Raw genomic sequence first — 121,896 nt, forward strand, 5'->3', positions numbered from 1 at the left:
TGCGGCAGCACTTTGAAGCGCTAAGTGTAGTCAAAGCGCCAGCACTGGGAGAGAGCTCTTCCAGCGCTGTCCGTACTCCACCTCCCTGTGGGGAATAACGTACAGCGCTGGGAGCCGCGCTCCCAGCGCTGGGGCTTTGACCACACTGGCGCTTTGCAGCGCCGCAATTTGCAGCGCTGGAGAGGGTGTGTTTTCACACCCTGCTGCAGCGCTGCAAATTTGCAAGTGTAGCCAAGGCCTTAGTGTCATAAATCAGTGAATGTAATTCCAGTGTGGACACAGCAACTCCAGTGTTATTTCACAGTGTGGCTGCTATCACTTGAGCTAAACTAACTTGAGAGGAGTAACTCAAGTGTAGCTAACTCAAGTTAACTCTGCAGTGAAAACGTACCCATATACATATTGAACAAGAAGGGTGTCAAGATGCCTTACCCATGAAAACATTTATCACCCAAAACACTTGTAAAGCACTCCAGGGAATGCTTACCTTTGTGTCCTCTCTCCCAGATAGCCAACAAAGTACTTTTGCCTCACAAACAAATATATCAATCCAGCAAAGGCAGCAGCAGCTGAAAGGAAGATAAAGCAACACATATTACAAGCTACCATCTAAGTCTCCAATGTAGGCCTCATTATCCATAGGTCCATATTGCTGTTCATGCTGGATGGGAAAACTGGGGAAAGTCTGTATTCTGAGAAGCAGGATGAGCGGTGGGACCCAGAAATTGAAGAAAATAAATTATGGGGAGAATTGCACGATATTTCCTGCCACCTTTGCAGAAAACCTTGTGGGCCAAATTCTGCCTTCTTCTGTTATACCTGAAAGTCAATAGGAGTGCTCCAGCAGTGCATGAGGACCAGTGCTGGGCCCACACGCAGGACCATGCTCTGCTCTTCAATGAGTGCTGCACTGCATGCGCCCAAGAGCACAATCTGGCGTATGTTCTGGTTTCCCCAGAAGCCCTGAGTACAGGGCAGCAGGTCACTGCACTACCCCAGCAGCAGGCCAGGCACCGTACTGTGGTCTGAAATTCAGTTTTCAGCACAAAAAGGGTTTTCTTTGTGTTTTAACACTGGCTTTTCCCAGGCCAGCAGCCCAAGCCCCTTGTTACCCAGAAACAATGACTTACCCCAGGGTTCAGGAAAGCACTCAAGTGTGTTCCTGACTTTAAGCATATGAATACTCCCACGGAATTTAATGGGACTGTTACTCACATGCTTAAAATTAGGCACATGAGTAAGCACCTTGCTGAACTGGGCGCTCAGAAATGAAGGCTAGTCTAGAAGGCAGCAATGAGCAATGCAGCTTTTGCAAACACCCCTACACGCCGGACACTATTTCCCTGCAGCAGTCTGACAGCACTAATCTCCTCTGGCAGTGTCCTTCCAATCTGCCATCACTGGTGGATTATAGGAGGTTGAATGGATTGACTACTCTGGGCCCTGTGCTCTGAAAGGGGTCTCCCAAAATAACCACGCTTCCATTAGGAACCCTCGCTGTCTCGTCCACACCACAGCTGGGAACTGGTGCCCCAGGTTCCTGACCAATCCGGGCTATGTTTAACCGTGAGCCGTTCCTGTCTGTAACGTAACTCACAGGAGAGTGAACAGTTAATACATTAGCAACTCGAGGCTGCAAGCCTTTCCTCTCTGCAATCTGGCAGAGTAACCTCAGTCTGTCCCTTGCTGAAGTGTGGGGAGGAGGGGTCAGGTCACGAGCCTTTTTAAGAGACAATATTAAACTGAACCTCAGAAGACACACAAATTATATATGTTTATATATAGAGAGAGAGTTGAAGTACGTGTTACCTTGGCTACAAAGCAGCCCAGCACACCAAAGCACAACAAGAAACGTCGGGTATGCATCTCTGCAGTTTTGGCTAGGAAGGAATTAAAAAGGAGGAGTTAAAAACATACTGAGAAGAGGAAAAATATCCTTCTGCCTTGGAAACACAGTTACCAGCTTACATATGGAGCATCTGGAGAGTTACCTCCCTGTTACCTTGGGACAACGAGGGGGGTCATCCATCCACCACGTCAGAAATAGCAGTGCAAAATGGATGGCGTGTGTGAAATCCATCTCCTGAACTGCTGTGGTTAATCATGTCTCATATATTAAATGCCTGACACACCGTATCAGTTTGGGCAATTCTTGTAGCCCTGGTCCATATTAATCAAATCAAAATTAATCAAAACTCAATAATAAGGCAAAAGAGAGGGTGGGAATCACAGCAAAGCCAAGGCTCTTGTAAAATCTGCCTGTGGTTTTTTTCTATAGCTTACTAAAAAGGAATTATTTATGCCACTTTGTTCATAAGGGAATGTCACTGTAGAGGGAAATATTCCTTTATGGGGCCTAGGATACACATCCATGCAGGGGAGTATATTTATGTATTGTAAAGTACAGAGCACACTTCCAGTGCTTAACAAATAAATAATTATGTAATTTTCTTTTCTTTCTTGGGTGATAGTGAAATTCCCCTTTTCAAAGGCAATCACAAGTGACCGCAAGAACAAAGCAGCCTGGCCTAATGGCTAGAGCACAGGTCAGGGACTCGAGAGAGCAGAATTCTATTCCCAACCCTGCCACTGACCTCCTGTTGGTCAGTTCACCTCTCTGTACCTCTATCCTGCCTGTTTAGACCATAGACTCTTTGTGGCAGGGACTCTTTCTTACTATGTGCTTGTGCAATGCCTACTACCATAGATTCCTGATCTTGCTTGGCGCCCCGAGGCACAATTATAAAATAAATAATAATGATAATAAAGTACAAGGGCCTGATCCGACATCAGTGAGGCCTTTCCATTGACTTCAGTGGACTTTGGCTCAGGCCACAAGCGAAGGCAAAGATTAACCTCAACAGCGAAGGTCTTGCTCTCTTCCCTGCCCCACCATGTGGTTTGCATACTCACTTGGCAGTGAAGACACGCTCAAAGGCCGAAGATCCAGCCCGCTGGAAAGTCTTGCCGTTATAGTTCTTGCTTTCATGCTCCACTTTGGTTGCAAAAAAGGCTGTTAAAGAAAGGCAGGGTTTGTTCTGAGGGTTAAACTGGACACATTGTGCATGCTCAGTATAATGGGCTGCGTTCTTCACTCGACAGCCCTGTATCCCTCTTGGCACCAGAACGGTGTGCTGGTGTAAACAGGAGCAGAATTTGGGCCAACACATTCTCATCTAGGTTTAACCAAGCACTTTAGTTCGCAAATGTAACATGTAATCTCTTCTGAAGTGCCTACGTGTTTTTCTGGGGGTCTGGGGGGCCTCACTTCTGAGCCCAGTGCTCACAAAAGAAAAATTTTATTTGCTATTTTGTCTCCACATCACACAGCTCCATATCCAAACTGGGGGAACATGCATCAAACCCTTCCCTGAGTTACCTTTCACATTCCTGACATGTTGTGTTAAGCCCAACTCTCACCCCTCATTGGAAGAGATGTCAGATTTTACTGAGCTCTGAGAATCTGTCCCCTCCCCGGTGATATGGAGGGTGTTTTGCCCTTTATCTCGTTGGCTTCCATATGGGATTACTGGTCACAGCACCATCTCAAGGCTGGATTAACAACACAGCTGATTTGGGCTGGTTTTGCTAGGGCAGGCACCTGCAGATGAAATGGCCATAACTGATGGAGTGAAGATCAAAGCTTCACTATATCACAGTACCAATGTATGGGAGATTCCTATTTCCATTCATTTGGGTGGAAACAGGGATCTGGGTGGTAGCTACACTCAGCTTTTACTTAGCCCTTAATTGGGAAACTTCCACTTAAATCAGTGAAAGTTCCTCTGAGTAAGGGGTGAAGAAAAGCTGAGAAGGAATCTGAGGGTTTGGCTTTTAGGTATCGGTGATCTGTGTTGTACATCTATGGTACAGAGATCTCAAACACACACCCCTGCATTGTTTTGGGCTTGTGTTGGATCTCAAAGAACCTCTACCATGAACCCTTCCAAAAAGTGGAACAGATTTTTCTTTTGCACGTCCTCACCTGTCCCACCCTTATAATTTTGCTAATTTATAAATGGACACATTTAAATTTATTGCTAGACAGTAGAGTCACATCTAGCCTGCTTTCCATGAGGATCGAAGACCCAACTGGTTTTTAAACACTAACGCTTGTATATCCTGGGAGGGCCATCCACTACCACACTTTGACCTGAGTCATAAGAGTAGTTCAACAATGACAAACGGATGTAGTGTTATGCTCAAAAGGTGCAGCTGGCCTGCCATCAGGGATCTTGTATGGAATCACAGACTTCTGAAAACAAATGGGTGTGCTAAAGCACTTTCCTTTGTGCCCAACAGTAGGTGCATCTGAAATCCTGGAGTAGTGCACAACAGCTGGACACAAAGCAGGGAGCTAGGTCCATGTGGCCAAGGGGAGGGTGTGGTGCTAATGGGGGTTCCCAGGTCAGAATGAAGTGATGCTGGCTGGAAAGATGAAACACTTGGCCCAGACACTGTCTCCATTGAAGGCATACAGCTCCTATTCATGAAAGTGGTGTGAAGCCTCTGGGTCCTGGCCAACTCCTTGCTAAGTGTGGACAACCAGGTAGCATCAGTTGCCAAGAATACTTTCTTTCACCTCCCAGCTTGCTGGGAAACTTCACCACTTCCTCATGAACCTGGCAACAATGATCTGTGCATTTGTCATCTCCAAGCTGGATTTCTGTAACTCACTGTACATGAAGTTGAATATGAAGACAATATATAGGCTTCAGCTGATGCCAAATGTGGCTGCCCCCCTACGTGGCTCAGGCAACTGTAAGAACATCAGGCCTGTGCCCACATTTGTCCACTGGTTCCCAGTTAGCTTCCAATGACAGTTTAAGGCGGTGGTCCCAATTTTCCAAGCAATTAAGCCCCAGACATCAAAGAATTAATTTCAGTCTTGAACCACTGTGACTGATGCACCCTTCTGGGACAGTGCAGATCTCAAAGCCCAGGATGAAGCATGGGAGAGCTGGGGACAAAGCTCTCTCTGTTGTGGGGATTCATCTATGAAACACTTACAGAGGAGATCAGCTGAATCCAGAGTCTGAGGGTACGTCTACACTACGGGACTATTCCGAATTTGCATAAACCGGTTTTGTAAAACAGATTTTATAAAATCGAGTGCGCGCGGCCACACTAAACACATTAAATCGGTAGTGTGCATCCACGGTTCGAGGCTAGTGTCGATTTCTGGAGCGTTGCACTGTGGGTAGCTATTCCGTAGCTATCCCATAGTTCCCGCAGCCTCCCCCACCCCTTGGAACTTCCGGGTTGAGATCCCAGTGCCTGATGGGGCAAAAATCATTGTCGCGGGTGGTTCTGGGTAAATGTCATCAGTCACTCCTTCCTCTGGGAAAGCAACGGCAGACAAGCATTTCGCGGCTTTTTTCCCTGGATTGCTCTGGCAGATGCCATAGCATGGCAATCATTGAGCCTGTTTTGCCTTTTGTGACTGTCACCGTATGTGTAATAGATGCCGCTCACAGAGGCGATTCAGCAGCGCTACACAGAAGCATGCTTTTGCTTTTGCATGATAGCAGAGATGGTTACTAGCCATACTGCACCATCTACCATACCATAAATTGGTAATAAGATGGTCATGGTTACCAGTCCTTTTGCACTGTGCCATTTGCTGCTGTCATAAGTGCCCCTGGCCGATCAGCCAGGGGCGCAAAAGCCAAAATTGGGAATGACTCCCTGAGTCAATCCCTCCTTTTTGGTATCTAAAAATAGAATCAGTCCTGCCTAGAATATGGGCAAGTGTACTAGAGAACCACTGTATCATAGAGCCAGAGAGCACAGCTGCTCTGTGTCAGATCCCACAGAAATTATGAGCTGTATGCTATTCACAGGGGGTGCTCCTGCAACAACCCCACCTGTTGATTCCATTCTTCCCCCAGCCTTCCTGGGCTACCATAGCATTGCACCCCCACTTGTGTGATGAGTTAATAAAGAATGCAGGAATAAGACACAGTGACTTGTTAGTGAGAAATGAATGGAAGGCAGCTTCCAGCTGCTATGATAGTCCAGACAGGACAGTAAGGAGTGTGGAGAAGAGGAGCCCAGCATCCCTCTGCTAGTCCAGGGGCAATTGAATCTTTTCTTTACACATGAAGGGTGGGGGCTGATGGAGCTCAGCCCCCTGTTGCTATTATGAGGATGGTTACCAGCCATACTGCACCATCTACAAGGAAAAATTAGGGCCAGGCGCCCTTGACTGACCTCACTGATGCTAGTCGGCATGGTTACCAGCCCTTTTGCACTGCCCCATGTGCCAATAGACTGATGACGAGGACGGGTATCAGTCGTATTGTACCATCAGCCACCCATGGCGGGGGGGGGGGAGTGAGGATGTTAGTGATGACGGCTGCAGCATCGCGTCTATCTGCAGCATTCAGTAAAGATAGGGTGACATGTAAAAGAGTCAAGAGAGGATTGTTTTCCCTTTCACTTCTGGGGGGGGGGGTGCGTAAATTGCCGAGCAGACACGGTGTTTGACCCTAGAAGCATTTGGAGCTCAGCCAAGAATGCAAATGCTTTTCGGAGACTGCAGGAACTGTGGGATAACTTGAGTCCTTCAGTCCATGAGCGTCCATTTGATTCTTTGGCTTTCCGTTACGCTTGTCACGCAGCAGTGCGCTGAGCCCCTGCTATGGCGTCTGTCTGGAGATTTAAAAAAAATGATTTTGAATTTCGTCTTCTGTAACGGAGCGCTGATAGAACAGATTTGCCTGCCCTTACAGCGATCACGTCTGCATGGTCCATGCGGGAGCTCTTTCTTTATTTTGATTTTTAACTGCATCGCCACACGTGCTGATCGGAGCTCCATGCTGGGCAAACAGGAAATATTCAAAAGTTCGCAGGGCTTTTCCTGTCTACCTGGCCACTGCATCCGAGTTCAGATTGCTGTCCAGAGCGGTCAGTGGTGCACTGTGAGATACCGCCCGGAGGCCAATACCGTCGATCAGCGGCCACACTAACCCTAATCCAATATGGTAATACCGATACTAGCACTACTCCTCTCGTTAGGGAGGAGTACAGAAACCGGTTTAAAGAGCCATTAAAATCGATATAAGGTGCCTCCTAGTGTGGACGGTTGTGGCGTTAAATCGGTTTTACGCTCCTAAAACCGATTTAAACGCCTAGTGTAGACCAGGCTTGACCATCTTTAGGAAATATTGCGAAACCTCTCTCTTTGAGACAGCCTTTCCACCTCAAGTGACACTCACAATACAAACACCCTTAACAACCCATTAAACCCTCTCCTGCCCAAAAAATCCCACCCCAGCCCACCAAAATTCTGACCCCATAAAGGCAGAAATGTAAGAGAGACTCCATTGAAGTCCACTTGGGACTTCATTATTGCTATCAGTTTTACATGGAGGGTGTTCAGATGCTGTGGTGACGAGGGGCAGTATAAAACTCTAAGATAGATAGACACAGTTGCCATACAATCTTGTTAAGAAGCAGAGGCAGAGAGACTGCCTCTGCTTAGGCACAGCGCTGGCTGCAGTAGCTGGCTTGGGATTTCTGGAACAGCCTGTGTAATGGATGTCTCTACTGCTGTTCAGGGAAACAGGACTTTGGGTATATTTCTGTGTAAAACTGATTTCTCATCCAAATGGCACTTTGCTGAACTGGAACATTAACATAACTTCTTCTCCCATGAGTGGTGCTTGTTTTTTAATCTCATATTCCTATAAGGTATTTTTTACTCCACTTATCACCACTTTCATTATGGGGCTAACACCATAGATAAAAGACTTTGGGGGAGGGGGAGGAAGGTATACAAGTCTGCCCTTACACTGCCCTTGATTGGTGGCAGAGAGCCGCAACAGAACACAGAGACGGGACCATTGGGAGTTACACACAATGGTCAAGTGCAGTGTTTTGCATGCCCTGAGTGTGTGCTAATAACATCTGAACATGTTCCAAGGAATCCCATTTTCCTTTGGGTGACCTCGTAGGTAAATATGGGGTAGTGCTGGTTCCGGGTATGAAATGCAAATTCAGCTCACTTTACCACTTTTATGATTATGCATTTATTTTTGTACACACACACGGGTTACACACCTTGGTTCTTGCTACGTGTCCTTTGCGCCACTTCATGGAGCAAAGAAGATATAGGGGAAGACATACCTGTAGAGATCTACTACACATCCCCACACCACTTGTGATATGGCTGTACTGAGGTGTGCCAAGGTGTGACCATAGCACCCCTCAGGCAGTTCTCTTTTGCACCAGGAGCCAAATTAAACCTTGCTGCCCCCAGAAGCAGGGGAGGGGAAAGATGGTTTTCAAACGACATTTCCCCTCCTCCTTCCCTCCCCACCCCCAACTTGTCTTACCCTGGATCCTGTGCCAAGCATAGTTCTTGCCAGACCCAAGGATTTGGATCAATAATTTGACAGTCAGATTTCAATGCTATATAAAATGTGCATGAGTGGAACAAGAAAAGACAAGCTTCCTGGATTAAGTAAAGGAATTGTACTGGAAATATAGGTCTTTGGACTATGTCTCCCCAAACTCCTCTGGTAAAATAACTGGAAACATACCTGGGCACATCTATTAATGGATGTGCCTTGATTACCAGGGGCCAAATTCTGCCATGAAATGTGAATGCACAACCACTAGTAATGATAGTTATTTATTTGCCAGTACTGTACAAAACAGAGTAAGGCACCGTCCCTGCTCCAAGATCATCATCTCAAAGCCTGTTCCTGCAAACGCGTAGTGGCTTTATCTTGGGTATAAACCACAAACACATTGCTTTTGTGAGAGATAAGAGCTCTCTGTCAGACTGCTCAGCTGCATTTTCACTCTGAATGTTGCAGCTCTGCTTGTGCCGCACCCACCCCCGCTGCCAAACTAAGTAGCCCAAGAATGATCTACCCCTACTGAATTCCGTTCCTAAAACTGCACATGGTGCCTGATCCAAAGCCCATTGAGCACCATGGTCATCTTCCTACTGACATCAGAGGGCTTTGGATCAGGCCCATAATGAGGAGGTCAGGTAGCTATGTCTCAGGCTGCCATCTCACAATTCTCCTGGAACTTGGGGCAACATAAATGAAATCATGTTTTAAAAAGTCACCCATCTGTGTGTCTCCTGGGTCAAGTTTTAGGGGATCGAATATGTATAAGACATGAGTGCCAAGTAAAAAGTTTGCAGAAGAAAAACATTTAGTTTGCCTAAGGAACCTTAAAAGAAACTGAGCTAAAGAGATTGATATTTCAGAGCTTATCTTATTCTAATTCCTCTGATGAAGGACATTTATAACATTCTCAGCCAAGAAGAGGTTAAAACTAGCAAACTGAAAGACTGAAGAATGAGTTTCAGGAAAGTAGGATAACTAGTTAACTTGAACGAGTAACCAGGCCAGAATCTTTTCTGGTATAATTCAGTTCAGTACCCTTGATCAGACTCATTTACACCCGCTGAGGATCTGATCCATGTTTCATGTCAGTCGCTCAACTTCCCAAACCAGTTCTCTGTTCTTGGACATATTTACAGAGGTGCAGACAGTGGCTGCTAATACTGACATACATTTAATAAACTTACTATAGTAAACCAAAGATCAGTATCATGTCACTGCTAATATAGCCAGCCACTAGTACAAAAAAACTAAAAAGGAAAGGGGGTCAAAAAAGTTCTGAAACCAAGCTTGCTCATATATGCACACACACATATATGCACACAGAGCCATATACAACAGGAGAAAAACATATTTAAAATAGGTCAATTTACATTTAATATTCAATGCATAATAGATACCAGGAATTCGCTACCCTCTTTGTCAGCTTCCTCTTTCCCCCTAAAATAAATGATTATCTTTTCTTACCATTTTGGAGAACACTGATAAGGCTGACTATTGCTAGGAGGACAATGCTCTCCAACACTTCATGGTCCATTTTGGCAGCAGGCTTGTCAGAGTGGACTCTGTAGCCTTTTCAGCAGCGCAGCCCCAGAAAGCACAAGAAGAGGAAGTGACGGGCTATCTTATCTTGCATCATTAAATCTTTCTGATGGCTTCACAGCACGACACCACAGCCCCTCTTATTTAGAAGTATATCAGAGTAGCATGGCTGCAGTCCATATCTCCCAAGCTCTTTGGCTGCCTTTTCCTCCAGGTGTGGATTAAATGTATCTATAGATATTGCCCATAGCAACCTAAGGCAATTTGTCCATGATCCATGAGGATAAATACTGTAGAGAGACATCTCCTCTTTCAAAAAGCTGCGTCGTCACAATACCGAAGGTCACCTGTGACAATTCTAGGAAATCCAGTCAAAAGCAAATGGAGCTCTAGGCTGCAAGAAAGCAGCTGCGGTTGCCATGTCAGGGTCTGCAGGCATCCCAGTACTACAAGAGATATTAGGAGAAAATGTATTACTGAACAGTCAGACCCAGTCATTACTTCATTTTCCCTTATGCCCACCTGTAGCGGGGCAGGTACCCGCTCCTGAGAGAAAAGGCTGGGCTGATTGGGGAAGCAGCCACAGCTGGGGCCACGCTCCAATTAGGCCACAAAAGGGCTGTGAATCGGGGGCTGAGTCAGTCTCTCTAGGTGTGTAGAGAGAAAGACCTGGCTGCCTGAGAGAGAAGGGTACCTGAGCTGGAGCAGTGCTAGGGAATATGGCATGGGAGATGGGGAGCTCCAGCCTGGTAAACCCCCAGGCTGCAGGCCTTATGCAAGGCCTTAAGAAAGGTACTGGGGTTAGGCAGAAGCAGCTGGCCAATCCCCCCTTGCCAGTGATGAGTGGTTTACAGACTGCAGTCTTCTCCAGTGAGTGGGGCTAGGTGATGACTGGCAGTAGCCACTGAGGCAAGGTGGGGATAGGAGGGGAGACCCAGAGTAGGGGTACTGCAGGGGCAGAACCCTGAGGTAAAGGGGTCTGGGTGGGACATGGAGCCTGAGGCAGGTGAGCCATGGGCCTACAGAGGGCACTCTGGGCTGAAGTTGAGCTAATTCTCAGGATCACCAGTAGGAGGTGCCGTGCCAGTGAGTCTCTCTTTGCTACACCACCTCACCATCCTGGAATACAAATCCAGCAGTGGTGTTATGCATCTAATCACTCCAGGGACCTTAATGGGAATAACATATAGACCTCAGAGTCATAAAGCTAGAGCGAGGTAGATTTTTTCCATCCACATGCCCAACCAGAAAGGAGGAAGGTGTGGTAAGTGCAGGTGTGAGGAAGGAACTACCTTTGTTCTCAGAAAGAGAGAGATTCTTGGCAATTAAAGTCTCAGAAGAAACAATCTGAACAATAGACACTTAAGCAATTATGCAATAGAGTCGGATGTTCTGTGTCACTGTATAAAGCAGGGGTGGGCAAACTTTTTGGCCCAAGGGCTACATCTGGGTGGGGAAATTGTATGCAGGGCCATGAATGTAGGGCTGGGGCAGGGAGTATGTGAGGGTGTGTGAGGTGTACAAGGGGGCTCAGGGCAGGGGATTGGGTTGCAGGAGAGGGTGCAGAGTGTGGCAGGGGGTTGGGGTGCAGGAGGGGTTTGAGGTGCGGGCTCCTGCCTGGTGCCACTTACCTGGAGTGGCTCCAGGGTGGCAGCGGCATGCAGCAGGGCTAAGACAGGCTCCCTGCCTGCCTGGCCCCGTGCTGCTCATGGAAGCAGCACATCCCTGCTGGTCCTGCGGGTGGGGGGGGGCGGGCAGAGGGCTCTGCATGCTGCCCTCCTCCATGGGTACCTCTCCTGAAACTCACATTGGCTGCAGTTCCCCATTCCCGGCCAATGGGAGCTGTGGGGGGCGGTGCCTGGAGGCGAGGGCAGTGCAGGGAGCCCTCTGCACACCCCCACCCCCACCCAGGGGCTGCAGAGATGTGATGCTGCTTCCAGCAGCGGCGCAGGGCCTGCGGCACCATGGGGGTGGATATCCCACTGGCCAGATCCAAAGCCCTGACAGGCCGGATCTGGCCGTAGTTTGCCTAACCCTGATATAAAGCAATAATCGTGTTTTTGGTTTGTACTGGCAGTCTCCTTGCATGAAGAGAACCCCATAACTGAAGAAACAGGTAATGGGTGACAAGCAATTATTTAAGAGTGGGTAAAAAGAGAGAAGATGTAGATCAATGCCATGAACATGATGGCTGTGCCCAGAAACACCCAGTTAGTGTTTGACCCTGAGCCTGCAGCCATTACTGTGTAAACAGCCTCTGAAAAGCTTCTTTTATCTTCTGGCAGATTACTTTGATGCCTTCTCCTAAAGTGTTAGCCTAGAAAGGCTGATGTGATCTGACACACACTGTCTGTAATAAGAACAGGAGTACTTGTGGCACCTTAAAGACTAACAAATTTATTTTAGCATGAGCTTTCGTGAGCTGCAGCTCACTTCTAAGAAAGCTGCAGCTCACCTCACGAAAGCTCATGCTAAAATAAATTTGTTAGTCTTTAAGGTGCCACAAGTACTCCTGTTCTTTTTGCGGATACAGACTAACACGGCTGCTACTCTGAAAACTGTCTGTAATGATTCTGATCTCTTCAAATTAACAGACCTATTCTCATGGGAAACGATTTCTTAAAAATGTTCACCCATGTAGGGATTTAACACTAATGCAGACATGACTTTTAATGGATTTATCCCAGGGATAAATCTTATATATATTCTTATATGATCCTTCTCACCATAGGAATCATAGGATCTGAACGTCCTGAATGGCCAAAGCCCTGTTGGGATTGGCTAGCTACGCCTTTCTGGTGATGGCACAGCTGTGAACCAGCTCCCAGTGGCAGCATAGCTCAAGGCTGGTCTATACTATACAGTTAGGTCAACATAAGGCCGCTTATGTTGACCTAACTATGTCAGTGTCTACACTACAACCTTCCTCCCACCAATGTAATTTTCCTACTACACCGGCATTATAACTCCACCTCCACCAGAGGCATGAGCTTATGCCAGTGTAGTTAGGGCAACACAATGTCTATGTAGACACCGAGTCCCTTACATGGGCTGTCTTGTCCATTTCATGGCAGGAGCTGTGAAATGGACAAGAAAGCCCTTGCTCCTCTGGAAAGCTGGGTGGCTGGACCCTGCTCCCAGCTGGTGGAAGCCCAGGCGAGAAGCAAGGGTGGATTTGGACACCTGGGGTGAGAAGCCCGAGTGGCCCCCTGCCTGCTCCCCACCAGGAGCTGGGCAGCGTTGTCAATTTCATCACTAGGGGAGTGGGCAGGGAGGGGCTGAGAATCCAGGGCGGCTGGACCCCACTCCTCAGTGGTGAGGAGCCCTGGGCAGCTTCCCCAAGCTCTGGGTGGGAAAGGGGGGCATGGGCGAGAAGCCCCAGGGCAGCTCAGCTCCCAAGGCTGCCGCTGATGAGGACGTGCACCACCGACCCAAGGAGTTTAGTGTGGACATGCACCACTGTAGTAACTACTGCTGTGTCTGTAAGTCAACCTAACGTAGGTCGACTTGGGTGTGTAGTGTAGACATGCCCAGATACTTTTGCTCTCCTCTGACAGTAGAATTATAGCTTCCAAAGTCTAGCTAGGTGATTTTATCCAGACTAGTTACTCAAATGCAAAGTATGAACGGGCACTTCAATAGCATCCCTCATACAAAACACCTCAGAATGGTCAGATATGCAAATGATCAGCTCTGCTGTGGTTCTTGCAGTCAGAGCTGTGGTAGAGAGGGAAGAGTTGCACAGTACCCGCCCTGAGGCAGTCACACCACTTCTGTGAACAGTGTTTTTGCACCTCTTTATAGAGGTGCAGCATGGGGATGATTGATGTTTGCATCCCAGTTTTCCATGACAACAGCCCCGTTAACTGTCCTGCACAGTAAAGCACCCCAGAATGTCCACTGATCCCTGGCTTGTGTGGGTACCTTTGGAAATCAGACCCATTATCTGCAGTGACTTGGTGCTGTGCAGAAAGAGTGGATCCTGCCAACAGATGGGCCTAGGGTGACCAGATAGCAAATGTGAAAAATCGGGACAGGCTGTGGGGTGTAATAGGTGCCTATATAAGCAAAAGCACCAAATATCAGGCCATCTGGTCACCCTAGATGGGCCTCTCTCCCAAGGACCTCGTTGATGGGGAGCATCCTGTGTTATAGCTAAGCAGGGAACTCTTTCCTACAGATAGAAGGAGTGCTAGATCCTGTAACACCCTCTCCCTGAATGGATCATCGCCAGCAGGCACTGAATCTGGGATCTCTGGATCTAAAGCCACAGGCCTCTATTGGCTGAGCTAAAAGACCTCTCTGTCTTAGTCAAGAGTTCTGTAGGTTCATTGACCTCTTTATGTGGCTCAGGAGGGGACAGGGTGCTGCACTGAGTTGGTATAGGCTACACAGTAACATAGATGGTCAAAGCCTTGAGGTACTTTCTGGAGCACCGTATACCTTGATCACCAACCATGGGCTGCTGGAATGCCTGTAAATGATGGAGATCAACCCCAGCTGACATGGTGGTATATGGCTCTGCAGCCCTATGCTTTCTCAGTGCACCATACAACAGGCAGAACCCACAGGAGTACAGACTGCTTTTCCCAGGATGAGGGAGGCTTGCTGATTGAGGACTGTCAGGGCCATCTTCCAGTGGGTGGGGAATATATACATGCCCTGGTAAATGCACTGCAGCCTGTGAAGGGTTACTATATTGCTGCCTGTCACTTGGCGCAGTGGAGAAGGGTATATAAGAAAGAGAAAGCTAAGTTAGAAGGGGTCATAGATGAGGGCGTATCCTCTTCCCCTACTTATGGCAGGGAAAGCCTCTGGGGTTTGTTACCCTCATTTCAATTGAGTTTTTTGTTTGTGACCCTTTTTTCTGGCCAATAAACAATGCCCTGTGGAAAGTGCATTACAAAGGAGTTGGGTGTGGAGTTTGATTCCCTTCTTCGATTTATCTGTTTGTTGTGTGTGTTGGTGGGGGAGTATCAGTGTTGTGAGTATATTTTTTGATATGGTGGAAAGACTTTTTTGAAACTTTTAAAAACCTGAACTTCAGGTCCTGACGCCTGAACACAGCTGTGAGGGGAGCACGCTGCAGCATAGCTGGCACTTGTCCTGCTCTGTGTTGTGCTGCACATGAAGCACATCGACCATGTCTCGCTTTGCTGCTCCTTGTCCAGTGGGCGGTGTGCCAGCTGGGCTCCTCTCTACTGTGCTTCGGACCATGAGCAGTGTGCCAGATGGCTCCTGTTCTGTGTGCAGCATGCTGCTGAGCCCTCATCTGCCACTGCCGGCTGAAACCCCGTAAGCAAGATGGATCCATCAACTGAGGGCCAAGATCTCACCAGCAGGGAGGTGAAGTGTCACGTTCTGGGGCTCCATGCAGAGCAGTGAGGGGTTGTCACCACCTGCCCTGTAACTCTGGGAGCCTGAAATGCTCTGCTGCTATAGTTCACAGTCCAGACACCAGCAGACAAACATGCCAGTCACACCCTGAGTGTCTGTGTGCCGTACACCCTGGGAGCAGCACCTCTGGCCCCTGCAGCCTGCCTATAGCACAACAGGGCCACGGGCTTGGTTACTACTCCAACACACTCCCCCTCCTGAATTTTCCCAGAACTGTGTGCCCTGAAGTGTCCAGCCCTCTTTTGCGTCACCCAGAGAAATAATAAGGTTTGCTTGCTCCTTTAAAGAGACAAAAGCACATCACAGCTTATTAACTTAACTGGGATTAATACACCCTTCCTTTTAAACACAACATGGGCTTCATTTATAGTAAAAATAAAACAAATTTATTAACGGGATATAGGTTAAGTGATGCCAAGTAACAGGACTAAAGTTAAAAAGGATACAAACACAAAAATACACTTTTTAATGGCAAAGACTTAACATGCTACAGCCTTGGCTCAAGGTAGATTTCTTACCAGTCTGTTTTCTTTCCAGCCATGGCTGACTTTCTCTCAGCCAGGACCCACCACAAAAGTACAAGGTGCTGGTTTCCCTCTTCTGACTAGACAAAAGATCTTTGCCCAAGCAGGTTTCTCACCTATGTTCAGTTCCCAGAGCCCCGTTTCTCAGCTTGAACGAGCTCGGGCCCCTTATCTGTCTAGGCATGGATGCCAGGTATGGCTTTTGTCTTTGCTTGTATCTTCCAAAGTTCAATGACCTTGTTTCAAGAGGCAGGGTGACCTCATGCTGTTCTTCTCTTCCTGTGGCCTTCCCATCCCCGTGCTGATTTCCGTGTAAACACGGCTTCTATTGTTTTTGGTCACACCTTGCTTAATTTCTTTGGAGACAGGTAGATACTCAGACAGGAGGGAAGGCAACTAAAACCTGTTTCTCCCTTTGTTTGGTCACAGATTGTAAAGTATAGTATCAATGAGTATCCATATTTCCTTATGTAGAGTTCATTTCACAGTGATATTAATCAGCATTATTCATAAACCAGCTCACTCAATACTGGGGTGAAAGTAACTTCAAGGACTTACCAGTATGCAGAGCGTCCGGGGTCCTGGGCAAGGTGGGAGGGTGGCTCTGGGCCTCTGGAATGGGCAGGGCCTCAGGCAGAAGGGGTGGGGCTGGGGCCAGACTCCCCCAGCCAGCCCTTCAGTGCTGCCCAGCCTGTGCCGCCTGGGGCTCTGTTGGCAATTTAAAGGGCCAGGGGCTCCAGCCACTCCGGGGAGCTCCAGGCCCTTTTAAATTGCTGGCCCCGGGGCAGCTGCCCCTTTTGCCCCCTCCCATCAGTGGCCCTGCTGGTACAGTTGGCTGTGTACCAGCGGTCACTTTCTTACTGGTACACACCGGACCAGACCGGACCGGCTTACTTTCACCTCTGCTCAATGCACTTTTATAATACAGTAGTAATGTAGACTCTCAGTTGATTCAATTGCTTATCACTTGAGGTTCAGCCCTTGACTTTAGGCCAGTAAACCTTTGCAATGTATTATTGGAAAAGTAAAACCCAGGCCAAACTTCTCTCTCCTGCTGGGGTGTGGACATCAAGCTGTCTCCTCCCCCACTTGTTAGCATGATAGCTTTGTTTTCTGACTATGTAAATGGCCCTTCACTGTCTCTCCCTGATGACCAGGCTGGTCAGAGAAGCAAACACATTCCTTTGTCTATGGCAATCCTGTTTATCAACTCCCCCTGACATGCCTTGCTTAAAAACATCTTATCTCCACCTGCTTTAAAACTGTACATTTCTTTAGTTTTGTCCCCTCCCAAATGGATTCTCTCCCACTCTCTATTTCAGTCAGGGCCGGTTCCAGGATTTCTGCCGCCCCAAGCAGCCAAAAAAAAAAAAAAAGCCCTTCGGCAGCAGCTCGATCGTGCCGCTCCATTGTTCTGTGGTGGGTCCTTCACTGAGGGACCCGCTGCCGAAGGCCCGGACGTGCTGCCCCAATAGCGGATGGAGGGCCGCCCCTTTGTATTGGCTGCCCCAAGCACCTGCTTCCTTAGCTGGTGCCTGGAGCCGGCCCAGATTTCAGTGACGGTGCAGAAGGGGAAGTATTTCCCCCTGTGGGTGGAGAGTTGGGGAGCAGGGAGAAGTATGGAGGTGGGAAGGTGTTTCCCTTGCCTTCCCTGAAGCAACTTTATATTTGGGGGGTAGGGAGAAGAGCAGGAACTGGTTCAGCTGCAAACACTGGCAGATCAGGGAGAGGGAAGTAGAGGGACACTCTCTAATCTAAGCACTCACGGCTGGCAATTTAGCAGTCTGAGGTGCATGTGCACTAGAGCCAGGAAACAGACACAGGCTAATCAACCTTTGGAATAAGAAATGAAGTAAAAGTTACTGAAATAACATGGATTGATCATGGGGGAAATCAGAAAAAGGGACTGAAAAGATGTCAAAGTAAATTTGACTTTTAGGTTTCAAGTTACATCCCTCATCATCTGAAGTATCCATCAGATCATCTTATTCTTGGGGACAGGTGAACTGGTTCTGATTCATAGGAGCCAGAGATGGTAAGGCTGGGAGGTGGGGTTACTGTATTGAGAGAGACTTAGCTTTAAATACTGCCTCCTTTCCTTGTACTTATTAGAACCATCATGTCGATTTGTAGTAATGCCAATTGAAAAGTGAAAACCATATGGAGCTTTGTGCCCTGTCAATCCACAGTTGTTTTTGAAGTATGTTATTTTAGTGAGTGACTTATTTTGTGAATGTGTCTTCCTAATTGCCGAGTGGTTCTTAGTATAGGTTTTACTGCTTCAAATGTTGTATAGCTCTGGCTGAAAATTAAAATATGGGTGTTTTGTTTGCTATATAAGCAGATTCTACTTGGAGGATCTTCACACTAAGAACACTACAATTTAGCATCATCTTGTTACCTTGCTTTAAACCATGCATTTGCATTTGGGGTTATCAGCAGAAATAATTACAGCAATAAGATTAGGTGCAATGTATAAACTGTATCTCCCTTGCCGTTTACTGTGACAGCTATAATAGAAAGCAGTGTTACAACATTGTCAATATTTCATTTAATTCTATTTTTCATTTGGGATGGTTTTTGGCAAGTCTGACAAGGAAAATTAAACAGCAGCAGATTGGAGAGTCTTCATCCTTATTATAAATGATAAATCACAGAAAAATAGACAATAGCCAAATTTTACTTTTTAAAATGCCTAAAAATCCAAGATTTTTAAGGGTCTAACTAGCCCCTGGACTTCTGGAAGGTTGTTTGTTTTCTAAATAGTAACATCCAGAGCCCGCAAAATACCCACTTCCTCCTAATGGACCCTAGAATCAGCCTTGATGTTGGTCTATGCATAATGTTGTGGCCCAGAACAAATTTACCATGGGATGCTGACATTTTTGGGTGGCCTTCAATGCTGACAGGGAGCTAAGTCTAGATACGTGTGCTAGTGTAAGCAGCTGGTGCAGAAAAGTATTTCATATCTAACTGGCCATCTGTTTTTTTCCCAGGTTTTATCTCTTGTTAAATTTGGGTTTTAAAAAAAATCAGGTGAAATAACACAATAGCAGTTTGAGAGGGTTTTTTTTTTCTTTTCAGGCTAAATTTATTTATTTTTCCCAGGAAATATTATCAGCTAGATTAGGTCTCGGGGGTTATACTTTGTAGCCTATAGAGTCTCAGACTGCAAATGGTATTTAGGGATGGAACAAGGTTGTTAAGCAACCTTTAATCTTAGAGTGAACAGACAAACCCATTGCTTAAAATGGGTATGAGATTAAGTCAAAAGGATAGTTTTGTAACCGATATATTGCCTAAGAGGAAACCAGTGCAATGAACAGGAGGCAAGAAGTTTATATGGAGATTCCTCAGTATTGTTAAATACCGTAGGAAGTAGCTACATATCCTTAACAGCGGAGGAAGCAAATACAGTTACAATAGTTACGGAACACATTCCATGACATACAGCAAACATTCATTCAAGTGCATTTAGTTATTCAGCGAGCAGAACAGCATAACAAGAAACTCATCTATGTTTTTACCATACGTGGACTTTAAGATCAGTTGATGTGAGCAGGATGGGCCTTGAGATTCAAAGAAAAGAAGTCCCAGAGTGCAGGAAAGACTTAATGGAGTCACAGTTATGGGACCTGAGAGAGGGTTTCTGTGTCTCACTGCTCCACATTCTGCCACTGGCTTCCCACAGAATTTCAAATCAAGTTTAAGGTCGTGGTTCTTATCTTCAAGGTGCTCCAGGGCAGAGCTGTAACAAGGAATTTTTGTGCACGAGGCAAGGGCCGGCTCCAGGCTCTTCGGCAATTCGGCAGCGGGTCTCTGAGTCCCTGTCAGAGGAAAGGACCTGCAGCTGAATTGCTGCTGAAAAATAAAGTGGCGGCGGCAATTCGGTGCCAGGTCCTTCCCTCCAAGAAGGACTCAGAGACCCACTGCCGAATTGCCGCCGAAGAAGCAGCAGCAGTAGAGCTGCTGCCGAAGCACCACCGATCGCAGTAGAGCTGTGCCCCTCCACTTTGCGTGCCTGAGGCAAGTGCCTCACTCGCCTCACCCTTGTTACAGCACTGCTCCAGGGCCAGGGTATCTAAAAGATGGACTGAAGCTCTGAGATTAAGACTGTGTTCAACAACATCCCTCCTCTGGCACAAAAGAGCTCTCAACAATAAGGGTAAAGCATGTGTGTGGCAGACAGAACTTTCTCAGGTGCTGGTCTGAGACTACAGAATAAACTCCCCTAGGAACTAAGGATCATCACAAACATCACCACCTTCTGCTCTAAGTACTGGGCACATTCCTTTGAACTTGCACATAGCAACATGTGTATTAAAAAACTCACAACCCTAAAACCCTATCAAACAAGAGGCTGAGAGAACCACCAACATGTTGCAGGTGTGTAGTCGTGTGTCTTAATGCCCTACTGGAAGGCGCTCAGATACTACAGTGATGAGCTTGGCATAAGAAGCAACATCAAACAGTATAGAATATTGGGATGGGGGGAGAACCATCTGACCACCTGCATGTGTGAGGGCATGATGGGAGGAGACAGAAGCAGCTGCCTCCACAACCAAGAAGCTCCTTCAGATGAGGGCTCCCATGCTGTGGAGACCCAGTGCATTTTCCAAGAGATGAAGGAGTGGGCCAGTTAGCTGCTCCCTGCAAAGACTTTAGGCTATGGTAAATGTGGTGCTGAGAAGAGGACTTAACAAGCCCTTTCTGAAATTCAAGAAGTGTTTGGTGTGTGGGAGGGACATAGATTCTTGGTCTCCAATATTTGCACTGAAGGGCATGAGCTTCTTTATAAATATTATGGATGATTCTTAGAGGCATAGACAGGGTCTGGCAAAGGAAGGGGCACCGTTCACCAGAATCAAGTCGAATGTTGCCTTTGTAACAGACTGCAGTTCGGCCCGTCTTTACTTCAGATCACAGAGCTCAGAATTGGAAATGCTCTTTCACCATCCCCAGCAGCCCTCAAGCCCCTTTCTGTGCTCCCTATGATTTCACTTCACAGGCTAGCCAGGGGAATTCCACACGTTGAGCTGGAGGTGTAATTTCCAGCATGAATAAACATACCTGCGCTAGCTTAAATTGAGCTAGCACACTAACAAGAGAAGTGCAGCTCCGGCATCACAACCTGTAGTAGGGGCTAGCCCCCCGGGTATGATCCTGTCTGAGACTCTAGCTAAGTTCTGGGGCAGCTAGCCCCTCCCACAGCCCTGACTGCACTTCTATTTTTAGCATGCTAGCTTGACCAGAGGTAGTGTGGGTGTGGCTACTTGAGCTGGACATTACACTGCCAGCTCATACCCCAGGTTACAACCTGCTAATCTGCTCACCTGTAGCAGCTTTATCTTCAGGCACTGAGAGCAGAGCTTGAGGCAGGTACAGCTTTCACAGGGTAGGAGATTATTCCGATTTTACAGAAACCGTTTTTTAAAAATAGATTGTATAAAGTCGAGTGCGCGCGGCCACACATTAATTCAGCGGTGTGCGTCCATGTACCGAGGCTAGCGTTGATTTCCAGAGCGTTGCACTGTGGGTAGTTATCCTGTAGCTATTCCATAGTTCCCGCAGTCTCCCCTGCCCATTGGAATTCTGGGTTGAGATCCCAGTGCATGATGGTGCAAAAACAGTGTCACAGGTGATTCTGGGTAAATGTCGTCACTCAATCCTTCCTCCGTGAAAGCAACGGCAGACAATCATTTCGCACCCTTTTTCCCTGGATTTCCCTGGCAGACGCCATAGCATGGCAACCATGGAGCCTGTTTTGCCTTTTGTCACTGTCACCGTATGTGTACTGGATGCTGCTGACAGACGCGGTACTGCAGTGCTACACAGCAGCATTCATTTGCCTTTGCAAGGTAGCAGAGACGGTTACCATCCCTATTGCACCGTCTGCCATTGTAAATTGGCAATGAGATGATGGTTATCAGTCATTTTGCACCGTTTGCATTTGGAAATTGGCGATGACGGTTATCAATCTTTTTGTACCGTCTGCTGCTGTCATGGGTGCTCCTGGCTGGCCTCGCTGAGGTCGGCCGGGGGCGCATGGACAAAAATGGGAATGATTCCCCAGGTCATTCCCTTCTTTATGTTTTGTCTAAAAATAGAGTCAGTCCTGCCTAGAATATGGGGCAAGTGTACTAGAGAACCATAGAGCACAGCCGCTCCGGGTCAGAGCCCCAGATATCCCACAGAAATGATGAGCTGCATGCTATTCTAGGGGGTGCCCCTGCAACAACCCCACCCGTTGCTTCCCTCCTCCCCCAACCCTCCTGGGCTACCGTTGCAGTGTCCCCCCCATTTGTGTGATGAAGTAATAAGGAATGTAGGAATAAGAAACACTGACTTTTTAGTGAGATAAAATGAGGGGGAGGCAGCCTCCAGCTGCTATGATAGTCCAGGCAGGACAGAATCTTTTCTTTAGACATGAAAGGGGGGCGGGGCCTGATGGAGCTCAGCCTCCCGCTGCTATGATGAGGACGGTTACCAAGCCTTTTGTACCATCTGCCGGGAATGACCAGGAGTCATTCCCATTTTTACCCAGGCGCCCCCGGCCGACCTCACCGAGGCCAGCCAGGAGCAGTCACGGGATGATGAGGACGGTTTTCCGCCATTTTGTACCATCTGCCATCAGGAAAGGAAGGGGAGGGGATGCTGCTGTTCAGCGCCGCAGCACCGCGTCTACCAGCAGCATGCAGTAGACATACAGTGACATTGAATAAAGGCGAGAAACGATTTTTCCCCCCTTTTCTTTCACGGGGGGGGGGGTAAATTGATGAGATATACCCTGAACCACCCCGGACAATGTTTTTGACCCTTCAGGCATTGGGAGCTCAGTCAAGAATGGAAATGCTTTCCGGAGACTGCGGGATAGCTGGAGTCCTCAGTCCCCCCTCCCTCCCTCCATGAGTGTCCATTTGATTCTTTGGCTTTCTGTTACGCTTGTCACGCAGCACTGTGCTGTGGCCTCTGTCTATCATAGCCTGGAGATTTTTTCAAATGCTTTGTCATTTCATCTTCTGTAACGGAGCTCTGATAGAACAGATTTGTCTCCCCATACAACGATCAGATCCAGTATCTCCCGTACTGTCCATGCTGGAGCTCATTTTGGATTTGGGACTGCATCGCCACCCGTGCTGATCAGAGCTCCACGCTGGGCAAACAGGAAATGAAATTCCAAAGTTCGCGGGGTTTTTCCTGTCAACCTGGCCAGTGCATCTGAGTTCAGATTGCTTTCCAGAGCGGTCACAATGGTGCACTGTGGGATACCGCCCGGAGGCCAATACCGTCGAATTGAGGCCACACTAACCCTAATCCAACATGGCAATACCGATTTCAGCGCTACTCCCCTCGTCGGGGAGGAGTACAGAAATCGGTTTAAAGAGCCCTTTATATCGATATAAAGGGCTTCGTTGTGTGGACGGGTGCAGGGTTAATTCGGTTTAATGCTGCTAAATTCGGTTTAAACGCCTAGTGTAGACCAGGCCACAGTCTGGAGGAGGGTGTGACCCTGGTATGACCTTGAGGCAGCCCTTCCTACAGCCATAGCGCCTGACTCTCCTCTCACTTCTGCCAGTTTAACACTAGCTCCACTGATTTCAGTGCAGTTACTCCTGATTTACATGGGTGTAAATGAAAGTAGGATCAGACTGATTTAGGGACTGTAAACCTCATGCACTAGAAACTCACACCCCCTGCTGCTTTCAAAGAGTTGCACGGGGCTTAGTTTTTGGCAGGATGTTCACATTAAAGGGAAGTCGGCCTGTTAAACTGTCAGGGATTTGGGCTCAAGGCTGCTCTAATTTACCAAAGGGGCTGAAGTAGGTTTTATGCATGGCTAAGGACGGAGCTAATATCTGCATGTCCAGATCTCTTTATGAATTTCCTTCTTTCTCTCACTGCTCCCCGTTTGCTCCTTTCACACCCTTTCCCCATCACTTTCTCCTACCCCTTGGTTTCCTCTCACTACTTTCTTTTTTTCCCTTTTCACTCTTTCCCTGTTTTCTTCCTTCCTCCTCTTATTCCCTTGGTTTACTTTAAGGGTCTGATCAGTCAAGGTGCTCAGCACCTCCTGCAAACTAGCGAACACCCCAGCTCTTCCTGCAAGATCAGTGTGACAGGAGGAAGATGTCAGCACCTTGCAGGATCGGACCCTTAACAAGGAGCAGCCACTGTGATATAGTTGCTCTTCCTTTTTCTGCCAGCTTGGGAACCAGACCACTCACTTCCTCTTCTTGCGGTTTCACTTGAAATAATTAGTCACGTACACACAAAGGAAATGGGGCTTTCCAAACTGTCTATTCAGCACTAGGACAGGAAGCAGGGCTACACACATTCCGTGGCTGACACTTATTGGTGTGACAGAAAGAGACTGTGCCGTTAATGCCAGAAATACTTACCTAGGAAGCTAAACCAGTGGGGAGCCATGGACATACTAATTCTCCCCCCCTTGCAGCTATATGATTTTCCATTTTAGAACCAGGCATTGAGCCTTGCTGCTTCTCTAGAGAAGCCTGGTACCTAATGAAGGCTCTGCTGCAAAGGAATTCTCAGCAATAAGACTCCCTGGGTTTGATTCAGAAGCGGGTATGTTGTGCCTTCAGAAGGGACTTCTATAATGAAGAAAAACAAAATGGGGGGCGGGGGGAGGCTCTGCAACCAGGAAGTGGATCTAGATTTGCCAACAAGTCTTGAGAGAGGTTGCAGCACCTAGCCTTGCTCTCGAGTTAGCCCATTCCAGGAGCAGCGCTGATGGGCTCTAGATAGAACCCCACATCCATTCTTTCTGACCCAGAGGAACATGCTGCTCCATGGATGTGGAAGATCTTGCAACACCCTTTCCACACAGCAGGCCTTGGATCCTGTTTCCATTTAAGTCAAAGGCAAATATCCTCTGACTCTATTAGATGATAGCAGGGTTAGGTCCAAAGAAAACACTAAAAATGCTCAAGTATCAGAGGGGTAGCCTCTTGCATCCGACGAAGTGGGTATTCACCCACGAAAGCTCATGCTCCAAAACGTCTGTTAGTCTATAACAGGGGTCTCAAACTCAAATGACCCCGAGGGCCGCATGAGGACTAGTGCATTGGCCCGAGGGCCGCATCACTGACATGCCCCCTTGCTGCCCCTGGCCCCACCCCCAATCCACCCCTTCCATGAGGCCCCGCCCCTCCCCTGTCTCTTCTCCACCTCCTCCCCTAAGTGCGCGCAGTTTTAATAAATATATACACTCAGTAATGCACCTCACTCAAAGGACAAAACACGCACTTAGATTTACTGCCTAAGGCTCTGGGAGGGAGTTTGGGTGGGGGAGGGGGTCTGGATGCAGGCTCTGTGCTCGATGCAGGCTCCAGGCTGCGGCAGGGGGTGGGGGTGCAGGCTTTGGGACGGAGTTTGGGGATAGGAGGGAGTGCAGGGGTGAGGGCTGTGGGGCTGAGGGCGAGGGGTACATGATGCAGGAGGGGGCTCAGGGCTAGGGAAGAGGGTTGGGCTGTGGGGTGAGGGCTGTGGATGAGGGGTTCATGATGCGAGGGGGCTCAGGGCTAGGGAAGAGGGTTGGGCTGTGGGGTGAGGGCTGTGGATGAGGGGTTCATGATGCGAGGGGGCTCAGGGCTAGGGAAGAGGTTTGGAGTGTGGGGTGAGGGCTGTGGATGAGGGGTTCATGATGTGGGGGCGCTCAGGGCTGGGGCAGAGGATTAGGGTGCGGGGGGATGAGGGGTTCATGATGTGGGGGCGCTCAGGGCTGGGGCAGAGGATTAGGGTGTGGGGGGATGAGGGCTCTGGCTGGGGCTGAGGATTAGGGTGCAGGGGGATGAGGGGTTCATGATGTGGGGGTGCTCAGGGCTGGGGCTGAGGATTAGGGTGCGGGGGGAATGAGGGCTCTGGCTGGGGCTGAGGGTTTGGGGTTGGAGAGGCTCAGGGTAAGGGAAGCCTGCCTTGCCAGTACTGGCGGAGGGCAGGCACTAGGACCCTGCACCCTAATCCTCAGCCCCAGCCAGAGCCCTCATCCCCCCCCACCCTAATCCTCTGCCCCAGCCCTGAGCGCCCCCACATCATGAACCCCTCATCCCCCCGCACCCTAATCCTCTGCCCCAGCCCTGAGCGCTTCCCTTCCCCCCCCCCCCAGCCCGGCCCCGGCGGGTCCCGCTTCCCTTCCCCCGGCCCGGCCCGGCCCCGGCCCCGGCGGGTCCCGCTTTCCCCCCCCCCTTACCCGAGCGCGTCTCCGGCGGTCCCGCTCAGAGCCGCGTGGTGAGGGGGCGGGGCTGGGAGCTCCACGCCGAGCGCAGCGCTCAGCCCAGAGCTCCCAGCCCCGCCCCCTCCCCACGCGGCTCGGATCGGGGCGGGGCTCAGGCGCTCGGACGGAGACTCGGCGCTCTATGCGCCGAGGCTCCAGGAGAGGGGCGGAGGCAGGAGCCTCCGCTTTTCTCTTGGGGGCCCCTGCGGAGCTCCCCTGGGGAGCTCCGCGGGCCGCAGGGAAGAGCTCCGCGGGCCGCATGTTTGAGACCCCTGGTCTATAAGGTGCCACAGGATTCTTTGCTGCTTTTACTAAAAATTCTGACACTCAAACACAAGATGAAAGACAATGGACCTAGCAAAAACACAGTTCCTATTCTGGAACTTCCTGAATGGACTCCTGCGCATACAGGGAGAATGGCTAAGGTTCATTCCCTGTGTGGATGGGGGCTCGCCTGCACCAAGAGACAGCAAAACATTAAAGTCAGGATCAGCCAGGGAGATTTGAGAGCAGAGTTTTGCCCTAATTCTGCATGATTTCTAAAGAAGCTTAACAAAAAAACTGACAATTTCTAAAGACACTCACACGATAGAAGAAAACAAGATGGTGTGAAAGACTAATACTGACTTAGAGAACCCAAAGATTTATTGGGATGCCGCAAACAACAACTCCAGCATGCACAGGCAGGACTGAAACCTCCTACCATCACCCTGCCACCCAGATTGGGTACAACGACATACTAATGTACAAGCCAGTTTAACACTAAGGTAATGATAGAGCGCCCTCTATTGCTGGAGGTTCTGCTTACACTGATCCCCACAAGATGGTGAGGTGCAACAGGGTCAGAGACGGGTTCTAATTCTCCACACCATTACCTCAGCGGAGTTAAGCTAGCATAAAAGTGGCGTAATCAGAGGTGAAAGTGGGCTGGTATGGGCCAGTATGGGATATCGGTAAGAAGTGGCCACCGGTACTGGCCCCTACACAGCCCATGTTAAAGCGCTGCTGAGGTAGTGCTTTAACATCACTGCCCCTTTTGCCTCCCCCCGCCCAAGGACTGCTGACGTGGGGGGGGGGGGGCAAAAGGGGCAGCTGCCCTGGGGCCTGGTGATTTAAAAGGGCCTGAGGCTTCTGGCTGCCGCTGCTGCCCCAGGCCCTTTAAATCGCTGCTGGAGCCCTAGGTGGCGTGGGACAGGCAGCCTGGAAGGGCTGGCTCGGGGAGGCTTACCATACGTCCTGGTTTTCCAGGACATTGCCTCTTTTTTGAGCCTCCATCCTCTGTCTTGGAGGATTTTTCAAATAACAGGAAATATCCTGGAGTTTTGCAGAGCGGATGCTGTAACTCAGAAAGAGCCCTGATTGATCTGCTTCCCGATTGGTCCATTCCCCTGCAGCCACAGCTGCCGGATCCCACACACCCACATCCCAGGCTCTCAGCCCTGGGGTGGGGGTTCCCACAGGGAGGTACTAACTGACAGCTGGCGCTGTGTCTTGGGCTTGTGCCAGCCGCGCTGCCACTGTAACAAGGAGCAACAATGCCCCTCACCTCAAGAGTGAGGTCCCAGGTACCCCCTCCCAGCACACACACAGCCCTCCAGCATCCCCACCCCCCATATCCCCACCAGCTCTCCCTCTGTCAGAGTTCCCTCCCCACTCTGAACTCTAGGGTACAGATGTGGGGACCAACATGAAGGACCCCCTAAGCTTATTTCTACCAGTTTAGGTTAAAAACTCCCCCAGGCACAGCTCCTTCCTTGTACCTTGGATTAGGTAATGCTGCCACCACCAAGTGATTTAAACAAACATTTAAGGAAGGCCACTTGGAGCCCTACCTTCCCCAACTATCCTCCCAAGCCCCTACACCCCTTTTCCTGGGCTGGCTTGAGAACAATCCCTCTTTCCTGGGGAGGCTTGAGAATATATCCTCACTAATTGGTACAGGTGAACACAGCCCCAAACCCTTGGATCTTAAAACAATGAAAAATCAATCAGGTTCTTAAAAGAAGAATTTTAATTAAAGAAAAAAGGTGAAAGGAGTACCTCTGTAAGATTAGAATGGAAGACAATCTCATAGGCAATCAGATTCAAAACACAGAGGGTTTCCCTCTAGGCAAAACTTTAAAGTTACAAAAAGAAAACCAGGAATACCCTCCCTCTCAGCACAGAGAAAATTCACAAGCCAAAATAAAAGTAAAACTAACACATTTCCTTGCTAAATACTTACTAACTCTATAGGAGTTGGATTGTTTGCTTCTTTGATCTTGCTCCAGCCATAGCCGCCCAGAACAAAAGCCTCCTCCCCGCAAGATTTGAAAGTATCTTGTCCCCTTATTGGTCCTTTGGGTCAGGTGCCAGCCAGGTACTTGAGCTTCTTAACCCTTTACAGGTAAGAGGATTTGGTGCCTCTGGCCAGGAGGGATTTTATAGTACTGTATACAGCAGGGGTCTCAAACATGCGGCCCGCGGAGCTCTTCCCTGCGGCCCGCGGAGCTCCCCAGGGCTGCCCAGGGGGGGGCAAAGGGGGCAATTTGCCCCGGGCCCCCAAGAGAAAAGCGGAGGCTCCCGCCTCCGCCCCTCTCCTGGAGCTCCGTCTGAGCGCCTGAGCCGGCCCCGGCGGCTCCCGCTTCCCCCCCCCCTTACCCGAGCGCGTCTCCGTCCGAGCGCCTGAGCCCCACCCCGATCCGAGCCGCGTAGGGAGGGGGCGGGGCTGGGAGCTCTGGGCTGAGCGCTGCGCTCGGCGTGGAGCTCACAGCCCCGCCCCCTCACCACGCGGCTCTGAGTGGGACGAAGCTCAGGCCTCGCCGGAGACGCGCTCGGGTAAGGGGGGGGGGGAAAGCGGGAGCCGCCGGGGCCGGGCCGGGGCCTGGGTGGGAAGCGGGAGCCGCCGGGGCCGGGGCCAGGCCGTGGGGGGGGGGGAAGGGAAGCGAGACCCGCCAGGGCCGGGCCGGGCCGGGGGGGGGGAGGGAAGCGGGACCGGCCGGGGCCGGGGTGGGAAGCGGGACCGGCCGGGGTGGGGAAAAGAGGGACCCGCCGCCGCCGAAGCGCAGCCCGGTCTTCGGCGGTGGGGGGCCCCTTCTGTTCCGGGACCCGCCGCCTAAGTGCCCCGCCGCCAAGCCACCAAACAGCTGTTGGTGGCGCTTAGCACTTTCCAGGAGGGAGGGGGGAGGAGCGGGGAGCCGCGCGCTTAGGGGAGGAGGTGGAGAAGAGACAGGGCAGGGGCGGGGCCTCATGGAAGGGGTGGATTGGGGGTGGGGCCAGGGGCAGCAAGGGGGCGTGTCAGTGATGCGGCCCTCGGGCCAATGCACTAGTCCTCATGCGGCCCTCGGGGTCATTTGAGTTTGAGACCCCTGGTATACAGGAAGGTTGTTACCCTTCCTTTTATATTTATGGCACTCTTCCACTCCCCAGCAGTGTCCTCTTTTTGGGAACCCTAGGCCTAGGTAATTATACCTTTTGAAGTCTGTGGGTGTTGCAGTGGCTGATAGGATGCAGGAACTCTGTTGCAATTTGGGGATGGCAAAGTTCTAGGCTACAAAGGATTTAACTGACGCTTAAATCTCTCTGAAAATAGCTTCCACCACAGCTGCATATAAAACTGTCTTTAATACAAGAACTAGGGTTCACCAAATGAAATTAATAGGCAGCAGGTTTAAAACAAATAAAAGGAAGTTCTTCTTCACGCAGCGCACAGTCAACTTGTGGAACTCCTTACCTGAGGAGGTTGTGAAGGCTAGGACTATAACAATGTTTAAAAGGGGACTGGATAAATTCATGGTGGCTAAGTCCATAAATGGCTATTAGCCAGGATGGGTAAGAATGGTGTCCCTAGCCTCTGTTCGTCAGAGGATGGAGATGGATGGCAGGAGAGAGATCACTTGATCATTGCCTGTTAGGTTCACTCCCTCAGGGGCACCTGGCATTGGCCACTGTCGGTAGACAGATACTGGGCTAGATGGACCTTTGGTCTGACCCGGTACGGCCTTTCTTATGTTCTTATGTCTTCATTTCAGCAATAAGCATGCCAGCCCAATGAAATCTCTCGTTTCTCCTCCTTTTAGCTCATTATATACCAGAGCACCTACTAGCAAAATCAGTGTTAGGAACCAACTTCTATCTACCAGAAAGAGCTGCTTTATGCAGTGGCAGATTAGCCACTGGGCCAAGGGGGCCTCTGCCCAAGGGCTCCAGCCAATTGGGGGGTCCCTGGAAAAATGGGCATCCTGCCCCCCAACCCACTCCCCCCACCTGGCACTCCTGCTGGGGAGTGGAGTTGGGGCCACTTGCTCTGGCCCACAAACCCCTAATCTGCCTCTGTGCTACTCATGCCAATTAATAGCCCTTGCTCCTACTGTTGCAGAATCACTCTAAGGTAGTTTGACACTTCGTTCATTACAACTAGAACCCAGCCCCAACAGATGCCTCAGCTGCTATTTGAAATTCACTTTTTCCTGTTTGAGTGAGATAAATCTGTCAGTGTAGGGAGTGGAGCCCATGGAAATGTATAATGCTGGAAAGCTTTTTCAGTTGTGCTGTAGGATTTCCAACACATTAATCCTCCTCTTTGGACATCTTTAAGAGCGATTCAAAATAATTCTTTAATACAAGTACTTTCATATCTAATAGTAACAAGGAATATGGACACACAGAACTAAAATGCCTACTGGTAATATTTATCCCTTCTCTGCTTTCATGTGCTCCTACTTGATAATTAGCTTCAAGGACTCAGGTAAGATGCTTGTGTATGATATTAAAATATGCTCAGTTGAATTTATTATAATTTCAAATGGTTTGTAGGCATCATGTTATGTTGCAAATATAATGCAATGGACCTCTGACTAATTTGTTTGTATTTGCATAGTGCTTTGAAAACATAAATCAACACGTAAGGGACAAGTACATAAACACACTTTCCCCTTATAGCCTAGCCTGACACTACCCAAATCAGCAATAATAACTTAGGCCTTTACAATGTATTATACACACCCAGAATGAGGAACATGAGAAAAACGGATGTAGTATAACATGAAATAATAGGTGGTGCTATTTCTTTAAACATAAGGGCTTTAGTGGCTGCAATATCCAGGCTCAGGATTCTCTATGTCAATATGTTGCACAGTATTGAAAACGAGGTCTTGTGTGGCATAGCAGGAAATCTGGGTCTAACATACTGGGTAAGAGTGATCTGTTAAACTGGGGAATTGCTGTGGGGAATGGCCCTACCTCCCTTCCAAAAAGTACCCAAAGCTGTGGTTAAAATGTAGCAATGCCAAAAATAGATGCTGTGGTTATAGTCAGAATGTACACTATGTAAAAATGGCACCTTCTTACTAAGTAGATCTGGGGCCACGTTCCATGCTCCTGTCATGCAGCCAGCCATGGGAGGGTCACCCCCAGGAAAAAGAAGGAAAGAATTAATATCTGGGTACAAAAAGAGGTGTAGGAGAAGAGGTGAAACTATAGGGCTAAATTCATCCAGGGGTTCCAGCAGCAAAGGATCCTCTAAGGGGCAGTTTTTTGCTAAAGCAGCTCCACTTCCCCTTGCCTGCTTAAAGTGAGCGGTGCTGGGCAGGGACGGGTCATAGAGGCCAGTCAAGATGCACTGATTCAGCCCATCCCCATAGCAGCTTTTCCCAGTGGGGTTCCTAGGAAGCCCTGGATGTAATTTAAACCATCCACAAAGCAGCAACAAGGGAAGATGTGGCTGGTGTTGTCTGAGACACTGTCAGCCTAAAAAATTACATTGCTCTCTGGATTTTATATTTTAACATACCTTTGTTACAAGTGACACCTAAGATTCCTATAACTAAAGCAGGGGTCAGCAACCTTTGAGAAGGGGTGTGCCAAGTCTTCATTAATTTAAGGTTTCGTGTTCCAGTAAAAGGTTTCACGTGCCAGACCGGCAGTGTGGGCGGCAGACGGAACCCCAGACCGGCAGCAGGCTGAGCCACTCATCAATGCCGGCAGCGGGCTGAGTGGGGCCGGCGGCCAGGACCCCAGACTGGCAGCGGGCTGAGCTACTCATCATACTGCTGGTGTGGGGTTCCGTAATCCAGGCCGGCAGCGGGCTGAGAGGGGCCGGCAGCTGGGATCCTGGCTGGCAGCAGCGTGCCACTAAAAATCAGCCCACGTGCAGCCTTTGGCACACGTGCTGCAGATTGCCGACCCCTGAACTAAAGGAAGGACATGAGAGAAAAAATAGTCCCGCTCTTTATTTCAGTTGTGTATTTGACAGAGCTTTGTGTATAGTCAGTTTCATTGTTTCCTCTATATATTCTGTGAGGCCTGCTCCAGCAAACACTTAAGCAATATGTAGCTTTACTCATCACCAGAGTAGTCCTATTGACTTCAACTATTTACTCACTGGAATTGTTCCAATACCCCAAATTGTAAAATATTTGCAAGATTGAGGCCTTAGTTTCTCCTGCTGTTTGTGTGGCTTTTCAAACCGCAACAGGGAGAGAAAAACAGGATAAAAAAATAGAAAAATGTGGTTCCAAAACCACAACAATTGGTAGGGTTGCTTATAGTCAGGTAACTGAAATTACTTTAAACTAAGCCCTGGTCTACACTAAGCTCGGGGATCGAACTAGGGTACGCGAATTCAGCTACGTGAATAACGTAGCTGAATTCGAACTACCCTAGTTCGACTTACTTACCGTCCAGACGCCGCGGAAGCGAACTCCGCGGCTCCAGGGTCGACTCCGGCAACTCCTCCTGCCGCGGTGGAGTACCGGAGTTCGAACTAGCGCTTCCGGGGTTCGAACTATCGCGTCTAGATCAGACGCGATAGTTCGAACTCCGAGCAGTCGAACTCGCCGCGTCGACCATCCCGGTAAGTGTAAACGTACCCTAATTGTTTTTATGGCCAAGATTTCAAGTTGATTGTGTCCCTTTCCACTAATCACAGTGTTATAAAGCCTTTCCCTGCATTTACTTTTACCAAGCAGATTGTTCACAGAATGTTTTCTTGGCCAAACTAATGAGACAAGCATAAAGTATTTTAAGTAATCATTCTAAAAAGACTTTAAGGCATTTCCCTCCTTTCAGTTGTACCTTTCTTTTCAGGGTTTTTGTGATGCATTTTACATCTAACTCATTCAGAGGAGAGGCCTGAAGACCATATTTACGTATGGTCGGTGGGATTGGATATAAATTCAGGACTTCATACTCGCCTCAATCCTTATCAGATTTCCCAGTCATGTCACTGGGAGGTTTGCATAGGGATTAATAGGTGAATACAGCCATTATGTAGTGACTACTCTTTTATTAGTTATTCAATATCTTACTGTCATGCTTAATACTCTGTGTAAACATAGGCCTCTGCTACTTCTGCCCTTCGTTTCTCTTCCTTTCTCTCCCTTTTTTCTATTTTTGTGAATCTCTTCAGTCCTTCCCTTTATATTTGCTTCCCTGCAGCAACTTCCAATTCCCACCCCTGTTCCTGTTCCATTCCCAAAAATGATCAGCAATGATCAGGGGCGGCTCTAGGTATTTTGCCGCCCCAAGCACGGCAGGGAGGCTGCCTTCAGTGGCTTGCCTGCGGGAGGTCCCTGGTCCCGCGGATTCGGCAGTGCACCTGCAGGAGGTCCGCCCAAGCCATGGGACCAGCGGACCCTCCGCAGGCATGCCGCCGAAGGCAACCTGCCTGCTGCCCTCGCGGCGACTGGCAGAGTCCCCCCTGTGGCTTGCCGCCCCAGGCACACACTTGGTGTGCTGGTGCCTGGAGCTGCCCCGGCAATGATATCAGTAATGGTGACAATGAAGTGTCCTCACTGTGCTTTAGCGTTGCCTCAGGATTGAGATCAACAGGGTAAGGGTGGTTCAGCCTCTGAATCACTATTTCAGGTGGTCTGGACTCAAGCAGACACCATGACACTAGTAAGAAGAACAGGAGTACTTGTGGCACCTTAGAGACTAACAAATTTGTTTGAGCATAAGCTTTCGTGTGCATGTTCTCCATGCTTGAAAGAGTCACCCTGCAGCCCTAGGGGCCTAGAAAGGTACTTTTCTTTTTTATAAGAAAGCTTAGATTCTGCAGAAGCTGAGTTCCAGTGTAGTCACATGATGCTAAGACCTTATGTACTGTTTGCTTCTTCAGAGCCACACTACTTGCTGCCCATCCTCCCTCGCTGTCCTTCTGGAGTATTGTGACTCACTCACTAATCATTTCATCTGAATGAACACCCACCTCACTATTTTCTGGACCAGTATGTATATATTTTTAAAAACATCTCCATTTTTACATTTCTAAAGAGTTGTAAAGCATTCTGCTATCTCTAAAACCATCATTCCCTCATCCCAAATCACAGTTGTTGTAATGCTGTGTGCCTCATGTGAGGGAAAAGACAGGGTTAGGGTTAGGGCATTCACAAAAGGTAAAACCAAGGGCAACAATTTTCTCTTCCAAACAGCAATGCAGATCTGTACTGAATACGCAAATCTTCTCATGGACATCTTTGGACCTTGTGTTTGCAGGCTGAAAGAAAAACACTCAGATCGAAGACCGGCAACATGAGGAATTAGAGCACAGGATTAGGAGACAGGACAGTTGGTCTCTGTTTGGAATCATGTAACTGATTTACTCTCTGCCTCAGTTTACCCACCTGTGAAATAAGATACTGATCCATAAGCACTTTTTTGAAGCGTGCTGACAACTCTGGATGAAAAATACTACATAAATGCAAAGCATTATTACTGTATTGCCATTGTTTGCGAAACACTTCCTGTAGGACGGGACAGCCCTCAGTCTCCATACAGCCCCCCTCTCTCCTTATTCAGCATGTCTCCATGATTCTGAAATGTGTAGTACCGCAGTATGGATAAATCAGATTGGAGAGAAGGCGCGTTAAGTGCTGTATAGCTATAAAGGACAAACTCCTTGCCTAAGGAAGCAGTAATTTATTTCTCCAATTCCTGACTGGGGGGGAGGGGTGAGCGAGACAAAGCCTCGGCAGGGTCTCAGACACCGAGACCAGGGTGCAGAGTGTGTAGCTGCCATGGCGTGAGCAGATAACAACGCGGATCAGTAAGGGCCCTGGGGCGCTGTGATACAGTGGAGAGAGAAGGGGATTTCCCTGCAAGTGACTAGCGCTGCTCGAAAGCTGCACAGAAGCTATTGAAGGCGCTAGTCTCCCGGGGGTGGCTGGCTGGGAGCCATATAACCCGCCTGGCTCGGTATTTCCCCGCCGGCCGGGAAGGACGCTGCGGAGGGGCCCGCGCTGTGCGATCAGCTCTCGGGGCAGCGGAGTTTGCAGGCTGGGGTCGGCTCCCCGCAGCACCTGGGGCTCTAGCCCCCGGCAGCAGAGCGTCGAGCAGAGTCACCCCCTCCGGCTGCTCCACCGCGCCCCCATTTCCTTGCCGAGCCCCGTTCTCTCTCCCCGCCATGGACCCCGTCTGTTGCCATGGCGACGCCTGCTTCTCCCATCCCTGGGGCGCCCCCATCACCCCGGTCCCGTGCACCCGCACAGCGGCCCCCCCGGCTGCAGCCCGGCTCCCCGCTCGTCCCGCTCCGCCGCAGGAGCGCTCCCAGCGCCGCCCCCAGCATCACTCAGCGCCCGGGGCTCGCGCTCAGCGCCCAGCCGGGGGCGCCCCTCACTACCCCTCACGCGCGCTGCTTTCCCACCCCGGTCTCTGTGGCGCAATCGGTTAGCGCGTTCGGCTGTTAACCGAAAGGTTGGTGGTTCGAGCCCACCCAGGGACGGGCGTGGGGAGCGTTTTATTCTCGGGGGGGGGGCTGCTACCCGCCGCGTGAGGAGGGAATCAGGTGCCGGACCCCGCGGTGCTGATTGCACGGGGTGGGCGGGGAGGCTCGCTCGGCTCCCGGCCTGGCGCTTTTTATTGTAGGGGCTGGGCCGGGCTGGGAGCGCGGACCGGACAGTGCCCCGCTGCCGGCGGCCCCGTCTCCTGCCGGCCCGGCCCGGGCGCTGCGCGGCGCTCCCCGCACGTGGGGGGCGATCAATGCGCACCCGGGGCTGGCACCCGCAGAGCCCCCCCCCCGCCACTCCCCCTTTCCCTTCCCGCTCGCACTGAGCCGGCGGGTTTGCTCAACAGCGAAAGTTTCCTGCCTCGCTCGCGAGCCTGCCCGGGCGGGTCGCTGTGTCCTGTGTGCTCGGCGCTGTGTCCTGTGTGCTCGGCGCTGTGTCCTGTGTGCTCGGCGCTGTCAGCCTGCGGCGGGGGCTGGGCGCGGTGTGAGCGGGAAGGCCACAGATACAGACGCCGCACTAGGTAGCGTCTGTAGCCAGAGGCGATACTCCTGCGCCTTCGGCAAACTCTGTGTCAAAAAAACAGAAGCCCCGTAACGCGAAATAGTTTCTGCCTCCAGCACTGAACAAACCTACACGCCAAACTATGAATAACGCACAACCACACGTGTCCGGACAGTGTAATAGACACCAGGGGAGAACTTCCCCCCAGCTGGGTTTCCGTAGTGTAGTGGTTATCACGTTCGCCTAACACGCGAAAGGTCCCCGGTTCGAAACCGGGCGGAAACAACTCGCTGCTTTTTTCGGACTCCCCTCCTGCATTTTTAGGCTTAGAACAGACCGCGCTGTGAAGTTCTAATTTGAATTGTATCAACGATGAGCTAAATAACATGGCAGCTCTCTCTAAATTATAGTCCCGGGTTCCTTACCCTTTCAGCTGCTATGATAAATTCACATTTTCGTTAGAGGCTTGGGGGGGGGGGGGGGGAGTTTTCATTAAGCCTTTAATAGGGACTAAATTTTATCTATTACTCTGAAATAATCTTAATGTGGCCTATAGAGTTAGGGCCGGCTCCAGACCCCAGCGCGCCAAGCGCGCACTTGGGGCGGCATTTTGCCGGCAGGGCGGCAGGCGGGTCCAGTGGACCTTCCGCAGTCATGCCTGTGGGAGGTCCACCGGAGCCGCGGGTCCAGCGGACCTCCCGCAGGCATGACTGCGGACGGTTCGCTGGTCGCGCGGCTCGGGTGGACCTCCCTCAGGCATGCCTGCGGATGCTCCAGCGGAGCCGTGGGACCAGCGAACCCTCCGCAGCTGCGGGAGGTCCACTGAAACCGCGGGACCAGCGGATCCTCCGCAGTCATGCCTGCGGGAGGTCCGCTGGTCCCGCGGCTCTGGTGCACCTCCCGCAGGCATGACTGCTTGGGGTGGCCAAATTCCTAGAGCCGCCCCTGTATAGAGTGCAATCCTTTGTCCTGGATTTGTCATTCCACAAGCTGTCACACAAAAACCAGGCGGTGTTAACCCGATTTTAAAAAGAATTAAGTCGAGTTATTTAGTGTGAATTCGCAAAGAATCCTGTGGCACCTTATAGACTAACAGACGTTTTGCAGCATGAGCTTTCGTGGGTGAATACCCACTTCTTCGGATGCGAAGAAGTGGGTATTCACCCACGAAAGCTCATGCTGCAAAACATCTGTTAGTCTATAAGGTGCCACAGGATTCTTTGCTGCTTCTACAGAACCAGACTAACACGGCTACCCCTCTGATACTTAGTGTGAATTGTAGGGTTTTTCCAAATGGCATCAAACAGCAAAGAGACTTGAGCACAAAACTGACTGGTCATGCACCAAGTTTTCCCATTGCCCAGGGCCCAGTCTTGTAGAGGATCAGCCCATAACAGTGGCATAGGCCACTCACCATTTATAAGCATCGAGTTTCTTTGGTGTTACTTGGACAATCACTGATTTCATTTAAGCAAAATATTGAACTGCAGCAAGGTGTGTTTTATATCAGTTGCAAAACTAGCTTTGCTGGAATCCAAAACATGTAACTTTCCCCCTATATGACCATGGTTAAGCTAGGACCAAAAAATGTTCTTTTTAATTACTTTGTTAAAAGTCGTTTTAAAAACAGCTGAGATTGAAATGGTACTAGTATGGATCTCTTTTTTAAAAAGACAAAAGCAAATACCAGCTCTACAGTCAGACCATGGTGCTTGGCATAATTTTCTCCAGTTGATTAATCTCTGCAGTGGAGGAAATGCAGCTCAGCTACACCCCAGGAGCCCAATATAATGGAATTACCTGCCCAGATAATTGCTCTTGTATATTTTGAATTTGCCTATCTCCAGGCTGTGAACTTTCACTTAAAAAAATTAAATCTCTGCTCTTATCATTAGGAAGATAACACGCACAAGAAGAAATTAGTGTAAACTTAAGTAGTGATGTCTGTCTGACTCAGCAGACATTTTGGAATAACAGACTTCAGAGAGAGAAACTCTCCCTAGCAGCAATTGTGTTTTTACTCTGAAGCCTAATGTCAATATTGACCATTTTATGGCAATTATTTCAGCAGATTCCCAACCAATTAACTTAATTCCGGCTGGGTGTAGTGGAAGATACTGGAACTGAGGAAAAGGGAAAAATTGTTGCTACTGTATTATAGTTTACGGGGGGAAATGAGGGGTAGATATGAAGAACAAAAACAACTTTTCCTTAAATTTAAAGTCATCGCTGCCCGGGGAAGAGACAGACAACCAAAAACATCAGCTGTTTCTAGGGTGCCAAAATCCACAGTTTACTTCCATTTATTTTGGGTACTGAGAATCCAAATTGTTCTCCCTCCCTCCCCGCAAAACCCACAATACTGGCTACCTGAACAGAGAATTGAATAATTGAAAATTTGGAGATAATAAAAAATAAGTTGAATTTAATACAAAAACACACACAAAAGGATGCCGTACTGGGTAGGGGAGGAGAAAAGTAGAGTAGTAGGAAGAATTGATACATACCGTATTGACAACCACACAGATTCTACAATTATGAGTCAGGTGGGTCCCCCAACATCATGAGATTGGCTTAAGTAGCTATTTTAAATGTTGGGTTCTTTTATTCTTCTGACATTTGAGCCTTTGGGTTACGTTTGAGTCCTGTTTTCCAGCGTTCTCTGAAAGCATGAGCACTGGAAAGGCACTTTCTTAAAAGATGAAAACTGATAGTATTGCCAAACCCCAGGATTCCACAGACCAGTGCTTTAAGAAAAACACCAACTCTCACACTAAAACTGCAAGACATGGCAACATGTTGTATGTACCTATAGATTGTTAAATGTATGTTTGGTTCCCCTGTCCCATTCTTCTTACACTACTAAGATGGGGGCAGGATTGTATCACTCCTCTCACCCTACCCTGGGGCACCGTGCAAGGCCTAGTTCCTCCGAGTTTTCACAACCATTAAGCTATTCCCTAAGAAGTGGGATTAGTAAACTCATCCTGAGCCTCTCACTAGAGAAGAAAGGGAATTACACTAGGTGCATTTATTCTAAGCAGCCCCACTTGCACTACTAGCACTAGCCTTCTGGGTATAACCCTTCAAAGGCCTCGGTGCACCTGGAATAACAGCCAGCCTATCTCAAGCCATCAAGCCAAGGGGGTAAATTGGGGGTCACCTGCCTCCATCAAAGCCAGTGAGTAAACTCCTGCTCTTTTATGTTCCCTCCCTCTCACTTCGCCTCCTTGTGACCAGCCCTTGGAACTTGCTATATGCACATGTGTTGACTAGTCTCCATACCCCACACTGGATAGTTTAAAAAAGTTAAATTTGTACAAAAAAACATGGAATGAGTTTGTTACACACACTGCAGAGTTAAGCAGCCTTATGATCTTGTCAAACATATCCTCCCTTCCCTCTCTGAGTGTGTTGTCTCCCATGTTTAAACATAACTTGTAAACTCTTCAGAGCAGGGACTGAGTCTTAGTTGACTTTAAAACACACTGTCTGCTTCTGCAGTGCTTAATTTGTAATGAAATAGGTGCTGGGTCTCAAGCAATATTGTTACATTCATAACTGATACAGCAAGCCCGATAGGGCTGGGGCTGTGAACTGCCAAGCCTAGAGGTGCCGGGGCTCAGCCCTGGCAAAAATTAAGCACTGTAGAATTTATGGAACTGTGTGCATAATAATCTGCTTGGAAGGTAACCTGCTGTGCCCTTTTGGCACAACTGACTTACTGTGGGAACAGTGGCTAAGAGAATAAGGCCAGAGAGAGTGAGAGACTTTATAGGCTGTGGTACAGCCCTGGGAAGTAGAAGACCCAAGGTTGAGTCCCCCTTCTCCCCTATTTAATTATTTATACCCAGTTGATCAGCTTCACCAGAAGAGAGTGAGACAGCCCCACATCACAATATCCCAGTGGTTAGAGCACTCTCCTGCGAGTGGGGAGACCCCTGTTCAACTCCCCCTTAGCAGAGGGTAGAATTGAACCTACGTCTCCCACATCCCAGGTGAGTGCTTGAGCCCTTGGGCTAAAAGCATAAAGTTAGAAGTGTGGAAGCCAGTAAATAATTAACAAGGTTTTAAAGAGATCTTAATGAATGTTAGTTAGCATGAGTTAGGTTAACTGTGACCCTGGTGACGTGAGGAAGCAAGATAATGTAAGACAGAGGGAATTGTGTGAAAGTTATTACGACCTTGCAATATGCAGTCTTGCAGTCTTGTTTTTCTAGTGAGATAGCAGAGAAGCTTATGTATAAACAAAATGTATTTGTTGCTTTTTACTGTCTGTATTATTGTTAGAAATTGTCTGTAAAAGGTATAAAGGCTTGCTGTGATTGTTTACCAGTTGAGAGACCTGTCCAGGACCCTGTGTCCTATGGCACTCTCTCCCTCCATGGTAATTACTGGAGAAATAATAAAGTATTTGGTTTTGCTTGCACCCAAACAAAAAGCGAGAACTGAGTTTTTCTTCGACAATTTTGGGGGCTCGTCCGGGATGGCAACGCCACGGACCCACAGACGGCTACTACGGATCATTCCCCTTCGAACCCCATGGCGCCACATGAGAGGTATGAGACCTTTTGAAATCTCTATTGGGGTATCGGAGGAGGACTTTCCGTGAGGACGTCTGTCTTGTTGGGCTCACGCCATCTGAACTTATTGACTGTGCAGCAGGATCAGATGCACAAGTGGTATTGGGGAGAGGCCCAATTAAGGTTAGTTTATAGCAGTACTGGGAACTGCTGAGTTGGCCAAGGAAATGCATAAGGTAATGCATAAGGTAAATGCATAGGTAAATGCATTAGAATGCACCGGGTGCTGAGGGGTTTTTACCGCCTCAAGAGGGGTTGTCATACCGCCTCATGGTATTGGTCCGGACCAGGTAAAGATGCATCGTGGTTAAAGAGATAAAAAGGAAAAAAAATTTGAAAAGAGATAAAAAGGAAGAAAAAGAGGCCTTGGGTGTGTGTGTGTGTACACCAGTGTGAGTGGCTGTTACCGGGCTAGCCGGTAACTAGTGGATCTTTAGGAGATCCGACCCACAGTGGGCTGACTCGGCCAGGCATTGTCCGGCGAGGAAGCTGCCTGGGTCTAGGAGTGTGTGAACCCATCTTCCCTCCCCTTTCCTTGTGAGTCTCTCCTGTGTGAGTGGAAAATGGGTATAAGGGATTCTGTCTAAATATTCCAGCCTCACCCCCTAAGGGTACCCAGCATATTACATGTACGTACATTATGGTTCTAAAATCTGCAGGTATTTAAATGATTGGAATCTGTACATGCGTGAAAAATTCATTTAAACAATGCCCATTAGAAGGTACCTTCAATCTAGATAAGATCATATATCTCAGTGGAGCTTTAATCACAGAGAAAAGCCTCTGACACAGTGTGAGCAATTTGTCTAGGAACGGGTTAATTTGAAATTCGGCTTAGCCCTGAGATAAAGGAGAAGTTGTTTTGTCTTCAAGGTCATGAATCAGTGCGGACTATGCTAAGTGCAAAGGCTGTACAAGTTACGGAATTGGAATTATATTTGCAAAGCTTAACTTCCCAGTGAGACATATTAGTGGTTTTGTCCTGCAGGAGGTAGGTGCTTTCCTCGGTCTCACAAGAAACAAGAGTGCCTAAACCACCTGGCTCCTTGAGAGAGATTGCCATCTATGGATCATAAGTAGCCTAGGCTTAGGCCAGGGGTGGGCAAGATACAGCCCGTGGGCTGGGGCCGGGGCCGGGCTATCTACCATTTCTGTCCATCCCACCAGGCTTTTTGGCTGCCCCCTCACGAGCTCTGGGCCGCTAAAAGTCCTGCTGCGCAGCGGGGCACTGCCATGGCCAGACCCCCTCCTGAAAGCAGCCGGCTGCTGCTGGTATGTCTCTGTGCACCCCTGGTGGCATGGGGAAGGCCATGGCTCCATGTGCTGCCCTCACCTCCAGCACCATCCTCACAGCTCCCAGTGGCCGGAAACCAGTGGTGCTGGCGGGTACAGGCAGCACATGGAGACCCGCTGCCCCCCTCCTGCTAAGGGGTGCACACAGATGTGCCAGCAGCAGTCGCTGCTTCTGGGAGCAGCATGGGGCCACACCTTGCAGGCAGCCTGCCTGAGCCCTGCTGGCTGCTGCCCAGAAGCCGCCTGTGCTCAGTGGCGTAGCCAGGTTTTCAGTGTAGGGGGAGCAAACATAAAAAAAGACGCCCTCCCTTGGCTCCTCCTCTGGCCACACCCTCCCTTGGCTCCTCCTCTGGCCACGCCCCCCGACCGGACCCCCCCGCTCACCTTCCATCCTGCGCCGCCGCCTGTCCCCGGCCTGCTCCCAGCGCTGGGCACGCTCCACGCGGGGCTTGCCAGCCAGGCGGCCTTAAAGGCACAGGGGCCCTTTTGCCTCCCCCCGCCCGCCGTATTAGCAAGGGGCGGGGGCCGGGGAGCGCTTGACTGCCAAGCCCTGAGCCGAGGAGCCGGCCCCCTCGCTCCTGCGGCTGCATCTGCCGCCCCCGCATGGCTCCTCTGGCCGTGGTGCTGGCAGCGCCAGCCAGCAGGCGCCATGGCAGCTTTGGCCGCTTCCGCGCCTGTCACTCTGAGGGGAAGCGGCTGCTTCCACTGAACCCCGCTAGCTACGCTACTGCCTGTGGTAAGTGCCTCCCAGCCAGAGCCTGCACCTCACACCCCACCTCCCTGCCCCAGGTCAGAACCCCCTCCTGCAGCCAAACTCCCTCCTATATCCTGCACCCCCTCAGAGCCCCCTCCTGCACCAAACTCCGTCCCAGAGCCCACACCCCTCACCCTCTCCTGCACCCCAACACTCTGCACCAGCCTGGAGCTCCCTCCTGCATCCAAACTCCCTCCCAGAGCCTCACACCCCCTCCATTAATATAGTAGAAATATGTGGCCCGTAACGACTTACCAAAAATTATTGCCCACCTGCCTTAGGCAGTTAACTCCATGAGAGAGGCAGTGCTTAAAATACACTCCTCAGTACTATCTCCCGTGGGTAGGTTAGGTGGCTTCCCCCATAGCCTGCTGGCTTTTGTGCATTGCATTCTAAAGCACCTCTCTCCCCCCCTTCAGGCTGTGCAGTGTTGTTCCTGTGAGTTTCTAGGAGCCTAACTTTTAAGCAATGCCAGGCTCACCCTAGCACAGCCTAGGTCCCTTTGTGGAGCTGGGCCTGCCAAATCACAGACAGAAAATGTGGGTTCTCACTGGTGTCATACAGGGAGAACATTTGCTCCAAAATCCCAAACCACGATTATTTATTGTTCCACCTATAGCATTAAGTGCTTGTGTAGAAAAGGTGGCTACGTGTCTGTTTCACAGCGATTGTTTTACATGCACCTAATACATTTGAAGTTGTTTTGGAAGAACATGTTGTTTGTGGTAATAAATCAAAGGACCCTCAACTGCAGAAAACTAGAACTCTTTTTTAAAAAACTAACCTGAAACAAAAAGGAGTGCAGCAACTACTGGACTGTAAGGTGGGGTTTTTTTTGGGGGGGTGGGGGAGAGAAGATAGGGAAAAGAATAAGTTGTGTTTTTTTAACTTCAGGTCTTGTTCTCATCCTCTAGTGGAAAATCTGCCTAAAGGGCGTAAAATAGATACCGAGAACTCAGAACAGGTTTGTTAGTGTAGCTGCACCATGCTTCGGTTTAGGAAAAAATGTCTATAAGGTTAGCCACCACTTTTAGGAAGATGAGGTTAAAATGGCTCTATGAATTTGCCCTGGTCTCAACTATAATTTAATTTTATATGTTTGAGTTTAATTTAATCCTGCTACCTTTAATTATTCTTTCATACCCTTTATAATTCCTTTCCAGATGTATTGTTTACACCCTTGCACATAGCCAATTACACCTCTGCATTGTCTTTTATTAATTAGTAAATAAGCTCTAAGGCACCCTTATTTACTAACTACTCCAGTTGTGGTTAGTACCATTTTTCTCAACAACGCACTTCAGACAGATGAACACTGCACCAGATGTATTCATGCTACTTTACATTTACTCATTAGTGCTTATTTTTTCCTTATCCTGACTCATTAGTAAAGACACGTAAAACCAAGGAGAAGCTCAGACCCTTGGCAGGAACTGACTTTTGGTTAAAAGACAAACGGCCCCTGCCCGGAGTGCTACTTTGATGTACATAGCCATATTTGTTACAGAAACAGTTTAACACGGAGTCCGTTCAAGATTGCTGGCCTGATTTTTCAAAGGCTGCATGGAACTGGTCCAAGCGATCCAAGACCGTCTCTCGTTTTGTAGCCATGTCCTGTGATGAGAGTTGCATTCCATTGTAACTACAGGGACTATGAGGCGGCTTGAAATAGCAGGAGACAGATTTAGAGTATGCAACTCTGGCAGCTGAAAGATGAATGACCATTAATGTCACAGCATAATTTACCATCATGCAGGCTTGTGCACAACACTACCCTCATGGTCATTCGTATATGTCCAAAACTAACCACATCAGCCTTTTAAGAATGCGGAAAGAGAAATATCATTATGACCTTTTACTTGGGGGAGAGGCCATGAGAAGCTGGATGGATAGAAAGAAATGGAATACCAAGGGATAACTGCAGAAAAAAAGGCAGGCTTTTCTCATTAAAAAATGGCTAAATTCATAACAACAATAATGAAATCAAACAATCCTCACTTCTTTCCCTTCTGCTTTAACGGCTTGACTACACACAAAACGGTACTGCTTTAACTGTACTCGGATAGTTAAAGTGGTACAACCTCCTATTAGGGATGCAGTTATACTGGCGTAATGCTGCTTAGAGCAGTAGAGCCTATTCTGAAAAGGAAGGGAAAGGAAATGTTATACTTGTGACAAAACACCCCCATGTTCATACTTTACACACTATTGTAAGAATCTTTGTACAAGGTATGCCTTATAAGTTATCATTTGAAAACTCAATTTGCTGGTCAGTAGCGTCTTGGTAAAACATGCAAAGGGTGATGCATGCATCCGACCAAGTGGGTATTCACCCACGAAAGCTCATGCTCCAATACGTCTGTTAGTCTATAAGGTGCCACAGGACTCTTTGCTGCTTTTACAGATCCAGATGAACACGGCTACCCCTCTGAAACTTGGTAAAATATGTGTGGCAATATTATATGTGGCGTTTAAGATTCCCTCATATGATGTTAACACACATTCCAAGCCCCATAGCTCAGCCCAGGCAGAAATCCGGTCTTGTCTTAAACAATGGAAGCAATGTGTGCTTGCCTTAAGTTGCATGTAAGCAGTAAATAGAGTTATTACGCAGGGAGGTAAAACAAAGGAAGTTCAAACAGGTGAGGGGAAAAAAAACCCAACAACCCGGAGGGAATGTCTTTCCACATAGAGACTGTCTCCTGGATCTCATCTGGAAATGGGTTTTCAAGAGGGGGCTATAAAAAGGAGGGACAAACACCCCAAGGTACCCCTCTGTCTCTACCCCTGCCAGCCTCATTCTCTGCACCTGAAGAGACAAAGGAAGCAGCTGTTGGACTCTGGGGAATGAGTCCTGGCCTGAAGAGTTTGGTCAGTAAGGCTGCTGAAAGCACGTGGTGAGAAAACTTCAATTTGAATTGAATATTGTGAAGTTAGGCACCAGTAAGCATTTTCATCTTTATTTTTCTTGTGACCATTTCTAATTTTTATGCTGCCCTGCTGGTATTCACTTAGTCGCTCTCAAAACAATAAAACAAGTTTATTAACTATATCTAATCCAGTATGTTCAAGTGGAAGTGTCTGGGTAACTCCATTCGGAGTAACAAATTGTGTGCATATTATTCCCTGAAATGAATAACAGACTCAATCTATTTGTGCTGTCCAGATGAGGGCTGGCTAATGCAGGACATAGGTATATGGGGGAGAATCTGGGATGGGAGCATATTGGTGTAAGCTGTGGGAGTCCTTAAGACTGGTAAGAGCCAAGGCATGGCTGGCTGGCCGCAGCACACACAGACATAGCTAGGGGTGATTTACATGCTGGAGGCTGTTTGTGAGCAGTGCAGTTTGGAGGCTACCACAGCAAGGCATTATAAAGGGCACCCCAGGTTACATGGTAGGGGTGACCCAGCTACTCATTGGTCTGGATTGTACCCAGGTATGTCACATTAGTATAAGGCAACTTTATACCAGTATAACTGTCCACAACGTAGTTATTTTGGTGAGGGATGCGATTATTTTTTTAAAATAAAAGTTACACCACTATAAAAAGTGTACAGACCAGACACTGGTTTTTGTAATTTGTGTACTGTTTGTTCGTTCATCTTCCTTTTTACAGTGAAATAAGCAGTATCTCTAGCTCTAACAGAAAAGGCAGTCAGAGAGAATGGTCTGAAACCATTCAAACAAAATTGTCTGTGTTTTAGTACAGCCCAATGCAAAGTTATACATGTAGGAACAAGGAAAGCAGGCCATACCTGCTCACCGGGAAACATGAAGAGGATTTAGGGGGCATAGTAGACAAGAAACTCAATGTAAGCTGCCACTGTAATGCAAAAAGTGCTACCACACTGCTAGGACGTATGAATAGGAGTAGTGAGGTGTAGGAGCATGAGGCGATTTTACCTCTGTATACAGCACTGGCAAGATGTTTACAGATGATACTGTAACAGTGCAAACAGTTCTGGTGTCTGCATTTCAACAAGTACATTGAAAACCTGGGGGGTGCATTAAGAACCACAAAAAAAGCTTTGTGTAAAGCATTTTCTCCAGACTAAGACTTAAAAGAGCTCAATGTTAGTTCAGCAAAAAAATTGAGAGGTGATTTGAATGCCTTATAAGTACCTTCATGGGGAAAAAATACCCGGTACTAACAGGCTCCTTAATCTAGTGGAGAAAGGCAAAACCTGGGGTGCCCTTTACAATGCCTTGCTGCGGTAGCCTCCAAACTGCACTGCTCACAAACAGCCTCCAGCATGTAAACCAGTGGCTAAAAGCTGAAGTCAGACAAATTCATATTAGATGCAATATAGCAGTTAGTGTGATTAACATTGGAACAACATGCCATGGGAAGTAGGGATAGATTCTCTCTCTTGCTGGAAACTGGGTGCCTTTCTAGGGAACATGCTTTAGCTAAACAGGTTATTCTTTAGTCAAACAAGTTATTGGGCTCAGTACAGGGGTAACTGGGTAAAATTTAAGGGCTTGAGATATTCTAGTCTGAGCTCCTGTATATAAAATGGGCCCTTCTTCCCTTAAATGCTATGAATCGATGTTCAGCAATACAATGAATGTAGTATTTAGGGTATTACTAAAAAAATTGTTAAATATTTTTTTAGTTTTCATGTCTGAAAAACATACAGCTGACCAAATTAGGGAATGGAATAGCCTCAGTTCAGTGTGAGAGAATGTATGACTCCCATTAGTGGCAATAAGAATCAAACAAATCAAAATGAAACTTATTTTCTTCCTTCTTACTGATTGTCTCCATCTTCCTCCACTCTCTCTCTCCCCCCCAACTAACCTCCTCTCTTCCTCATCCTGTTTTCTCTCCTGTACAGGCAGAAGCATACAGATCCAGCCAGGAAAAGTCAGTTATGAGAGAAGTGATTCCTCATTTAAAAGATAATTCCTTAGAAAGCATAATTATCTGGTAAGTAGATTTGCAGAAGTGAAGCTTTTTTTATATTAACTCACAAGGATATTTTAAGTGTTATATAAAACCATTAAAATTTGATACCATGTGTTAAATCTTATTTGGTGCTGTAAATTCATGGCCAAACCCTATCTACCTTAATTGCCCAAAATAAGGTGTGCACTATTATGCTCTTGTTTACCCAGAAGGTAAGCCCTAGGATGCACTATCACCTTATAAGGGGAAGTCTCTGCTTTCAAATCCCCCTTTCAAGCTGAATTTGAGTAGTATTTACATAGGTAGATCTTGTCAAACAGCAGCTGTGAAAATGGTAAAGGAACTCTGCAGAACACCCTTGAAATGTTACATTATTTTGCCTACTATTTAAAACAGACATCAGGAATCTGGATAGTTTGAAAAATAATCCAGTAATTTATAGGTATTACTCCTGTGGTCCAGAAAACTGAATGTATTTTATTTTCACCTTTCTAAATTAAACACAAAAATGCACATTGAACCAAGGGAAAAAAAGATTAACGTTCACTAAAAGATCTGTGAAAGATCAACTCTCAGTTATTTAATTGGAAAAGTTAAACAAGACTAAAAATCTTATTCAACAGCTACAATGAAATTTAAGAGACATACTTCAGATTTTCAGCATTCAAGTACAGCCAGTGTGCAAATAAACTAGTTTGAAAATATAATTTAATATTACTTTGTGTGAAAGCTGATATACAAAATTCTCAAGTGTTAAAAACAAATATTACAACAATTCAACACGTTTCAAACAGAGTTTCATCAAAATGAGGTAAATCTATGTCGCCTGCTATTGAGTTCAAGACTGCAGGGGAGAAGAGGTCTTCAAGGATATCTTCCTTTGTGGGACTTTCAAAGGAAAGTCTTTTCAAGCAGGATTTGTTTATTAGTGAGTCTGTGTTACCTTCATACTTGCTTTCTTTTACAGGACTGTAATAATTATGGTCTTCGCTTGCCACAGTGACGCATGTGAGGTTGGTTCTCTCACTATGCACTAGTGCTGCAGTATTGCTGTCCACCATTTCCAAATATCTACACTCATCTTCATCTTTTGGAAGCTCCGAAGAAGCAACAATGGAAGTAGGAGACAATAAGTCTGCTAAAAACTCTGCATTACTCTGGCTAGTGCATAGTGACATATTGGAGTTTGTACTATATACAGATTCACTATCGGCAGCATCAATCTGATACTGCAATTCCTTCAATAAGTTCTGTACTGATTCACTTTCATGATGAGATCCAAATTGTAAGAGATCTTCTACATCTCTATTTGGAGAGCTTCCATTACACATCTGAGTCTTTGCCAGCCTATCAAGTGAGGCCAACTTGTTCTTTTTAGCCTTCAGTTTTTTAAGCAGTTTTAAACGAAGTTTGTGAGTTTTGGCATTTGATTCTTGATCCTTCACGTCAGATTTGTGATTTCCATTTTCCCCAGGGCTAGGTTTGGAATTAAAGATGGGAGTGCTGGGCTGAATTACTTTACTCCAGGTGCCCAATGAGCTTCCAGACTTATTCAAAGTTGGACCATCAACTACAGGGTTTACTGCAGGTAGACAAGCATCTACAGAAGGACCAGTGATGTTTGTTAAAGGAGGAAGATTTCCATCTTGACAAACAGCTGATTTAGGCGCCTCCTCAGTTGTTTTGCATGTACCTTTGGCTTGAAAACCACCAAAATTAGCTGCCCCCTTAGTAGGGAGATGTAAGTCAGCAGCTCTTAGTAAAGAAGGATTTTTGTAACTTTTCTTATGATGGGTTAAGGCACTTGAAGGCATGAAGGCATTATGCTTGCTTAATAACCCCTTTACCCAACTTCCTACAAATCCTTTCTTTTGATCTTTATGCAAAGACTGGGAGGAATTATTTGTAGCAGACAAAGTTGCAGCCTGAGTCTCTGCTCCAGTTTTGCTTGTGTTTCTGGTGTTAGATGATTTCTGCATAATGTTCTCCATTAACGGTAATTTCTTATTCTGCAAAAGTTCTGGATTTAACAGGATATTCTCAGTGTTGACTGGGCTAGCTTTGGCCTCTGCCTCTTGAGCGTGTGATGGCGTGGACGAGTCACTACAATGGTTTGCGGGAACAGTAGACGGAGTATGCGCTAGGTTCAACTGTCTGAGATGTGAGGAAATACAGGCATTTTCAGATGGTGTGCACATGTTGCTGGAGGTAGTCTGACTACAAACATCATCTGTACATGGAGTTTGATCTGAACAAGCTGACCCCTGCTCTTTCAGCAAGCCTGTTTCAGCCATTAGGTTATTTCCCACTATCTGTCCATTGTCCAGTGGTTTACCTTCAGAATCAACTTGAATTTCTACAAGTGTCAGAGTTATAATATCATCATCTGCCAAATTTTCTAAGCCAGCAAGCAAGCTATTTTCATTCTCTCTGGCCACTTTTTGTTGTTCATTAGCAGGAATGCCCACAATCTCCTTTTCGTAACATACTGGAGTTATTTTGTCTACGGCATTATCACCATCACAGTTTGACACTAGAGAAGAACTTGACTGTGCATCATTAAGAGGAAGATTTTCAGATTTTACACTTTGGACTTGTGAGCAAATTTTATCTGGCACTTGGGATGCTTTCCTTTCCCAGATGACAATGTGAATCTCTGAAACAGGAACTTCAAATCTCTCATGTTTTTCACAATATGGACCTTTGATGTCATCGCATTCAAGCCAAGTTTCTGGGGGGGGAGGGAAGGGGAAGAAAAAAAGAATAGTTTAGAGGATCAAAGATGCACAGTGCCCATTGAAACTCTGAGCTCATTCTTTTTGGGTCTCAAAACACCAATTTTATGTGACAATGCCTCATACACCGTGGAGAACAAAGTTGATTTCTTTGTTCCATAACTTTCCCCCCCAAAAAGTTAGAGGTCTTTCACTCTGCAACTAGGCCAGCTGCAACAACAGAATTCACTATTCGGTCCTAGTAACATGACCAAGATGGTCCTTTTCCTTAGCCACTGGTGCTCTTGGCCTAGATAGTGATACTGACGTCCTGTTTGAGATTATCTGGACAGACCTGACATACAGACCTCTCTCATTAAGAGTTAATTTGGGGAATTATTTTTCATAAAGATGTGGGGAAGGGGCTTAAGGGAGAAAATGATCATATAGATAATTCCCTCCCAACCATCCCAACAGTTACAAAATTATTACAATGTTGTTTTTAGTAAGGATTCTAAAGAGATACCCTAGGTGTACGTGTGGCGTAGTGTACACAGCAAAAGCTGTGCACAGGCTAGCTGGTTTGAATCCAGCTAGCGTGGATAACAGCAGCACTGGAGAAAGCACAACATGAGCTTCAGAGTGGGCTAGTGAGCAGAGTACGTACCCAGGGGCTATGCTTGACTTGTACAACCTGCACTGAAGTGCACACTGAGGCCTGGTCTACACGGGGGGGGGGGGGGGGGTGTCGATGTAAGATATGCAACTTTAGCTACGGGAATACCATAGCTGAAGTCGAAGTATCTTATCCCGACTTACCTCCTGTCCTCACCGCGCGGGATCGACGGCCGCGGCTCCCCTGCCGACTCCGCTACCGCCGCTCGCTCCAGTGGAGTTCCGGAGTCGACGGGGAGCGCGTTTGGGGATCGATATATTGCGTCTAGATGAGACGTGATATATCGATCCCCAATAAATCGATCGCTACCCGCCGAAATGGCAGGTAGTCTGGACGTACCCTGAGCTGCCTTCATCGTTACTGTTACCCTTACTAGCTGGATTCAAGCTAGCTTAGGCAGGCTAGCCTGTGGACAGCTTTTGTTGTGCAGACATATCTTACATTTATTGATGGTTAATGGGATGTTTCTCATCCTCTTTTCTTCATGCAACTCTGGCAGTTAAATTTAAGTAGACAACTTTTTAGCTGACCAGGATGTTTTGATTAAAATGCTGATCGCTTCTCTCTCCTCCCTCTGTGGAAGCAGGTTTCCATGAAGACCAAAATAATCTCAACTATTTTCTCTTTGAATTTTGGGAGTTCCTTCTGGGTTGTACTCTATAGTTCAACAAATCGAAACAGCAACTTTCTAGTTACTCTTAAAAGAATTGCAAAATTCAGGAGGAGGAAGAAACTGAGCATTGACAGCACTGCAAGTCTCATGGGAACTTGCTTTTCCCATGAAGAGACACAGCTGGTATCTGTAACAGGGTAGCTTGCCCCTTAAGGGCTGGAGGCCTAGGGTCAGCCAACCTTGATTACTGAAGGAGCCACACTTGGGAGAGATCATGTGACTGCCCTATAAAACACAGAAGGGAGAAGCTCAGGAAGCTGCATCAGACTATAGCAAGTGAAAAAGGCTTTGGCATTGAAGATCCGACACGGAGGAAGTTGAGAAGTCAGAGCCAGGAAGCTGAACTCCAGCCAGGTAAAACCTGGGAATGACTGCTGACTGAGGACCCATCTCCAGGAAGAGCTGGGGACTCCCTACCTAAGACGGGGGAAAGAGACAGACACTCAACTGGGGTGGGCCTGGAGGACCAATGGGTACCCAGATGACTGAATAAATTTTACCTCCAGAAGGGAAGTGTTTGGGTTGTTTTGAGTTTGAAGAACCAATGAGAGAAATTAAGGCAGCACCTGCACAGCAAACTCTTGTCACAAGGGGGCATTCAGGAGGCAGCCGACCCTACTACAATACCCATGTAATCTGAGGGCTTGGCTACACTTACAAATTTGCAGCGCTGCAGCAGGGTGTGAAACCACACCCTCTCCAGCGCTGCAAATTGCGGCGCTGCAAAGCGCCAGTGTGGTCAAAGCCCCAGCGCTGGGAGCGCAGCTCCCAGCGCTGTCCGTTATTCCCCACAGGGAGGTGGAGTACGGACAGCGCTGGGAGAGCTCTCTCCCAGCTCTCCCAGCGCTGGTGCTTTGACTACACTTAGCGCTTCAAAGCGCTGCCGCGTGTAGCCACAGCCTGAATGCCCAAAAGAACTGTGTGCCCAGATTATGTTTCTTGTAATTTTACCAAAGTTTGATGAGAAAATGATCATGTCCAATTGACTTTTTCCAATGAAGTTATCACTAAGTATGGCAGCAAATTACTGAGTTAGTCAAATCAGGTTTTTTTTTTTTTGGTTTTTTTTTTTTAAGACCAAAGAATGTAAACTTATTTGCAAATATTTAATACCTAATTAGATTATACACAAAAGAAAACCTTACGATAGTACAGTGATTATGGTAACCCCAAAATTAGTAACAGAGGCAGCTTTATCTATGATGATGATAATAAAGTTGTAATAGTTACCATCAGGATTCAAAACCCAGGTTTTGAAGTGTTCTGGATCTTGCTGATACTGAACAACAGCTGTTATTTGGTAGAAATCTCCTTCAAATTGAAATGAATAGTTCTTCAGCTCGTTATGTGGCAAACCTTCTACGAAATGTATCATAAATATTGAGGGTACTCTATGATAAAGATACAAAGCATCTTATTGGAATAAAACAGTGGCTCAAGCTATTAATGACATCACAAGCAATACATTTTGGGAATAGTAGTTAGCTCAGTGCATTACTGTTCTACCGCTGTTTATTAATCTAAGATTGCTTTACAAATTATACACAAATGGCTGGGACTCATAGGAACATGGCACTCCAATTTTAATACACAATTCCACTTTGAAATAAGCTTTTAGTGAAATAGGTGTGTCATCTTATAGCTTCATATGCTATGGGGCGGAAAACCTATACAGAAAATGTTGTTTTGGGACAAAGACAGAAGACAACAGTTCTGCCAAACCTGGAAGGCTGACTACCACAATTCAGACTAAAACACTGAACATTATAAAGGTGGTAGTTTCATCATCCCTCAATATCAGATGCTCTGGAAAGACTGATATTCAGTGCTGGGCGTTACAACGTGGCTCAAATTAAATGTCTGCTTAATGTGTTAAACTGAACAAAAATACTCCACATATATTAAAGATTTCTAACCACAACATCTCAGAATTTTCAGAATGATCTCAAAGCTGGGTACTTAAACATTTAGCGGAAACTTGCTGAACACGTCAAAAAGGTGACAGAACGTTGACATTAAATCTACACGTGATAAACTTAAACACTAATGCTCTATTTTATAGTCAAGATCTCAAGTGGTTCAAACTTACTTTTCCAAAATCATTTTTCTTCTTTGAGATTTATCATTACAATTATTACATGGAGCAATATGAATAGCATTAAGTGGGTGCCAGTCAGGGATTATATTTGTAAATGTTGTTAGTGTCTTCCTACACCTGGAAGGAAGAAAAATAAAATTTGATCAGTTGTCTACCTGAGATTCTGGTAAATGCTAGTGCTTTTTTTTGAGTAAGAGGTCACAAATTAACAGGCTACATGCAGTGTCGATTTACACCTGGCACAATCCCACTGACGTCCCTGGCACTGCCAGTGGCTTAATATAAACTGATTTTGCCTGAATCTGCCAATCAATATCAATCAGTAATCCTTTATACAGACTAACAAAATGGAATAATGTATTTTCTGCCACTCATCTGTTCGCCACTTTGAATGTCAATTTTTTATACTCAAATGAAACATGGCTTTAAAGAAATTCCTGAACATGTTTTTCATAGTGCATAACCATTCAGGACACTCTAACGTATAACACTAAATACAATTGCCATTTAGATGGCCTGGAGGAACCTCACCACACCTGCCTTCTAACATTTTAAAACACCAAGGAGTAGAGGACACTTCCTTATTCACATAATTGGAAAATGTGAATCAGATTTACATTTCTGACTTTATGCAATTTAGATGAATTTATTCTATTTAACCCTGAAAGACATACCTATTTATTGGTCATGTCTGGCATGCTATTCATTAGAGCAGCAACAGCGTGTGTGATTTACAGTGGTCAACACCAAAAAGTCAGCACGAGACAACAGAATTATCAGTTATTTCTTTTTTATATATAGGATACTATTGTGTCATTAGCCATTACACCATACACCACCTAGAAACTGTTGACAAATGCTGGCTTTTTAAAATGGTGACCAGATAACTTCACCATCACAACTCTTCCTCTCCTACCAAATATACACACTTTGTGCACAACGGTGGTTTGAAGAAAATATGTATTAAGTGAAGACTGAAAGTACAATAATACATGCAAATAAATGTGGCTTAGGTAAAAACCTAACCTGTCTTGGTGGCTGTAGCCACAATGTAAACATTCAAACATCCATGAAAAAGAATGCAGGAAAAGTGTCTCGACTTGGGGATCCTTTCGTAAAAGCAGAGGGAATGCAAATACTGGACTTTCCTTTTTACCTTCAAAGAAGAAAAAAAAAGATAATGTTTGCAAGTACACAAAAGAGAGGGAAGACAGGATTATACCTTAGAATGCTATGTCAACTGGCAAGGCTATAATTTCATCCCCACAGTAAACGAGATATGACTGGAATAGCTGTATCCATGAAGTTATGGTTACCAAAAGAATAATACAAGCCCCTTAAACTCTGAAGAAAATGGAGATCAGCTGAATGGAGAAAAATGAGAATCTGCACAAGTCTGAATTATGCTCTTCACATGTGACACGCAGCCTTAACTCTGAATTTTATTTCCAATATTATGAAAAAATAATGAATGTGTGCTATTGTGACAATTTGCTAATTTAAGCCAAGTTCCTGCAAGCACTTTCTGGAGAATAGGAGGCTGTCAAGCCACACAAAGCCTAGAATGGGGAGAACTTTAGGGTGCTCTGCAGCAGAAAGCAGGCAGAGCAGCAAAGAGCATTCATCAACCGTTCTGTACAACTGGAGAGTCAGAGAAAAGGATTTAGCAGCCTCTATGCACATGCTGTTCTGCTGTAGCTGTGGCTCTCTCGAAATGTAAGCTTTCATAAAACCACTGCAGCTCTCTTTTTGCAGTAAATTACTTATACTATGTTTCCGTGTCTTAAGGAGAGTTCCATGCTCTACCACCAGATCTCCCAGGGACCCTAGGTTATCCAAGTATCTGTTCTCATATTTTAATCTGCTTGTTTAAATTTATGTGCCCATCTTGTATCATGTCACCTGTATTTGTCACCCTCATCACACTTCTTCCCCACCCCATTTCTTTCCTGTGTTTTTTTCCAGTCAAAAGCTCTAAAATTACTATAACTAAAATATCAGAGGAAAAGATTTCGCTGCTTCTCAGCGTGGTTACTTTGTGAATTTGACAGTACTATGGATAGTCAGTTTCAGTGCTTTTTTTTGACAGTCTGCTGCACTTTCTGTCTCAAGCACTAATAGAATTACCATTCCCAATCAGTGGCAGTCACTATCATTAAGTATAATTAACCCTACAGCAAGTCCCTGGAGGCCATCCCACTGAAGCAGAGTACATTGCAGAATGACAACAGCCGGTCCCAATGAAAAAGCTTTTTTAAGATCTTGAAGGTATAATCGTATTCTACATATATGTATGTTATATACTATTCTCACTTTTTCCCACTGCCTAAAAATTACATTTGTAGGAACTTAAGTGTTTACACAAAGATCTCCCCACTCCCAAAAGATGCATACGTGTTCTAGTCATACAAGAAAACAGGCTTTGCCTTTTGCAAATTAAATTTCTGCTGCCCTTTGCACAACCACAAGTGTTTTTCATCTCTGCATGCACTTAGCAGAATGATTCCTGTGGGCCTGTAGGTATAGGCACTATAGGAAAGAAGGGAACAGAGACAAGATATCAAACAGCTGCTCACTAAGTGATGAAGTGTGAAAGATACCAACAATTAACTACATCAGCAAGTTGGTTGTATTGACTCTCTTATGGAATGCATTTTAAGTATTGACAACAGCAATCTTTGCATTTATAGAACTGGAAAATAAAGACTAAATAACTTAGTAATTACTTACCCAATTCACACTTAAGCTGGGGTTGAAGTTGAGCAAATATCGTATTTCTGATTTCATTCAGATGTGACTCCGCTTTTGGAAGAACATCTAAAGAAAAAATTCAGCAAAAAAAAAATTAATTTAATTCATATTGTATACAACATACACAAATTAATTCTCTGCAAACCAAGGCATTTTCTATTAACATTTGTTTACCCACAACATTTGGAGGACACTTAACAGTTCTTTCACTTAGGTGATTTGCAAAATTTATATCAGAATATGTAAAAGCTATCTAACTACTTAAAGGAACCAAACTGCTACTATGATCTACTCAATGGAATATTTTAAATGAATCCTGTCCATAGCATGTGTAAATATGTAAATTCATGTGTAATCTAAATAAACAATCAAGCAAAAAACAATGTTAAGATTAAGGCTATGTCTACACTAGCACTTTTGTCAGTATAATTTACATCGCTCAGGGTGTGAAAAAAACCCAACACAACACCCCTCTGAGCAACGCAAGTTTTACCAGCAGAAGCGCCGGTGTGGACAGCGCTACATCAGTGGGAGATGCTCAGCTTACCATAAAACAATGAAGACATTTTAATGCTCCTGGCCTCAGATTAAGTGGTAGATTTCTTGAAGAACATAGTTTTCAAATTTTTTTTTTTTTTAAACTCAAAACAGATTTTCTTGTAGGTTCTCATGAAATTAATTCTGTACCCCAAGTGCTGCAAATTTGAAAAGGGCATGCTATATTTGTTAGAGAACAAATGCTGCTTTAAGTGCAAAACAGAACTCAACCTTAACTTTGGAGTCAAGACCAGAGCCTCCATAATTAAAGTGAGGACTTCAAACAGTCTTAGAAACTATTTCTTTATTAAAATCTTCATATACATAAATATATAGCTAAACTCCTCCCCCATGCTCTAGGCACTTCAGACAGATCTTTAAAAACACAATCAATCAAAAGTAATAGACATAGCTTCCCTTCTCCACCAAAGTCAAAGTAAATTGATAGGTTTTGCAGTGTTTCCCAGAAACCAAGAGGTTCAAGTTATTACAGACATGGGAGCAGGGGAGACAGTAAATTCAGAGACAAGGACCCCTTCTGGGGGGGGGGGGGGGAAGAGAAGAGGAGGAGAAGATGTTGGCTGGACATTCCTTCTTTTAAACCAAAGGGGCTCCTACTCTAAGGCCTGGTCTACACTGGGGGCAGGGGTAATCGATCTAAGATACGCAACTTCAGCTACGAGAATAGCATAGCTGAAGTCGACGTATCTTAGATCGAATTAAAATTACTTATTTTGCGTCCTCGCGGCGCGCTGCGGCTCCCCTGTCGACTTTGCTTCTGCCTCTCGCCAAGCTGGAGTTCAGCAGTCGACGGGAGAGCAATCGGGGACTGATTTATCGCGTCTACAGTACACGCGATAAATCAATCCCCGATCGATCGATCGCTACCAGCCATGTACCCTAATATACTACTGCATTTGCAGGGAAGTATCACACATGTAGAGAGTATCTCAAGTACGCAGGTCTCATGTTATCAGCCTTTACAGGTTAACAACAACCAACACTTAAGATGTTCACCCAGAAACCAATAAGCAATCAATGTAATCCTGGTGATTTCAGTGCAATTAGTGTATGATTTTTCATCTAAGAGAAACAAGTGTTAATACAAAATCATCATTAATGTTATTTCATTCTTTCAAGCAATTTCTCTCAAAACTACTAAGTTTTTCCTGAGCTGTCTTTCTGACAGATTGTGTGTCAATAATAACTGTTGTTCATTTTAAACACAGGGTCCGTGAAAGGGTTGACAGGCTCTACGTTATTTCTGGCCTGATTAGAAATAATCGGAAATTACAATCTCTCTCAGGACCATCTACCAAAAAGCACATTTTGGCCAGTTACAGATCTGCATTAGCTCCCTGCAGGAACATCTCTTTCTTTGGTGCAGACTGCCCTTGATTGTTTCCCACTAGCTGATGACTTTTTCATTAGTTGCTCACCAGGGATAGGAAAGAAAGTCCCTGCTAATTTACAACTTCTTAACTGAATCAAGAACTCACAAAATGCTTAAGGCCATACTACTAGTATTGGCATGATGGGCGATATAAGCCATGTTAGAATCCAACTTTTTCGAGGTGAAGAGCTAGTACTGATCTCAATATGCTAACCAGGAAAAAACAAGACTCAGATTTACATCAGCGATACACAGTTTACTTTCTGCTCTTACTATGATGAAGTAATCCACAAGTGAAATCTTAACACTAAGGGCTTGTCTCCACTTATCAGATCGAGGCGTGGCGATCGATCCACCAGGGGTCGATTTAGCAGGTCTAGTGAAGACCCACTAAATCAAACGCCAATCCCTCTCCCATCGACCCAGCGTGGTGCAAACACCGCAATAGTCGACCTAAGGTATGTCAACTCCAGCTACATTATTCACGTAGCTGGGGTTGCATAACTTAGGTCAATTTAGCCCCGTAGTGTAGACCTGCCCCGAGGGTATGTCTACACTACAAGTGCTACAGCAGCAACTATGCCACCACAGACACTTACTCCAGTGACCAGAGGCGCCGACTTTCCAGTGTGCTGGGGGGTGCTCAACCCATGGCTCTGCGCTAGGGCCCAGACCCTACCCCACCGCTTCTGCCCCCTCCGCCAAGTGCACCATGTCCTCATTTCCTCTCCCCAAACCCCGAGCCGCCTATATGCCGTGAAATAGCTGATCGCGGCGGGCGGGAGGCACTGGGAGGATGGGGGATATTGGTTAAGGTTTATCTGCTGTGCCAAGTTTAAAAAATGCTTACATGTATCAGTCATACCATTTTACTATTATAAGGCTTTTTAGCATACAGTGTGTTTTCAGGTTTAAATTTCCAATACGTTTACAGGCTTTTCACATAAACATTGTACTTTTTTTTTTTTTTAAATCAGGGTTGACATCAAAATCAAATACATCAGAAGGCTCAACATTAACACCAAATTTGTTGTAAGTGAATGTTTACAAGTATCCTGGTCATACCATGCCTCTTTTTTCACTGAATCCCTTGGCTGGCCAGGTGTGTTCTCTGTGTTAACAGCTATCGGGCAAATCTTCCCCCTCCCTTGTCAGCCAGGTATATTGAAAGTTAGTGTCTGGGTTGATACAAATTCTCATCTACTACCAATTTCAAGACTGGACACTCATTCTTCCTGTCAGCAGGACTGGGTCCTGCCTTTCTCTACTGCAAAGGATTCCTGTAAGCAGGTGTGTTCACCAACTGCAGCCTCTCTGTGCTATGAACATCTACACAGACACTCTCCTGTATGCTTGCTTGTGGATCCACCACCAGCTTAGAGACTGGACTCTGTTTTAAAGAGATACCAAACAAATCCCAAGTGTCTAAGGGTGAGAGTTTGCCTGCAGTCCCCTGCATCCTTTTGGGTTCAGCCATAAGTCTGTTCTGCTCTGAAAAACCAGTAACCAATCTTTCCTCAGACCCTGAGTTACAGACTGCTTAACTCAAAGAATCAGCATGGAGAACATGCTGGCCAAGCTCAGCCATTTTTCTAACAATTTTTTCCCCATCCGAAACCTTCTCTAGGCTATCCACACGGGATCTTTCTAAAGTAAGGCCAGTGGATTTCTACCCCTCAGAAAGACTCTAGCAGTTAGGAACTGAAACAAGTCTCCTAAACAAACTGTTGCTTTCTCTATACTGTGATTCACCTTGAGTTATCAATCAACTCACTTCCACACCCATCAGTTACAGCAAACTGCTTGCAAAGATTTCTCTCTTCAGTAATCTTTCTAAAGGCTAGTCTATACTAACAACGCAGCGCTTTAGTGTGCCTTGTGTGGTTGCAGCACAGTGCTCCCAGCGCTCTTAAAAAAAATCCTACCTCAACAAGGGGCACGGCTCTCAGCACTGGGGCAGTTTACACTGCGCTCAGGGAGGTGTTTTTTCACATCTGAGCCAGAAAGTTGCAGCGCTGTCAATTGCCAGTGTAGACAAGCCCTCAGCAACAATCCATCTTTTATCTGCTCTACAAAAGCATTGCTCTGTGGAGCCACAAACTCCTTCTGAGTTTTGCTTACACCCAGAATCAACTCTGGCACATTAGAGGATTTTCACATAACCCCCTTTCAGGCAAGTTGCTAAACTCCATGGTTAAAGGGTTGGAGACACACTCTTTCCCTCTGCCGCTTTCCTCACCAGCAATATGCAGGTTACCACACACAAGCTTAGGAACACTTCCTTTTTGGGTTTCAGTTAAGTCTAGAACCACCTCTGGGACAACTGAAATAGCCTATGATGGCTGAGGATGAGAGGCACTTTCTATCTGCTCCACAAATGAAGGACTGGGGTACATTCTCCTTCATTAGGCACACTGCTATTTGCAATGTCACTATTCTCCATACTGAGAACAGGTAAGGCATAGGGATACTCATGTTCCACTAACCTTGCCTTCCCAAACTGCTGATTAGACAAAGCCATCAGCTCACAAGGCTGCCTATGCTCATCTAAACTTTCCTTGCCTTTCTCTCCCTTATCCCAGCACCCATGGCTGTTTGCAGACAAATACTGGGAGAGTGGGGCACTTCCTTAACAGGCTGGTTGCCACTCCCAATGGACAGACAATTGGAGACAGTTTCTCCCTTAACAGATAAACTGCTGTTTTCCACAAGCAGTGGCTCATCACTGAGCTACTTTAAGCAAAACACTTCTACTTGGTTCAGGCTTACTGCTACAAACTTCACTTGCCAGCAATCCATCAACCACCAAAAATCTACCCTTACCTTCCTCAGTCAGGGTTTCAAACTGGCCATCAACATTAATTTGCTCTAAAGAAATGTTTTCCTGAGATTCTTTCTGCGCTTCCTCTAATCCCAAACTCACTTCTGAGATATTAGACAGATATTCAGAAATTTCTTCACCATATAAACTGCTTTTCCGACTGGACAAAGAGCTATTTTCCACGCTGCCCAAGGCTAGAGAGACTCTCTTCCTTGTTATAGCATACCTAGTTGTAAAGTGCTTAGAATCATATACCCGCTCATCAGAAATCTCCCTGTTAGTTACAGATGATACAGTGGATTTACCTTCATACTTTTCCTGGGACTAAGTTATGACATTACCCTAATTAAACAGTTACCACATCATTAGAAACTGGGCTTTCAGAATGATACAGTTTCTGCTATTCTTTTAGCACTTCAGTCTGGAGTTTAAGTCTAGCAACTTCAGTCTCAGCTTGAGCAGCTCCATTTGCCTCCCGTGAGAGGTTCTCTCTCTCTCTCTCTCTCTCCAGCTTGCCTGGCTCTATCCTCAGCTTCTTTTTCCAGCTGGGCCAAAGCTTGCTTCTCTTGCCCCTGAAGTTCTCCCATTTCTCTCATGCTGAAGATGCCAGCTCTCTCACAGCTTGCAGTTTTGATTGTGGATCACTCATTGTGACTAACTTTAACCTTTAACATTGAGTTTTAAATTCCCATTTTGGAATAGTGTGGGGTTCTGATCCAAAACACAAATGATCTGGTTCTGTGGATCCTGGCCAGGCTAAGCCAACATGACCTAATGATGCCTGGGGCACCCCTCACTAGAAATGCCAAGGTCAGGGCAGGCTGAAAAAGGGAGAGTGGATACTCCTAAGACTGGTGGGTAACACTGAAGTTAAACTCCCCAACCAGTCAAACTGTGCTTCTGATCCCCCACACTGGTTATCAAGAAGCAAGAAAAGAAATCACATAGCCCTCTTATTGCAGTCCAGTTCTCTGGCTCCCAATCAGCACCTAGGTCCAGTACAGTGAAGTTATTTTAAACTCTGCTCACATATACAAAAATGTTCTTCTGACCCCAAAGTGTCAGCCGCTTTGCCAGGCCAGTATAGGTTTGGACCTTACCCAAAATACCACACTGCCAGCCAATCCTTTAGTGCCTAAAACTAAAGGTTTATTATAAAGAAAAAAGACAAGAGATGTTAAATGGTAAAGCAGTCACATACATACAAAGACTTCAAAGTCCTTATATCAGGTTCCTAGCAGTATTGGTGAGTTTGCTGGCTTGAAAGTTCCTCTGGAATACATCCACAGGTTGGATGGGTCGTTCAGTCCTTTGTTCAAAGCTTCAGTTTGCAGCAAAGTTCCTCCAGAGATAAGAAGTAGGACTGAAGACAAAATGGAGAAGGTGCAGCTGCCTTTGATAGTCTTCTGCCATGCAGCTTGTGTTTCCTGCCCAACACATGGCTTGGAAACCTTTTCTGTCCATAGGAATGCCCATGCATGCCTTGCTAAGTCATGAGGTGTATCCCTTGCCTTCTCTCAATGGGTCAATTGTATAGCTAATGGCCCCTAATGGGCCATCAAGCAGGCTAGGCAATGCTGATGCCAAACTGTCTGGGGGTGTCACCCATAAGCATAGCACACAAGTTTAAAATACATACATATCTATAATTCATAATATAAAGGTGATACAAACATATTAACAAGATCATCATATATGGCAAATTATAACTTTTTTCAGATGATATTTTACATGGTATGTCTGGCATAACTCATTGCAATTTTTCAATATTGGTATTCATAAGTGTCCCCCAGATTTCATACAGTGTCACAGCAAGGTTGATGGAAGAATTCCTCCATCAACATAGCTGCATTGACACTGAGTGTGAGTGAGGGTATGGCTACACTTACGGTTTGCAGCGCTGGTAGTTTGCAGCGCTGGTCATCCAGCTGTGCAGGGCCAGCGCTGGTGTGTGGCCACACTCACAGCTACCAGCGCTGGTGTGTGGCCACATTTGCAATATTTGCAGCGCTGTTGGGAGTGATGCATTATGGGCAGCTATCCCAGCATTCAAGTGGCCGCAACGTGCTTTTCAAAAGAGCGGGGTGGAGAGGGGTCTAGTGTGACAGGGAGTGGGGGGAAAGAGAGAGGGGATTTTTGGAGCCAACACTGTGTGTTTAGCTTCCTGCATTGAAAAATCAGAACATGTTTCCGACCCCTTAGTCTTAACTCTTAATTGCAAACAGCCTGCAGCCAACACAACTCCCCACTGTTTCACTCCCTCCCTGCCTGCCTCTCATTTGATTGTTTACAGCCAGGTACAGATGATCACAGCAAACAGGAGCTCTGTTTGTTTTTTAGATAAGCAATGGATCGGAGCTCGTTCATAACAAAACAAAGAGGCTGCATAACAAAACAAAGAGTAATTTATAAAAGCATTCTGGGATACATCCTTATACCCTGGAGGCCAATCACAGTGCTGGTGTGTGGCCACACTTGATGACCAGCGCTGCAACACCAGCGCTGGAATCCTTATTCCCCATGCTGAGTGAGGTGTACGGCCAGCGCTGCAGCTAGGGAGTTGCAGCACTGGAAGTGCCCTGCAGGTGTGGCCACTTACTAATTGCAGCGCTGGTGGAGGCTTTCCAGCGCTGCAACTCACCAGTGTAGCCATACCCTGAGAGAGAGAGAGAGAGATTGACCTAACTAAATCACACAGGGCATGAAATTATTCACAGCCCTGAGCGATGTAGCTAAGATGACTTAACTTGGAGGTGCAGACCAGGCCTCAAATATCTGCTTTTAGAGAGGGTGCATATTCACCCTTACATAATGTGCAGAGATGCCATCGCATAGTTTCACTAGTTACTGAGGACCAAGAAAATTACATCTTTATCTTGAATTCTATAACAAATTGCAGCTCACCTGTGGCAATCTTGAAATAGAAGGGAATGAAAACTTTTGCATACACTATTAAATGCCTCTGCATACTTGTATCAATATTCCTGTACATTCAAACTATTTTGAAATACAAAGTTACTCACCTTTTAGCTTATTTGTTTGGCAGGTATTCAAGAGTGCAGTCGCTTGGTTATATTTTGTAAACAGCCTCTGGATTACAGATTCTTCAGTGCAAGCTTCAGTCACAGCAATCCTTAAAGTTTTTAAGTGTACCAGTGCTGACAGAATACAGTCTAACCAACATAGAGCATATATGTTCCTCCACTGAAGACACAAATGCCCCATGAACAATGAAGATTTCTGCATGCAAGATCTTTCTGCATGCAAGATTTCAGATTTTATTGAACAAAGTTCAGAATTTGGGAAAAGTTCTGTTTTGGAATTAGAGTCAGGACTTTCTTGTGCACCACCAACAGTAATAGCAGTTGCCAAGTCCACATTATGCTCCAGAGACTCAGTCGTCCGATTATGTTTCTGCTGATCATCCGGTGATAAATCAGGTAGGCATGGCTGGGTCACACACAAATTATATCCATTACACTTGAGAACAAGATCAGTATTTAAAGTGTGCTCGGCATCTATCAAATTGTTGTTTGTCCTAGCTTGTTTTGAACATGATTTAGTGGGGGAAGCTGTAGGACTGATTTCAAAAATCTTCCTTTTTCTCTGAGTTTGATGATTTTCTGAATCAGCAGGAATTATTATGCTGTTTAATGGTTTATAGCCCAGAGGGTAGATGCACTGAAGGGAAGAAAGAAGATTACAGTGACGTCTATAAAGCATTTCTGGGTGAAAAATTTGGAAGTTAATACAAACAGTGCAGTTCAAATAGAACACAGAACATTTGTTTATTGACATGTTATTAAAAATCATATAAAAATTCAACATATGCATTAAGGACTAGAAGTGCATTTTGTCTGATAGCGCTCTTATAAAGTCATTGCGTACTAACAGAAGGTACCTTGATTAATGGCAATAACCAATATAAGACTCTCTATATCCCTAGTTCTCTTCATTTCACCCTCTTCCCCACAGACCTCATAATATTCCCAGGAAAGGATCCCATCTCCTATATCCCAGCTAATTCGTAAGAAGAACTCTATTCCTGCAGACCTTCAGAAGCTGAAAATTGACTCTCAAGCCCTTTGCTCTTCCAGTCCCATCTTATGACTATTTAAAAAGAAAACCAGAATTTACAATTTTAATGTGAAATTATATTTGAGGGTACGTTCAATTAACTTATGGGTAACAATCCTCACAAGACCACTGTAGCTTGTGAACAAACAAAAAACAACTCCCGCCCCCACAACTCCAACCATACCCAGCTATTAAAAACAAGAATTCAGCTAAACTTAAAACAAACAAAAATACTTGGAAGAATGGACATCTACAGTTGTTTCCAAATTATTTGCAATCCACCCCCTGCAGATACAAGCCTCCCATCTTCCCTCCTGTGTGTTGGAATACTGGAAATGTGGAACACAAAACAACAGCCTTGTAATTTGTTTCATACATACATCTTTAGTACTAAACAGGATGCCTTGTCTCACAAAGTACCCTTTGCTCTTTTCATGCAATTCCTGTAGTTTCAAGAACTTGTGCCTCTATAGTTAGTATATAAAGTATATAGTATATCTGTCTAATCACATGTGGATAATTGTCTAGCATATAAACTCATTGGGACCTGATTCTGAGATGTATTGGGCTGTGGGCATCATTTGAAAGATAGCGAGTGCTCAGATTTAGAGGATGGGGTTGCTAAAAGATAAACGTCTATATACAATCCAACAACATAGAAAAAAATGATATAATACCTGTGGATTTTCACAAAGGAAAATAGACTCTTGAAAACTAATGCGGTAAGTCCGTAAAGCTTGTATCTGGCCCTTCTCTTTGCAGGCTGGGCAGCACTCATCTGACGTTACTTCAGCAGAATTACAGTTCTAAAAAATAAAGTGCATACAATAATATGCTGTTCTTAAAGAGTAAGGTATAAATGACAGCACTGAAAAACAATATTTTTTTTTCCATAACGAAGAAGCTATGTATTTAAAAGTTAAACTTGACAGTTTAGGATTTGATCATAGCAAATAAAATATACAGAGGAGATGGAGCGTTCAAAATTAATTTGTCTCCTATCATTTTAAGTAAGAGTTTTTATAAGGTATTTTGTGTAAAAAGCTTAAGTATTGAAATGGTGCTCATTTTATTTGCACTGAACAAAAAGTTATTCATTGCCAGTGAATATAAACTCTGAACTCTCAAAGACAAATCACAGATCAAATGCTTTTGAAAATAATGCCAGTAAACAAATTCAAAGAGATAAGTGTATTTAAAACAGAACAATCTTTCGCCATTGCTATAAGATTTCCGTGGAAAAAATAATTTTGTAAATTAATTTGTAAAAGAAAGACCAAATTTAAAATCTCTCAAATAGAGAAAAATGAACTTTGCACACATGAAAAATAAGTTTCAACTGACTTTTCCCGAATACCCCACCATGTGGAGTGCAGATATCCCTATACCAGTCCCTTGTCCAATCACTTGCAAACCATTTCCAGTCTTCTGGGAATCCATCATGCTGTGCCATTGGCTAATTTATGTCACTTGTAACATTGTCAAGACCACTAAGGATTTTTCAAAGAACTCTGAAAAATAAGAAGCGAATACAAACAGTTAAATGAAAATTGTATTAATTTGGATTTAAAATCTGAATTAAGATTAAAGCATATTTTATATTTTCTTTGAGAAATCATGGTGCTTTTCCTGTTTAAGATGAACTGTTGTGTGTTTATAACTGAAACTGGAAAATAAAACAGCACCTAAATGTGATGTTCAGATTCATTGCAAAATAGATGAATAATTTTATGCCGTGCTCCTGCAAGCGTCTCCACGTGGCTAACCCTGAGACCCATGCAGTGCCCTACTTATTTCAAAAGTGCAGTGCTCTGCCCAAACATAAGGGTCTGCCTGTGGAGAGCAATTTGCAGGATCAGGTCCTAAGTGGGAAAGGAGGACTATTTTCTAAAGGTACAGACTGACATCAGAATTAGCAGATGTAAAGAATTCATACTGCTGTTGCTCATCAAGCAAGGAGCATCAAATATCTGCTACAGGCTTTCCAAATGCTAAATTTAATTTGGGTCCATAATAAACTACAAGAAGTTGCTCCTCCAAACGTGACTGTTTGCCTCATAACTGCAGAAAGCAACTCTGAATGTTGCCAAAATCTGGATTTTTCCGACAACTCAAAATTACACTTTTACACTAGTAATTCAACAATGCTACAACAATACTCTCTCACATCTTACAACAGGGAGTAATATTTTACTATTGATATAGCATCTTTCATCCCAAAGAACTTCACAAAACCTTAGGCATTGGCTACACTGGCGCTTTACAGCGCCGCAACTTTCTCACTCAGGGGTGTGAAAAAACACCTCCCCCCCGAGCGCAGCAAGTTACAGCGCTGTAAAGCACCAGTGTAAACAGTGCCCCAGTGCTGGAAGCACGGCTCCCAGCGCTGTAAGCTAATCCCCTCGGGGAGGTGGAGTACCTGCAGCGCTGGGAGAGCTCTCTCCCAGTGATGGCACCGCGACCACACTTGCACTTCAAAGTGCTGCCGTGGGAGCGCTCCTGCAGCAGCGCTTTGGAGTTTCGAGTGTAGCCAAGCCCTTAGAGTCAAATTTTGCCTTTTTCATACATGTAGGCAATCTCCCACAGAAGTAATTAAAATGTATGTTTCTATGGGCAGAGTTCAGTATAAGCCACATACACACATCAGAAAGCATAATCTACCCCTTACGCTGACACATTTATGCAGAAATCACTTCATCCAGCAGTGAAATTAATCCGTATCTATGATGAAAGGTAGCAGAACACAGCAATTTAGACAACAAGGTCCCAGTACTGCACCCACAAAAGTTAACTGAAAATTCCCTGAGTTCAGTAGGTGCAGGACTAGACCAAATGTGAACAAAATATCATATCCCTTTAAACTTTCCCTAAAACTTCAGGTAGGTGTAATGTAACTACCTACTTTGGATTTTGTCCAGGTCAATGAGGTTAACACCCTCTCTCATTCCAAGGCTATTTTTCTTTTTTAATGTCACATCTGAAACACAACTTTCCAGCAGCACAGTGCCCCCTACAGCTACCATGCTGGGGCACTCATTTATTTCTGACTTAGAGGAAAAGGTGCTACCTACTAAATCACCAACTCCACTTCCTGCAGCACCTAAGGGTTCTTTGGAGTTTCATTCAAATACCAATCCAGCCCAAAATCCTTTAGTTTGTGAGGTGAGAGCTGTCAGGACCACCACTTAAAAAAAAAAAAATACAACTACAGGCCATAAAAGCATTTATTCTCTTTCAACTCCACAACAGCAGTTCTGAAGACCACCATCATCAGTTATATGAAATTAAAGCATATGCATGTTATGGAGAACGTTGGGATCAAAAATAAACTATGATCAGAAAAGTATAAGAAATAACACATTGCTGGACTCACTCAAGGTAATATCTTAATGAATCAACAAGAGAGCAGCTCTGATGAACTACAAAGCAAGCCAAGCTCTCCAACTCTCCCCATCCAATGGCATAGTATTACACCAAGGTATATGCTTTCACGGATTTATCATTATTACAGGGGGAAAAAAAGTCATGTCAGTAATTTTCAACTGTTTACCTCCCAAGATCAATATCAAAGCCTGGAAAAGAGTTAAGCAGAGCATGTACACCAATAAAAGCTTCCTGACTGGCTCAGAGACATATAATTTAGTCACACTCCCCAACGGATAGCATTATCATCTTTCTAGAACATCTTAAAAAACCCTCCAAATCTTGTAATTCTTATGAAATTCTTGACCAGACTGACAGACATCTAGATATTTCTGATTAATAATTCAAAAATATGTATTACCTCTTGGTTTTCATCAATATTTATCCTTAGCTTAATAAATGTTGAAGTCTACCTCAGTGGAAGTCCTTATATAATCAGTGTTCCACTTTTCTCAAAAAGCAACTTCAGGTTCAAAAGTTTCCTGTGTACCTCACCTCCTCACCCAGTACTATCACCCCCCTCCTTTAAAAAAAACAACACTGAAATTCTATTTTGTAACATACAATCAAGCAAATCACAACAACCCATCTACAGCAATGATGCACTAAAATGTGTGTCCATGTTATTTATTGCACATTTAAGAGTGGGTAAAGTATATTTTAACTACAAACATCCTTTTAGGATGGGGCAGAACTGAGTGGGCTCTGCAATTGTTTTTCTCTTCAACGCGTGCAAAACAAAATAAAACAGTGTATCATCAGCTGAGATGCTCATGCATTTCAATCTGTGCAATGATGTTGGAGTGGCCTCCTCATAAGATATTGGCAATGCCATGTGAGAGGTTGGCGTACTGGATAAAGATTGGCTGCCGCTGACATGATGCACGGTGGAAAAGAATACTTGGAAATTGTTACACTTAATGTTGTCCTAGTCTCACCATCACCTCAAGTTCACAAAGACAGAACTAGAGGGCACCTACATGATGTATTTTCAGACTCACGAGGCCTCATTTTTAATCCCCCGTTCTCTTTTCTTTCCTGCTCAGCACGGGCACAGACCACTTGCCAAACATGGTACTAGAGCTATACCTGGCTCTTCCTACACTGATATAAGCAGACCCCTGCATTTAAAAAAAAAACAAAACAAAAAACACCAGTAAGGAGAGGAACACACTTTAAAGACTTGTTGTTTTTTTTAAAAAAACAACCAGTAATTCATAAGTCATAGTTTACATCTCAATATATATCAAATATATCTGCAAATAGTAACACAAGCATTGTAAACTGAAATAAAAATTTAACACATACTGTTTGCATTTTAAAACTATTACCCCAGTTTCTTTGTTTTAGAAGCAAGATGAGTTTATTCCACAATATAGGATACTGAAGCTTAGTCTATACTACAGAGTTAAGCTGCCTTAGGTCAGTCTATGTCAACCTAATAATGTCAGTGTCTACACTAAAATGCTGCTTCCACCGAAGTAACCCATTACACCAAAAGAACTCCACCTGCACAAGAGGAGTAGCACTTAAGTCGATGTAGTTAAGGTGATGCAATGTCTGTGTAAACAATGCATTACTTACATCAGCTGTTGGAGCGCCCCCCCCCCCCTCGGCATCCCTTGACTGGGAGGTGGCAGCAGCAGTGGGAGCTCTCCCCCCTGAGCCCCAGCAATGACCGTCTGAAGCCCCACTGCCATCTCCCAGTAATGGATTGGGGGGAGGAGAGCCCAAGCCTGGCCACCATCTGGGCTCTTCTCTCCCTCCCCTGCCAATTCCACACTGGGAGGCAGCAGCAGGGCTCCTGGCTGCAGCTCAATTTCACAGCAGGGAGCCTACCAGCTGTGAAACTGACATTCTTGTTAGTTTCATGGCTGCTATTATTTCACATTTTGGTTCAGGCTGTCAGTCCTGGAGTTTGGAGGAGGGAGAAGCACACTCCAGCTGTCAGCCCCACATGGGTCTAACAGCTCAGGATGTCAGCCCTGGGGTGGAGGGGGGGCTCCTTTTGTGAGCCCCCCTCAGGCTGACAGCTGGAGCCAGAGCCCAAATGTGTAAGAGCAGCCGTGAAACCGACAAAAATATAAATTTCACCACTGGTAGGCTCCCTGCTGTGAAACTGAGCCCAGTGCTGGCTCAGTTTCAGTTGTCTGCATGGGGGCAGCTCACAGCTGTGAGCCCCATGCCTACAGCTGAGGTTGTCAGCCACAGGGCTGCCTGGCTTCAGCTGTCTGTGTCTCACAATGCCCCACTTCAATCAGAGGAAGCACTCCTGGTGAGGACATGCACTGCCAACAGAAGGAACAAGTGTGGACATGAACCATCGCTTTAATTACCAGTGGCTGTATGTCAACTCAAGTTTAATTTTGTAGTGTAGATGCGCCCTTAGTTGGAATGTTTCAGCCCCAGATCTACAAATTAAGAGTCCCTTGCAGGCAAAGTACAAACCTAGGCCAAGAATCTGCATCAAAGATCCCAATGACCAGTTCATTGAATATCTGTGATATTCTCCTCTCTACTGTTTCAAGGTTAAACGAATACCAAGAATAAATTTCCTGCAAATGATCTTGTTATTCTTCCTGCCCCCTCCCCCACTTTACTTTTAAAGTAATCTGAATCAGAAGGTATGGGTCAAAGAGGTACAGAAAGAAAAGTAAAACCACAATTAAAGCCCCAGTGGAAAAAAATTAACACTTATACTGACCATATTAACAACAAGGAGTCCAGTGGCACCTTAAAGACTAACGGATATATTTGGGCATAAGCTTTCGTGGGTAAAAAAAACCTCACTTCTTCAGATGCAACCGGACTCCTTGTTGTTTTTGTGGATACAGACTAACACGGCTACCCCCGATACTGACCGTATTATTAGTTATATATTCAGTTTTTATGCAAAAGAAAACTGGATAATTCATTTTTCCCCCTTTGCTTGGAACACACAAGAAATCACTCATCAACTAACATATTATGATTTGAACAAACAATATTTTAAAACAGGGTCACTTCGGGAACATAACCACAATCTACTTTAAGTGTAAAACAAATGAGACTGTTATTGTTGATATTGCATAAGGGATAACACAGGGCCTGTCCTATCCTGTCTACACTACAGTTCAACTAGCCTGTCACAATCAAGATTCCTTCTAGGAAAAAGCAAACACAGGCCTTGATCCTACAAGCTATTTTCTAGATTCACACAGATTTGGGGTGGCGGGGGGTAGGGAACTGTAATGAACTGCAGTATAAAGTAGTTCACAACACCATGCAATAGTTAGTCTAAGGCAGGTCTGCACAACATGTGGCCCGCGTGGGCTCATGTGCGGCCCACAGGGGGTGAGTAGGCAAGCGGCAGGGTGGGGCAAGCCAACGGCTGGCTGGTGGGCAGGCTGGGGAATGAGGATGAGCCAGCGGCAGCGGAAGCAGGCAAGCTGGCGGTGGACAGGCAGGTGAGCTGGCGGCGGGGGGGCTGAGATGACAAACCAAGTGGGTGGGCAGTGGTGGGGGGGCAGGTGAGCTGGCCTCGGGGGAGGGGGCCTGAGGAGGTGAGCGGGCAGTGGGGGGATGACGAGCTGATGGGCGGGAAGTGGTGGTGGGGCTTTATACTGGGGGGAGGAGGCAAGCAGCAAGTCGGTGGCTGACCCATTCTACTGATCTTGTCTCATAAAAATTGGTCCTTTTTTTCTCTGGGCTGGGGGTTGTCCCAATGCTTCAAAGAGGGTGTTCCCAAAGGAAGGTGCTTGCTTCTAACCCCACCCCCACCACCGGCCATCAGTACCTCTGTTCTTCTCTGGTGAGCCACTTGACAAGTTTGATTGTCCTTGGTCTGGCTCCCATCCCTTCTCCAAGGGTTGCAGCTGTCTGGAGGTGCCTGCCTTCCACGCCTTCCTCATTCACACCTCATTCATTCAACAGGGCAATTGATTACCAAGTGGGGGGGGGGGAGAGATCTTATTCAACTTCTAGCAAAAAAGACATTTTCTTTTACCTTAGTTATACTACCTTAGGGGTCCACTATAACATATTACCAAGGTTCAATACCGCTGTTTCGGTGTGGCGGTGCTGAGGAAGGAGGGTTTGTTTCTGCGGGGCAGTGGGGCTGGTGGGTTTTGGCCCTCAGCTGTTTTCTTTGGAGTAATATGACCCTTGCTGCTTTACAAGTTGTGCAGGCCTGGTCTAAGGGCTTGCCTACACTGGCAAGTTTTGTTGGCAACAAAACAGCAAGAGCACACACGCTACAATGGGAATTTTGTCGCAAAAACCGCCCAGCTTTGGCAACAAAAAACTTCCACCCCTACAAGAGGCTTTTGTCTTTTCCCCTCCCTTTATTGTGGACAAAGAGTCAGTGCAAGACACTGCTGATTGTTTTATGGACAGAACTGGCTTCTGCCAGTATCCTTGCAATGTCTGCCCTGATTGCTCTGATCAGTGTTTTGATCTCTGCTGCCCTGCAGGCATGCGCCCCTCCCCTTTCAAAGCTCTGGGAAGTATCTGTGTGCTGCTCCTTTTGAAATCATGGGAATACTCCTGTTCTGCCCTGCACTAGGAACACAGCAGCAGGCAGACTGCTGCTGCAAGGGGAGGGGGACAGACTGCTGTGCTGCTTTGTCATTCCTCAGCACTGAGAGCTCACAGAGCTACTCATGATGTTGCTCTCAGCAGCTGAAGGGGCTGTGGGAGACAATCCAAAGATGAGCAGCAATCAGCTCTTCCTTCCCACAACACTGAACTGTGGGATACATACGCACATCGATGATGGGGTCCCCAATGTGGACATGATCTGTTGACAGAGGGAGCAAGTGTGAACACCCCTTGGATATTTTTGTTTTGTCAACTTTTGGGTGTCAACATAAATTTTTGTCAACAAAACTTGGTAGTGCAGACAAGCCCTAAGTGTGCCCAGAAGCTCCAGCCACACTGCTAAAATTGCTTATAACATGGGAAATTATGGGATTGCTAGGACAGGTAGGGATTGAGCCTTTTAGTTCACAGTGGTAAAAACAGCCCAGTCTATACCAGTGTACTCAACTGCAGCTGAAGAGAACAAAGGTGGGTGATTTTGGAAAAAGGTTTAGTGCAGGAACCCCCATATTTTAGGACTCCCAATCCATGAGGTTAACAAAGAGCATCTGGACATATTTCTAGCTAGTGGGGTATCAAATACATTTTATGGCAAAACTATTACGGTCAAGGTATTCTAGACTCTACCCCATCTACAAAAGCCAGTGAGAGTGTGTTAGGCTGTGTCTACACTGCAAGCACCACAGCAGCACAGCTATAGCGCAGATACTTGCTACAGCAGCAGAAGGGGTTATTCTGTTGTAAATCCACCCCCTTGAGAGGTAGAAGTTGGACCAGGGTTCTCAGACTTTAGTACTGGTGACCCCTTTCACACAGCAAGTCTCTGAGTGTGACCCCCCCTTATACATTAAAAACACTTTTTTATATATTTAATACCATTATAAATGCTGGAGGCAAACCAGGGATTGGGGTGGAGGCTGACAGCTTGCAACCCTCCACGTAATAACCTCACGACCCCCTGAGAGGTCCCAACCCCCAGTTTGAGAACCCCTGAGTTAGACTGATGGAAGAATTCTTCTGTCAATGTAGTGGTGTCTATACTCTGGCTGAGGTCAGCTTAACTGTCTCTCAGCGAATGTGAATTTTTCACACCCTTGAGCAACAGAGCTAGGTTGGCCTAGATTTTAAGTGCAGACCAGTCCTTAGAAACTGATTTTGATGGGATTATGTTGAACAAGTTCCCTGACTTGACTTCTAGCCCAATGTAGACTTGTCCAGAGACAAGGGATGGATTCTAGGGGAGAAGAATCCCCTAATGTTGTAAACTGATGAGAACATAACCGAGCCTTTTACACATTAATGACAGAAACTATAGCACCAGGATTAAACACTGTTTCAGCTGACACAGTTTGAACAGTAAAAGCAAGACCTTGAATGTGACATGGCTATTGGCAAGAAATAGGCAGTCGGCATTTGAAAATACGCAGAAGTAAATAGTCACATTTCAGCAGTACCCTACATAGCATTAGCCTCCTGGGGCCAGGGCTGGTAATGAGCCGAAAGGAGTCTATACTGGCCCCAGGATGTGTGCTGTAACCCAGGGCAGAGTTCCCACGCGTTCAGCAAGCCCCAGCCTGGCCTGGGAAGCGTCACCACGAGGCGCACTAGACACGGTCGGTATTTGCGGCAGGTCCCAACCTAGCAGCCGACCTCCCCACCACAGGGGGCTGTGAACACGGGGAGGCCCGGCAGCGGCTCCAGCTCACCTGCTCACGCCAGCACAGCGGGTCCCGGCTTCTCCCCTTCAGCGGGCGCGGCCCGCCCCGCACTCCGCGTGGCCGCAGGCGCCCATGGGGTCTGCAAGCAAAGACAAACCTCGGCCTGAGCGGCTGGAGGCAGGGCCCCGCCCCGGCACGGCCCCGGGCAGACACGGCCCGCCAGGGCCGGCTCACCACAGGCCGCGCGGGGCCGCCCGGCCACGCCCCCCTCCCCGCGCACCGGCACCAGGCGCACGTGGGACCCCAGCGGCTCCTCGGGGGGGGGGGTGCTCGCGCCCCTCACTTACCGGCCGCTGCAGCAGCGCGAGGCCCCGATATCCCCGCCCCCTGCAACGTCCAGTCGCGTCCCCGGCCTAGGCCGGCCCGTGCCACTACGCAGCTTCCGGCGCGTCAGCTCCGGCACGTGGGAAACAGCGGCCCCTGGGGAGCGAGTGGGCAAGGTCAGGGGCAGTTAAGCCGGGGGATGCGTGGGGGGACGGTCACGTGCAGCTCCGAGTGCGTGACGTCATAAACCACGCCCCTCCGTGGGTCGTGGCGTCCCCCTCCCTCCCTGCTGCCGCGGGGAAGTGAGCGGAGGTCCCAGCTCCTCCTCCGGGAGAGCCCCCGCCCCTCCGGGGAGCGACCGAGCCACGCACCGACCCCCCCCCCCCACGGGGGAGGGAAATCCTGCTCCCAGCTGGGCGGGGAGGACACGGGGAAACTCGCCTCCCCCCCTGCGCGCCTGGAGCCGGGAGCGAACCGCTCCCCTCCCCGCTGCACAGGTCGGGGCAATGGCGCGTTGTTGGCTGTACGGATTGAAAGAGGCTGGGAAGGTCTGGTCTCTGCGGGGGGCGGGGAGGAGACGTCAGTATTTGGCCCGGGGACCGTGTGTTTTGGGTTTAACCCCCGACCCATTGAACATCCGCGTGGGACAGCCCCCGGGATAGGACTCCCCTCGTGTTCTTTGTCATTCCTTCCCATTACTGATTTAGTGGCAGCTGACAGGCTGCTTCTGCCAATCCTCCCTCTCTCCCAGACTTCTGCAGCTTTTCTTCATCTCTGTTTCACTGAAAGTGTGCATCATATCAGCTATTTTAAGGAAATCTTTCTCACACACTTCAAATTTTGGAGACTGCAGGAGAAAATGCTGCTCAGTCTCAATCTGGCCGCTGGAATTGGTGTTTGGAATTGGTTGGAAAACTGTTCCAGTGTCACTGTGCACAGAATTGTTTCTCTCAGTTTCCATCTGTAGTTTATGGACACTACTTCTGTATTTCATAAGTCTGCTTTAGCTTTGCCTACTGTTGTGAGATAATTTGCTACTGTGATGATTTTGGGTGTGGATTTATAGGTTGTGGGTTGTTTTTTTTCTTTTCTTTTTTTAAGTTTGTATTTCTTCTCAATAACTCATATATTAGTGTTTTAAAGTTTGGTCCTGTGGCCTAAAAACTGTGTTCTGTTTCAAAGGAGGTTGTATGCTTCATTTCTCAGAAAGGTAGTGTTTAGACTTGGTAGTAATGTTATATAGCATTAGCTTTTTATTTGGATTTGGTTTTTGAGCTTTAGTGCTTTGTGGTGGAGGGATGGACAATATGTTGGCAGCAGAGCTCAATGCTTGTTCCTGTAAATAGATTAGGAGAGGGAAATGACTCAGTTCTGCTCTGAAGCTATTGACGTTGGAGTTTGTGTGCATAGAGGATTTGTTTGCAGAGCTTTAGATACAGAGTTTGTATCTGTGTTTTGTCTCAGTTGGTGTAGTTGGATCTTAAAGTTCGGCCCCATATGTAGAATGATTTGAATAACTTTGTTGAATAGTTTCACTGGTATTTAAGTGGTGCTATTACATTATTTTAATGCTTTTATAGCCTATCTGTGATGCTGCCTTGTCACTTTATTATGAGGTTTAGATATGTACAATTTAAGGTGTATTCAGTTTCTTTATCTCTGTAATAAAATTTTAGTTATGATTATGGGTTGAGCTTTTAATCTTTTCCGGAGTGACCAATGGAGCCCATGTTTTTGCTTTAAGTTTCTAGCAAGCATAAACTCTTTTTCAGGGACTTTCTCAGTGAGAAGTCATAGAGTAGACATTCTGTGCCATCTTTCTAGGACATAACATAGGATAGGCATTTTTTTCAGTTATTGTGGCTTTGTTTAATAAATGCTTTAGTAGAGGCATTTCATAGGTCATTGATATTTATGATGACAAAAAGTAGGATTAAGGTTGCATCCTTTTTTAGCCTTCTTTCTTGTCTGAAAGTCTGTTTGCAAGGTTTTGTTTTGTTTTTTAATTTCCTTTTTGTAGATTTGTACATGGATTTGATTGTCATATCTTTTCCCATCATTTCTATTTTGTAACCATTTACAGCTCATGGCTATAAAGTCTATAAAGCAGGTAAATATCCCTCTACTCTCAGTTTTTTACTTGTAGGTTTATTGTCTTCTGTTTGTTGAAGATGTAGTCAGCAACTTGTTTCTCAGGGAGGAATCCAATCTGTCTCTGTGTCGGTCTCAAGTATCTGTCGCATTCTTTTATTGGAAATGTCACCGGATAATTTGCAGATGTTCTTACACAGATGTCTCTGTTTGGCTTGAAAAAATGTTAACTTTTGTGCATTAAAGTAAATAGGGTGTGACTAGAGACAGTCCGTCCCCATGTAGGTATGTCAGCAGAGAAAGGAAAACAAGAGTTGGGAGAGAGGGGAATGTTTGGGAAGAAATTCTTTCCCCTCCTCCCAAACACATAGGTGGGAGATAAGCTAAAGTTTGGGTTAGAAGGAGGGAGACTTCTCTCTCCATATATGTATGTGCAATGTGAACTCTTGCCCTGCCCTCCAGAGGGAAAGTTGATGTGAGAGGTAGACCCTTCTGTATGCAAGGTGGGAGTACAGTCCAGAGATGGGGGCAAACAGCCATTGCTCTTCCCCCTTTTTTTTAAACAGGCCCCTGACCAGAGCTGTCCGGTGTAAAGGCAAAGCTCCTTCCCTGCTGGCATGATAGAGGAGTTGCTGGGTCAAATTTGAGTGTGTGGCATTGTGACCCCATGCCTAGTGCATGAGGTTGCAGCAGGCCTCTATTCCACCTTCTTTTAATGTATGCTTTAGTCACTCAACAATTACAACTATAGTTCAGTTTCAGTAAAAATCTATTTCCACATCCTCATACATTTCTTTTGGGGCTGAAACTTTCCATTCCTGAAGTATAATGAAAGGTAAACCTTTTGTGCATGTGAGATATGTGAAAAATATCCCTTTCATCCTTTTATTTGCAAGTATGGGGAAAACATTGTCACACTTTTTTTTTTTAAATCATACAGAGAACTCTAAAATGACTGGACCTTGAAGCTTGGTTTGTAAATAGTCCTTGGTGAGGAGCATGTTCACGACCAAGTTGGAAAAGAATTGGCTTGAAAATAGTAACAAATGTTTGGAAATAGCATACTGGGAATAGAGTTTTAAAAAAAAATTCACACAAACTGAGATTATGCTCTGTTCATTTGTGCCTTTCACAAGTATGCACCCATCAATGCAAGTTAAATAGCCATTGGCTGGTGCCTCCTACCTAGACTCAGGGGTTCTCAGGACAAATTTTTTGGTGGCCTCAGAGTGTGGCCACCAACTCTTGCTTGTGGCCACTCTCACACTTTTCCCTGAAATACTAAATTAGCTTTAGAAAAAAAATAAATATGCACATATACATGTCCAAATCATTGTAATATTTATTGCTAGCTAATAAGCCTGTTGTGAAAAGTGATATTAACAAACATGCAAGTATCACTTTTCACAGCAGACTTACTCAGCACCAGCAAGCCTGGGGACAAATTAAGCCCCGGATGGTAGGGGAGGAGGGCTGAGGGAGGCAGCAGGAGGCTGCAGCCCGAAGCCCTGTGGCTGGAGGATGGAGCCTGAAGCTGCACAGCCAGGAGCCGAGAGCTGGAGCCTGAAGCCCCGCAACCAGAGCCTGCCCCCCTGCAACCTCAGGGCTGAAGTCCAAACCGCTCCTGGGAAGGTGGAGAACTCACTGGCTGCCTGCTTCTCCAGCGTTGTGTCCCCAGCGTCTCGGGAGTGGGGAGGGGAAGGTGGAAGGAGGGGGACTCCTGCTGGCGGCCCCCGCAACCAACACCAAGGCGATACACCCAGGAGCACTAGGGAGGGGAAGGGGCCTCTGCTTTGCTCTCCTCACACCCACAACAGTCCATGAGGCTTTGGCTACAAGAAAAGCCCCTGGTGGCCGCATTTAAGAAACGCTGAGCTAGATGGCCATTGCATGCTATGCTCTGACAGGTTGAATATAAAGAGCAGTCAGTGATGTATCTATGACTCAGGGCCTCCCGGGAGGTGGGGGGGGGCAAGTGGGGCAATTTGCCCCAGGCCCTGCAGGGGCCTCCATGATAATATAGGATTCTATAGTATTGCAACTTTTTTTATGGAAGGGGCCCCCGAAATTACTTTGCCCCAGGCCCCCTGAATCCTCTGGGCAGCCCTGCTATGACTTATGTTGTTAAATATATCCCATAAAATATATCTGAGTCTATATTGCTGGGGGTGCATTCTTTATTGCATTTCTTGACTGTAATTTTAACTACAACTTTGATTGTTGCATGAACACTGAGGGTTTTTTGCATTTAATTTGTGTATGCAATGTCTTTTGTATAAAGTATCACGCAATGTTTCGTCCAAAGAAAAGGAGAATCTGTCATAAATTTGAGACATTGTTACACCAAAGAGAAGCAAAAATCACTAGCTAAAAAGTGTGATAACACAACAGTTCATGTCAGATTTATTTTCCTTACCTGGTGAAATACTGTGTCTAAACTTTTTCTTCGGAGGATAGGGGATTGATTTTGTTGTCTTTTCAATGAGACATTTAAAACTTTATTTAGGATACCTTTAAATCTCCCCCATTGTATTGCTGAGCAGCTTGGCAGATGTATTTTCCTCACTTTCAAAAATAAATTGTTACTTTTCTCCCAACTTCCATATTTTTAAATGTTTCTATGATCTTGTCACTCAAATTGCTCCTATAGTACAGAAGGGAAATCTTTTTACTGCTTCAGCAGGTGACTGGCAGATGTTTTTGTAAAGAGGGCACACTCTGCTTTTATTAACCTTTATTTTGGTCACACCATGTCCTCTTGCATTATATTAACCCAGTCTAAGATATCTGCTCTTACGGGTGGTATAATCATGTCCATGTATTTGGTGTACATTGAAAAGATTGTCAAGGGCACCCAGAGCACTAGATGGAAGCTCTTTCATTATAGTTTGTAAACATCCAAATAAATGTGGACATGATTGAATAATGAAAAATATTATTCAATAATAATTTATTCAGTAGTGGAAGGAAGAAAGGTTCAATATATTATTCAGCTTTTATTTTACCCAGTGTAGAGCTCGTGAAATACTGAAGAGTGTGTTTGACACTTTTCTTGACCCAAAATATATGCAAAGTTCATCATATAAATTATTTGTACTAAAAACTTGAACTGCAGAGGTAATTGTAGGTTAACAGTATAACTACACAGTTGGCCTACACCCTGGTTGAAGTCTGACACTCCTACTTTTGGGAGAACTGATGTGGGATATTTGCGGTCTACAAGTGGGCAGGCTCTCAAGATACTCTGTGAATAGCACATTGCTGCATAATGCAATGCTGTGCACTTGAGTCAATACTGATTCAGAGGGAAGAGGGTGGCCTGCTAAGGACATGCTCCAAAGCTTATTGAAGTCAATGGGAGTTTTTCCTTTGGTTTCAATAGGCTTTGTATCAGGTCCTAAACAACCAGTATTATTTCTTGAAATGCCTGGAGTTTCCGGCCCTGACTCTACTTTAATGTCTGTAGCTTGTTCAATAAGGAATCTAGATTAAACTAGCACTTTTATGAAGGTTGTTTCCCCATAAAAATCTAATTTACAGGTTCAATTGCCCACAGACTTTCCCACTCCACTTTTCAAACTCTTCAATAATATACTTCTGTGCTCACAGACTTTCCTTTAATTAGCAACTCCACCACCCGATCAGCACCTCAGAATTTTCACTTGCTATAGTAAATCCTGTCAGAACTTAACTGATTACAAGTGGCCCCTCACATATTTAGTGCTGCATGTCGGATGTTGCAGTCTTTGCAGAAAACAGAAGACAGTTGCCAGTGTTGCTACTTAAACTGCAAGCTAGTCCATATTTTGATTTAATTCCGCCTTCATGCTTAGGTGACCTTCCAGCTGAATTTCTGTCGTTCTCTATAAATGTCTTAACGCTTTCCTGAGGCCTTCCCTCAGATGTGATTTAAAGATACCAGCCTTTTGCATGGTTAAAATGAAGATGGTCACAAAGTTTGTTTTTTGGGGGTAGTAAGCCTGCACAATACCAGCTAAAGTGAGTGGTTTTAAGCACTTAGGAAAATCAGGCCTTTAAGCGTTTCAGTGCGTGAGAAATTTTGAAGCCTGTGGGTAATCCTGGATAGGGCTTGTCACTTGCTGGCAGTGCTGTAAACAGGAGTATCCGTAGATGGGATTTAGTAGATTATCAGTTTCTAAAATGATAGAACAATCCAATTGGATATTAAAAAGTAACTAAAATATTTAGTAGGAGAGTCCATCCAGTTTTGGTCATCAGAAATCAGATAGAGAAAACTGATGCAATTATAAAGGAAAGAAATCTAGGTTTAAGCTTGAAATTTTGCTATTGAAGAGGCACTGTAAATAATTAAATTCAATGTACCTTTCTTTTAAATCAATTTTCTGAGAGGACACCCTGTAAAGTAGAATGTCCTTCTAATCTTAAAAAATCTGTTGTTAAATAGTGTCTTTTGGATAGGCTCAAAAGAGCAACTCCATCAAACGTGCTCAGATCTCCCTTTTTTTTCTGTGCATGCTCTAGCGTGTTGCTGTTTCAGTTTTGCTGCTACTGTTATTGTTAAACAACCTTTTGCAGAGCCTGGGCAAGCCCAGCAAAACAGTTATGGGGTATAAACAAAGTGCTGCTGCCAAATGCACTAAGCATGCTAAATGTTTTTCTTTAATCTTTCAATTACATTAGCATTTAAAGTGACTTGTAACAATAATACGTATAAAATGTTTGGATGGAAATGTGATTTTTTCCAGTTGATTTCCTTAACTGATCCTGGGATATGTAATCATTTGCTCCACTTTATGCCACATAATATATAGCCAGCACTGAGTGAATTAAGGACAGAGTTTAATTTATAACTGTGTTTGTATTATTGGGTTAAATCAGAGCCTTACCACAGACTTTCACATTTTTTTCTTCCTTTTCTATATTTTTATGATACAATGATTTTTTTCTAGTAATGCTATATTATGTTAAAATGAACTTTTCTTATGTTTAAAAAAAAAAAGGGAGGAAGTTCTTTGAAGATCCAAAATATAAAACCTCCTTGTGGAAACAGAGTTGAAAAAGCAAAGTAACGCCCTAATCCTGTAAACCCTTGGGCACATGCTTATCTTTACACATGTGAGTAGTCCCCTGACTAAGCTTTTGAAGGATCTGGATCTAAGAATTTCTTTGAAGTCATCAGGGGCGTGACCTCACAAATCCTTACTCACATGAGTAGTCCATTGAGGTCAATTGAACTTCTTGTTTGAGTAAGGATTACATGTAAATATTGGTTTGCAGGTTTAGTTTCATGGTCTGTATCATTACTGAGCATTCAAGCATTAATAATATTGTGCAAACTGCGTACTATTCTGTCATACAAGTAGATAATTAGAGAGTTTTGAAAATACATATTAGTTTAGTATCCTGTTGTAGCACTGGATCGCTTCAATATTTTTGACACAACTTGTAACCTGTTGTATCATTTTGTAGTATGGAGATGCTCAAACTTATTGTTTAAATCTGCATGCCCCCTATAAGAGAAACAGATAAATTACTGGGAAATATTTAGCTTTTATAATACTAAATTGAGTTCATTCATGTCCTGTAGAATAAAACTGACTCAGAGATAGGAAACTGAGTGGAATAACTGGCTAATCTCACTGTTGGAACAGACTAATAATGGGATGCTTCTGAAATTGGTACTAAGATGAGTGCTGGTCAGTGTGTTTGGTGTTTTACTGATCTGGAAGATGTGATCTATGACATACAAAAATGTTAGATTAGTCAACAGTAGAGGGCTGTGGAGAACTCTAGAAAGATTTAACAAAATTAATTATTTAGAAAACATGATATTAGATGAAATACATTAGTTTGCAGTAATCCAAACTGTATGTTAAAAATGACATCTTAAGTGACTAAAAATGTCATTTTGAAGTTCCAAGTTTATTTTTCAGTTACACACAGATATAATGTGCACAGGTTTTTCCCAGTCAGCAAACAATTTATGAGTTTACCCTGTATAAGCTTTATACAGAGTAAAACAGATTTATTTGGGGTTTGGATCCCATTGGGAGCTGGGTGTCTGGGTGCTGGAGATAGGTGACCTGCTGAGCAGTTTTTGGTTAAAGTCTGCAGCTTTGGGGGCGTGGACCAGACCGGGGTCTGTGCTGCAGCAGGCTAGCGTGTCTGGCTCAACAAGGCAGGGTTCTGGAGTCCCAAGTTGGCAGGGAAAACAGGCTCAGAGGTAATTTCAGCACATCAGGTGCCAGTCCCAAGGGGGTCTCTGTGATGGAACCCATGTTTCTCTGATTCTGGGGCTGGAAGAACCCAGCCTTGGGGAACCTAGGTCCTGCAGGATAGCTCCATTGGGAGGGGACTTGCAGAAGGGAGAAGTAGAGCTCCATATGAGAATACAAGTGATACAAGCAGTACATTGATCGAAGTACAGCACCCTCCCCCCACCCCCAAAGAGTAACCCTAATAAATGAGCATGCTCCAAAGTAATGGGCAAAGCTGGTAACAAAATGCCCTCTGAGCCCCTTGATCCTAGCCCAGAGCACCCTCCTACACCCCAACCCCTCATCCACAGTCCCACCCCAGAGCCTGCACCCCCAGATGGAGGCTCCCCTCCCCAGGGCCCCAAACTCCTGCCCCAGCCCAGAGCTCCCTCCTGCACTCCAAACCTCTCAGCCCCAGCCCGGAGCCCCCTCCTGCACCCCAAATCCCTCATCCCTGGCCCCACATCAGAGCCTGCCATAAGTGCCGACTTCCCATCTAGCTGGGGGGTGCTTGACCATCTCCTCCACCCCAGGCCCTGCCCCCACTCCACCCCTTCCCCTGAGTCTCCACCCTACATCCTCATGTACCCAATCTGCCCCCATCCCACCTCTTCCCTGCCTCCTTCCCTGAGTGGGCCCTGTCCCTGCTCCTCCCACTTGCTCCTGGAGCTTCCTACATGCCACCAAACAGCTGTTCATGGTGGGTGGGAGGCACTGGGAGGGAGGGGGAGGAGTTGGTCAGTGGGGCTGCTGGCAGGTGAGAGGCACTGGGGGGCAGAGGGAGGAGAGGAGAGTTTGGCTGCTGGTGGGTGCTAAGCACCTGCTAATTTTTCTCTGGGGGTACTCCTGCCCTATGGAGCCAGCACTCCAAGCCACAGCCCTCACACACCCCTGTGTCCCAGCCCAGAGCCCCCTCCCACACTCCTAAGCCCTCAGCCCCAGTTCAGAGCCCCCTCCTGTACTCTGAACACCTCATTTCTGGCCCCACTCCAGAGCCTGCATCCCCAGCCGGAGCCTGCACCCTAGCCCCCTGAGGTAGCCCAATGAAAATGAGTGAGTGACGGTGGGGAGAGTGAGCGTCAGAGGGAAGGGGGGATGGAGTGAGTGGGGGGGGGGGGCTCAGAGAAGGGGTGAGGCCTGGGTGGGTTCTCAGAGGAGGGGCAGGGGCGGGGAAATGATGATTGGTTTTGTGCGAGTAGAAAGTCGGCAACCCTATTGCGGTGTGACCCTCTTTGTGTTTGGGGCACAGGGTTTGGTAATCTCGCGGACAGGATCCAAAGCCCTGACGAGACGGATCTGGGCTGTGGGACGTAGTTTGCCCACCCCTGGTGTAGGCACTAAAACAGAGACTTTCAGCTGCCTTCTGTGCCCTTTGTGGTCAGTTAACCCACTGTCCAGTTACAGAGGATTCTTTTTCTTTGTGAGAGAATTTTGTTCAAAAACATGAATGCCTCATTTTAGTTATGAGAGAAAACTATGCGCCTGTCATGTGACTAGACTACTTATTTTTTACTAAATTTAGATATATCTGAACCAGTTATCAAATTGGAAAATCTCCCCCCAAATCCGAGGCTATGACCTTGTCACATATTTCTCAATGGAGCAAATATATAGAGTGGGGTAGGCAACCTATGGCACGGGTGCTGAAGGCGGCACACGTGCTGATTTTCAGTGGCACTCATACTGCCTGGGTCCTGGCCACCGGTCCGGGGGGCTCTGCATTTTAATTTAATTTTAAATGAAGCTTCTTAAACATTTTAAAAACCTTATTTACTTTACATAAAACAATAGTTTAGTTATATATTAAAGACATATAGAAAGACCTTCTAAAACGTTAAAATATATGACTGGCACGCGAAACCTTAAATTAGAGTGAATAAATGAAGACTTGGCACACCACTTCTGAAAGGTTGCCAACCACTGATATAGAGCAAAGTTAAGAGACCCTTGTAATATGCTTGTGCCTGACTCTAAGGTGTAGTGACTCTAGTGATCCCCAGTATGGTAAAGTAAATAAAAAAGATGCGAAAAAATCCTTCAATTTAATTTAATTTAAATGTTTACTTTTCCTGTAGAGATCAGCTGTTTTTAATTCAGCTGAATACTTTGAAATACTAACCATATGGTACTGTTATTTAGACGGTCCTTGGTATTCTTCCATCCCAGAACTCTTTTCTGCCTTGATGAACGTTTCAGTTATTAAATGAGATAATCCTGGATGATGTCAACAATAGACTGAGCACCATAATTACCGGGGTTTATCAGAAAATCCAAGACTAGACTCCCGAATGGCTTGAAAAATGGAAAATGTTACTTACACAGGAAGGCAGAAAGACTTCCCAAAACAATACCACAGGGTGCAGGAGAGAGAATTTCTGTTAAATAAGATCTCTAGAACACTACGCTTTATGGGCTGCATACACATACATGTTGTCACAACCAGATCAGATTAATGAACAAATGAATATGAAAATGAATAAATATTTTAAAATATTCTTTTAAAGAAATTTTCTGCAACAATGCTGTGGCCATACTTGTCGAGGTGTGTAAGAGATTTCTGTGCATTTCCTTCCCCTATTTGGATGAGAATATATACCTTCTATACATGTTTAATTGTTTTCTGTTAATATTACTAATGATAATTAATCCTTTTAACTAGCAGTTGAAAGGAGAAAAAAGCCACAAATTATTGGCTGTAAGATGTCAGCCATTTTCAAATAAGTACATGCAATAATCTTTACTTTTCATCCTTCTAAGTATACAAACTAACCAAAATAGTAGCTGATGGACATAGTCTTCATGTTGTGTACTTTAGGTTTGAGTGTACTTCTTAAAACTTACTGTGCTGTACTCTTAATGACTGGCGCCTCAAAGATTTTGCTGTTAATATACTTTGATAAGACTAATTTATAATTACTATATTTTATCAGCATTTGCTAATTAAATACTTTTAAAACTGCTGTCTCTGATCTTTTTAAAACAATGTATTTAAACTGATTGATGTTGATGTAATAGCTATACTAATTTGCTATAATTTTTTATAGTTTTCAGTTAGCAACATGGTTATGTGAAGAATTTTAAGTAGAAATCCATCTGTTACTGTAGCAAAACCTATTCTTAAGGCCACCTGCTGTCTCTGGCAAGCAGGGGCGGCTCTAGAAATCAGGCTGCCCCAAGCAGCGCGGTGCGCTGCGCCGCCCTTCCCCGGTCCCGCGGCGGGTCCCCTCTTCCCGCGGCTCCGGTTGAGCTCCCGCAGGCATGCCTGCGGCAGGTCCATCGGAGCCCGGGACGAGCGGAGCTGCCGCAGGCATGACTGCGGCAGGTCCACCAGAGCCAAATGCCGCCCCCCCCCGGGAAAGGGCCGCCCCACGCGCCTGCTTGGCGCGCTGGGGTCTAGAGCCGGCCCTGCTGGCAAGGCTCACCTGTGTAAACAGCCATTGAAATAAGTCCTCTGAAGGCTCTCCGTGAATGTATTTCTGACAACTTCCATACATTCAGTTCTGTAACTTTACATTTTAATCAATCTTTTGAGGTGTCTAGGGAGCGGCTTCAAAATAATGAATGTTTTGTAATGTGAAAAATGATTAAAACTATTTAACTTTTAAATTGTGAATCAAAAGTTATGGTTATGGTTCATCTGTTCATTCTGATATATTTTTAAACTACAGGTGTATCAGAAACAAGTAGGTCTTCTGGACTCCTAGGGAGAGTAAGAGGCAATTAAGGAGTGTGATGATTGTGTACCATCCACCCAGCCCTGAAAAGATTAATGAGGGCCTGAGAGGCCAGTTATGTTATCTGGCTGCATCTGGAGGTGGGCCCAAGCTTAGGGATGAAGCCCAGCTGTGGAGGAGCTGGGTAGTGACTATAAAGGCAGGTAGTTTAGCACAGAAGGAGGTAGGGAGAGAGTCCGCAGTCTCTCTGAGATTATCAAGAGAAGACCCTGGGATTCTTACCTGATTAGAGTAGGCAGCCAGGGGACTCCACATGCTGCCCCGCCCCAGGTGCCAGTTCCACAGCTCCCATTGGCTGGGAACTGCGGGCTGTGGGAGTGGTGCCTGTGGACAGGGCAGAGCTGCCTGGCTGCACCTCTGTGTTGGAGTGGGGACATGCCGCTGCTTCTGGGAGCTGCTTGAGGTAAGCACTGCCCAAAGCCTGAACTCCTCACTACTTCCTGTGCCCCAACCCCCTGCCCCAGCCCTGATCCCCCTCCCACCCTCTGAACCTCTTGGTCCCAGCCCGGAGCACCCTTCTACACTCCAAACCCCTCATCACCAGCCCCACTCTAGGGTCTGCACCCGCAGCCAGAGCCCTCTCACCCCACACACCCCAACCCGAAGCCACCTCGTACATTCCAAAGGCCTCATCCCCAGCCTGGAGCCCACTCCTGCACCCGAAATCCCTCATCCCTGGCCCCACACTAGAGCCCGCATCCCCAGCCAGAGCCCTCACCCCCCCCACACCCTTTCCCCAGCCCAGAGCCCCCTCCTGTACCCTGAACCCCTCATTTCTGATCCCACCCCAGAATCCACACCCAGAGCCCATACCCCCCCACAACCAAACACCCCCCCTGCCTCAGCCTGGAGCCCCCTCACATACTCCGAACCCCTCAGCTCCACCCCAGAGCCCCTCCTGCACCCAAAACCCCTCACCCCACCCCAGAGCCGTCACCCCTTCCCACATCCCAACCCACTGCCTCAGCCTGGACCCCTCTCCTGCACCTTGAACTCCTAATGAACTCCTAATTTCTGGCCCCGCCCCAGAGCCTGTATCCCCAACTGGAGCCCTCACCCCCTCCCGCACCTCAACCCCCTGAGCCAGCCCAGTGAAAAGCAAGTGAGTGAAGGTGGGGAGAGGGGTGGAGTGAGCAGGGGTGGGGCCTTAGAGAAGGGGCAGGGCCTTGGAGGAGTGGCGGGGCAAGGGTGTTCGGTTTTGTGTGAGTAGAAAGTTGGGAATCCTACCTCAAGTATGGCAAGTGGCCAGGAGTGATAGAGAACAGCCACTGGGGTGGAGCAGGCTCAGGTGGGAAGCCTTGGTGTAGGATAAATATGACTAAAGAATTAGAGTTAGTTTAAGTTTGATTAAGGAAATATATGTGTTGTAAAGAAAGGCCCTGATTAGCAGGTGGAAAGAAGGCCTTGAAAATAACAAGGCCAGAAGTAATTAAATAAGGAGTGTGACATTGCACTCTATATGATTTGATGAAAATATGCTGATGAGTGTGAACATAATGTAACTATGCAAAAGGTCTCTTGTAAGGTATCATTACAAAGCTTATAATCTACTGAGTGTGGTCATCCTATTTGTATAAATGTATCACTCTTGTATCTGAAACTAGAAATATGAAATATAACTCTGAGGGCCTATTGTAATTATGCAAAGTTGTGGGCCATTAATGGTGGTTTGGAATCTTGATGGCTCCCATTAACCAGGACAATTGACTGTAAATGGCTCTGTTTTACTTGTAAGTCTTCCTGTATACCTATGTGCTGGCAAGTGGGTAATGAAGTCTTACAGTGACATGTGATCATGTCACCTGAACAGGAATCCATCTTTAACCTGGTGCTTTTCCATTGAGAAGGAGAGGGTGGGAAACCAGAGTGGGACAAAGGATTCCCGCCTTATGCAAAAGATATATAAGTGGATGGGACAAAAAGGGGAGCCGCCATGAGAAATCCCCTAGCTACCACCTGAGTGAGCTGGAACAAGGGCTGTACCAGGGGAGAGGATTGCGCCCAGACTAGGAAGGCGTCCAGTCTGTGAAAGAACCTTATTGAACATCTCTGAGGGTGAGATTTTATCTGTATTCAGTTTTATTACTGTATTAGGCTTAGACTGGTGTGTGTTTTATTTTATTTTACTTGGTAATTCACTTTGTTCTGTCTGCTATTACTTGGAGCCACTTAAATCCTACTTTCTGTATTTAATAAAATCACTTTTTACTTATTAATTAACCCTGCTTTCCCTGCCAGCCTGGGACACCAGCACCCTGTCTTGTTGAGTCAGACACGCCAGTCTGCTCCAACACAGATCCAGGGTCTGAACCACGTGCCCCAAAGCTGCAGACGTAACTGAAAGCAATTTAAGAAGTGTTCCTGTCTTTAACACTCAAATGCCCAACTTCCAATGGGGTCCAAACCCCAAATAAATCCGTTTTACCCTGTATAAAGCTTATACAGGGTAAACTCATAAATTGCTCACCCTCTTTGACACTGATAGAGAGACATGCACAGCTGTTCCCCCCCCCCCCAAGGTATCAATACATACTCTGGACTGAAGACAAACCCAAACTGAAGACCCAGTTAGTGAACCTGGCCAGCGAGCTTTAGACAAAGAAAAGGTTAAAATGGCTTTTGGTGGTGTCCATCCCTACTTCAGAAACAGCACTGCGGTCACTGCTGGGCACCAAGAGCATGTCAGAATTTTGTCCACGACTACACAGCCACTGCTGCACCCCTCTACCAGCTCCTGCAGAAAAAGGTAGAGTGGGAATATAGGCAGTGTATAATTTAAAAGAGGTTTTGGCACAAGCTTCAGTGTCTAGCACCCCAGATTATACAAAACCTTTTGGACTGTTTGTAGCCATTTCAGATGTGTTAACTCGGGGCTATCCTGACAGAAATATCTAGTGCTTATGCTCCTAGCATACTGAAGGGAGTTAAAATGTACTGTGCAAAACCTTTATTGGCTGTGTGATGGGTCCCGACACACTTCAGATATCTGGTGGAGTTGGGAAACATAACTGTACACTGCTCATACTTCTGTAAAGAATCTTTTTGTCTGGTAAAATTAAAGATGGCACAGTGACTAGTCTCAGGGTATGTCTACACTACGGCTCCCTACACTGGGGAAAAAGCCCATTTCCAGCACTAGGGTGAGGAGATCCCTATTATATAATACAAAAAGGCCATTGGTCTGAATGGAAGCAGGATCTTAAAGCAAGAATTGATGGCTACCTCCTATTCTGTTAAAACTGTTCAGAGGCTCCCACTAAGGAGCCCACCAGAAACTGTTTTGTTTTTCAGACTGTTGGTAGAGTACAGAAAGGCAGGTCTGATTGTGCATAGAGGATGTGACTCAATAAATGCAGAAATAATTTGAGTTTGGGGATAAGAGGAAGCCACCATTATTGAAGTGATAGCTGGAAGCCCAATTCAATTATGGTGAAAAATAGACAATGCCACTGGATATCTCATACAATTCTACAAGTGGCCTGAGGACAGGCAAAAAGCATGGGGATTGTAATGATTGATAATCATAGCATCAATCCCTGTTTAGGGGAATGGTACCTTGAATTTTCCATATGTGTATTCTAGCCATGAGGGACAGTACACAGGTTTTGTGTTCCCTGTAAAATTTAATCAAACAGGGCTTAGCGGTATGAACCCTTTTGGGAATCAGGATAGGTAGAAATAAGCATGGGACAAATACCATGCAGTGAAAAGAAAAACTCAGAATGCCTCAAGCTGGAGGAGGACCAAGTAATGGACTGGTACTAAGGCCCCTTAAAGGAGTGCAGTACAATGATCAATTTAGACATGTAACTGTGTTGCTTAATTTGATTTCATTGCATTTACCAAATGGATTTTATGTCTGCCAGAGCTTAGCCAATTGTATGGCAAAATGATAAAGGACTACGGAAAGACTTGTTTAGAAATGCAAAAGTAAAGGCATTGGGATCAATTCAAAGGTGAAGCCAACGGAGCCTATTTGCCAGTGACGTGGCAATGTGGTTTGGAGACGGAGCATCACTCTGAAACCAGGTGGCGATTGAGACCATGTGAGAACATGAACGAGCCTTCCAGCACAAGCTGGCTATGGACATATGATATATGAGCAAAGCAAAGAACTCCATTAATCAGGAAGTTTTGAATGTATCTAATATTCATGTTATAGTTAATTTGTTTAAGAAAGGACAGCCTAAAGTGAATGAAATAATCAACGAAACCAATGAGGATCATCAACGAGAGACAATAGCCAGGGCCATGATGTGCTATATATGGAAGGTATGCACCAGACAAAATCAAAGCCACTCCCATTGATTCAGAGCAAGGTAAATTGCCTTCTTTTATCACTACAGAGAAACTGAAAACTTGGTATGGCAAAGAGAATAGTGATTGGTGTAAAACAAAAACCTCACAAGGGTCCAATACCGTGGGGTAAACTGTGAAAGGGATATGGAACTCCTTATCCCACTCATGCTATCCATCCCAATAATTACAGAACACCAGGCTCATTCACACCATTGTTAAAGCACTACCAGTAGGAGTGCTGGAAGACACTGCAACTTGTAAGGTTTGAAAAAAGTTTGTTTTTCCTCTTCAAATACTGAGGCAAGATAATTACAAGGTATGGAAAACCCCAGACTTGTCCTGTTGCTCGCACCTGAGGGACACCTACAAGGGCAGGTGTAATGTTTTACAGAGTTGCTGGCATGCAGGTTCACTTTGGGGGAGCAGTCTTCAAACTATACGGTCTGGTTGAGAGGCTGGGGGTACTGGTGAAGTAAAAACTACTTATGCTGGGAATGATAAATATTGTGTGGTGGCTAGAAGTAACCATTTTTGGTATGGATCCAAAGACTCTTATTTTGATTGTATTTCACACTGAAATTCACTGTAGTGATAAATGGAAAGACTTTATATCACATGTCCATTTTTTGTAATGCAACTGAATTACAGGCTGAATGCAGATGACAGGAGGAGGCTGCAAAAGCTGTACCGAAGGTGGGGCCTAGTATTTTTCCCTTGAGCCTGGATGTTAAAAGCTTAAAAGGTAGGAAGAGGGAATTCAGTAGTTAACTAGCCCTCCTGATGGGAATAAGCATACAACATGGGATTACATCCACGGTAAAAATTGTCATTCAAAGTTTTGGTAGTTGTCAATACAATTGTGGTAATTGTAATTTTGATTTTGTATCGTCAAGTTTATTAGTTGTACAAAATGCTGCAAAAAAAAAAAAAAAGTAAAGTATGTTAAAATGCTTAATGTAATAAACCTGATGTAGTATGTAGGGTTTTAAGGTGGGGAAAGTAAAATAACTCTAATTCTTTAATTTCATATTTATCTATCTTAAGGAAATATGTGTTATAAAGAGAGGCCTTGACTAGAAGGAAGGCCTTGAAAATAAGTTATAAAGCCAGAAGGAATGTAGTAGGGAGGATGTCTGGCTCAAAGAATAACTAATGAGATAAGGGGAAGTTTCTAAAAAGAAGGCTTTTACTGATAGGGGTGACTGCAGATGGTTTTAAATAAGAATAGAGAATGTGTCTTAATGAGCCAATGTGGCCCTTCCCATCCCACATACCACTGTTATCTCCTGTGTGAATTCAGGTGCAATGGAAAAACTTGGTCAGTGAGAAGGAGGGAAGGAAAGGCTTTGGGGAGAAAGGAGGTTGTAAATCTTATCTGGATGAAGACTGGAAATAAGGGTGAACTGTCTGAGACGCTCTGTATCTTGAGGAAACACCCTGCTCCCCATGTTCATCCTTATAATATGATTGTTTGGTATCAAATGCTAAGTTTGTCATGTCAGGTGTCTTCGGAAGGCTCATGATGCACTGAGGATTGTTGTTATAGTAATGTTATAGGTTGTAGTTTCATGTATATAGTTATGAGGCTGAAAATGTGTCCTCATGGCTTAAAGCAAGCCCAGGCAAAACTCTCCAGGTGCAGTTCACACCTCATCAGGACATGTATGGGAAAAATCCAGCCCAGCCTCACAGGAACAAAGGACACGGGCCTAGGCAGCAACAAAAGATCTGTTGGACTCTCGAGTGAGTCACCCCCCTTCCCTTGGTCAGTTTTGGACTAAGATGAGGTAATGCTCACCTGACTCTGAAGGGGGGCGGGAAGCCAAGAACGAAGAAAGAAAATGATAAAAGGGAGAGACATTTGCCATGCCCCCCCCCCTCCCATCTCCATCTACAGACACCACCACCAAGCGACTGAAGCACTGATCAAAGGGGAGAGCCTGGCTGAAGGGCAATCAGCCAGCCTGTGGTGAGACGCATCTAAGTTTGTAAGGGCACTGAAAGTGTTAAGATCAGCTTAGAATGATTTTAGAACCTTTTTTATTTTATTTCATTTGACCAAATCTGCCTTGTTATGCTTTGACTTAGATTTTAAGTGATTATATCTTTTGTAGGTAATAAATTTGTTTGTTTATTCTACCTGAAGCAGTGTGTTTGGTTTGAAGCATGTCAGAGACTCCCCTTGGGATAACAAGCCTGGTACATATCAATTTCTTTTTTAAATTGACGAACTCATAAGTTTGCAGCATCCAGCGGGCATAACTGGACACTGCAAGACAGAGGTTCCTAGGGTTGTGTCTGTTGTAGGAGCAGTAGTGATCGGTATGCTATGTATAACCCGTATACTCAAAAGGTCTGTTATACTTCCCCCACCCCCTTTTCTCTCCTCTCCCTCTTTGAATACCTGTGAAGTGGCTTTCCCCTCTCCCTCCCTCCTGGAATGCCTGTGGGATGAATGGGCTGGTTGAACAGCTGGAAGATCAGAAGAGCTCCCAGGTAGACAAGGTGTCTGGGACTCTAATTAGGCAGCTCTCTCACACCCAATGCATGCACGCTGCATGGACACTGGCTGAGGTGGAGTATGACCAACCAGATGTGGCCAAGTCATCACTAGTCGCAGGCCATGAGGAGCAGGTCCTTAAAAGGGGATGGAGCCATGTGCTCAAAAGGGCACTCACAAACTTGTACCTCTCGTGAAGGCCTTTTGCCCGGACTGCCTGGCTAGTGGTTCGCTGCGTTGCATTGCATCGTGCCTCGAGAAGACTTACCTTCATCGCACCGTCCATCGCTGTGCTGTGGGACACTTACCTTCAAGGATCCTGGCATCTCCAGTGCTGTGCCTGTCCTGGAAGCATGAGTATATGAGTGAGTGTGACACTCCACCCCTTCTTTTGAGCTTAGCTATCAGTATAATAAATGTGCTGCTTTCTGCCAAACTCTGGTGGGTCATTAGTCTTTCCTAAGCTTACTAGCTGACCCAATTTTGGGTAACAGTGTCTGGGACCAGAGATGTTGGCTAGATGTTGGTTGCACAATCCAAGCAGTGGCTGGCCAAAAGTACTCACGTAGCTGGGAGCAGCTTACATGCTAGAGGCTGGGTGTGGGGGTTCTCACAGCGGAGCAGGGTAAGGCTGGCTCCCAGAGTCGAGGATTGGAGTGACCTAGCAGATCACTGGTCAAGATAACACCAGGGGAAGGTCACACTGTCTCAAATTGGTTTTTAGCTGAAGTCAGTACTCGGAAATGACATCACTTGCTTCTTGATGGTTATAAAAAGTAAACTCTGTTAGAGTTCATTGCTCATACCTGCCTGACCACGTTGGAGCCAATCAACATAGGTCTAAGCACCCCTGGGATTAGCCTGTTTGTAAGTATCTTGATCAAATGCTTATAAATGTTTTGTTACTCTTCAAATGTAGTAAATTGCTTATTTCTGAGGCTTTTTAGGCATGTTTAGAGCAACTATATTAGTACACTGGGATTTAATAAAGGAATTTATGGTTAAATTTGTGTTTGGTTTCCCATATTAATAATTTCAAATATTATTATTAATTCCAACACATGGCAGAAGGGCAGGAGCTGGACTCCCAGGGAGAGAGTCTGAGAGGCATGGAAGTGAGAGGGATGTAAAGGCAGGCCCAAGGGAGTTGGAAGTGGGCTTTTGTTTATACTTTTAAGCTGGGATTTTGTTAGCGGATTCCAGGGGCGGGTCTTGAGAGTTCCAACCCTGAGAGAAGAGAGAGTTTAAAGAGGCTGTGAGGGGAAGGACTGAGTAGGAAGAAACCCAGGGAAGCAGCAGCAAGGAGTTGGACTGAGCATTACTTCGCTGCTGGTTATAGGGTCACTGGGTTGAAACCTGGTTGTAGTGAGAGGGCCTGGGTTTCCCTACCAGCAGTGGTATGGTGGTGTGAGGCTGGAGAAAGGCACAAGGATGACAGCCCTCAGAAAAGGGAGTCAGGACCATGGGGCCCAGAGTCATGGCCAAAGATCTGATAGACAGTATTAGACATTGTTTCATTGGAATTCTTGTTACCCTGAAAAGAGCGGATTAAATTGTGACCTGGCCAGAGTGCCAACTCATAGGAAGGTGGACCACTGGAAGACCAGAGCAGCCATCAGAATGGGGTGCTGCTGGAAGGGGAGAGAGTTGCTACACCACCTCTGGCCATCAGGAGGCACTGTGGCAGTAAGTCCACTCCTTCCCAGTGAGACTAAGGACATTGAAAAGAAACAAAATGATTTCTTTGTATTGGGTTTTCCCTGGAACGGATGTTGTGGAGATGTATTACTTGAAAAGATTATCAAGCTTAGGCACTGTCAGACTGAGATGTCAAAAATTAGGTGCAAGAATAAAGTAATAAAGATCAGTAAGTCACCAGGACCTGATATTAATTTGAGAATTCTGAGGAATTAATTGCTGAGCAGCTAACAAAAAATATGAAATCTCATTAAAATCAGCTACTATACCAAAAGATTGGAAGCTAGCAAATGTGTATTCAAAATTCACTAGGAATGATCCTGGCACTTATAGACCCATGATCCATACTTCAGTAAAAGAGAAATCGGTTGAAGAAATAATTAGATTTTTAAAAAGTACATACCAGCATGGCTCTGCAAAAGAAAATCTCTCTAGCCTACTAGATTTTTTTTTTTTTTTTTACAATGTCAACAGAATAGTTGATGAAGAAGACAAAGAGTTGGCATAATTTATTTGGACTTTCAATAAGCTTTTGAAAAAGTTCCTAACAAGAAGCTATTAGGCAAACTAATAAGTCATGGGTCTGGAGGTAAAGTTTTGCCATAGATTAGTAACTGGCTAAGAGAAAGAAAACAGAGTATCAATAAATGGTTAATTTTCAATATTGTGAGTGGTTAATATTAGGGTTCCTAAAAATCTGCTCTGGGGCTGGTTTTAATGCGTTAATAAATGATCTGTAAATGAAAGTAAGGAGGCTAAATTTATAGGTGACAAAGATTATTTGTTTTTCAAGATTAGGGATGATTGTGAGGAACTCCAAAGGGACCTACTAAATCAGGTGAATGGGCAGCATGATGGCAGATATAATTCAGTATTGACAAATGGAAGGTAAAGTTAGTTGCAAGGAATGACTTTGAACTACTTAGATATATTTCTGAGTTTTAAATTAACTGTAATCACTCATGAAAAAGATACGAGTGTCATTGTGGATAGCTCATTGAAAACTTCCTCCCAATGTGCAGTGATTAAACCCATCCCCCTCAATGCTAAGTTTTCTCTTAGTAGTGCTGAAAGGCAACAAAAGTGAAAGTTCACTAAATTGTATTTTCTGGCCAAAATCGTATTAAGCAATCACCAGTTTTAATTGCCAAAATAATTTGGAGCCACTTTATCAAGCAATATTAATAAGTTTCCTTGTATAAGATTTAAAATGTTTTTATAAAGTAATAAAGACCTCTTTGAAATACTTAGAGGTTTTAAAAGTACGAACATAGCTAAAAACAGATCAGCCGTTTTTAGTTTCAGTTCTGTTTTCTTTAGATGAGCTGTAAGATGAGCTGTTTCCCTAATTGCAATACATTGACTCTACCATTCGGAGGAGCCTGTGCCACAGAATGATAAACTGAAGTTATCCGGCAAAGAGGAGTCTTCACTTGTGAAACAGTCGGAACACAACCCAGAGGTCCTTGGTCAGTTCAGGTAAATACTAGATCCTGATTAGATTTATTATGTTTTTAGCATTTAACACGTTAGTGTGACTTTTTGGACTTTGTGCTGGTTAGTTGAACACCACTTATTCTTCAAATGAAGTGCCACTCACATTTTCTCAGTAGAATGCATAGTTACTGAATATTTGAGTAGGAAATTGTAGCATTAGAAAATTAGTTCTGCGACACTTCAAGCCGTCACACTTTTATTATCTTTTTGTGATGATACAGTTCTGCTTTTTGGTAAGTCTATTCAGTGTTTTCCTATCTGCTTTTTCCATTTCTCTGTTCAGGGCTAATATTTTTAATGCAGCAGCTCCTATGCATCTGTCTTTCTGAGTCATTAGGACTCAATTCTGTTGTTAAAAAAAACAAACATAAAGTTTCCATAACTTGGAAAGTTGCAGAAGCCCTGAGGAAAAAATCTGCTTCTGCAGCTTTCTGTGACATGGAAGCCAGACAGGTTTTGTGCTTAACAGGATCCTTACGTTTTTAGATAGTGTTGGGTCATACTTTCTGTACATAAAGTGAAACTATATTTCCATAATAGTAATCTTGATTTGATGTTTTCCACAATAGCAGCTAATTGCTTTTACACTGCAAATATTGCCATTAACCTATGGGTACTGTACCTAGTTTAAATCTGCACAAATAAATGTTATTTTACTCTTCTGGTACAAAGTCTTTTTATTTAAAACACAATATTTAAACAGGTACTTTAACTATTTTACTTTCCTTTGCTTCCATTTACACTTTAACTCCCCCTCTCAGTCCCCTGCATTGTGGGAATTTTCTGTCTGGCCAACCCAGGTTGGGTGCTCTGAGCATCAGTCAAATAGAGGCTCACTTAAGAATAAAGATAATGAACTCCTTTCAGAAGGGTTGAGGTAGTGTTGCTACTGTTGCCTGCTAACCTGTTCAATGGGGCACCCAGATTTGGAACCCTGTGTGGCAACATTCTGCTTTGTCACTTAGAGCATTGGGTCAGTTATGTATTTAAAAATATATTTGTGGATACACACACATGCATGTATCTTAAACCTGAAAAATCTTGAAAGTAGTAGAAGTTTCTCTGAGAATTCTACTATTGAATATGAAGTATTCGTAATTTTAATACATGAATATCTGTTGCATTTCTTTCCACAGTCTTTGTAAATGTGGGCTCCAATTCATCAAATGTTTATGCACGTGCTTAGCTTTACTTGTATATGTAGTCCCATTGACTTCAATGGTATTACTCATGTGAATACTGTTAAGCAGGCAGGGGCGGCTCTGTGTATTTTGCCACCCCAAGCACGGCAGTCAGGTGGCTTTCGGTGGCACACCTGCGGGAGGTCCGCTGGTAATGCGGCTTTCGGCGGCATGCCTATGAGAGGTCCGCCGGTCCCATACCTTTGGTGTACCCGCCGCCGAATTGCCACCGAATCCGCAGAACCGGCGGACCTCCCACAGGCATGCTGCCGAAGGCAGCTTGACTGCCACCCTCATGGTGACCGGCCGGCCGCCCCACACGGCTTGCCACCCCAGGCACGTGCTTGGTGTGCTGGTGCCTGGAGCCGCCCCTGTAAGCAGGTGTGCAAGTGTTTGCACAATCAGAACCTTAGAGAGACCAATACTCACTTCCGCTTGTTGGTTAAAATACCCTTAACTTTAGACTCTTTATTTTAAGAGGAAAATGTCAGCTTGGTTTCACAATACCCCCTTTCTTACATGTAAAAAGCTTTATAATTTAAAGATGGGAGTCTCAATCTGAAAGCTTCTCTCAGTTAGAGTAAACTGCCATGAATACAGCCAAGTCGCTTTGAAAATGAGTTTCTCTCCCCAGTCAGGTTTATCAGATTTAAAATAGTTTTTAATAAATGGTCACAGAATAGAACTCCAGCCAGGGGAGGGGGCAGTGAAATACTTTAGTTTTACATGTAGATTTTCTGATGTGATTTTAATGACAGCTTCCTACCAAAATCAGTATAAAATGCTTGTTTGTAAATGCAGTAGAACCAGATATAACATAATTGACTCTAGATTATTTTAAAGGCCTGCAGTAGAATACTCCTAAACCTAGCAAAATTACTTGTTGCTGAAAATGGGTGCCAGCTATCGGTGTAGCTGAACTGGCATTAATCACAATTTTATGTCAAACTGTAGCCAAGGACAAACGATATATTCAATACAGCTTCAGAAATTGTGATCAAAGCCTGCTTGGAGCAGGTATTTTGAGATAATTGTCCTTGCTCTGAATTCTCCAGCTGAACCATCATTGCTCCTAACACAGTCTCAAATATGTAGGGCAAAACTGGGGCCCCTCATTAACAAAACTGCACCTCTGAAAGGATGAGAAGGTGAGTTTCTGTCATTACATTGTCTCAGGAAGAAGATCAAAGTGACTTCAGTGAGCTGAAAAGCAAAGAAAATGTACTTGACCTTTATCATTTCTGTATAATACATCAGGAAGGTCTCAGAAAGACAAGGCCTGTTTGCTGCAGTTAACAGAATGTGGAAGTTTCTTTATTGAAGGAATCCGTATCCTCAGAGGAAGATTTATTTCTCAAAGACTCTGCTGTGGTAGGATACAGTTGGTTTATTTAATGCAGAAATTGAGGTTTCTAAACTAATAGGAGATATACCAATCTCCTAGAACTGGAAGGGACCTCGAAAGGTCATTGAGTCCAGCCCCCTGCCTACATTAGCAGGACCACTTCTTTTTGCCCCAGATCCCTAAGTGGCCCCCTCAAGGATTGAACTCACAACGCTGGGTTTAGCAGGCCAATATTCAAACCACTGAGCTATCACTCCCTTTCTGCTTTGGGAGTGAGTCTCACCATCTTCTACAGTAGGCATGGGCGGTGGGTATCGTAGACAGGGGTAGGCTGTGTCTTCCCAAACAACCTAGCATGGCCCCACCCATGCTCCGCCCCCAGCCAGGCCCCCCCTGCATTTCAGCGCTCTGCCTTTGCTGGTTCAGGCTGGCTGGTCTGCCTCCTGCAGGGATGCAGGGAAGCTGGTGCTAGTGCTGCACTGCTGGGAGCACCGGGACTGGCCACCCCACCTCCCTCAGGGAGGCAGGGCGGTCGGGAACACTGGGGCTGGCTGCGTCGCTCGGCTGCCCGGAGCACCAGGGTTGGGAGCGCTGCTGCCTGGCACATTCCCCGCCCCCCTCTAGCTACCCAATCCCTGCACCCTGAGCTACCCCTTGCCTGCACACAGCCCCTAGCTATCCCCCTCCCTGCACCCTGAGCAACCCCTGTGCCTGCACACAGCCCCTAGCTATCCCCCTCCCTGCACCCTGAGCAACCCCTGTGCCTGCACACAGCCCCTAGCTACCCCCCTCCCTGCACCCTGAGCAACCCCTGTGCCTGCACACAGCCCCTAGCTACCCCCCTCCCTGCACCCTGAGCTACCCCTGTGCCTGCACACAGCCCCTAGCTACCCCCCTCCCTGCACCCTGAGCTACCCCTGTGCCTGCACACAGCCCCTAGCTACCCCCCTCCCTGCACCCTGAGCTACCCCTGTGCCTGCACACAGCCCCTAGCTACCCCCCTCCCTGCACCCTGAGCTACCTCTGTGCCTGCACACAGCCCCTAGCTGCCCACTGCCTGCACCCTGAGCTATCTCTGTGCCTGCACACAGACCCTAGCTGCCCACTGCCTGCACTCTGAGCAGTTTTCAATTTTTTTTTTTAGCTGAACCCCCACCACACACAACCCAGACAGGCTGAGTGGCCTGCTGAGGTGAGTCACGGGGTGGAGGTGGCACTGCCTTCCTGGACCCTGCTGAGTGGAGCTGACGCAAGTCCTATTGGCCCCTACCCCCAAAAAATAGAAGTCAAACTATAACTATGCCTGAGGGCCTGGCCCTGAGCCCCGAGTCCCCCCCACCTTTCCTGCTGGGCCCTGGAGTTTTTATTGCCTGTTGAGGGAGGCTTCAGAAAGAAACAGGTTGAGAACCCCTGCTTTAGAAATCACACCCTCACAGAGTGCATTATCCCATCATGCAAAGAAGCCCTTAGTTTAATTCTGGCCCTTTTTTCTACAGAGGAGGATGGGACAGACTGGCTCCCATCTAATTGTTTAAGTACTTCCACTGCTTAAATATAAAAAATGAAGGTGATCCGTCAGTAACTTTCTACAGAACATCCATTCAAAGGTGTGAAACATCAGCCAGCTACACTGGACAAGTGCATTTGCTGAATTTACTTGATATATTGTGAAACTGTTAACGCTGTGAGGCCTGGTCCAAATTACAAAGTTAGGTTGACACAAGGAGACTTATGTTGGCCTATCTGTGAATATGTGTCTACATTCCAATTTGTCTCTGGCTGATATAAGCACCCTGTCATGGTGACACAGTAAAACCACCTTCCCCAAACAGTGTGGAGCTGTGGTAACTTACTGAGCTTGATGCAGGGGGAGTGAAGACACTGCACAACCTGTGTCGACTTTAACAATCCTCTAGCGGCTGTCCCACAATGCCCCATTCCCTGGACACCGACCTCTCTGTCACAGTTGTAAACACTACTGCCCATGGGTCATGGAGACTGGCAGCAATCCCCCCTTTTAAAGCCCACTGCATATTTTTGAAATACCTTTTCCTGATTGCCCATCTTGGCGTGCATACCTAGCAGCTCTCCCTCGTGTACAACTGCCCAACCAACCATAACCGCTCTACATACTAGACACATTCCTGCCTGGAGTGGACAGGAGATTTTGGATCTCCTGGGCCTGTGGGGAGAAGAGGCTGTGTAGGCACAGCTACGGGCAAGCTGTAGACGTGTCAACATCTATGAAAAGATTGTCTGGGGATGCAGGCAAAGGAGTGTGACGGCTCAGCAGCAGTGTTGCATGAAAGCAAATGAACTGCGGCAGGCATACCACAAGGCCATGGAGGCCAACAATCAAACTGGTGCTGAGTCGCATACCAGATGCTTTTATAGAATCATAGAACAGGAAGGGACCTTGAGAGGTCATCTAGTCCAGTCCTCTGCACTCATGGCATGACTAAGTATTATCTAGACCAGGCCTGCACAACTCGTAAAGCAGCGAGGGCCACATTACTCCAAAGAAAACAGCTGAGGGCCGAAACCTCCCGGCCCCGCAGAAACACCCTGCCCCAGGGCCGCCCAGCCCTGCGGAAACAAACCCTCCTTCCCCAGCACCGCCCCACCAAAACAGCTGTGGGTCAAAAAGGAAGGTTGGGGGTGGGGAGGTGATACTTTATTTTAAATCAACCAGGGGCTCCCAGCTGAAGAGGTGGCTGGGAGCCCTCGGAGCAAATTAAAGGGCCGGGGGCTCCGGCGGCCGGGGGAACCCGGCAGGGCCAGCTCTAGGTTTTTTGCTACCCCAAGCAAAAAAAAATTTGGCTGCCCCCCGTCCCAGCCCTGGGCTCCCCTCTGTACCCCCCTGCTGCCCCAGTGCTGGGCTTCCCCCCCACCAGTGCCCCCCCCCACCTCCTGCCGCCCCAGCCCTGGGTCACTGGTAACTCGCTCCCAGGGCAGGTCATTCAGCAGGAATTTTGGATGTGCACAAAACACAGACAGGATTGGTTCCCATATGGTTACAGAGCTGCAGTAAAGTGGAACAATTTTCAGCTTGTGTGATTGGAGAATATCTGGATGCATATTATAAGATTGTCCTCCATAAATGAGGAAAAGTTGAGGTGCCTTTATTATTCTTTTGTTCCACTCTTTCTTTCTATGGGGAATTTGCCAATGCAATATCACTGTCTTCCTTTTAAACAAACAAAAAGGCAATGGCTGTTGAAAATAGCAATTCCAGTGCTAATAAGCATTTCTTGCTCAATTTTATCCTACTTTTTCTACAGCAAGTTACAGTGGATCAGTATATTTGATTTGGGAGAAATGAAGTAACAGCTGCCCAAACTGAGCTTGAGCACTCCTGAATGTTGAGGTGTTCAAATCTGGAAGGCAGGTGCTTGGGGGGGCGGGGGGGGAGAGGGGGCTGTGGGCTCCATGGGGGAGCATGGCAGCAATGTGTCTGGGGCTGCATGGAGCCAGACACGCTGGTCTGAGTGGCACGGTAAGGGGGCTGGAGGTTGGAGAAGGGGTAGGGGGTTCCGGGGGGCAGTCAAGGGACAGGGAGCAGGGGGGGTTGGATGGGGCGGAGGTTCGGGGGGGCAGTCAGGGGACAGGCAGCAGTTGGATAGGCATGGGAGTCCCAGGGGTTTATCAGGGGACAGGTAGGGGGTGGGGTCCTGGGGGGAGGTTGGGGGAGTCTCAGGAGGGGGCAGTTGGGGACAAGGAGAAGGGAGGCTTAGATAGGGGCTGGGGTTCCAAGGGGCAGTTAGGGGCAGGGGTCTCGGAAGGGGCAATCGGGGGACAAGGAGCAGTGGCATTTAGATAGGGGGTGGGGTCCTGGGGGACAGTTAGGGGCAGGGGTCCCGGGAGGGGGTGATCAGGGGTCAAGGACCAGCGGTGTTAGATAGGGAGTGGGGGTCTGGGGGGGGCAATCTGCGGCTGGGATTTAAAGGGCTCTTGGCTCCCCGCGGCTGCCGGCAGCCCAGAGCCCTCTGACTCCCGGCCGTGGCTGAGATTTAAAGGGCTCTGGGCTCCCTGCCGCTGCGGGCAGCGCAGAGCCCTTTGATTCCCTGCCACCGCCGGGATTCAAAGGGCTCTGGGCTGCCCGCAGAGCGCCGTGTGCGGGGGATTTAGAATCCCCCCGCGGGCCGCACAGTGAGGCTCCGCAGGCCGCATGTTGTGCAGGCCTGATCTAGACTATCTCTGACATGTTTGTCTAACCTGCTCTTAAAAATCTCCAATAAAGGAGATTCCACAACCTCCCTAGGCAATTTATTCCAGTGCTTAACTACACTGACAACACCAGTGATATGAGTTAACCAAAGTTTGTAGTGTAGACACGGCCTTAGTCTTTTAAGTTGCTGTAATTCTGTAGCTGAACAACACCCTTCTTTTCTCACTGCTAGTCTTCCATTCTGTTTGGCTGCAGACTGGACATGATGGCAATGTATCTGTTTGGGGTTTCTTAAAGCTGTCTTTGCAAAACAAAGGGCTATATACACTGTCATCCTCCCGCACTTCCCCTGTTCCCTCCTCTGCAAGAAAGCTCAGATGCTAAAGAACAGCAAAACTCAAATTTGCAGTTTCCCTGGCACGGATGTGTATTGTCTGTAGTGAGGATGGTCATAAAAGCCAGGGCTCTGAAATAAAAGTGATAATTTCTATCTGTTGTTACCTTTTCTTGTTAGTGTTCTGCAACATGATTATGGTGAATGGTGTTGTTTCAAATAAAAAATATTGACTGCTACTGGCTGACTTGTAAAAGACAGAGGCTTGGCTATTGGCTAGTGCATAATTTCTCTTTTGCTAACTAGCTTTTGTGATATTAACATTATTTTGTGACATTCTGGTGGAAGCCTGAAGGGGGAAATGTTATAGTTCTTTCACAATTCATTAGTTTGTAGGTGTCTCTGTTATGAGTCATTCATTGTGTAAACATCATAAGCTAAATGAATATGCCAGCTAATAGTGCAGCCTATAGCGAAACCTGATGCCATTACATAAAAGCATGGCAGTTGTTCATACTTGTGCTATTACTTGATGAAGCACTCCACACTGGAAATGTGCGTGCCGTAGGTTACTTAAATGTTCTGTGTTTTTATAAGATTTTTCTGAAATAAGTAGTGTTTTACAATAATGGATTGGCCTCCTCTTCTCCACTCTTTATTGTACTATACCCCTTATTGTTTGGTTTAAGTTCTACAGCTCTTTTAAGTGCATAATTTGGAACTGAGGCCTGATCTACACTGAAAATTTACATCTGCATAGCTGCATCTCTCAGGGGAGTAAAAAATCCACGATCCTGAGACACATAGGTATGCCAACGTAACCCCAGGTGTAGACAGTGTTAGGGCCTGGTCTACACTAGGAAATTAGTTTGGTATAATTATGTTGCTCAGGGGTTTGAAAAATGCACACCTTTTAACTATCTAGCTTAAACTGATTTAACCCCTGGTGTAGACAGCGCTAGATTGATGGGAGAATTCTCCCATCGACCTAACTACCGCCTGTCGGGGAGGTGAATTACCCCTAGGGTGACCAGACAGCAAACGTGAAAAATCGGGACAGGGGGTGGGGGGTAATAGGAGCCTATATAAGAAAAAGACCCAAAAATCGGGACTGTCCCTATAAAATCGGGACATCTGGTCACCCTACTTACCCCTGACAGGCGAACCCCTTCCATTGGCATAAGTAGTGTTGTCACTGCAGTTGTGCCGCTTTAGCATTTTAAATGTAGACATAAAGACTGTACCAGCATTTCTGAGGGCTTGTCTACACTACCAAGTTTTGTTGACAAAACTTATGTTGACACCCAAAAGTTGACAAAACAAAAATCTCCAAGGGGTGTTCACGCTTGCTCCCTCTGTCAACAGATCATGTCCACATTGGGGACACCATCATCGACAGGGTGAGCAATGCACTGTGGGTATGTTGTATCCCACAGTACAGTGTTGTGGGAAGGAAGAGCTGATCGCTGCACATCTTGGAATTCTCTCCGAGTTCTCCCACAGCCGCCTCAGCTGCTGAGAGCAGAGCTCTCAGTGCTGAGGAATGGCAAAGCAGCACAGCAGTCTGTTCCCCTTCCCCTGCAGCAGCAGTCTGCCTGCTGCTGTGTTCCTAGTGCAGGGCAGAACAGGAGCATTCCCATGATTTGCTCTTTGAACGGAGCAAGCACACAGATACTTCCTGGAGCATTGAAAGGGGAGGGGCGCATGCCTGCAGGGCAGCAGAGATCAAAACACTGAGCAGAGCAATCAGGGCAGGCATTGTGGGATACTGGCAGAAGGCAGTTCTGTCGATAAAACAATCCAGGGCTGCACAGATGGTGTACTCCTATATGTCTATATAGGGCCTAGCATTTTTTGGGCACTGTAATATCAATAATTACCAGAAAGCAATGATATTCTTCAGTTTTTAAAAGTGAATTTACAAATATGAAATCCTGGGAACTCCTGTTCCAGGCTACTGTATGAATCTCAAACAGCCCTGTGATGGTTGCAGTATTAGTCTAACAGCCAGATTTAAGAAGGGGTCTTATTAATGAGTTAGGGCAACCCATACGCTATAAAAAATGTATTGCTACAACATGTTAGGCACAAAGCTGGTGGTCATTATCACCTGGTGGATGTATATGCTGGAAGTGGTGCAATTTTTATATATCACATAATGTTTAAATGTTAAACGGCAACTAACCTGAAAAAAAATCACAAAAAAGGCTATAACTCAACGATACATAGTCTAATTTTCACCAAAATTGGCAGGAAGCTCCTCAACACAATTGATAATGCAACTATGTACTCAGAATAGGAGTGTTTGGGAAATACTTAGCCACAAGTGATATTTTATGCTTTCTCCTTTTTTGCCTTCAGTTAAAGCAAAAGTCTGTAGTCACATGACATTCTGAGCTTGTTTGTACCATGTTCTAGTGTGGTTATGTGAATTATGCTAGATGGGGTTGTGTACATGTAGCAGAAGCCAGACTTCTAGAGGAGAAACCATATAATATAACATGCCCTAATAGATAGTCAGGGAACAGTATACCATACTGCCAGACCCTTCGGTGGCGTACAGCATGACATAGCCATTGAGCAATCTCTCAGCAAGGACTGTGTGAAGCATGAGCATCTTTACACAAAAGATAAGGCTCTGACCAAGCATTTCCTGACTGCACATTTTAAGGCAGCTGTAACAGTTACGACAAAATAAATGTGTAGAGTGCATCCTTGAGCACAGATCTGCACAAAGAAGCTACCACAAAGCTCAAGGTTGCAGATGAAACTGCTGTTGAAGTTATTAAAAAATTTGTGACTGAAAGAATGGCAAATACTTTTAGCATTGAACCTGGATCAAGCCCAGACAACAGCCAGCCACTTGTGAACATTGCAACATCTACTGGGGCCCCACCTGAAAGTGCAGGAAGTTTGTGCATAAGAGAATGGCACACAAGAAATGAAGCCGTTTGTAACCAGTATGCTCCAAAGGGGAGAGGTAGCTCTCTTTGATTCCATAAAAAGGCATAATGTCAAAAAATTTGCTAATCTCAATAAGTCAGTCAAACAAAAGAAGAAGCAGACAGCACAAGCAATAACTGTTAATTGTCAGATATTGAGCAAGTGGACAATGATTGCCCAGTCCAGAGATGTTGATATCCAGGGTTTGTTGAAGTATGAGCTGCCACCTGCCCAGCTTTCCCTCTTCATTTTGGTTGGATCTCTAAGAAAGACCCAAAAGAGCAACACACTGTCATGGCAGGAGAAAAAAAAAATTTTTTTTAAAGTAGATAAATTCATGGAGGATAGGTCCATCAATGGCTATTAGCCAGGATGGGCAGGGATGGTGTCCCTAGGCTCTGTTTGCCAGAAGCTGGGAATGGGCAATGGAATGGATCACTTGATGATTACCTATTCTGTTCATTCCCTCTGGGGCATATCCCATTGGCCACTGTTGGAAGACAGGATACTGGGCTAGCAGTTTGCTCCAGCACTACTAGTTCTGTTGCCTCAGTTTCTGAGAGTATCTCATTTTTGTTATCAGGGAAGATCAGGCTCAAGGTAGGAATTTCCCCAACATTCTCAGTAAAGAATTGTTTATTCCTTGCCCCCCCATGCCCGAGGTTCTGTGTCTCCCCATTCTTCACCTTTCCCTCCATGCCAGGGCTCTGTGGGCCCCCCATTTCTCCCTTTGCCAGGTGCCAGGGTCCCCCATGTTACCCTCCTCCCATACCATTGTCCCCCTAAGCAATAAGGTTCTACCCATTGATGCCTAGAACGCTCTCTGAAATGTTGGAATTGTGGCGTTCAAAAGCTGTGTTGCATCCACACAGAGAAATGCCATCAAGGTGAGTGTAAGGCATACAAGCTTGGCCAATTGACTAACTTATTTTCATTATATTTATAGACTTTTATTTAATTGGGAAACCGACACAGTAGCTTTCTCTCCATGCTGTTGTCTTACTGGGCTTATTACAAAGAAGGGAACTCCCTTCTGGATACAGTAGGTTTTGAAGTGAGCCAGAACTCAGTGGCATGTTGTACTGGCACTTCTATGGTGGCCTCAGAGGTTTTAACCTTTCATTAAAAAAACAACAACAATTCTAGCTCTTTTTTGATGAAAAGATAAGCTTCAAAATGTGAATATATGTAGTGCTGTTTTCTTGAATCTTCAGATACAGATCGAAAGAACAGTCCTAAGAGAGGTGGAAACTGACCCTCCTCCCCCAGTTAATTGTAATGGGTTACTAACTGAAGCTTAGTAACAATGAAAATGTCAGCATGAACTATTAAACTGTGGGTCACTTTTGTAGAAACCTCAAATCTCTCTGAGATTATGGCCTGAGGGATATTGAAAAGTGCTGAAGCCAGGTTTAGGCTTTTCTTTGGTGGCATAGGGCCCCTTAGCTATTGATGAGCAATTGGGATTTTAGGATTTCTTGCAATCCCTGTTATTTGTGTCTCTCTCCTGTGTGTGTGTGCATGTGAAGAATGCTGAATGTCAGATTTCTCTCGTGTTTTTATTAGTTATTCCTCACCAGGGTCCTCTCCATGCTGGTTGGGGCCTTTGAAGATTCTCTGTTTTTTCCCTGCATTGCACAAGGCTCTTTTCATACCAGCTTCCCTTGTGAGAAAGACTAGATGCAATTCTCTTTGGAGCCAATTAGGGCTGTTCCTATGAGTTGACATGAGCAACTCATTCCCTTCTAGGGACAGAGGATGAAATTCACCATTGTGCAGTGGGTCCACACAAGGCGTTATGCACTAATGAAGTCCCACTTAAGCCCTCTTGCTAGGCAACATTTACATGGTGTTTAATGGTGCCTAGAAAGAAGGCTGATATTTACACCAGCGACACCATCACAGGACCTAACCAGATCAGCCACAACATCACTGGTTCATTCACTTGCATGTCCACCAATGTTATATATGCCATCATGTGCCAGCAATGCCCCTCTGCTATGTACATCGGCCAAACTGGACAATCCCTATGTAAAAGGATAAATGGACACAAGTCAGATATTAGGAATGGCAATATACAAAAACCTGTAGAAGAACACTTCAACCTCCCTGGACACACAATAGCAGATTTAAAGGTAGCCATCCTGCAGCAAAAAACCTTCAGGACCAGACTCCAAAGAGAAACTGCTGAACTTCAGTTCATTTGCAAATTTGACACCATCAGCTCAGAATTAAACAAAGACTGTGAATGGCTAGCCAACTACAAAAGCAGTTTCTCCTCCCTTGGTGTTCACACCTTAACTGCTAGAAGAGGGCATCATCCTCCCTGATTGTACTAACCTAGTTATCTCTAGACTGATTCTTGCCTGCATATTTATACCTTCCATTGGAAATTTCCACCACATGCGTCTGACGAAGTGAGTATTCACCCATGAAAGCTTATGCTCCAATACTTCTGTTAGTCTATAAGGTGCCACAGGACTCTTTGTCGTTTTTTACAGATCCAGACTAACATGGCTACCCCTCTAATACTTAATCTATACATGACCATTATTTCTATTCAACTGCATCTTTTACATTTACATATTTAGGTCCCAGTCCTGTCATTGAGTCTGTGCGAGTGGACCCTTGTACTCATATAGAGCCCAATCAAGTTAGAGGGACTCCAAATGAGCACACAAATCTGCGAGGGAGATCTCAGTGCAGAATTTGGGACTAAATGTTATGTTTCATCTCTGAGTCTGTTTGCCTAAACCATCAAGGTTATCTTGTAAAACAGCACTGCCCTGATGAATCTTAGCCACTCCTACTTTAGTATAATCACTATACTGTATACTCCACGATATTGTCAATCATTTATTCTGGATACTTGTGGTTACAACATTTGATTTGTCTAAGTTGCCAGATACTTTTGATCACTGTGATTATTGTGTTAGTGTGTTGATGCTTAGCTACTTCTTACCTGAGATATGGCAGATGACTACTGCTTTTAATAGCTGCAATTTCAAGTCACAATAACCATATCAGTACAGCTATCTAGCTCATGCCATGTATAAAGGTGTTTATAGATTTGTTTCTATATACCGTGTACATGGAGTTTATATTTTGGACTTTTTATGGTGTACTATTTTCTGTGGTCTATTACTAAAAGCTTCCAGTATGATGATAGACTATGTTGTACACCAAATAAAATAAATACAATAAAACACTGAGATTTGCTATCTTTCAGTGCATACTTGTTGCTTTTCTGCTTTTTGTGGAGATGTGTACATGCTGCATTATCTGGCTGAGAGTGAAAATATTTTCGTTTTACTAAACCACAAAATATCTTGCTTTTTGTTTACAAGTGCTGGTCTCTGAACTACTGAGTTTGAGGCCCTTTATAATTTTTTTGAGTACTAAATGAAATAGCTATGGTGCTAATAGGAAGGGAAGAAAATTTCATCAAAAAATTAAATATATATTTTGAGATGAAACTGCATACATTCCATCTATATTCAAATTTTATACATTTCTAAAGATCACATTGAATAGGTAAAATGATCTCCAAAATGTTCAGAATAATTTAAAATAAGATTAGATTGAACCCATCTCATCTGCAATGATGGTGCAGAATTATTTGGTTTCTTCAGTCTTTCCTAGGGCACCTATCACGTTAGTATCTGAGAGCCTCAAATATGTTTAGTTAATGTATCTCCATATTTCCTCTAGAAATAAGAGCATCATTAGTCCCATTTTACAGCTGGAGAAATTAAGACATGGACACTTGCCTGAGACTACACAGTGAATCAGTGGCAGAGCCAGCATTAATTCTGGGGCCTTCTGACTTGGAATGCTGCTTATTCCTTCAGACCACATTGCCTTAGTGTTCCCATTAACTTCCATTGCAATTATGAGTTCTCAGCACTTCATCATATTGGGCCCCAAGTGCCTCAGCTTGGATACCTAGCTGATTACCATCTGCCAAAATATTGGTTTAAGTGACTTGCTCATAAGAACTCTCTGGCAAAAGCAGGGACAGTACTGAGTTTTCCTGTGTGCAATTCAACTACCTTAACCACATGGTCATCCTTTCTCTTCTTGCAGTGCTCTGCCTCATTCTCTTCACACTTTCCAACTTCTAGAGCAAATGAGTCAGGCCGGGAACCTACAAATAACCTGATTCATTACATAGCCCTGATTCATTTCCTGAGTACCATCCATCCTTTGTAGTAAATGAGGCAGGGGTCCTGTGGAAAAAGACTGCATAATACACTAGGGCTGCACAGCCAGACTTAATTATGGCAATTCCCAACTTTAGAGTGCTTGACTTTGCAACCTAAATAACATTGCTTTAATAAGCGACAGAGTCCCGTGGCACCTTTATAGACTAACAGAAGTATTGGAGCATAAACTTTCGTGGGTGAATGTTGTTGGGAGAGAAGTGTTGTATGTATTTTTATGATATTTTTTAGAAAAGGAAAAGGTAAAATGTTGTTGGGAGGGCAGTGTTATATGTATTTTTATGATATTTTTTTAGAAAAGGAAAAGGTAAAAACAACTTCTATTTTGCAATTGCAACACTCTCTCCCTCATGCATTGTTGGTAGCATTTTGCCCCTGAACCCTCAGCACATCTTAAGCTATAGGGATAATTGTTGTAGCTAGCAGTGAGTTTCCTTGAGAGATAACAACCTATCTTGCTGGAGGAGGGGGTGAGTGCTGTCAGGGCATGTTCTAGGTCTGGGAAGTTGTCATGATGAAGCCCAGACTGGCTTCTCTTGCACACCGCTCCCCCTCCCACTAAGAGATTATCTATTCCTGGGGTTCCCAGTGCGATGTGTGCTGCTCCATAGACCAGCCTTAGATTAGCGTACATGGTCAGTTAGTTTGGCATGTTGCCAAAATTTGCTGCCAGTGCAAGCAACAGAAAGGAAATGGCAGTTTTCAAACGTTTCTCAGCCAAACCTGAACCGAAGTTCATGAGACAAATAAAAAGCACTTATCTGGCATCAGGCTTTCTTCCTGCTGAATGGAGGCCTTTTGCAAACAATGCTAGATGCTAGAGCTTCACCAAAAAATAAGAAGAATAATTGCAAATATCTCTTGTGATGGGAAATATTAGGCAACTTAAATATAAGGGTTGCTCCCTCTGTAGTTTCCTTCTGATTCATACAATGTTTACTGTGTTTGTGAGCTGTCTATCCAAAATGACATGTAGAGTCTGTTGCCAGAATAGCAATATCAAGAATTGCAAGCTAATCTCTATTTTTGCTGCTAGACTCTAGGCTTGGATTTGGATTTCACCTTTTTTTTTGTTCTATTACTGTATCATTGAATAGGCCCAGTTTTTGTTGACACTTTACCTTGGTCATGTGGATGGTGCAGAGAATCAGATGTCTCACTGGTGGTTTTCTAGAAAACCTTATACTCCCTTCTCCTTTCATGCTTCTCTCTGGGTCATGTGCAGTCCTTATTGTATAAGTACTGTTTGCACAGGTAGTGTATCAAAATAGGCTGTACCATAAATATGGTTCAGAACTAGAACTGGCCAGAAAAACTTTGATGGAATCATTTTCCATCAGGAAATGCAGTTCCATCAATTGAAATCCTTTGGCAAAATTGACACCATTTTATAAAATGTCATTGTGGAGAAAAAACAAAACAAAAACTCCAAAAAAAAAAAAAAAAAAAAAAAAAAAAAGTCAAAATGTCCCGTTTTGACGTTTTTGGAATGAAACGTTTTGATTTTTTGATTTGAAGTTACTTTTTGTTTAAAATCTTTTTAAATTTTGTAATATAAAAAAAAATTGTTTCCCCGGGATTTTTCCTTTGAGAATTTTGAAATTTTGGGGTTTAATTTCAATTTGAAATGAAGTCAGCTTTTGAAATCTCAGAATCATTTGTGAACAGAATTTCCATTCTCCTGCCAGCTCTATTCAGAACTTTTTGAATTATGATTATGATATTCTAACTTCAAGGAGAGTTTGAAATAGAATGTAATCAGTTCAGAGATGCACTGTTGGCATTACCACATGGTAGCTATTAGGTTGACATTTGCCTTGTCCCTTTTAATCTTTCCTCTTGCTCTGGAGATGAGGGTTATTAAAGGAAATGCATACAGGAGGTATGTATTCCAATCTAAGAAGGATGTATTTGTGAGAAATGTTCCTGCCCTGCCCATTCTCATGCAATACAGTGGGCACCTGGCATTATTTTGGATACAAATAGGTCTATATGTGGGTGTCCTCATCTGCAAAATAGGTTGCTCGTTTCGGTGACCAAATGTACTGGTGCTGTGCTGCTCTTCAGAGAGTCCACCTGCACATTTTCCTCTCCTGCTAAGCGGATGGCTCTAGTGCTAGATGCACTACAGCCTAAGTCCTGGCCTACACTGACACAAGGCAGCTTATGTCAACCTAACTGTGTAATCTAGCTGTGCATGTATCTACACTTAAATTTGTCACCCATTGAGCTTAGTGCCCATTACAGTGATGCAGTAACACCACCTCCCTGAACGACATTGAGCCATGGTTGCTGTACTGAGGTTGACAAAACATGAGTGTAGACATTGTGTTACTTATGTCAACCCTAGCAGGCCTCCAGCAGCTGTCCCACAATACCTGACACTGAGCTCTGGTCACAATTGTGAACTCCACTGCCCAAGGGATGTGGCCTTCATCCCCTTTACAGCTCCACAACGTTTTGAAATGCCTTTTTCCTGATTATCCAGCTTGGTGAGCACACCTAGCAGCTCTCCATTGTTGTGCATTCCTGCCCAGCTGACCATGCCAGCTACATGCTCCAGCTTGGTGTAGGCAGGAGATATTGGATCTCCTGGCCTGTGCGGAGAAGAGGCTGTGCTGGCCCAGCTACAGACCAGCTATAGAAATGTGGAAATCTGTGAGCAGATTGCATAGGGGATGCAGGAGAAGGGGTACAACAGGGACCAGCAGCAGTGCTACATAAAAGTGAAGGAACTGCATCAGACATATCAGAAAGCCAGAGAGATCAACAGTCAATCTGGTGCCAAGCTGCAGCCCTGCTGTTTTTACAAAAAGGTGCATATCATACTTGGCGGAGATCCCACCTTGCCCCTCCACACACTACCTTGGATACCTCTGTGGAACCTGAGTCACAGGCCCCGGCATGAACAGTAAGGATAAAGAAGAGGTGGAGGAGGAAGAGGGGGATGGGGGACATACGACTGGGGGGTCCAGCTATTCTGTGAGCCAGGACCTGTTTGAGACTCTACTGCAGTCCATTCAGTCTCTGTTGTTGAGCACAGGCAAGCCCAATGCAGGGAAAGGAGCACTGGGTAAAGTGTGTAAATTTATTTCCCATTATAGTGATGTACTGATGGTGCCCCCAACTTAACAGGACACAGCTATCAACTTTTCATTAATTTACTCATCCCAGTACAACAAAGAGAGGAATTGTTATCTACTTTTCATACCCCTGCAGAGTTAGGCAATAGGAGGGCCATACAGAGCAGTTTGTTTATGTACACAGGGATCTCCCTTGAATCCTCCTGAGAGATCTCAATGAAACTTTCATGGAGGTACTCTGCAGACCTCTCCAGAAGGTTACTAGGGATGGCAGCCTTATTTCTTCCTCAGTGGTAGGATATTTTCCCATGCTCATTGGTGATAACTTGGACAGATACCATTGCAGTACACAGGCTAGCATATGGGCCCAGGTAGCTTAGGCACACCAGCACCAGCTGTGCTCTCAGTGGCTTTGTTACCCTCAGGAGTGAGATATCAGCTAAAATAACCACCACCTGTGGAAAATGGTGCCAGTATTCAGTGTCAGTGCCCCATACTCATTGTTTCATGCAATCGAGCAATTCCCTCCTTATTTCCCTCACCCTTGGCAGGCCATACTCATTATGGCTGGTGCTGAGAGTGGTGTTTTCCATAAGCACTCTGAAGCAGAAGAGTCAATAAGCCTGTCTTGTTTAAAACTTTAGGCGAGCAAGGGAAGGGAGTTCTGAATCTTAACTTTCACTTTACATTGTGACTATACTGACAATGGTACCGCTGTGTATTTTATCTGCAGCTGCTGCCACTGCAGCCTTGAGGGGGTTCCCCTTCTACACCTGTGGAACACCTGAGCCAGATAAGGAGGAGAAAGAAGAGGACTTGGAAAGACCTGTTCAGTGAGATCCTCTGCTGCTTCAGACTGTGAACAAAGGGCCTGGAGGGTGAACATTGCAGACAGCCTGAAGGAGGAAGATGTGGACAGGTGGAAGGTTCAGGAGTCTCAGTAGAAAAGGGAGATGCACCAAGACGTAATGGGCCTTTTCTGGCAGCAAACACAAATGCTGCAGTCTCTTGGGGACCTACAGGGTCACCTCCCTTTGCAGTCCATGGAGAACTCCATTATAGCACCTCCTTGCATCCTCATCTCAACATTGCACGTTGTATCAGTGGCTACATCCCTACACCTGCCACTCCACCTCTCAGGACATTAAGGACAACCACAGCTTCACATACACTGAGCTAGGAAAGCCATGATTGCTGTACGTGTAGGTAAAGTTGACAAATGTTTTTTTCCTTGTTAAGTTCTGTTCCATTAATTTTATTAATTTTTTTATGTATTTACTTTTGAATTGCACAGCTTTTTCTTTCCACTGGTTTTGTTAATGAATAAAATTCTATTCTTTGGAAAATAATTCATCTTTATAAGTTTACAACTTACACTGCAGAGCAGAGTGCCTAGTAGTTCTGAAAGCACCCACTTCCTTGTTACTGTACAGTGTGACGCAGCTCAGGATCATTGACAAATACAATGTAATAATCATAAATGTACACCAAGCACTGCAAAACTAATAGGTGCAGTGACAGTGTTATCATAGGTGTACACTGAGAACCACACAATTCCTAACAAGCCCTGGAACAGCAGGGCCAGGGAGAGCACAGTACTCCACAGTGCGTTTTTCTGGCTCACTGTTACAGTGCTCTTTCAAAGCCTCACTGATATGGGAGTAATGCACTTTGTGGAGGGTGGTGCTGCATCTGAAGAGATAACATACATCTGGGCTCTTTAGAAGCAGGCCTGTGCACTGAAGCTGCTAGTTCTGGTCTAGGCACTAGGCTTGTGCCCAGAATTATGCCATCTGCTTGGAGTCTCTGGAAGGTGAGCTGCACCTGAAGTCTGAGACAAAAATTCATGGCACACTACGTGTTGTCCATTTCAGATGTTTGATTTGCCTGGGATACATCAGATTCAGGAATAGTGCAGCAAATGAATCACATTTTTTGAACCTCTTCTTGCTGTAAGAGCCAGGCATGATTCCCACCTGGCCCAAAAGAGGTGCTGCACGGAGGCCCTCAAAGAAGGTTATTTTTTTCTGTGCATAAAGAGTAAAGAAACCAAGGGAACCAAATGTGTATTATATATATATAAATATAAAAAAAAATTCCATTAGTGCTTCTCACTAAGAAAAACTGGATTGCTGACATTTGCATTGTATCCTGATAAAATGCTCTCAACATATAGTGAATGTAGGGAACAAATGTCCATGCAAATTTGTCTTTTTGTTTCCAAGTGTAACCCTTCTGCCCATCTGAGTTGGCAGCAACAAGGGCCGGGTTCAGTATCTAGGGGTTCCATTTCAATAACACAATGCAAAAACATCTCAAGCCCCCACCCAGTGACCTGGGACAATTACATGCCACCCCCCTGGGCACCTCTAAGAGGCAATACTTCCCCTCTTGCAAGCACAGAGTCTGAGCGCAGCAAAATCCTTTTAATAAAGGAGGGAAACAATGCAGCGTTATGTTGGGGAAACACCACAAACAGGATTCATAACACAAACCATAAGCAAAAGACCCCTCCCATCCCCTGCCCAAGTAAGTTTGGCAGTATCCTTTTCCCCTCAGGGTCTTAAGTCTAGCAACCTAAAAAATCACCCAAAGTCCCAAAAGTCCAACACCCCAAAAGTCTCCATCCCTGGTCAGTGCAGCCCCAGAGTTGAAAAGTTTATCTGCAGAGTTTTACCTCCCAGCCTGGGTGGGGGGCACAGTAGTGTTAAGCGGCACCTTACGTGGTCAGAGGCCAACTGCCCTGCCTCTCCATGGGGTTCTGCTGTAGCCTTCACCATGAGCCAGTCCACAGCTGTTCTACAACATATCTTCAGCCCCCCCACAACATTCAGTGATTTCAGCTTGTAGTAGAGGAGCCTCAGTGCTGATGCACCATTGGCCCAAAGTGAATTCAGCTCAGCAGCCTCTAACTAGACTCCTAATGGATTTAAAAATAGCTCTGATTGATAGTCTACAGTAGAGACAAGAGAAGATATAATTGTTATTTCAGGCCCTCAAAAGACACCTATACTATCAGGTACAAGTCCCTACCTCTGCCTCTCTAAATTCACTGGGTTTTGGAACCCATGTCCCTTATCTAGTGAGTGCTGCTTAGTTGATGGTGAGTCCCTCTGTCATAAAACAGTTTCATTGTCCTTGATTCACATAATCAGGGTAACAACACTTTATTCTTCCTGCTCTAATAACAAAGAAACTGGGGGTTCCCACAGCAGCCAAAGTGACCATTTGGGCTGATGCTAGGTGGGATGGGTGTGCCTATGCAAACAAGATCAGCCTCTGAAGTTCTTTTCCACAACTTGCCACAATTCACCATCAGATGTCAGGGTAGAGCTCATCCTGACTCTGCTTACACAAGTTTTACCCACTTCACAAACTGAACAGTGTAGGTATATTCTTCTATTTTCATCATGGAATTTGTTGTATTTTCCTAAATATCTTGTACCTGTGCATCACGGGAGAAGCAAAAATACATCGTATTTCCTATCAATTGTTTGAAAAGCACTTCAATGGTGAACACTATATAAGCGCTAAGCCTGACTAAAAGCATACCAACAAGCTATAGAAATTATGTAATCACCTCCAGGGCTCAAATGTCAACAGAAATCAACTGACTTAGAAATCAAGCTTGTCAAGGAATTCATGGCAGCAGCGCCAGTCACCCTGACTGCCTCCCCAAGTCTACTTCCTTCAGTCACCACTACTGTGGCTTCTTCCCAGGCCATTCCTTTAGCTGCTACTTCCACTCTCCAGCCACCACCAACTCGCCCATTCAAAATACCCACTCACTCAGGGAGTGGAGAAATGGCCTCCTCAAGCCCTGCTATCTAGATAATGTTTAGTAATAGAAAAACAGTTGGCAATACACATTAGTTACTCTGTGCAAGATGAACAAATCCAGCTGAAAAAAGATAAAGCAAAACACAACTATTTGCAGACCTGCCAAGTCTCACTCATTTGGAAGAAGTCTCCCTCACTGGGGATTGATTTTAAGACAGTATTTAAAGTATTTCCCATTGATTATGAAAAGACAGATTTTAGAACAATTTATAATCACAGCTCTGTGTTTGATGATGAAAAACTGAGAATGGTGTAAGTATGGCCTATGTAGAGGTTGGTACAGTAGCCTTGGTTAAAAGGGGTTAAAATGTACTATACTTTTTCTGAATGCATTGGTAGCAATCCACACTGATGGGTAACCATGGAAGCTGAATATGATAGAGCCCAAATCACCAGTAGCTCCATCCTTGGATCATGTGGCCAGATGCTGTGTCTCTGCAGAGGTACAGACAGTTGTTTTGCCCCTACTTTGGGCAGGAAATGTAGCATTTTGCTTAGAAACCTTCCTAAACTAGATTTTTTTTAAACCTAATGTTTGCTTTTGGGTTTGATTGACAAGTAGAATTACTTTTTGCCATACTGAAGTCACATTGGCACTCTGATTTTTTATATGAGGGAATACCTCTGCTGTGTGCTAGTTTTTATCTAAGCTAGAAGGGCTGGAGTGACAAACAGCGCTGGCGGGGGGGCAATTTGCCCCAGGCCCTACAGGAGCCCCCAGGAGAATATAGTATTCTATAGTATTGCAACTTTTTCCTCTGGGTGGCCCTGGTGACAAAATCATGAATAACACCTCAGTTTTGAGGTCAAAGCTATTTGCTGCCAAAATAAGCTATAAGACAAGGTGACTCCATGCCAGACATTTGTGTGGACTGGGCAGATGTTGCCTTTTCTACAAAAAGGAAAACCTGCATATGACAGAAAAGGCAATAATCCACTCCTTTAGGGAGACTGCTGTCCTATCCTGAGCTATTTCTGTGCTTGCTAGACTTGACAATGCATCTCCTTTCTCACCTTGGTCAGCAGATGTCAGAACCCAAGTAAGTGTACACTTTTTGGGACAGTTGGCTTCTTCAGTTTGATTTGTTTGCAGTATGCTATGAAATGACAATTATTCTTGCTAAAGTTTTAAAATGGTGGGTTTGTGGTTGAGAAAGAAACAGGTATCCTGCACCAGGGTATCCACCCTGCAGCCAACTCTGTCTCAGGTTCATTGACAACCATAGGATTCCAATCTAGGCAGAACTACCCTGTCACTACTCATTCACTCTAAATAGTCTAGAAAGACAGTCTTGACTTCTGAGTGTTCTCTTTATTTCAATTCCCCTCACGCACTCCAAAGACAGGTAAAAGGGAAGACAAACAGGCATTTTAAAAGAAAATAAGTTTAATAGTCTAGCTCATCTTCCTTGGAGAAGGAAACAAATTGTGTTCTGGAAAAGAAGGAGGTTGTACCTGTACCACTGACAAACTTTTCCACCTGTGTTCCTTGAGCAAATAGTTAAAAAGATGTTAGATATTGTAAAAATTCAAGAAGAGCAAGCTGAGCTTTTAAAACCTCTATTTTCCTTCTAGTTCAAAACAGGAATCTTTTTTATTCTGATTTTGTTATATGTATGCTGGTGAGGCCTACATTAGATAAAGCAGTCTCATTCTTTGTTAACAACACAACAGTCCCATCTGAGAGACTATTTCCCGAAAGAATCCATGGTTTTCAAGACAGAAGTATCCTCAAATAGGAACACTGAAGCTTCTCTGTAGACATCCACCTGTTATGCTAGAGTAATTATAACGGGGGCTAAGATAAGTCTTGTTTAGGATGAAAAATTAGTCTATTAACAAAGTCTGTTTGGATGAGGCTTCAGGTGGATCATGCTTGATGTAGCCTTAGTTATGAATTTTTTGGTAAGTTCCTGTTATCCAATGTAGTGAACAGGTGACCCTAATGGATGTATCTTTCATGTAGACTCTCTTTCAAACCAGATTTTTGTAGGAGAAGTGGTTGGGTTTTTTTTTTATTTTGTTTTTTTTGTGAGGCATTAAAAAAGGGATGTGGCACCACCTAAAGAGGAGAAAAAACACATTACTTCTATCTTTAGGAATACTAGGAACAAATATTAGAATTCTTTGAGGGGGTCAACAAACATGTGGACAAGGGGGATCCAGTGGATATAGTGTAATTAGATTTTCAGAAAGCCTGTGACTAGGTCCCTCACCAAAGGCTCTTAAGTAAAGTAAGCTGTCATGGGGTAAGAGGGACGGTCCTCTCATGGATCAGTAACTGGTCAAAAGATAGGAAACAAAGGATAGAAATAAATGATCAGTTTTCAGAATGGAGAGAGTTAAACAGCAGTATCCTCCAGGGATCTGTACTGGGCCCAGTGCTGTTCAACCTATTCATAAATGATCTGGAAAAAGGGGTAAACAGTGAGGTAGCAAAATTTGCAATGATACAAAACTTCTCATGATAGTTAAGTCCAAAGCAGACTGTGAAGAATTACACAGGGATCTCACAAAACTGGGTGACTGGGCAACAAAATGGCAGATGAAATTCAATGTTGATAAATGCAAAGTAATGTACATTGGAAAACATAATCTCATCTATGCATGTAAAATGATTGGGCCCAATTAGCTGTTACCAGTGAAGAAAGAGATCTTGGAATCATTGTGAATAGCTCTCTGAAAACATCCACTCAATGTACAGCGGCAGTCAAAAAAGCTAAGATAATGTTGGGAATCATAAGGAAAAGGATAGATGATAAGACAGAACGTATCATATTGCCTCTATATAAATCCATGGTACTCCCACATCTTGAATATGGCATGCAGGTCTGGTCTCACCATCTCAAGAAAGATATACTGAAATTGGAAAAGGTACAGAAAAGGGCAACAAAAATTATAAGGGCTATGGAACGGCTGCCGTATGAGAAGAGATTAATAAGACTGGGACTTTTCAGCTTGGAAAAGAGACGACTAAGGGGGGATATGATAGAGGTCTATAAGTCATGACTAGTGTGGAGAAAGTAAATAAGGAAGTGTTATTTACTCCTTCCTATAACACAAGAACTAGGGGTCACCAAATGAAATAAACAGGTAGCAGGATTAAAACAAACAAAAGGAAGTATTTCTTCACACAATACACAGTCCACCTGTGGAACTCTTTGCCAGAGGATGTTGTGAAGGCCAAG

The 121,896-nt window shown here is 45.4% G+C and overlaps 2 protein-coding genes, 1 long non-coding RNA gene and 2 other non-coding genes across 10 annotated transcripts in view; 3 read left to right on the forward strand and 2 right to left on the reverse strand.

Annotated features, from left to right (window-relative positions):
• The window catches only part of LOC123345390 (arachidonate 5-lipoxygenase activating protein), a 12,425-nt gene extending 2,323 nt beyond the window's left edge, over positions 1 to 10,102 (reverse strand). The window contains exons 1-4 of the mRNA XM_044982202.1: positions 9,834 to 10,102; positions 2,914 to 3,013; positions 1,810 to 1,880; positions 488 to 569 (exon numbers count right to left, since the gene is read on the reverse strand). Coding sequence (XP_044838137.1) covers positions 488 to 569; positions 1,810 to 1,880; positions 2,914 to 3,013; positions 9,834 to 9,903 — 323 coding nt within the window. The 5' untranslated portion in view covers positions 9,904 to 10,102. The remainder of the gene's footprint in view (positions 1 to 487; positions 570 to 1,809; positions 1,881 to 2,913; positions 3,014 to 9,833) is intronic.
• A 25,587-nt stretch (positions 10,103 to 35,689) lies between these two features.
• On the forward strand, positions 35,690 to 35,763 carry TRNAN-GUU. Its single transcript has one exon. It is a non-coding gene; the product is annotated as a tRNA-Asn (tRNA).
• A 717-nt stretch (positions 35,764 to 36,480) lies between these two features.
• On the forward strand, positions 36,481 to 36,553 carry TRNAV-AAC. The gene has a single exon. It is a non-coding gene; the product is annotated as a tRNA-Val (tRNA).
• An 11,811-nt stretch (positions 36,554 to 48,364) lies between these two features.
• USPL1 (ubiquitin specific peptidase like 1) lies at positions 48,365 to 75,703 on the reverse strand. Of its 4 annotated transcripts, XM_045016613.1 has the most exons (11): positions 75,557 to 75,695; positions 75,258 to 75,348; positions 69,954 to 70,094; positions 66,895 to 67,061; positions 66,228 to 66,356; positions 64,497 to 65,154; positions 56,702 to 56,788; positions 54,998 to 55,127; positions 53,963 to 54,088; positions 53,104 to 53,264; positions 48,365 to 50,541 (listed from the first exon to the last, which is right to left on the reverse strand). In XM_045016613.1, the coding sequence occupies exons 4-11, from the start codon at positions 66,991 to 66,993 to the stop codon at positions 48,587 to 48,589; spliced, it is 3,345 nt and encodes a 1,114-aa protein (XP_044872548.1). In that variant the 5' UTR covers positions 66,994 to 67,061; positions 69,954 to 70,094; positions 75,258 to 75,348; positions 75,557 to 75,695; the 3' UTR covers positions 48,365 to 48,586. The 4 variants fall into 4 exon arrangements, with proteins under 4 accessions (XP_044872548.1, XP_044872554.1, XP_044872567.1 ...); XM_045016619.1 differs by lacking the exon at positions 69,954 to 70,094; XM_045016632.1 differs by lacking the exons at positions 66,895 to 67,061; positions 69,954 to 70,094 and having other exon boundaries at positions 75,557 to 75,703.
• Positions 75,704 to 75,800: 97 nt separating this feature from the next.
• Positions 75,801 to 116,200, forward strand: LOC123370266. Of its 3 annotated transcripts, none has more exons than XR_006579338.1 (3): positions 75,801 to 76,030; positions 97,415 to 97,573; positions 115,602 to 116,199. It is a non-coding gene; the product is annotated as an uncharacterized LOC123370266 (long non-coding RNA). The 3 variants fall into 3 exon arrangements; XR_006579339.1 differs by lacking the exon at positions 75,801 to 76,030 and adding an exon at positions 94,092 to 94,761 and having other exon boundaries at positions 115,602 to 116,200; XR_006579342.1 differs by lacking the exon at positions 75,801 to 76,030 and adding an exon at positions 96,164 to 96,982 and having other exon boundaries at positions 115,602 to 116,200.
• The last annotated feature ends 5,696 nt before the right edge of the window (positions 116,201 to 121,896 follow it).

The sequence above is a fragment of the Mauremys mutica genome, chromosome 1 (assembly GCF_020497125.1).
Source record: "Mauremys mutica isolate MM-2020 ecotype Southern chromosome 1, ASM2049712v1, whole genome shotgun sequence".
NCBI lineage: Eukaryota > Metazoa > Chordata > Testudines > Geoemydidae > Mauremys > Mauremys mutica.

Excerpts from the sequence above, each read along its gene's own strand:
- USPL1 (XM_045016619.1), bottom strand. The coding sequence starts at position 66,993 with ATGATGGATTCCCAGAAGACTGGAAATGGTTTGCAAGTGATTGGACAA. Across the intron at positions 54,089-54,997 it reads GGCTACAGCCACCAAGACAG|GTGTAGGAAGACACTAACAA; the intron begins GTTAGGTTTTTA and ends TCTTCCTTCCAG. Across the intron at positions 53,265-53,962 it reads AGAAAAATGATTTTGGAAAA|AGTACCCTCAATATTTATGA; the intron begins GTAAGTTTGAAC and ends TCTTTATCATAG.